We start from the raw sequence: 118,788 nt of genomic DNA, 5'->3' as shown, positions 1-118,788 counted from the left end.
ACGACCCATGGTGCCATGATGCCTAAGGGATTTTGGCCCCATAAATAGCGCCCGCACCCCTCCTCTGTCTCCTATCCCATCTGGCGCCCAGTTTTTTGCTCAAGCAGCCGCAGCCACATCTCGCTCGAGCGCCGCTGCCGACCACCGCAGTCCACCGAGCGCCAAGCCACCTTCGCTGCCTTTCTCTCGCGTATTCCGGTTCGGGTGAGATCCCCTTTCCCTTCTCTCTCGCCTGGAGCTTTTGTTTCATCAAATCATGCGCTATGGAGCAAGAACCGTGAGCTTCGTTTGGCTGGCCATGGCGCCGCCGTTGGAAGCCTACCGCCGGCACTGTTCCAACGCATGTTTTTTTTCCTCTTTCGCCAGATCAGATCCAGGCCGTTCGGATCTAATCCAATGGCCCAAAACCGGAGATACCCTTTTGCTGCCGATTTTGCAAATACACCCTTATAAATACTTTGGTGTTAACCCGTAGTCTGAAGCGTTTTTGCAGATTATGTTTCTTTCTTTTGAAAGTGTATTTTCGTTCGGTTGGACTGAAATACGTTTTCAGTTATTTACAGTTTTGCCATTCAACTTGTTTTAGCCATAAAATCTTCGTTTTAACTTCAATTTGATCCATTCAAGTTGCATTAGGTTCATAAATAAGTGATCTACATGTTTATGCTACTGTAAAAAAAGGTTTCCAACTTTTATAATTTGAGCTTAGATTTAATCTATTATTTGCCTATAGAAAATCTTGTTTAATTCATAACTTCTCCGTTTTAGATCTAATTTTTGTGATCTTCGCGTCTGTGTGTTCATAGCGAGACGTAGATTTGTTTTCCAAACTTTTCATCTTGATTCTTTGCTGTTGGTGTACTATTCTAATCTATAGCCTTGTTTGCTTTGCATGATTGCTCCTAGATGCTTGTATGTTGCTGTGGTTATCGAGTATAGACGGTGAGCAGTTCGTGGGAGATCAAGGGTACGACTTTGACGAGCAGGACCAGCAGGAGTACTTTGCTTAAGGCAAGTATAGCATGGAATCATCCTTATTTCCTATTCACTTTAATTCATTAAATTCATGTTGCATGTGTCATCTTGATAGGGATTTTCTAGAATTGAACTATTACCTTGTCACATATGGGTTATGCATTTGGGTAGCTTTGCTAGTGCTCAATTAAACCATGATCTTGTAACTTGACTAATGGTATATGCAATAAATATTAAAACATGACTTTTTAGCAATATGGAAACAGGGGACTGGAGTGTTTAGCTACTTTCTAAATGCTTCAGATTCCTCTCCCTAAGGACTTATCTGTAAGTGATCATCCGGGACTTACAGTACAGCTGTGAGGGCTACATGGCTCTGACTTTAGATCAGTATGAGGATCTTTTCTAGCTCGTTAGTGGTTACCTTCATTAGCGTAAGAATGGCTTGCCAAATCAGATATAGGGCGGCCTCTATCCTTATGAGTATAGGCTACGTGTCAATGTGCCATCGGGAAGGGGGGCTCTATATCTGTTTGCTGAGTGAATCTAATAGCCCTAACTTGTTAGATAAACCTTTGAAAGGCTTCATAGTGATCCCTGCTTGCTCACCTTGGAAGTGTTTTGGGAGTAATTAATCCGGGCATATGGGTATCATGACTCACAGTGAAAGTATACAACCTCTGTAGAGTGTAAAACTGGTATATCAGTCATGCTCATGGTCACGAGCGGCCTTGGAACATTTATGGAATAGATGATCACTAAGTAATATCTATTTATGCTATTCATTATTCATGTTTACATTTGATCATGTGTTTTGCATTGGGAATTGAAAACAACTTGTTGCTACTCATAAGCTAAAAGTGTGACAACTAAAAGATGAATGCTGTTAAACCTGTGTCAAGCCTTTTGAGCCTCATGAACCCCGTGTTACACTTGTTGAGTACGATATGTACTTACGCTTGTTTATTTTTATTATTTGGATAAAAATCCCGGATGGGTAACAGATGACTTTGGGTATGATGATTTTCTTGAGGACTACTAGACTTGTGGTCAACCAGTCGACGTCCCTGTGAAATGGAGCTTCCGCAAGAGATCTTTTTATTACCTTCGCTATACTTATGTAATAACTCTATCTTATTTATGATGTAATAAACATTGGTGATGATACTATTCATAATTTGTCGGCTTATGTGTGTGACTGATCTCTGGGCACACATAAGATTTTGCACCCCATTTTATCCTTAAAATTAGGTGTGACAGATTTTGCACCCCATTTTATCCTTAAAATTGGGTGTGACAGATTGGTATCAGAGCCTAGTTAGCAATGGTCGTTTTTAGCTTCTTTTGCTTCACTCATTTCATGCTTTCTATCTCACCCTTGTTATTTGCTAAAAGTTTTATGCTTCTTTTGTCTTATTCTATTATGAAAATTATTGCTTCTAACCTAATCTAACCAAGTCTAATTCTATAGATGCCTCGTGCCCACAAGACTGGCCGCATCAGCACTAGAGGGTACTACCCGCCTCAAGGTTTGTCCATGGAGCCTGAGGAGGAAGAACCCCAGGAACAGGAATTCAATCCGCCAACACCAGTATCTATGCCTGAGCCCACTTAGGAGGAACCTTAAGAAGTTGAGGTTGTCGACTTGTCCGAAAATGAAGAGGAAACATTGTTGAAGAGGATGAGCCGATCTCGCTATCGGGGTGGACAATAAAGGTGTGGTATAAGCCGGGGTGTGAATCCTCTGTTTCACATCACCGACTCATGAGCCTGCTTTAGACCTACTACAGTGACTGGGATGTAGCTGTAGAATACGCCTGCGAAGAGCATACACACCCTCTTGAAGACACCTACTGGAAGACTAGGGTGTGCATCACCATCAAGGACGAACAGAAAAGCGCATATCAGCTGGATTCAAACTACGCTCACCATGGTCACCATGCTACCATGGAGGACGACATAGAAGATGCAGCTGCTGAAGCTTGCATAGGCCTCCGTGGTCACCGATTCGAGGACATGAAGGATGATCAATACCGATTCCTCCCTCATCAACACCCAAAATTGGGATGGGCGATGATGGACCCGCAGAGCATAGATCCAACCATCGAAGCGATGGTACACTTTAGTTATGAGTCTGTGTCAAAGATTCGTCGATTGGAGAATCAATTGAAGGCGTAGCAGAAAGCTATCAAGAGGCACCAGCAGGTGATAGATGAACAAAGGGTGTGCCTCAATTTGCCAAAGATGTATGAAGAGCTTCCCCATAAGTATCACCCATAGATGTTGGAGTCCCTCTTTACGTAATGACACGATTGTAGAATGAGTTAAGTTGAGTCTAGTCGAGTCCATTAGTGCGGTGTGAACATTGGTGTGTTTAGTTGATTTGTTATTATGTTTATGTGTGAGTTAGATCTTTGTAATGTGTGATGGAACTTTGTGGGCATGTCCGCAAGTTCCATGGTTAAGAATATTAACGATTGGGCCAATAAATGAATAGTTGGGTATGTTACATCTTGTTCTCTCGGAATCTATTTTTCGGAGCAGTCTGCCTTTGTCTTAATGACAATTAAAATCTACATGACCAAAAATTATGAAATTTTTAAGGAAACAACTATACTTAAGTATATTTCTAATGCCTCTGCAATCACCCCCGTATCTGATCTGGTTCGTGAGATATCTCTGTTTCAAGTTAAAGTTTTTGCGCAGTCTGGAATCTGGAAACAGTTTCGGTTGTATCCTGTTTTTGAGTAACCTAAATACAGAATCTGGGAATGTGGTCTGAATAAAAGTTGTAGATAATTTCTTAAGCTTTGCAACCATATAAAGTATGCCTTATTTGGAATTCAGGAACTCAAGATATGACTGTTTTACAGAGCTGCTGATGTTGAGATTCGTCCAGAAAATTTTCAGAATGTATTCTAACTTGGAAATGTATAAATTTTGAATATTTGATAGCAGATGTCTGGAAGAGGAAGAGGCCAAGGTCGTGGAGGTGTTCCCCCACATCCACCACCACCACCACCAACTATTAAACAACTCTTGGCAGTACAGACGCAGCTCATGCAAACGTTGGTGCAGAATCAGCAGAACCAACAGGGTGGTGGAGCACCACGTGATAAGCATGGTGAATTCTTGAAGGGCCATCCCTCGGTGTTCTCTCGTGCCACTGATCCACTAGAAGTAGATGATTGGCTTCAAGCAGTGGAGAGGCAGATCAACATAGCACAATGTGATAATCAACAGAAGGTGTTGTACGCTTTAGGACAACTTCAGGGAGAAGCTCAGGACTGGTGGGAGTCATTCGAGTATGGATGTCTCGCCAACGCTCCTCCTATCACCTGGCAGGAGTTCAAAGAGAATTTTAGATCCTATCACATATCGGAGGGGCTGATAGAGCTCAAGCAGGAGGAGTTCAGAGCTCTAAAGTAGGGATCCATGTCCGTCGCTGAGTACCGCGATAAGTTTACTCAGTTGTCACGTTATGCTCCGAATGAAGTGGCTAATGATGCTGACAAGCAATGCCACTTTCTCAAAGGTCTGTATGATGGTCTGCAGCTCTAGCTTATGTCCAATACCTACCCCAATTTTTAGACACTAGTGAATCGCGCTATTGTTATTGACAACAAGCGCAAGGAGATGGAGGCCAAGAAGAGAAGGCTTCAGGGACCGGCCTCTGGGAGCAATACTCGTCCATGTACCAACCCTCAGCAAGGCTTTCAGTAGAGATTTTAGGGACCACCCAGTCAGTGGAATCATGGTCAGTATCCTCAGCGCAACCCAAACCAACAGCAGATTGGTAATCAACGTCCTCAGCAACAGAGTTGTCAGCAGACACCACGACAGGGAGCGCCCAACAACACTCCTATGAAGACTAGTGCCCCTAGCACCCCCAGCAAGTGCTTCCGTTGTGGCAAAGAAGGTCACCTATCTTATAATTGCCCTATGAAGCCCAATCAGCAAACCCCTCAAAGGCAGAATAGTTATCAGAAGCCAACACCCAACAGGGAAAGGTGAACCATGTGTCTACAGAGATGGCGCTTGAAGAACCAGAAGTTATGCTCGGTACGTTCAATGTCAACTCAACCCCCGCTACTATTCTTTTTGATTCTAGAGCTTCGCATTCATTCATATCACAAGCATTTGTTAGAAATCATAGCGTACCATTATGTGCCATGCAAAATCCCATATTAGTAAACTCACCGGGTGGAAGTATGGAAGCTTCATATGGTTGTCTTCTGACTAGTCTATCCTTAAGGGGGTAGAGTTTAAAGTGAGCCCCATTATGTTGAGAGCATCTGGTATAGATGTGATTCTAGGTATGGACTGGATGATGCAACAACAAGCAGTGATTCAATGTAAGGAAAAGGTAGTTGTGGTGACCGCATCAAATGGAGAAAGAATCAGGGTTGATGTTGTAATACAAACATAGCCGACAACTACTATGAACCAGCTCAATGATAGCGACAACAAGGAGGATCCAGTGGTGGATGAATTTCTAGATGCGTTTCCTGATGACTTGCCAGGTATGCCACCTGACCGTGACATTGAGTTTATTATTGAATTATTACCTGAAACTGCACCTATAGCTAAGCGTCCATATAGAATAGGGGTTAAGGAATTAGAAGAACTTAAGAAACAAATTAAGGAGTACCAGGAGAAAGGTTTTATTCGTCCTAGCTCGTCTCCTTGGGGAGCACCGGTTATATTTATTGATAAGAAGGATGGTACTCAGAGGATGTGTGTTGATTATCGATCACTCAATGAGGTTACTATCAAGAACAAGTATCCGTTGCCAAGAATTGATGACTTGTTTGATCAGTTGAGAGGTGCTTGTGTTTTCTCTAAGGTTGATCTTCGTTCTGGCTACCATCAATTGAGGATTCGTGCAACAGACATACCCAAAATAGCTTTTACTATGAGGTATGGTTTGTATGAGTACACCGTTATGTCATTTGGTTTGACCAATGCACCTGCCTACTTTATGTACATGATGAACAAGGTGTTCATGGAGTTTTTGGATAAGTTTGTGGTGGTGTTCATCGATGATATATTGATATTCTCCAAAATAGAAGAAGAGTATGTTGAACATCTGAGGTTGGTCTTATAGAAGCTCAGAGAACACAAGTTGTATGCTAAGCGAAGCAAGTGTGAATTTTGATTGAAGGAAGTTTCTTTCCTTAGCCATGTTGTCTCTAATGGTGGAATTGCAGTAGATCCAGGTAAGGTGAAAGATGTATTGAATTGAAAGCCATCAACAGATGTGTGGTAGATTCATAGTTTCTTGGGATTAGTTGGATACTATAGAAGGTTCATTGAAGGTTTCTCTAAGCTTGCCAAGCCAATGACAGCTTTGTTGGAGAAAAATGCTAAGTTTGTGTGGTTCGAGAAGTGCCAGGCTAACTTTGAAGAGTTGAAGAAGAGGTTGACTACAGCCCCAGTATTGGTTTTGCTAGATCTAAATAAGAGCTTTTCGATCTATTGTGATGCATCTCGTCAAGGACTTGGATGTATTCTTATGCAAGAAGGCAGAGTAGTGGCTTATGCATCCCGACAGTTGAGAAAGCATGAGTTAAATTATTCTACTCATGACTTGGAGTTAGCAGTAGTGGTTCATGCTTTGAAGATATGGAGGCACTATCTTATTGGGTATAAGAGTGACATCTATACTGATCACAAGAGTCTGAAGTACATTTTCACTCAGACAGATTTGAATATGAGACAACGTCGATGGTTAGAGTTGATCAAAGATTATGATTTGGAGGTACATTATCATCCTGGAAAGGCGAACGTTGTTGCCGATGCTCTTAGTAGGAAGAGTTATGCCAATGAGGTGCAAGTGACATCGATGTCAAGTGAGTTGTGTGCTGAGTTTGAGTGACTGAATTTACACTTTGTCACTAATGCAGTGGAGTTGGTGTTGGAGCCTAAATTGGAGCAAAAAATACATAAAGGATAGTTACAGGATGCGAAGTTGAAAGAGATATCGGAAAACATAGTGATTGGTAAGGCACCAGGATTCCATATGGATGACAATGGAACTCTATGGTTTGGCAAAAGACTATGTGTGCCAGAGGATAAGGCTATACGAGAGGCAATTCTTCATGAGGCACATGAGTCTGCTTATTCTATTCATCCTGGAAGTACCAAGATGTATTTGGATCTAAAAGAGAAGTATTGGTGGTACGGGCTGAAGAGAGATGTTGCTAAATATGTTGCTTTATGTGATACCTGTCAGAGAGTCAAGGCTGAACATCAAAGACCTACAGGATTGCTACAACCAATGAAGATACCTGAGTGAAAGTGGGAAGAAGTTGGTATGGATTTTATAGTTGGGTTACCACATACTCAGAGAGGTTATGATTCAATCTGGGTAATAGTAGATCGGTTAACTAAAGTTGCTCACTTTATACCGGTCAAGACTACTTATAATGGACCAAGGTTAGCTCAGTTATATATGGAGAGAATAGTATGTCTACATGGAGTTCCCAAGAAAATTATGTCTGATCGAGGTACCCAATTTACATCTCATTTTTGGCAGCAAGTACATAGTTCATTGGGAACCAAGTTGAATTTTAGTACAGCATATCATCCTCAAACAGATGGCCAAACTGAGAGAATTAATCAGATATTAGAGGATATGTTGAGAGCTTGTGCATTGCAGTATGGTACAAGTTAGGACAAGAGTTTGCCTTATGTAGAGTTCTCGTACAACAACAGTTATCAGAAAAGTCTCAATATGGCATCTTTCGAAGCTTTGTATGGACGAAAGTGTAGAACCCCGTTGTTTTGGAACCAAATGGGAGAAACTCAAGTGTTCGGACTAGATGTACTAAGAGATGCAGAAGAGCAAGTAAGGATGATCAGAGATAACTTGAGAGTGGCTCAGTCTCGATAAAAGAGCTATGCCGACACTAGAAGAAGGGAATTGGTTTTCGAAGTACGTGATTATGTGTACTTGAAGGTGTCACCTATGAGAAGTGTGAGAAGGTTTAACATAAAAGGAAAGTTAGCCCCAAGGTATATTGGACCTTTCAAGATTTTAGAGAGACGTGGAGAGGTAGCTTATCAGTTAGAATTGCCTAAGAGTTTGTCAGGTGTACATGATGGGTTCCATGTGTCTCAGCTTAAAAAGTGTTTGCGTATACCTGAGGAGCAGATACCATTAGAAGAGCTTACAGTTAAGGTGGATCTCACATATGAGGAGTTTTCGGTAAGGATTTTGGAGATGGCAGAAAGAGTTACAAGGAGCCGAGTAATAAAGATGTGTAAGGTTCAATGGAATCGGTATACAGAGAATGAGGCTACTTGGGAAAGAGAAGAGGATCTAAGGAAAACATACCCATAGTTATTTGAGTAAGCATCGTCCAAATCTCAAGGATGAGATTCATTTTAAGGGGTAGAATTGTAACACCCTAAATTTTACAACAATTGAAACTAGGGAAAAATTGATTTACTAAGCATTTTTGTGAGCATTTAAATTTAGGAAGAATAATAAAGTTTATCAAATTAAAATTTAATATAGGTTAACAACAATGAATATGCATTCATGCCGCTGCATATTAATTTTTGGAATGGTTTGATTTGAACTCAAATTTGAACTTGATTTGAATTTTGTCTTTAAAATTGCTTTGGAAAGAAATTAGAATTTTGTCTTTAAAATTGATTTGAATTTTGTCTTTCTGGTCCTTGGCCTGCTGCCGCCCTTGGCCTGCTTATCCCCTTCTCGGGCTGCGTTGCCTCCACTCAGGCCAAAGCCCAGCGTTTTTTTCTCAGCGCCAGCCAGGCCAGCTCGGTCTCCCTTTGTAGGCCGTTGGCCCAGCTAGACCCTAGCCGCCGGCCCAGTTTTGCTGGCCAGCCGCAAGCCACGCCCACGCAAGCCCCCTCTGCCCGCTGATAGCCCTGGCCCGCAGGTCAGGGGCTTCCCCTTCCTTTCACCGTGGCCGGGACGGACTCTACCTCTGCGTCGATGCCGCCGAGTCTAGAGCGGCCACGACCCGCGGTGTCGTGACGCCCAAGGGACTCTGGCCCCATAAATAGCGCCCGCACCCCTCCTCTGTCTCCTATCCCATCTGGCACCTGATTTTTCGCTCAAGTAGCTGTAGCCACATCTCGCTCAAGCGCCGCCGCCGACCACCGTAGTCCACCGAGCACCAAGCCGCCTTTGCTGCCTTCCTCTCGCGTATTCCGGTTCGGGTGAGATCCCCTTTCCCTTCTCTCTTGCCTAGAGCTTTTGTTTCGTCAAATCGTGCGCTATGGAGCGAGAACCGCGAGCTCCGTTTGGCCGGCCATGGCGCCATCGTCGGAAGCCTGCCGCCGGCACTGTTCCGACGCGTGTTTTTTTTTCTCTTTCGCCATATCAGATCCAGGCCGTTCGGATCTAATCCAACGGCCCAAAACCGGAGATACCCTTTCGCTGCCGATTTTGCAAATACATCCTTATAAATACTTCAGTGTTAACCCGCAGTCCAAAGCGTTTTTGCAGATTATGTTTCTTTCTTTCGAAAGCGTATTTTCGTTCGGTTGGACTGAAATACGTTTTCAGTTATTTACAGTTTTGCCATTCAACTTGTTTTAGCCATAAAATCTTCGTTTTAACTCCGATTTGATTCGTTCAAGTTGTATTAGGTTTATAAATAAGTGATCTACATGTTCATGCTATTGTAAAAAAGGTTTCCAACTTTTATAATTCGAGCTTAGATTTAATCTATTATTTGCCTATAGGAAATCTTGTTTAATTCATAACTTCTCCGTTTTAGATCCGATTTTTGTGATCTTCGCGTCTGTGTGTTCATAGCGAGATGTAGATTCGTTTTCCAAACTTTTCATCTTGATTCTTTGCTGTTGGTGTACTATTATAATCTATAGCCTTGTTTGCTTTGCATGATTGCTCCTGGATGCTTGTATGTTGCTGTGGTTATCGAGTATAGACGGTGAGCAGTTCATGGGAGATCAAGAGTATGACTTTGACGAGTAGGACCAGTAGGAGTACTTTGCTCAAGGCAAGTATAGCATGGGATCATCCTTGTTTCCTATTCACTTTAATTCATTAAATTCATGTTACATGTGTCATCTTGATAGGGATTTCCTAGAATTGAACTATTACCTTGTCACCTATGGGTTATGCATTTGGATAGCTTTGCTAGTGCTCAATTAAACCATGATCTTGTAACTTGACTAATGGTATATGCAATAAACATTAAAACATGGCTTTTTAGCAACATGGAAACAGGGGGCTGGAGTGTTTAGCTACTTTCTAAATGCTTTAGATTCCTCTCCCTAAGGACTTATCTGTAAGTGATCATCTGGGACTTACAGTATAGCTGTGAGGCCTATATGGCTCTAGCTTTAGCTCAGTATGAGGACCTTTTCTAGCTCATTAGTGGTTACCTTTATTGGCGTAAGAATGGCTTGCCGAATCGGGTATAGGGCGGCCTCTATCCTTATGAGTATAGGCTGCGTGTCAATGTGCCATCGGGAAGGGGGGCTCTATATCTGTTTGCCGAGTAAATCTAATGGCCCTAACTTGTTAGATGAACCTTTGAAAGGCTTCATAGTGATCCCTGCCTGCTCACCTTGGAAGTGTTTTGGGAGTAATTAACCCGGGCATATGGGTATCATGACTCATAGTAAAAGTGTACAACCTCTACAGAGTGTAAAATAGGTATATCAGCCATGCTCACGGTCACGAGCGGCCTTGGAACATTTATGAAATAGATGATCACTAAGTAATATCTGTTTATGCTATTCATTATTTATGTTTACATTTGATCATGTGTTTTGCATTGGGAATTGGAAACGACTTGTTGCTACTCATAAGCTAAAAGTGTGACAACTAAAAGATGAACGTTGTTAAACCTGTGTCAAGCCTTTTGAGCCTCATGAATCCTGTGTTACACTTGTTGAGTACGACATGTACTTACACTTGTTTATTTTCATTATTTGGATAAAAATCTCGGATGGGTAACAGATGACTTTGGGTATGATGATTTTCCTGAGGACTACTAGACTTGTGGTCAACCAGTCGACGTTCCTATAAAATGGAGCTTCCGCAAGAGATCTTTTTATTACCTTCGCTATACTTATGTAATAACTCTGTCTTATTCGTGATGTAATAAACATTGGTGATAATACTATTCATAATTTGTCGGCTTATGTGTGTGACTGATCTTTGGGCGCACATAAGATTTTGCACACCATTTTATCCTTAAAATTGGATGTGACATTGGCTAGAAGGGAGCATCGCCAAAGGCTATGAAACAGAGGAGGTCATTGAGTTTTGTGTTGACTTTATTCCCAACCTTGACCCGATTGGTATTCCTGAATCGCGACACGACAGGAGACTAAGTGGAAAGGGGACACTAGGGAAGAAAATATATATTGGTATGCAGGACAATTATTTTAATAAAGCACACTACACAGTTCTGCAAAACTCCTTCTTGGTGGATCCGTATATCGAGACACATAAAGAGTTGCTCCGATCTGAGTTTCCAGGGAAGTCTGAACCTTGGATTACGCGTTAGCATATGAAAACTTTTAGCCACTGGTTGTGAAAAGAATGTCAGGGTGATGAGAGTATTGATGAGCAACTGTATTTGTTGGCTAGGCAGCCATCGTGGCATATCCTCACATACAAAGGGTACGAGATAAATGGAAATACATTTTACATAGTAGCCTAAGAAAAAAAGAGCACCAATCAAAACAGTGGTGTCCACATAGATGTCACCGACCCTAATGGAAATAAGCAAACATATTATGGCCGTATAGAGGAGATATGGGAACTAAACTATGCACCTACTTTTAAGGTACCTTTGTTCAAGTGCCAATGGGTAAAGGCGACTAGAGGCAGGGTAGCAGTCGACAACCAGTATGGAATGACAACCGTGGACCTCAACAATATTGGGTACAAAGATGAACCGTTCGTCCTTGCTAAGGATGTGAATCAGGTGTTCTATGTCAAGGACATGTCTACAAAACCAAAGAGAGGGAAAAACAACAACGACCCAATCAATGAGCCAAAGCGCCACATAGTTCTTTTAGGGAAAAGAAACATCGTCAGAATTGAAGACAAATTAGACATATAAGAAGATTATAAAAAGGATGACCAAATTCCACCCTTCATAGTGAACAAAGACCTAAGCATTCAGCTAAATGATGAGGACACTCCATGGTTATGGCGCGATCATAACCAAGGGATATACGTTAAGAAGAAGTTCACTACTGTGCCCACTTGATATATATATATTGTATTCATATTTCTGTCATGAATTCATATTTTCTACGATTTAAATAAATTTTTTGCTTGACGGTGGATTTCCTGTGGAGAATGTGTGATGAAAAAATAAATGATCAACGTTAATAAGATGTAAAAACTAATTTCCTGTCGAAAAACAATAGTTTTAATGATTTTAATTAAGTAGTACATTTTTGCATGGTGAAAATTATGATTATTATTTACACTATGTTAAATATTTATACGGTAAAATAAAAGAGTTTAGGTTACAGATTTTTCTTATGTACAATAATGCAAAACCAGGTCCCAAAATTCTTTTTGTAATTTTTTTGCTAATATTTTATTTACTAGGCAATTAACAACTCTCTGCATATTTATATAAAAGAAATATATAAAAAAGGAAAAACTTCTACAAACTGGCAGGAAGCCAAACTGTAGCCCACCTTTACTCTTGGGTGGACCAACTACCCAGGACTAAAGGTCAGACCTTTAGTCCCGGTTCTACCCATCACTCGGGACTAAAGAACCATTAGTCCCGGTTCTAACCATCACCCAGGACTACTAAAGATGGGCTGCGTTTTCGCGGCCCGCCAAAATCCCCTTTACTCTCGGGCCGTGGCTACATCCGGGACTAAAGGTCAGACCTTTAGTCCTGGTTCTAACTATCACCCGGGACTAAAGAAGCTTTAGTCCCGGTTCTAACCATCACCCGGGACTATAGGTCCCCCTTTATAAACCACGCCCTTCTCCCTTAGTTCTCTTCCTCTCTATCTCCGCCGCCTTCTTCTCCAACCGGATCTAGTAGCCACCAAGCCTTCTTCTCTGTCGCCTCATCTTCTCCACTAGATCGATCCAATCCAGTAGCGTCGCCGCCCCCCAGGCGACCACCCTAGCCTCACCTCATCATGCACGCACGCTATCACCGGCCCCACAAGCACGTGCGCTTCTTCTCTGGTCGACCAGTGCACGCCTCGCGTTGTCCTCGTCCCCAGCCCACCTCGCCCTCATTCTTGTGTTAGATCCGCGAGACACAGTCTTCTCCAAGATTCGCAGGCCACAACATCTCTATTACGACATGTCTTCTCTAGGTTTAGGACGGAATATTTCTTGGGAGCATGGTTTCCTTGACGACAGAGATACCTACAGAAGCCGGCAGAGAAGGAAGGATGAGGATGTAGTGTGGATTAGCAGGTTGGAGGAATTGGTTCGTGAGTCACGGGAGGCGTTGCTTCAAGCACAGGAGCGCGAAAAAGCCATGCAAGCTAGAATGCAGGACGAAATCATAAAGCAAGTGCAAATAGAAATGAGTGCCCAAAGACAGGCATCAGATCTAGGAATCAACATTAATATTAGCCCCCCTATTCAGTTGAAAAGTAGCTGCGCTTCCACGGAGTTGCCAAATCAAGATAACGCAATGCTACGTTTCCCCGTGGATGACATCACTTCACCGTTTATATCATGTGAGCTACATATTCCAAAAGAGAATGCCACAATCATGGTGGCTCTCGGTGTTTTTTCTCCTCCAGATCCTATCAAGACACCAAGAATCCATGGGGCAATAATACCACCTGGATATGTTAGCATATCAGTGGATAGAGTTAACAAAGGTTTTAGTGATCTGGCTCTTGACATTTTAGGAGGTGATGGGGAGAAGACTCTAGGAGAAGCAGAGAAGACATCCATACTATGGCGCAAGCGCTACATCATTATTCCTAGGGTCTCTAGTCCACCGCCGCTTCCTCAACTGCCAAACAATAGGTGCGGACAAAAGTGAACGAAATAATTTTTTTCACAAATTTTCTATTGACATGCATGATTAATAATAACAATTTCTTATATCTAATTATTCTTTTTTATAATCACACAGCAGGGCCTCCGCCAACCTAAGTCTAATTATTCAATTTCCAGATCATCATAGTGCTCCAGGCAATGATTATGCAACGCCGCCATCGCCGCCACCTCCAAGGAGGTCTCCAACGCCTCTAAGGCGGTCTCCACCTCTACCACCTCCAAGGAGGTCTCCAATGCCTCTAATGAGGTCTCCAACGGCTGCCCCGCCTCCCTTGATGATCAAGAAGCAGCCAGCTCCTAAGAGGTCCACCCCACAAACGAAGCCGTTGGCCCACTAGCCGGTAAAGAAGAAAGCCTCCTCTAATCCAGTTATTCCCCAAAAACTGTCTTACAAGAAAAGTGAAAAGGAATTAAAGGATGCAGTACAAAAAGATGTGAAAAGTTTCTTCGAAAAAGTAAGAAAGCAACGAGAAGCGAGGGAGAACCCAGAGAAACTGTACTTCTACCTAGCTCCAGATCTTCTAAGAAATGAGGTGGACCAGAAAAAGCGGGAATCTCAAAAGACCCTGTCAAAATCGGACTACGACCGCTCTCTCACCAAGTCATTTGAGGCGAAGCAAAAAAAGACTAGAGCAGGGAAAGGTGTTGCACAACTTGGACAACAATCACAACAATCAGTCCCTCCTCTTGTCATTCGTAATGAATATGGTTCAAACTTAGACATATTAGATGTTGATTTTGAGGACCTAGCTCGGTTTTACGAGGATACCGGTTTGGACCTTGCCCAAGTGCTTGTTGAAGGACCATCTGCTCCGAAAGTGGATCCTTAGAAGAAATTTGAACATGAAAAGAGTCTATACAACCCTGAGGCCTTAGGTGAACTGGGTACACAAATATACCTGCTAAACAAGTGGTACATGGCGGCGTGTGAATGGGGAGAGACCTTTGTTTCTGTCAGAGTTAGAAACCAACATTACTTCCATGGCGATGACATTATATTTGTCGAGTTTTTAGAATTACACCAACTATGCCACCTGGACCCTCTCGATAAAAGTCTCATGAGCTGCTATTGTCTATAAGTGTAATTATTTTCTACTATTAAAATGTATATATATATAAAGCTACATATATATATAAATTATATATCCTCATACTATATTTTTATATATGTAGATATGAGATGACAGAACTCAGAAAGAAAAAGGATAATGATGTTGGTTTCGTTGATCCAAATGTCGTATTCAAACACCCTAACCCCCCGCCTCAATGGAAAGCCGAACTCGAGAAAAATCTCATGAGGTTCTTAGTGAACCAACAAAACAAGGACATACTCTTCCCCTACAACTTCAAGTGAGTGTTAAATAATTAATGTCGATCATATGGACATTTGTTCAGTTATTTGCTTACTAGCTAAGCTATCTCCCATATATATATATATATATATATATATATATATATATATATATATATATATATATATATGTTGACTCTAGTTAATGTCGATCATATTTGTGTATAAAAACATATGTAGCAATCACTGGATATTGATGGTCATCGATATGGTCAATAGTCGGTTGAGCATCTTAGACTCATTAAGAAAAGAGCAAACAGAGTACCAAGATATGATAGATATTATCCAAGTGTAATTTGGTCTCTCTAGCAACTATATATACCCCGATCTCTTAACTGCAACAATTATTAAAGGCCAAATTAATTTTTTATTTTATTAGGCGCAGTGTTTGGAAAAGTTTCATTGAGGAACAAAACATGAAACATTGCAAAGCGCCACTGGATGTAATCGCACACAAAGTAAGTACTAGCTACATTTATATATATAATTCAATTAACACCATGCATGCTTTTAATTCACTGGATTTTTTCTCGTAAAAGTGGGTTCTGAGGCAAGAACAGGGGAACAACTACTGCGGATACTATGTTTGCAAGTTCATCATGGCGTACTCAAAAAAAAACTCCTGAAGAGAACCTCAAAGTACGTTATATAAATATATTCATATATTCACAATTTCTTTTATTGCTCATATATATAAGTAATCACGTGACCAACAGATATATATATATTAATACTTTTCCTTTAACTTTTATTGAAGACTCTGTGGTTGAAGGAAAAAGTCATACGACGTGACCAACTAAAAGCAATTCAAGAGACCATAGCAGGATTTCTTAATGACCAGGTCCTAAACCCCGTCGGCGAGTTCTACAATGACATGAACGAAATATGGAAGCCAAACCAGATGGAGTGAATTTGTTATGCCAAGAATATGATAGAATATACAATGCAAGCTTTATTTGTAATATATATATACATATTATATGTACATAAAATAACGTACAATATATATATATATATATGCATGTAATATATATGTTAGTTTCATACTTTAGTTTGTACAAAATGTTCAAACATTATAAACGTGTAGAATACGTATATTATTAGCAAACATCGGAAAGGCAACTCCGATTTTCGGATGAAGACTCAAATTCCACAGGGACAACTAACTGGTTGATCACAAGCCAAATTCCTACAAACTCTAGCAATCTGGTACCCATCTGGAATTTTTATTCAAACAATTGAAAAATAAAGCAATCGTAAGTTCATGTCGTACTCAATAAATACAACATGGGGTTCATGAGGCTCAAAAGGCTGACACTGGTTTAACTACGATTAGCTTTTAATTGTCATAATTTTAGCATAGGAGTAGCAACAAGTTTATCATCAGTATCATCAGTGTTTATCATCTATTTCGTAAGGGTTCCAAGGCCGCTCATGGCCGTGAGCATGGCTGATATACCAGTTTTACACTATGCAGAGGTTGTACACTTTCACTGTGAGTCGTGATTTACCCTTTCGTCCGAGGTGATCAGCCTCTTGACCCACTACCAAGGAAGGTCAGTAGGGTTCATTATGAAGTCTTTCAAAGGTTTGTCCAATAAGTTAGGACCGCTAGGTTTCCCCATCAATAAGCATGAACTCCTCTCCAAGGAGTGACTAACAAAAGACCAAGAAACCAAAATGCACTCAACCTAGCAGACAAAGGTCATACATGTCAGAGCCCCTCTTACGCCATAAAGGTAACCACTAACAAGATAGAAAAGGTCATCATACTTGACTAAAGCCATGCCATGTGACCCTCACTATTGTACTGTAAGTCCCAGATGATCACTTACAGATAAGTCCTTAGGGAGAGGAATCTAGAGCACCATAAAAATAGCCCAATGCTCTAGCCCCTTATTCTATGTTGCTAAAAAGCATCTTTTAATGTTTATTGCATATACCATTAGTCAAGTTACAAGATCATGGCTTTAGTTGAGCACTAGCATCATACTACTCAATACAATACCCCATAGGTATCAAGGTACAGGGTAACAAAGTATTAGTAAATACTTAGTGGTAGTCAAGGTAGACACATGCAATATGAATTAAATGATTAAAGGTATATAGGACAACAAGGAAGATCACATGCTATACTTGCCTTAAACTCAGAACCTTCTTCTATTGAATTGTAACCTCCAAAGGACTTCTTTTGGATCACCAACTTCTTTTATATCACCAACGCAAAGCTCATCGACTCGACATGATTATAAAGCACCACACAAACATCTATGCAATCATACACAAAACAAACAATAGATCTAAATTAGAATAGTATACCTAACATAAAATTCAAGATGAAAAGTTTGTAAAACGAATCTACGTCTTGCTACGAACACACAGACGCAAAAAGCACTCTAATCGGAGCTATAACGAAAAAAGTTATGAATTAAACAAGATTTCCTTTGATAAAACAATAGATTAAATCTAACCTCAAATTTTAAAAGTAAAAAACATGTTTAATAATAGGATGAACATGTAGATTACCCAATTACGAATCTAACGCAACTTGAACGGGTCAAATCGGAGTTAAAACAGAGAAACTGCGCATAAAATAAGATCAATGGCAATTCTATAAATATTTTGAAATCAATTCCGTATTAAAAATAATTAAAAACCGAATTAAAACAGTCGTATGGACCGGGCGTCATTTTTAGAAAAGTTTAGGAGTCAAAATAGATAAACTAGGGCCATATTTTTAATTACTTTTGAACTACTCAGGATGGCGGGTTAATTTCTAGAAAAGTTGGGGTCTCTTTAGCAAAATATTCACGCAGTTAGCGTGGTCACTGGCGTGGCGCACACATGGTGATAGGTGGCGGTCTCTGAGTGCCTAGACTACGGTGAACTACTGACGTGGCCTGCTAACGCGGATGGTGCGCTTGGTCCATACTATGCTGTGCACGAGACGAACTGGTACGCAGCGATCTAATCCGAGCCGTCGGTGGAGAGATGGATGGCTGTGGGCATACGGGGAGGGATGGTCGTAGGGGCGGCGCTCTGGCACGGCAGTGCATCATGGTCGACGGTGAGGGAGTCACCGGCGACACTCGGGTTTCCAAACTAGACATCCAAAAACCACGGGGAAAACACGGGACGACGGTGGAGGCTACTGCGAACTCATCTGTGAGGTCGACGAAGGAGTTAAGGCACTGGAGATGGTAGTGATGACGACGGGTCGGTCGGAAACTACAGTGGTACTCCGGCGAGCTCTAAAACGTGAAAGAGAGAGAGAGGAAGGGTACGGACTGCACGGGCGTCTTGCTTACGTCGCGCGTAGCTTCAGGAAGAGCTCTGGTCAATGATTGAATAGTGGTGAAGCCGGTCAGCGGCGGCGGACGACGGCTAGGGTTATGCGAGGGGCGGTGGGTGCTCGGGATGGAAGCGGCGCGTGCAGCTTGATATTTATGGGGGCAGGGAACTTGGAGTACACGACAAGACGCGGAGGCGGGGGCAGCGCGGACTCCTCGGCGGCGACGGTTTCCTAACCTGGGATGGAGTCCTGCTAGGCTACGGCGGAGGTAGGGGACGACACCGATAAGGTCCCACTAGTCAGCGAGGCAAGAAGGCGGGCCCAGGGTGTCAGCAAGGGAGAGCGAGGGAGGAGCTCCAGCGGGCGGGCCTAGAGGGGAGCTGGGCCTCAGGGTTGGGCCGCCTGCGAGAAAGAGAGGGAGCAGGCCGCGCGAGGAAAAGGAGGAGCTGGGCCGAGCGGCTTGCTGGGCTGGCGGTGAGAGAGCAGGCCGGCTAGGCCAGAAGCGAGAAAGGAGAGGGGAAGAAAAAGAAATTCCTTTTTAATTTCTTAAACACATTTTCAAACCAAATTCAATTCAAATTTAAATCCTTTTGAAATTTTGATCAAACCCAAGCATCACAAAAATAAATATGCATCAACATGAATGCACCAACATGTTGCTACCTTATAATAAATCTTAATTTAATGAAAATTATTATTTCCTATGTTTTTATGAGCACAAAAATACCAAATTAAATCTTTTTAACCCTATTTAAAAAGAGAAATTTTTAGGGTGTTATGGTTGGGGAACAGGTTCACAGATTACTGGATTCTAGGTTGAAAATGCAGAGCAAAACCACTATAAACTTTCACCCACTTGAGTGTATAATACTCCTTATCAAACTTGACACAGAAGCAAGTTTTGCCTAGTGTACCGCAACAGATCATCTTGTGATCTCAACAGTGGTTATCAAATAACTTCTCCTTTATTGGACCCTGCAACAAATCCTACTCGTGTTGCATTTTCGTCTCCCTGCATAAAAGGTGAATGTTTGCAAGCATAGACTAGGCAACAAGGAGATATTTCCTATTTTAGTCTTTTTTCAGATTTTCCCTATAATATACACATGAAACATAATTTGTTTTCTGCTGCCCGTTGCGCAAAATACTCCTCTCCATTGAACAGTTACTCTGTAAAATGCTTTCATAATTGGTCATTTAGAGTTGATGGAGCTGCCGACATATTGAGTGCATATTGACACAATTAATTGAATGATATGACACTGACAGTGTGGTAGTACTATACTAATTGCAGTCACAAGTAATGTAATGATATGACATCTAATCAAATAATTAAGGTTTAGTAGTACTCCTTCCGTCCACAAAAGAATACAATTCTCGTTTCTCGAGAAATCAAACAATCTGAACTTTGACCAAAATTATATAAACAAATACGAACATTCATAATACAAAATTAGTATCATTAGATTAGTTACAAAATATATCTTTTAATAAAATTATTTGGAGATATAAATATAAATACTATTGACTATAAACTTAATCAAACTTGAGCTACGATGACCAACACGAATCCCATAATTGCATTCTTTTCTATACCGAGGGAGTACTCCACTACACAACCACATTCTCAGGTCCCAGTGTCCATTCCATGTACGGAGTAAGATGCATTTTGATGGGATATCTTTGTACCACCTCTCAAGGTGAATCAACCCGTGTCAATGACATGTGGGACCACAGCCCCACAACATGCCATTTACTAGCTTGGTGGTAAAAAATACCCTTCAAAACGTGGTATGGATGGAAATCTCTCATTTTTAGTAAACTGTTGTGTATTAGTGCACACGAAATGTATCACTAGGTTTGTGCTTAGAGAGATTTTTTTATAAAGCTTAGAGAGATTCTTAATCTAATATAATGCTAACTTTGCAGTGAACGGCAATGTGTAAACGGTAAAACGAATTAGAGAAAGTTTAGTTTGGGTATCATTTCCATACCTAAATATGCTTTAAAATAGAGGGAGGGAGTAGGCACGGTAGGAGCGAGAATTTACGTACATATTTATATGCCGTTGTTCTACAAAAAATTGAATTCCAGCATTTATTTTTCACACAAAAAAATGAAGTGGGTCATGGAGCAACAAGATTTGAATGAAACATGTAGACGCCCCTGTTTAATTAATTTTAGTGATGCCAATATGCTGAATACGTGTTGTTGCAGTTCACATGAGACATGGTGCGTATTTGATGACGGGATGCTTGCAACTCTCCTAAGACGATGGAGTAGCTTTGGTTGTTGACGGATAATTTTACTACCTTCGTCCGAAGAAAATTTACAATTAAGTTTTATGCTAAGTTAAACTATTTTATATTTTACTTCTCCTATGTTTCAGGTGCCTGAGTTTTAAGATGATTTTAGACAACTCTCTTATACTACCGATTAGTACAGGTAAATTGTCACTTTTGTGATTGTTATTTATCTTTGTGTTATAATATATCAAATTTTTGTCCTTGTCTGACTATAGAAATAATTATAAATTATTAAATTATCTTTGTGCCAACACATATAAAATTTACCTAGGTTTATGGTTTTGTCTAACGGGTTTTTTTATTCTGGGAATAAAAAAATTACAGATTATGTCTATAGAAATTGCAACGAACTAAAACTGCAATTTTAGTATAAAATACATGCAATCACCGTCGTCTGAAAGAAAACTAAAATTCAGGCACCTGAAATTTAGCAAATCTCTTTATCTTTATATTTGAATAGGTTTATATTGAAAAAATATTTACAATAATATTATCAAATAAGTATCATTAAGTTCATCGTAGAACATTTTTTTAGATAAAGATTTTTTTATAATATATTAGTTTGGTGTTATAATATTGATAATTTTCATACAAATTTAGTTAAACGTAAGATAGTTGATTTATTCAAACAGAGGTAGTATTAACTAGGAGGAAGATGTGTATGTAGCCCAAATTTATCACCGCCGTCAACTTTCTTTGAAGACTGCTCTAGTACGTTTAGTCCTAAATACAATCTTGCAATTCCGTGATGTCGTCTAATTTTTTTAATAAAATATATTGATGATACACCTATAACAAAGAAAAAAAAATATACTGCTCCTCATCTTCCAAATTATAAGTTATTTTAGTTTTTCTAGAGATATAATTTTTTACTATATATCCGGATATAATGTATATCTATATGTGCGTATAACAAAAGTTATATATTACTATAAAAATTATAATTTATAACGGAGGGAGTACATAAAAAAAAAGATATATAGTATAATGGAGGCGTGTATGGGCAGGGAGGTTGACGGAGTATGGGAACTCTCCGAGAGTAATCGATATTTTCGTTTTTGAACGCATCGAGATTTCTTGAGAGAGTGAAAGCTTCTTTTGTAACCAAATAATGCCTTCTCAGAGACAACCAATATACGTCTTGTTCGTTTGGCTTATAAGCCATACTTTTTCAGCCAACGAATAATATTTTTCTTTCACAATAAATCAGTCAATAGTACTTTCAGCCATGGTTATCAACCAAGCGAACAGGGCAAAAAAAACGGCCATGTCACAAGATTTAATTCCGAGTTGGACGTCCTTTTTTTTAAATGTCATTTTCACTTCCGAGAAGTTAAACATACTCAACTTTAACCAAGAAAATATTAATATTTATAATACATAGTTAATATCATTAGATAAATCGTTAAATCTATCTTTATAATAAGCTTATTTAGAGATATAAATATTGCTAATTTTTTTAACAAACCTAAGTTTCATTAGCACAATGCTGTAGCAACATTTAAAAGGGGGCATATCACATCATGCGTCTAGGAAGTGTCATTTTCTTGGTCACATCGATTGAACGGCTCCGTTCGGCTGGTAGAATTTTGGCTGAAACTGGCTGAAAAACACTATTCTGACTAAATTATTATGAGAGAAAAAATTATTCCGGCTGAAAGAAGAAGCCGAACAAACCAAATATGGGATAAGCCGAACAGGGCCGATATATGATCTGACCATAGACAAGAGAGATTATTATTATTATTATTATTATTATTATTATTATTATTATTATTATTATTATTATTATTATTATTATTATTATTATTAGGTGTAGCTAGCTAGTTGAAGACACTCAACAATTTGATAATGCCCATGCTACACAATATACACCATGTTCGCTTAATCGTTTCTGTGGCTTATAAATTGGCTGATGTTGTTTTGTTGTGAGAGAAAAATATTATATCATGGCTGGTAAACATATATGAACGATCAAGCGAACCGGGTGATATCCGATAAATTGGTGATTCCTTTGCCAAGGAAAAATGCCAATAGAAGAGCGAAGATGCCGGCGCTGTATCATGCATGGTCCTCCAATACTGTGCTCACACCAGAACCGTCCGATGGTTGACAATTTCACCCCCAGCGGCGTCCACGACTCCAGTCTTCTCGAACCAGCCAAACCCTGTTGCCACCTCCGCCGCCGCGTCGCCCCTCAGCCTGTTCGGGAGGCCGTATCGTATCGTGGATTATTTACTGCTGGTTGATTTAATGTGAGAGGAAAACACTATTCCTGACTGGAAATTTACGATCGTTTACGAGCAAACGAACAGGCTGTCTGTTGCCCTGCCGTCGAGCGTCGTGTCGCGCGCTGGCCCGCGGCCGCCGCCTCGCGCGCCGCCACCTGTCGCATCGCGCACGCCTCCGCAGCGGCAGCGACCATGTGGCCTAGCCCCTTCTCTCTTTTCATCCCTCTGATTCACATCTTATTTATTTACTTGGTATAACTAGGTCGTGCTCATCTATCACAGGCAGAATCATCTACTTGATTTGTGCTGTACCATCACTTTGAATTTTCTAAAGCAGTGAGTTTCTGTACCCCGCTGCATGCTCAAGACAGAATTATGTAATTGGTCGCATCTCAGTTACATGTGCATTAATTATCACAATGAAAGTTTGCTTCGCTCACTACGGGCGCGTTTAGCTCGGCAAAGTTTGCATCATAGTGCACGATTCTCAACTGTAACATTTCGTTTGTATTTGTGAATTATTGTCCAAACATTGACTAATTAGGCTCAAAAGATTCGTCTCGCAAAGTTAAAGCAAACTGTGCAATTAGTTTTTGATTTTGTCTACATTTAGTACTCCATACATGTACCGCAAATTTGATGTGACGGGGAATCTTCTTTTTGCATAGTGCACTTTTGAAGAACTAAACAAGGCCACGTTTAGTTCGACGAATTCGACGCCGCCGGAGTAAGCGCGCAGCACTGTAGCGCACTGTAGCATTTCGTTTTTATTTGGTAACAATTGTCCAATCGTTGACTAATTAGGTTCAAAACGTTCGTTTCGCAAAGTACAACCTAACTGTGTAATTAGTTTTTGATTTCGTCTACATTTAATACTCCATACATGTACCACAAATTTGATGTGACAGGAAATCTTCTTTTTACATAGTGCGAAAGTTGAGAGTTGAGAGCAACTAAACAGCCCAAGGGCTACATGTTTCCTCCCAAAACATAAACTTTTTCAAATCATGAGGCACCAGACATTTCATTCTTAACTCACTTCGTCTGTTCAACACAGGTAGTTGTGCATTGATGGTGTCGTGGATTTTTCTGTGTATATATACTGTCGCATTTTGTGTACTCATCGCCAAACCAAATGGTTTGGGTTTGTCATGTAGGCACCCAGCGGCGCTGAACTTCGAGCAACTGATAACTCAGCCTTACTGCCTTCTCATCTACGAAGCTCTATCTCCGAATCTCGCTTCCCGTCGCAACGACCTGTTACGTGCCGGCTTATATTGCCTCCAGGTGATTCTTACATTACTTTTCCCCTCTCCTATGCAACCACTTGGTGCAATGGTGCGGTGAATTTCTTTCCTGTCTATATACAGCGTGAACGTTTACATACTCATCTGCAAGCCTACATTTTCAAGTCATTACCAATGCTTTAGATTTCCAAGGTGTCACCGTTTACATTTCTGTCATCTCTTTACAACAAATTCGTCAACATTAAGAACTGCTGTTCAAAGATGGAGCAAACAAAAGCCTGCTCTAGCTTTTCGGATATATACTCATGCAAACGTACATAGGAGATAGTTGCAACTATTGTTGGTATTTTTGCCAGCTTATATGTGTATCCTACAATTGTGCAACTGAAAATTAATTAGTTTGTTTTCATACCCAAATAGAAATACCTCTCACAGATTGTCGGCTGTCCCTATTAGTGCTTTTCCTAAATCTGGCATCTTTGACAACTTAAATAATATTATTATGCTTCACAAAGTCTCCTACTGTCCACTTGTTGCTTATCTCTTATGTTTTATGCACACACGCACATACATTTATCTGCCCGGTCTGTTACTCGATCAGTGATTATTCTTCATTGTGCTTTGTGTTGTTTGTCAAATCTACAGCCGTTTTCAACGTCATCGGTGCCTTCTTTTTATGCTCCATTTTTGTGCTTTCTATCCTGCTGTGTGGTGATCACCTACATCTCTGTGCAAGGTAACAGCACCCCTCCTTCGCAGTTTGTCATCTGTGCCGCCATTGTAACCGTTCCCCCATCATCAATACCATCCGACGAATTTTTAATTGGTCTCCGTCTTCTGACTTCCACAACAGCAGCATCTATTTCCAAATTCCAGCACATGTGCATGCCATGGACACAGGCCGCAAGCGACGACTGCCCTGTTCGCTTTGCTGAAAAGCCAGGCTGAAAAGTACTATTCGCTGATTTGTTGTGAGAGGAAAACATTGTTCCGTTACTTAAAAAAAAAATACGGCTGATAAGCCAAGCGAGCAGGGCCGACGTGTTCATCTCAACAATCCATACCAGGGTAATGTTGCCTCTACCTATGTTGTTCCTGCATGATCAGGTCCACCAATGTACCTGCGCCTTCTTTAAACTCTTTGGGGTCCCTACCTGCAGCTGCCCACACTACACCGACCACCACAACACTTATAAACGCAGGAGGTGTACATTAGCTGCTGCTTTGGAAAACGACGAAGGTGTCCCCTCTCGATTTGCACAAAGTTCAGTGCCCTACCTCCGCACTCGACGTTGCCTTGATCCATTGCTTGCTGCTTCAGTAGTGGAACAAGATAGCTTCTCTGGCTTTCCAGAGAGTTCAAATGCATCGCTCCGCACTCGACGTACACTTAACCACGGTCGACACCTCCGTAGGTCCGTACAACCCTGCTATCCATAAAAGTCTTCCCACATCTTATTTACAAAAGCCAAGGTTATAGATCAAACTTCATATTGTTAACAGGACACTAAATTTTGCTGTTATGATGTCCACATAAGCCTTCCCACATCTTATTCACAAAGCATGTTCCGAACCCGTCATTGTTGAGCCTTTACCCATGATTTTTTTTTTTTTTTGAGAAATGGTGTACCTATGCATCAACCTGACCTCTTTTAGTTCGTTTGCTCTTAATGTCACCGCATGTAGGCACCATTTTCACTCCTCTCTATTTCGGGGGACCAACTTGCACGTGCCGACACTGCGGTGCTCACTTCTGGCTTCAGGAACGTGTACGTGTTGCAGAGGATACCTGTGTACAGAGCGCCTCCACAGCCTTTGCTGAGTCTTTTAGAGAGAGAATCCCCGTCGCTGTCGAGGCACTTCTTCGACAACATAAGGCGGTACAACTCCATGTTCGCCATGACTTCCATGTAACCGAAAGTCATAAACGATATTAACGATGGTCGTGGCCCTTATGTCTTCAAAATTAGCGGCCAAATCTGCCATCGAATAGGTTCACTAATCCCAGCCCATGGAAAAAGACCAGAATATTGTCAGCTATACATCTTCGACACCACAAATGAGATTAGCAATCGTATGGCTGTTGCAGAGGGGCAGGATAGAGACTTCCAGCCAAATGAGAGTATCATTACTGCCTTGGCAGCCATGTTTGATGCACACAATCCCATTGTGCAAGTATTTCGGACCGCCCGTGACAGACTGTCCGCGGACCAGTTCGAGGACCGCTACTCTGTCAAGCTATTTTCGGCTGCCAGACAGCATGGCAACATCTACAGTGACCCAGTTGCATCAGAGGTCGTCGGTTTGGTGGCTGATGGTTTAGGTAGCAGCGAGGAGGCCCGGGACTTAATAGTGCAAGACCACTCATCTCAGCTCCAAAGAGTAAGCGAGGCACATTGCAAATTCATGGCAATGCAGTATCCGCTGTTATTTCCATACATAGAAGATGGATTCCATGAGAACCTTTACTATAGATCTAAGGAGGTGTTTGGTTACTACAGGAAAATTTTAGTCCATGTCCCATCGGATATTTGGACACATGCATGAAGTATTAAATATAGACGAAAAAAATAACTAATTGCACAGATTGTGGCTAATTTGCGAGACGAATTTTTTAAGCCTAATTAGTCCATGATTTGACAATGTGGTGCTACAGTAAATATGTGCTGATGGCGGATTAATTAGGCTTAATAAATTCGTCTCGTAAATTAGTCTCCATCTATGTAATTAGTTTTATAATTAACTCATATTTAGTTCTCCTAAATAGCATCCGAACGTCCGATGTGACATGGACTAAAATTTAGTCCATAGAACCAAACACCCCCTAAGTCCTCGCTCTAACAACATCAAACGGAAAAAGGTCACCATGGCAGAGTATTATTCATACCGGCCGCATGATAGAGCCAATGATTGTGTAACGACCCGAACACCATTACAATGTAGGCAGTCATTTCAGACCATCCTAGTGTGCATGTCATAATCACAATTAGAATCTGACTTGGCGGATCGTCCGTCAAGACATCTCACAGACTTAGGATAACCTTGGCCAACCCGTGCACTGACAGAGTGTCCGCCGTCACGGCGGAGTGTCTGTCGAAACCCTTGCACAGCCAATCAATTTGTCAGACACGGTCGGGCACTGGCGGATCGTCTGACGCCTCTGGCGGACTGTCCGTCCAATTCGACCGACACATGTAACATACAAATGTTGCTGCGTCACACACACACCACTCGGCCCCACGTGTCAGCACTCCATCTCACAAAACCCATCAGCCCTCTCTCTCTCGTCCTCTTTGCCATTCACGGGGGAACCAGAGAACAAGAGAGGAAGAGGAGGAGAAAAGGAAGGAAGAAGAGGAGAGGAGGAGGACGCCCCCTGCTGCAGCCACGATGGAGGTCGTCGTCGGCAAGCTTCCCCACGCCACCACCTCGCTGGAGTTGAAGGAGGCAGCCCCAAGCTTCGTCATCTTCTTCCTCAAGCCATGGAGCAAGCCCGACGTCGATCTCCCACCACAATGCGTTCCGGTCCGAACTGCTGTAGATGGAGCTTCCCCAAGATATGGTGAGCACATCCCCAAAGCCTAACTTCATCTTCCCTAACCTTCCATGGCCAATCCATGAGCTTCACCTCTCATCCATGGCCACCACCACCATGGATGGGGTCGAGCTCACCACAGCCCATGCATGGCACATCCATCACTTGTAAAAGCTTCCCTACATCACTAGAAAGTCATAGGAACAAATCGCACTCGATTTGGAGCCCAGATGTCTCAGGAATCATCTCCAACGTTTTTACGCCCGATCTGTTCGTCGGCACGTGTTCGTCCCTGGCGGACTGTCCGCCCGAATTCGTGGGCTGTCCGCTGTACCACAGCATCACAACCCCAACTTGTAAATGTCATAGAAGATGCGTTTGAGCTCCAAAAATGGTGAAACGAGTTTCGTTGTGCTCCATAGAATATCCTCTATCAGCTAGACATAACTTTGGCATCATAGGGAATATCTCATTTTTGACCACCGGATGAGGCTAAGCCCTTATTATTTACCGGAGGCTCCGCCACACGCACCGGAGTGTCCGATAAGTTATAAATCACAGACAGAGGAGTTTCCTGACAGCACAGACTTCATACCGGAGAGTCCGATCTTAATTTGGAGGGTCTGATATTCCCAGTATGTTCTTTTCCCACTAAGTCCCAAAACCACCGGACTGTCCAACATTCACGTCGGACTACCCGATGACACAAACCGACAACCCTTCAATGATTACCTAAACACTCCCTCTTGCATGTTTAATATAATGTCATGCATACATAAGTATCTCATACATGGACATATATATAGGTACGTGTTATCGGATAGACGTCCAGCGATGTTCCAAGCTATGGGATCCTTGCTCATCCAACAGGCAGGCACCCCACTATTATGAACCCTACTTTGGATACTTACCAAGTTGCATTATGAGTTATGCATTATATATAGTCTTGGATAATGATCACCTCTACACTACACCTAGAGTAGTCTAATAATCTGTAGAAGTCTCTCATCTAAACAATGGGAATGGGAACGCTTAATGCTTATTGCTTAGTTGCTTGGACAACGGTAGAAGTCGAGCAAGAGAAGGGAACTCATACTCGCGCGTGTAGGATGCTACACCTGGATAATTAACTACTAAAACCAATGAGAGTACAACTTGACTTACCTAACTAATCTGGCTAAGGACTAATATCCCTAATATGATAATCTTAATGATAACTTGGATATCTTGCTCATGCGAGGGGTAGGTCATCATGAGTGTGGGATCTTAGGCGACGTAGGCACGTAGCTCGTGGAGCAGTAAGGACCGTGTATTGAGATACGTAAGTTCGAGTAACCACACGTACAGAACACATGTCGCGGATGGGGTCGACAAGCCAAGTAACTAGTTACGACCTGTTTATCCGTGAAACTGGCAAGGGGGTGGCGCCGGGAAGATGGTGTACGTTACGAACCGAGGACCTGTTACAGTATAGAAGCCTGACCCGAGACTGGGAAGAGGGGTGGAAACCTGACCCGGGCACCCGCTCGAACCTTTCATGTGACACTCAGGCCGGATTCAGGAAATGTTGGAAGGCGTGAGGCAACCCTTACTCTCGTGTACGAGGTATGGTGGTTAGTTCCGTCCTTCCGTGTGGGTACAGTTGTACACCTCTGCAGAGTCTTGAAAACCTGGAGTCCCTCGGGACAGAACTATTCGGTTGTTCTTTCTTTCTGTACCCATGGTAGCATGAATGATGGACTATGAGCACTTCTGTTATAATGATAAATATGTTTACTTCTATGTTAAGCATAGCATGTCATATTCTTAATGAACATCATTGCTTTCTGCACTTATACAAATGCCTGATAATCACGCTATGTATCCACCAAATACTATATGATGGAATTAAGCCCTGCGAATATGCAATGTACTCACGGTGTTGCTGTTAAGTTGTTTTGTAGGTAAAGGACATCGGCGGCCATCTCACCCATCGGCGGTGGCAAAGTGGGTGAATGGCAGGAGCCGTCCAGATTATGGTGGCAACACCCATGGGCAAGGTGACCACTAGTTATTAGCTATACGAGTGATCTGTAGCATAGCGGTGTTGGTAAGAGAGTCGTTTGGTTCACACTACATTTAGTCTTACATTGTATAATTAATTTATTATATTCAACAAGACTTGTAATATATGTTTCTGCTGAATTATTATGTGCTCCGATGATGGGATGTAATCTTGAGTTGTGGAGGCTATTGTGGTATGATACTCAACCTGGTTCTTAAGAGGAGTTGTCAAGTGCGCTCCTAGGGAGCCACCGATGTTAGTTTGTTTAAATTGGATCAGTCAAGTGGATGACACTCGATTTAGATGAATTAACACGGCGAGTCCCCACAGACTGCAACACCCCTCTGCGTTGCAGCAGGCTAACACAAGCATATATCGTTGATGCTTACTGCTGCGTTGAGGATGAGCGACTCCGGCATTTTAGAAAGGAATCTTTCCAGAAGAAATACAGGTCAAGTTCCTACAAAACATTAGTTGATGCTGCTAATAGTGGCATCACACGTGCCTCCGACGTTGGCCAAGTAACCTTCTTACTAGGTTCATTCATAGGAAGCCCAAGATACTACTACCAGAACTATCAAGATTGTGTTGCAATATGTCTTAGGTTCGGATGTCTGGATCTATTTACCACCTTCACATGCAATGCTTTGTGGCCAGAAATTGAAGACGCCTTATCATCCATACCAGGCCAGCAGGCTTCTGACATACCTGATATTTGGCTGGTTCGATTGGCTGGTTCGTATTGTTGCTGGTTCGTTTACGTGAGAGAGTGGTCCTGCTGGCTGGTTCGCTGCTACAATGCTCATGGGAGGGGGCTGGCCAGCCAGCCCAGCCAGCCCCAGCCCAGCGAACGAGCTGATTGTTGATTTGAGTTTTTCAGATGAAGCTTAAACTGCTCATGAATGATATAGAGAAGAATGAATTTTTTGGACCCACACTTGCAGGTATTTTTCTAATTGCGAACACAAGGTTGACAAGTACCCTTGTATGTTCGTTTTGTGATGAGTGATTGTCAATGTGATCCACGAAGTAGGTTGAGTGGTGACTAACCCTACCATGGCGAAAGCTATGTGTGCGACATGTCTTTTGGCTTGTGTTGTGCAGGTGTGGATCTCGGTTATGCTTCTCATTCACATGCGTACCGTGTGCTTAATCTTGAGACTAACCGTGTCATGGAGACTTGTGAAGTCACCTTTGACGAAACCATGCCCTCTTCTATTTCGGTCTTTGAACATGCAGGTGATGAAGAGATGGGTGACGGCATTTTCGTTGAGGATGACGATGACGTCGATTGGGATGATCCCAAGCCATCTCAACCAGCTGCCCCAATCGAGCCAGCTTCGACCACTTCGGCTCACGGCCCCGAGCCCTCCACCTCTACTTCATGGGGTCCGTGCGAGCCGCTTCCTCAATCGATTGAGGAGGCCCCAGCTGTGGATGAGGGGGAGGCGACTTCGTCTTTGGGTGCACCTCGACATATCCAGCGACGCCATCCTCCTCAGACCATGATCGGTGACATCGACAAAAGGGTAACGCGTTCCAAGTCTTATCATATTTCCCATTTCGCTCATTCTGCTTTCGTAGCTTCTTTTGAGCCTCAAGATATTGGACACGCACTATCTAATGCCGATTGGGTTAATGCTATGCACGAGGAGTTAGAGAACTTTGAGCGGAACCAAGTGTGGGTTTTAGTTCCACCTCCACCAGAGTGCCACCCCATAGGTACAAAGTGGGTTTACAAGAACAAGCAGAGTGAGGATGGGGTGGTGGTGAGAAACAAGGCGAGATTAGTGGCTTAGGGTTTTTGCTAAAAAGAGGGAATAGACTATGAAGAAACATTTGCTCCTGTTGCCCGTCTAGAAGCCATTAGGATTCTTTTAGCATTTGCAGCTTCGAAAGGGTTCAAGCTGTATCAGATGGATGTAAAGAGTGCCTTCTTGAATGGGTACATAGAGGAAGAGGTTTATGTGAGGCAACCCCATGGCTTTGAAAATCCAAAGTACCCCAACCATGTTTTTAAACTCCACAAAGCCTTGTATGGTTTGAAACAAGCCCCGAGAGCCTGGTATGAGCGTTTAAAAGCTTTCTTGCTTGATAAAGGTTTTAGGATGGGTTCCGTAGATAAGACTTTGTTCCTCCTCAAGCAAGGCACAGACATCCTTTTGGTTCAGATATACGTGGATGATATAATCTTTGGTGGCTCTTCTCATGCTCTTGTTGCCAAGTTTTCAGATACTATGAGCAGGGAATTTGAGATGAGCATGATGGGCGAATTGACTTTCTTCCTTGGGCTGCAAATCAAGCAAACTCGTGAGGGGATGTTCGTGCACCAAGGCAAGTACACCAAGGACGTGCTCAAGAAATTTGATATGGGTGAGGCCAAGCCTCTTTCGACGCCCATGTCAACCACGACGGCCCTAGATGAGGACAAGGAAGGAGAAGCCGTGGACCAGAAGGAATACCGAAGCATGATCGGGTCCCTGCTGTACCTAACGGCGACGAGATCAGACATCCAGTTTGCAGTCTGCTTGTGCGCGCGCTTTCAGTCTTTGCCGTGCACGTCTCATCGTCAAGCCATCAAGCGGATCCTCAGGTACCTTCGTTTCACACCCGAGTTTGGTCTTTGGTTTTCAGCTTCCTCCTCTCTTTCTCTTTGTGGGTATTCTGATGCGGATTATGCTAGTTGTCGTGTTGAGAGGAAGTCCACTTCGGGGACTTGTTAGTTTCTTGGATCTTCTCTTGTGTCTTGGTCTTCTCGCAAGCAGTCTAGCGTCGCCCAATCCACCACAGAAGCTGAGTATGTTGCTGCTGCTGCTTGTTGTTCCCAATTGCTTTGGATGATAGCTACTCTGAGAGACTTTGGGTTAGAGTTTAGGCGAGTGCCTTTGTTTTGTGACAGCACCAGTGCCATAAGTGTAGCCAAAAACCCAGTCCTTCACTCAAAGACAAAGCACATTGAAGTTCGTTTTCACTTCTTGCGTGACCACTATGAGAAAGGTGATATCGATCTACACCACATTGATACCCAAAACCAGCTCGCAGATATCTTCACCAAACCACTTGACCAAGCCCAGTTTGCTCGCTTGCGAGGGGAGCTTGGAGTTTGTTTCCTTTTTAGAGGAGGGAAACTTTGGTTGTTGTATTCTAGTTTTGCTTTTCTTTGTAGTTTAGCCTTTGTTTTTGTTTTTATATCATACTTGCATATCATATCATCATGTATCATATTGCATCCTGAGCTTCATCCTTATAGTAGCTAGATTGACACTATGCTCTTGTTGGGGATGTTATGGATATACATGATGTGCTTTTGGCTTAGGCTCCTCTTGATCAATTGATGCATGTTATGAGCTAAGCTTGTTTTCTAAACTGTGAACTTGATTAAAACTTATTGAAACATGAAATGTGTTCACCACTACTTGTGGCACTAGCATGTGTAGAATGTGTCAAGATCTTTTACTTGCTTCATATATATGCTTAGTTGCTACGGCTCATACCTTGAGTTACACACTTGCTTGAGAAACTTGAATTTGTGCGAAAACTTGAAAATCAAACTAAGTGATTTGAAAAGATCGGGATGGGTCTGTACTATCCTATGTCAGAGTATCGAGACAACTCCAAATTGCACTCATTGGTGAACTTGAGCTCTGTAATGGATACCGAGATCATTGTCTTAAGCTTCTGATTGTCTTTGGCATAGGCTTGACATGGTCGCTAAGTCAGGTTTTGATGGCACAGATAACCTCCCGCACACACTTGTCTGACAAACTTTGGTAATAAGCTGCATAACTCCGATAAATTTTAATTGGTGTCTAAAATTTGATCAAACCACAAGTTTGTCTCATGACATGACGTGTGAACTTTGTTTGGGGTAGTTCACTTTGCATACATGTGTAGCACAAGGTCGATCTCCTGTCTACTTTTGCTATGTGCTCCCTTGGTGGTGAACCCTCTTTTAAAATTGCTCAAACTTGATCAAAATTGCTTAAATGCCATATTTCGTCTCATTTGGTCAATTTGAGCATTTGCTAGCACTTGTATGTGTTGCTATATATAAATGACAGCATCAACTAGAGCCTCTTTTCAATCTACTTACTATAATCTTGAAGCTTCTGCATTCGTGCATTTCTGCATTCATAGCATGATTTGAGGGGGAGATGCAATCTTTGGGCTCTAGCTTGATAAGTGCATGTGTCAACAAGGGGGAGAAGTTTTCCACACTCACAATGACACAAGGGGAAGAAACTTCCAATTTCACTTAAAGTTGAGAGATATGCATTCATCTGAGAGAGATTGCACTTGTTCAGGGGGAGTTGCATTTGAGGTGTTTTGCTAGATGTGTTGAGCCTTTGCCTCTTCTAGAGGGTCTAGCAGTTTTTTGGTTTTTCGAGCTTTGCTAGTGGTGTTGAGCCCATTGCCTCTTCTTGAGGGCTAGCTTTGTTTCACTTGGTTGCGTCGAGCCGTTGCCCATGTCTTTGGGGACCAAGTTTTGCTCATTTTCAAATGACCCGGTTCTTGGCTTTTCTTTGGCTTTTGGTCATTTGGGTGAGTTCTTTCTTTTCTCTTCTTCTTTTTCTTTTGCTCAAGCTGTTCGTGTATTGGTGTTGACAATGCACTCATCAAGGGGGAGATTGCGAACACAAGGTTGACAAGTACCCTTGTGTGTTTGTTTTGTGATGAGTGATTGTCAATGTGATCCACGAAGTAGGTTGAGTGGTGACTAACCCTACCATGGCGAAAGCTATGTGTGCGACATGTCTTTTGGCTTGTGTTGTGCAGGTGTGGAGCTCGGATGCGGTGGTCGACGACGAGGTGAAGGTCAAGGAGGACGTGCCGTGCCAACAGACCGGGAGCGGTGAAGGACGGACGTGAGGCTTAGACCGAGGGACCCAGAGGTCGGGTGACTAGCCGCGGTGGCTGACACTTGGGACATCGACAAGTGCAAGAAGACATGGAGTGACGGTGTTGACCTGGTCAAGACGGCGGACGCGTGAGTCGAGCGAGGCTCAGGAGGACTTGGCGGGCCAGTCGGTCGAGGACGGCGGTGACACGCGTCGGATGGCGGGGGACGCGTATGGAGTACGCTACTCGTGGACGGTTTGATGGTTTGGACCTCAAAACCATCAGATGGACGGTTTACGGGTTTGGGCCTCAAAACCCGGGCGGAGGTTCCGAGGAGGGACGGACGGCACGTGGCGGCATCGGGGAGTTCGCGTCGAGGCGAAGCTACTGATGAGAAGGCGCGGTGGCCGTCGGATCAAGATTACACCGGGTTGGACAACAACGTCATTGGGCTTAGCGGTTCAACTCGTTTGTATCCAGGGGCAAAACTGGGAATGTGTAATAGCCCTGTTAAATAGGATGAGGGAGCCCCCATCTCCCTCACCTCTCTCCCATTCTCTCATTCCCTCCTTCCACCTAGGGTTTCTTCTTCTAAGCACTCTTGAGAGAGGTCCCATGAACTAAAAATTCGTGATATATTTTGGTGTGATTTGGTACTGGGAATGGAGGCCCTAACCTCTTTTTGTCCTCTGGATGTGGAAACCTGATGTGTGTTTGTGTTCGTGTTTTTCTTTTTCGCGAGTTACTGTTCACCAGTTTCCCCTTCTTGATTTGTGTTTTTCTGTGTGATTTGTTTGGTCCAGTTGATGCTTTGACGAGTGATGAACAATTCTACCAAGTGATTTGAATCAATTCCACTTGTGCATCAAGATCCAAGCCGATTTTCTTTTTTGGGGGAAAACTCGTTCTTGCTCAAATCTCTTTGATTTTCAGAGTTACAGTTGAAATTGAGCGATGATTTCTCGGGAATAGCTCACTGATCCTTTCTGTTCGTAACGCTCGGCCTGCTCGTTTTGTTCTTCCTACTCTGCCTTCAGGTCGACACTTCAATCTGGTGAGGGGAGCAGCGCAGACCCTGCTTGTCCCTGTAGCTGCTTCCAGCACATCTCTGGTTTCATTGAATCACCGGTCGAGCATGCTGCGAGGACACTGGTGCAGTCTGTTGCTGTGAGCGCCTGGGTGTTCGGTCTCTCTTTCTGTGTTCGTTCTGGGAATCAGTTTCTCGTCAGGGCTACTTGCCTCTACTGCTCGGTCTTGCAGGTGTGTCATCGAGCAGTTGCTTGCCATGAATTTCAGGTGCAAATACCCCGCAGAGCAACAGCTGCTTGCATTTCTTCTCTGTGCAGATCAACTGAAATTTGTAGGTTCTGTCTAGCAGCAAGTGCTTGCCTTGATCGTGACTTTTGTTTCTCCATCTATTATTGTGTTGTCAGCCTCAGCTACAAGAAGTAATTACTGTATGGTCATTTATTTATTTCAAGTCAAGTACAAGTGATTGATCATATTTCCTACAGTGAGCTCAAGTGCTTGCCTTGATCGTGACTCTTGCTTCTCCATCTATTATTGTGTTGTCAGCCTCAGCTACAAGGAGTAATCACTGTATGGTCATTTATTTATTTCAAGTCAAGTACAAGTGATTGATCATATTTCCTACAGTGAGCTCATGGTTGTTTTTGTTAGCAACCCAAATGTTGGTCTATTTTTAGAGCTTGCTTCTTCTTCTGTAGCTTAGTTGTTTGAGCTCCATTTTGTGTTTCGTCTGCTGCGTTGGCTTTCTACTGTTCTGAGGAATTTTAGTGGGTACTTTTGTCACTAGTTGGCTTGGATATTTGAGCTCCGGAACTCGTTTGTGCTTGGTGGTGTTTTGGGACAGCGATCGAAAAAGTCTCACGAGAAATTTTACGGCTCCCATTCACTCCCCCTCTGGTCGCCTTTTCGGTCCTTCACTAATACCTTATCATTCCATCCTAAACATAACATTGTTACTCCACTCCACTGATGAAATGCACTTCCCTTTAAACTCCGATGCCCCTAATTTTTGCTACCCGTTCATTTCTACGGTCGTATACACATGTACACCTCATACTCTGGCTTAGAAAGGATAGTCCTCTCGAAGCTGCTCAGATAGATGCATTCATATCAGCGTAGCTTCCAGATCCAACTACTGATGCCACGGGTTTCGAGGCAGTGTCAAAGTTCATGATTCATGGCCCCTGCGGATCTGTACAACCCTCCTCTCCTTGCGTGAACAATGGAAAATGCGACAAATTCTACCAAAAAAATTTTGTGAACAGACGACAGTGCTACCCAACAGTTACGTTAATTATGCTCGCCCAAATAATGGTATCACTGCCCACAAAAACGGAGTTCAGGTGGACAACACATTTGTAGTGCCACATAATGTAGACCTATTGGTCAAATACCAAGCACATATAAATGTCGAGAGTGTCGATCGCAATGGAATGGAGAGATATCTATTCAAGTACACAAACAAAGGCCCCGATTCTGCTAAAGCTACGCTCCAGAGAAAGAGAGGTACCTCTGACAATGCCGCTGCGATGTTTAATGAGATTAACGAATACCTGGACTGCAGATGTGTAACTCCTAATGATGCTACATGGCGACTACTTCAGTTTGACATACACTACACTGATCCAGCTGTGGAGCGACTTCCTGTCCACCTTCCTCTACAAAATGAAATGGTGTGTTGTACACAGAGGACGACTATCTTGATCAAGTAATTAACTATCCATCTAAGCTCATCACTAAACTAACAGCATGGTTAGATGCCAACCAACAACACCCACAAGCTCGATAGCACACTTGCGTAGAATTCCCTGAACACTGGACATGGCATCAAGATGGCAAATTCTGGGATAGACGTCGCAATAACCATGCCAAGGTTGGCCGTCTTGCTAACGTTGCTCCCAAATTCCCAATCAAGGGGAGAGATTTTACTTACGAATGCTGCTCCACATAGTCAAAGGACCACGATGCTTTTCTGAAATACGGAACGTTGCTGGGCATCAGCACCCAACATTTCGTGCTGCATGTGACGCGCTGGGCCTGCTTGGCAATGGCCAGGAGTGGTTCCACGCCATGTCCGAAGTCCGATGCAGCGCGTTGGGCATTTCCATGCCAATTAAGACAGCTTTTTGTCACATTGTTGCTTTTCTGTGAAGTCAAAGAGCCCCTCAAGAGTATTTAATGAATATGTGAAGGTGATAGGGGAAGACATGTTATATCGTGCAAAACATCTGGCTCCGGACGCACCGGAAGCAATCATACAACAGCATAGCAAATCCTGTGTCTTACATGAACTAGAAAAGCTACTTAGACACGCTGGATACAGCCTAGATCACTTCAATTTGCCCCAGCCAGATACAAACTCTTCTGAGATCCTTGCAAACAGATTGATAATGGAAGAGCTTTCCTATGGTACAGGTGATGCAGGCACTCAAATAGAACAGTGCATCAGTCAGCTCAATACAGAACAGAGGCATATTTATGACCTCATACAGCATTCAATCTCAAATGATTTAGGACAAACCTTTTTCGTCTATGGATATGGTGGAACCGACAAAATTTTTCTATGGAACACTTTGCTCACCAGTGTCAGAAGCAAAGGGAAAGATAGCATTAGCAGTTGCATCTTCGGGAATAGCAGCATTGTTACTCCCAGGAGGCCGAACGCCACACTCACGCTTCAACCTCCCCCTAGACATCCAAGCTCACTCTGTGTGTGCAATAAAAAGGAACACACAGATGGCTGAATTGATACAACATACAACGCTGATTATATGGGACGAGGCACCTGTCAACCACAGGCTCACTGCTTCGAAGCACTTGACCGCGCACTCAGAGATATCATGTCATCCAACAACAATGAAGCAGCAGCAAAACAGTTTGGTGGTATAACAGTTGTCCTTGGCAGCGATTTCCGACAAACCCTGCCAATTATTCCAAAAGCCAAAAAAACACAGATCTTGGCCGCATTAATCACCCGATCTCACTTATGGCGGAATTGCAAAGTGCTTCAGCTGACTGAAAACATGAGACTTAGATGCCCCAACCTTTCGGAATCTAAAAGAATTGAGCTGGATAATTTTGCCAGGTGGCTCCTCTCAGTTGGAGATGGCACAGCTCAGGGCAGCGGGCCTACAGACCTACCCAACACATCATGGGTTCTGATTCCAGACAACCTCTTACTGCCACCTGAACAAAGAACGCTTGACAATTTGATTTCTTTTGTGTACGGATCGCCTCCAGAGGACTCCCAGTTACCCACTTATCTATGTAAACGAGAAATATTAGCACCAACAAATGAGGTGGCTGCTGCTATAAATGCAAAAATGATTAGCTATATAGCCACTCAAGAGATGTCATACTACAGCTCAGACTCTATTGATGATCCAACGTCCAACTATTGCACTCTAGAAACCCTTTATCCTCAGGAGTTCCTCGACACTATTACAATGAGCAGCCTTCCAGACCACCATCTGCAGCTTAAAATTGATGTTCCCATAATGTTACTTAGAAATTTCAAACCCTCAAAAGGTTTATGCAATGGAACTAGACTCGTAGTGACACAACTCACACATTTGTATCATCGAAGCTCAGATAATTACCGGAAAGGCTAAAGGAACTAAGACTTATATTCCAAGAGTAGTCACTACTTCGTCTGATCCCAAGTGGCCCTTCAAGATAAAGCGGCGACAATTCCTAGTCCGTGTCTCATATGCCATGACAATAAATAGAAGCCAAGGACAAACACTCGATATAGTTGGCGTCTACCTGCCAACTCCAGTGTTGCCAACTTTATGTTGCATTACATCACCTGGAGGCTTACGGATACTAATTGAAAATAGCTCTGACGGATATGAAAATCAAACACATAATGTTGTCTACTCTGAAATTTTAAACGACATATCAGCGGATAGCTACTGTATCCAGCAGGTACTACAGCCTACATGCAATTCCCCATTACTGTTCTATTTTTTAAGTTCCTAATTGTGTGATGAATCCGTTACACTGCTCCATAGGTACCTGCCCCTGTTAACAATCCAAAATTTGTCATGTCAAACATGGAATTTTCCCCCCCCCTCTAACTGAAATTATTATTTTGTAGGTCCCAACTTTTTGACATTCCCAATTGTTTCAGTCAATGATCTCCCTACTATATTCAATGGTGAGCCTTAGGCTGTAAACTTCCCTATAATCTCTTTTCCTGATGACGAATAGAACACTAGCCTTCGCATGTGTAAGCTCATACATACACTGGTGAAAAAACTGCAACAGATATTCCTGGATAAATAACACCTAACACTATTATACCTTAAATAAACTTTCCCTCTCTCTTTATCCTTTTAACTGCTACTAAGTATGTAAATATATGTTCCAATAAATTAATCTCCTACTACTACAGCCTACTACACTCCTGGATTGCTGAAAATTTTATGTTTAACTAGGTATGTTCGTCGTTCCTTGCCTTTGAAAGTTTTGTATGCTCCAAACCATATGCCCCCTTGCCTTTGAAAGTTTCGTATGCTCCAAACCATATCTCTTCAGGGAAACCATGTAACATGCGTTTTGGGTCACATCCAGGTCCACGGCAACTAAATCAATACCTTCTCATTCTGCTTATTCAGGGACTATCCAAGAATTGTACCTCAGCCAACAGATGATCAAAATTTTGTAGTGCTATCCTCATAAAACCAATTTCCTTTGAGAGCACAGTCTTCGTGATTCCAGCTGCAGCTTTGTTAATTCTAGATTGGTGGCAGAACACTACACAACGTCCTAGGTCTTATAATAGTTGTGTTACCAGCCAGCATATCATCCTTCTCCTGTTCTTTAAGTGACCACATTTTGGGTTATACTCTCATTTATATATATTTTTTTATATGCCCTCTGTACCTCTCCATTACAATGTTTTCAGACTCAGGAATATCCCATTCCTCAGCCAGTACTCCCAAATTCTAATTACTTGATTATCACACCCACCAATACTATTTCCATGGGATTTGTACCAACAACATTCACTTCGTCACTTTTCGCTAAATAACGATTAGGCAATAGAATAGCTGCCAACCTAGCACTAACATATTCGCCTACTGCAACTGCTCCTTCATACAAATGTTCACTGAAACTAAACTGAATTGTGCCCCCCAGAAACTCCATTATTTTACTAAACTGCAAACTGAAGTCACGTACTCTTCTAGGGACTCCGCAATTGGCAGCATTGACGCCACTCCCAGCAGCAGTAATGCAGATTGTTATGCAGTTCACCTGTGGAACTGATACACTGTGAGAGTATCCACAGGCGGTGGTTGCAGCCCCTACCTGCACCATGTTGTTATTACTGATCCGGTGATCGCATCTGGTGTTTCACGAAATACCAAGCCTGGAGCCCCCCGTTACTTGGAAAGACATGCTTATTTTCCTTTCCATTTGTTGGTTACACGCCTTAGTCATGCTATTTCCATACAGTTTCTGCTTGCGACATTCACATCGATGCTAGAAATGACTACACAGTAAAATAGCTCCCAGCCTACATGTACATGTTCACTTTCGTTTTGCTGTTTCATGCTTTGGCAGTGTGCTTTCAACAGCAAATAGAATTTTACATATTTGGTACCACAACCTTTTGTTAATGCAACAAGTTAATTTAGTTACACGTTCCAACTCTTCCTACCCCGCGCAACACACACACACACACACGTCAAAACATCCAAGCAAGAAACGTACATGATGGCCATAATATGGTATATGGACATGCATGTATATATGTCGATATGTATGTTATATAAACTTTAAGAAAGCGAACTGAACGTACCTTAGCTGCTAGTTGAATTATTTCTTGCGGTACGTAGTTTTTGACTCGACGTGGATGCTTGTATTTTTTTTTAGATTTATTCTAAGATTTAATTGTGTTGTTTTTTTATTGGTAGGTGTGGCAACGTGTCCGGCAATAACGACAAGTCTACAGTGACACATCAATTTCGAGATCTATCGACTCAGTCTTAGTCTTTAAAATGTGTTCATATGAGTAGATTTGTGGTAGGCATGGCGGCATATTCGTTGATAGCGAGACGTCTGTAATAACTTTGTTAATCTTAAGATCTGTCAGCCTAGTCCTAGTTTTGCAGAGGTGCTCCTATGGCTTGAGCAAGTGTGTATGTATGTATGTATAATTGTCTGCATCGGTAATATGATTCAGAAAAATCCTTTAAGATGATGCTCGTATGGGTAAAGTGAGTTTGGGTGCATGTACACTTGTCTGCGTCTATAAAAAAATCCTTAAAGATGATAGAAGTAATCTCATGCCCTCTACTGTTAGATATTATGGGCTTGGCCCATTTATTTAATATCTCTATTAAACTCTATGGTGCGTACATATACATTAATGGTTTTATACCATATGGGAATTTAATCGAGAGGCGACTCTACTTAAATACTTGATCATTGATCGATCTATTTGAGAAGTAAAAGAAAATCACCTGGATGCCACACGCGCGCGCGCGCCGCCGCCGCCGCCGCCCGGCCCATGGGCGTGGGCGTGGCGAGGCGGGCAGGCGGGCGGCGGCGAGCGAGCGGACGGGCGGGCGAGGCCTTTATTTTTGAAACTCCATTTCCGTTTCCTGTGACGAATTGATTGGAGGTTAACTCCCGTGACTTCTGGCTCTCTGTCTTCGTCTCTTCCACCGCAGAAGGGAGGTGTGACCCCTCGGTGCCGTCGACTTCTCGTCTTCTGGCCTCTGCCTATAAATCAAATCCTTCCTTCTCGGTTAAGTTCTCTTGGCGAAATACACCACCTTTCAGCAGCGCAAGTTCTTCCCGTTCCACCTCCGGCGAGCACCAGAGATGGAAGAGTAGGCCTCCAGAACGTGTCTCCGTCGTGGGCTTCACCTGCTCGGGTGAAGACGGGCGATTACGTTTTTGGGGAGTGTCGGTGGTGGCACGACTACTCGCTGGTGAACCTGTAGCGGTGCCTCTTCACGGCGTCCTTTTCTACACTGCATCGAGCGGGACGACTACAACAGCAAAGCACCACCATGGCTTTTCCTGGTGCGAGCGGCTCCGCCGCAGGGTATAATCTCCTTCACCCTCTTCTGAGTTTCATTATCAATATCATGATGTTCCTAGGCAATACTGCTTTCATATTCAACATGCTCTGTTTGGTTGATTTGGATGATTATGCTAGTACTGGTTTTCTGGTTCCTTTTAATTTTGTGATCATCATGATCTTAATATTTGAGAACACATCTTTTATATTTGTGATCATATCTGTGATGCTTCAACTATGTAAAACGATTATGTCTATGATGCTTCCGCTATGTAAAACAATGTTTCACATATGTTTCGGCTCTATAATTTGTCTTATCATCCTGTTAACATTTGTCATGAATTGTTTCTGTCTTTTTATTCATGACTTCACTCTCTTTTTTATTGCGTTATTTTTATGGATTAAAATAAATATGAAAATGCCTTATTTATCAACAATCCAAAAACGTAATTTCAGGCCATTTTCATCTGTTGGCTTTGCGGGCATGCTAAAGCCTACGCCGTTTGAGGGCACTCACTACAAGAGGTGGCGTGAGAAAGCCCTTCTGTGGTTGTCGGCCATGCGCTGTGGTCATGTGCTCAATGAGCAGCCTGCTACTGTGAGATCCGATGAGGATGAGCAGGCTTGGGGACATGCTGAGACCATGTGCAAGGCTGCACTGTTGAGCATCATCAATGATTCTCTGGTTGATGCCTACATACCACTCCCGACTGGCAGAGCTGTGTGGGAAGCCCTTGAGGCCCGGTACGGTCTTTCCGACGCCGGTTCTGAGCTGTACATCATGGAGCAGTTCCATGACTACAAGATGGTTGATAACCGTCTTGTAGTCGAACAGGCTCATGAGATACAGGGACTGGTGAAGGAATTGGAGCTGTACGGCTGTCCTCTCCCTGACAGGTTCGTGGCAGGTTGCATTATTGCTAAGCTGCCACCTTCCTGGACTGATTTTGCTACTACCTTGAAACACAAGAGGCAGCAGTTTAGCATTGTTGAACTTGTTGGCACTCTTGATGTTGATGACAAGGCAAGAGCAAAGGATGTTAAGGGAAAGAGCAAGGGCGGGAATGGTGAGGCGACTACTAGTGCACATGTGGTGCAAAAGTTTCGTCCTAAGCCACAAAAGAAGAAGCCCCAGCAGGAGCTTAAGCAGAAATCCACTACCTTCTTCAAGAAAGGTAATAATAAGAAGATGGGATTAGACAAGGCAAAAATGAACTGCTTCACTTGTGGGAACACTGGGCACTTTTCTAGAGAGTGTCCTGAGGCTAAGTGGAAGCCCCCACCAAAGACGAAGACAGTCAACACCATTGAGACTGATGCAGACGCTGCTGGGTATGGTAATTTATCTGCATTTACAGTTTGTTCCTCACCTGATTGGTGGGTTGATACAGGTGCAAATATACATGTGTGTGCTGATAAGTCCTTGTTTTCTTTTTACCAGGTCGGGAGGAGTGGAGCCTTGCTGATGGGGAATGGCGCGCGTGCTGGTGTTCATGGTGTTGGTACGGTGGATCTGAAGCTTACTTCGGGGAAGACCGTGCAACTCAAGAACGTGCATCATGTCCCCTCAATAAGGAAAAATCTTATTAGTGGCTCTCTGCTATGTCGAGACGGTTTTAAACTTATGTTTGAGTCAAATAAATGTGTTATGTCAAAGTATGGAACCTTTGTTGGAAAAGGCTATGAGAGCGGAGGCTTGTTCCGCTTGTCTTTGGTTGATACTTTACCTCTTGCAGTGAATAATGTCGTTAATAACGTTAATGTTGAGATGAATGTTTGGCATTCTCGATTATGTCATGTTAATCTTGGTTGCATGTCCCGCTTAGCTGGTTTGAATTTAATTCCTAAATTTGACGTTGCCAAAAGCTCCAAATGTCATACATGCGTTGAGGCAAAACAACCTCGCAAGCCTCACAAGGCAGCTGTGGCGAGAGAGTTGGCACCACTTGATCTCATCCATTCCGATATTTGTGAAATGAACGGAATTTTGACAAAAGGTGGTAAGAGATACTTCATAACGTTCATAGATGATTGCACTCGATATTGCTATGTGTACCTAATTAAAACAAAAGATGAGGCATTACATTATTTTAAAACCTTTAAAGCTGAGGCTGAGAATCAACTTGAAAAGCATATCAAACAGTTGCGGTCCGATCGCGGGGGAGAATATTTCTCTAATGAATTTTCTGAGTTTTGCGCGGTGCACGGTATAATTCATGAGAGGACACCTCCATACTCACCACAATCCAATGGGATTGCTGAAAGAAAGAACCGCACTCTAACTGACTTGGTGAATGCCATGTTGGAGACAGCTGGTTTATCTAAGGAATGGTGGGGTGAGGCAATTTTAACTGCGAATCATGTCCTAAATAGAGTGCCCACAAAGAACAAAGAAATCACTCCATTTGAGGATTGGGAGAAAAAGAGATTAAATATTTCTTATCTTCGCGTTTGGGGTTGTTTGGCCAAAGTGAACGTGCCAATAAACAAAAAGCGAAAGCTTAGACCAAAAACTATAGATTGTGTTTTCTTAGGCTATGCCATTCATAGTGTGGGCTATCGTTTTTTAATAATAAATTCTAGTGCTCCTGATATGGCTGTTGGAACGGTCATGGAGTCTAGAGATGCCACGTTCTTTGAGAATGAATTTCCAATAAAAATAGGTGCATCTAGCATGTCTAGTCATGATCCTATTCCTGAACTTCATGAATCAAATATACACGCTGATGATAACACCCATGAGCTTGAGCAAAATCCTAAGGAGGATGATAATACTGTCACTCGAAGGAGTAAGAGGCAAAGAGTTGCAAAATCCTTTGGAGAAGACTTTATTATATATCTCGTGGATGACACTCCCACAACCATTTCTGAGGCATACTCTTCTCCTGATTCTGACATATGGAAGGAGGCAGTGCAAAGTGAGATGGACTCCATTATGTCCAATGGGACGTGGGAAGTGGTTGATCGTCCATTTGGTTGCAAACCTGTGGGCTGTAAATGGGTGTTTAAAAAGAAGCTGAGGCCTGATGGTACAATTGAGAAGTACAAAGCTAGGCTTGTTGCTAAGGGTTATACACAGAAGGAAGGTGAAGATTACTTTGATACTTACTCACCTGTTGCTCGATTGACGACCATTCGTGTGTTGCTATCCCTGGCTGCCTCACATGGTCTTTTCATTCATCAGATGGATGTCAAGACAGCCTTCCTAAATGGAGAGCTTGAGGAAGAGATCTACATGGATCAGCCTGATGGGTTTATTGCAAATGGTCAAGAGGGTAAAGTTTGTAAGTTATTGAAGTCCCTGTACGGCCTAAAGCAAGCCCCCAAGCAGTGGCATGAGAAGTTTGATAAAACTTTAACATCAGCCGGCTTTGTTGTGAATGAAGCTGATAAATGTGTATATTATCGGTTTGGTGGTGGTGATGGTGTGATACTATGCTTATATGTGGATGATATATTAATATTTGGCAACAATCTAAATGTGATTAAAGAAGTAAAAGATTTTTTGTCGAGTAACTTTGAGATGAAAGACTTGGGAGAGGCTGATGTTATTCTCAACATTAAGCTTTCAAGGGAGGAAGGAAATGGTGGGGTAACTCTTATGCAGTCTCACTATGTGGAAAAGGTCTTGAACCGATTTAGGTACAATGAGTGTACGCCTGCTCCTACTCCGTACGATCCAAGTATTCATTTGAGGAAGAATCATAGAATTGCAAGAGACCAATTGAGATATTCACAGATAATTGGTTCTCTTATGTACCTAGCTAGCGCAACCAGGCCTGATATCTCGTTCGCTGTAAGCAAACTGAGCCGGTTTGTGTCAAATCCGGGAGATACTCACTGGAATGCACTTGAGAGAGTGTTGCGCTATTTGAAAGGGACAATGAGTTACAGCATTCACTTTTCCGGGTATCCGAGGGTACTAGAGGGTTATTGTGATGCTAATTGGATTTCTGATGCGGATCAGCTGTATGCCACGAGTGGATACGTGTTTCTACTTGGAGGTGGTGCTGTTTCTTGGAAGTCTTGCAAGCAGACTATCTTAACGAAGTCTACAATGGAAGCAGAACTGACCGCATTGGATACCGCTAGTGCTGAGGCAGAGTGGCTCCGTGATCTCCTGATGGATTTGCCGATTGTTGAGAAACCAATCCCAGCAATTTCCATGAACTGTGATAATCAAACTGTGATCACTAAGGTAAACAGTTCTAAGGATAACATGAAGTCCACAAAGCATGTGAAGAGACGTTTGAAGACTGTCAGAAAACTGAGAAACTCCGGAGTAATTGCATTGGACTATGTCCATACATCAAATAATCTGGCAGATCAATTCACTAAGGGTCTGTCACGCAATGTGATAGAAGGTGCGTCGAGGGAACTGGGTTTGAGACCCACATAGAGCCATCAATAGTGGTAACCTATCCTATGTGATCGGAGATCCCGTGAATTAGGATGGCGAACAAGCTGTTGATTGACTGAGGGAGAGACCCCTTAGATTATAGCTCAGTTCGTTGGAGATGCACCGTCTCTCTAATACTGTTAGGCAGGATGATTAAGTTCTTAATGTGATCCGAGTGGCTTGGTATAGCGGGGATGTTGTCCTACAGAACATCCTATAAGGAACACACCTATATGAGCTCGATTGCTAGTCACAATCTATGAGATGTGGGTAATCTCTAGATGCTCATGAAAAGGCCTCGAAGTGTGACTTATATGCTTCAAAATAGAGGGAAGGCACTTGGCAGCCTAGTATCAGTTAAGAGGTTATGTGAAACTCATCTCGCACAAAACTGTCAATTCAAGGTTCTGTCCATTGTTCAGTTGTGGATGAGTGTAGCTAGCTTTCTAGATGGATGTTCAACTTAACAGTCTCCATCGAAACACTGGTATATAAAAGGAATGTGGTTCTGAGAATTTCAAACTGCGTACCCTAGAGTTTGGTGGGGATTGTTAGATATTATGGGCTTGGCCCATTTATTTAATATCTCTATTAAACTCTATGGTCCGTACATGTACATTAATGGTTTTATACCATATGGGAATTTAATCGAGAGGCGACTCTACTTAAATACTTGATCATTGATCGATCTATTTGAGAAGTAAAAGTAAATCACCTGGATGCCACACGCGCGCGTGCGCGCGCCGCCGCCGCCGCCCGGCCCGAGCCCGTGCCCGTGCGCGTGGGCGTGGGCGTGGGCGTGGCGTGGCGAGGCGAGGCGAGGCAGGCAGGCGGGCGGGCGGGCGGGCGGGCGGCGGCGAGCGAGCGGACGGGCGGGCGAGGCCTTTATTTTTGAAACTCCATTTCCGTTTCCTGTGACGAATTGATTGGAGGTTAACTCCCGTGACTTCTGGCTCTCCGTCTTCGTCTCTTCCACCGCAGAAGGGAGGTGTGACCCCTCGGTGCCGTCGACTTCTCGTCTTCTGGCCTCTGCCTATAAATCAAATCCTCCCTTCTCGGTTAAGTTCTCTTGGCGAAATACACCACCTTCCAGCAGCGCAAGTTCTTCCCGTTCCACCTCCGGCGAGCACCAGAGATGGAAGAGTAGGCCTCCGGAACGTGTCTCCGTCGTGGGCTTCACCTGCTCGGGTGAAGACGGGCGATTACGTTTTTGGGGAGTGTCGGTGGTGGCACGACTACTCGCTGGTGAACCTGTAGCGGTGCCTCTTCACGGCGTCCTTTTCTGCACTGCATCGAGCGGGACGACTACAACAGCAAAGCACCACCATGGCTTTTCCTGGTGCGAGCGGCTCCGCCGCAGGGTATAATCTCCTTCACCCTCTTCTGAGTTTCATTATCAATATCATGATGTTCCTAGGCAATACTGCTTTCATATTCAACATGCTCTGTTTGGTTGATTTGGATGATTATGCTAATACTGGTTTTCTGGTTCCTTTTAATTTTGTGATCATCATGATCTTAATATTTGAGAACACATCTTTTATATTTGTGATCATATCTGTGATGCTTCAACTATGTAAAACGATCATGTCTGTGATGCTTCAGCTATGTAAAACAATGTTTCACATATGTTTCGGCTCTATAATTTGTCTTATCATCCTGTTAACATTTGTCATGAATTATTTCTGTCTTTTTATTCATGACTTCACTCTCTTTTTTATTGCGTTATTTTTATGGATTAAAATAAATATGAAAATGCCTTATTTATCAACATCTACTCCAACCAGATATATAAAAAACAAGATCCAACCTATTAGAAGGAATTCGGCGGTTTTTTGTTAATTATTAAGAAGAGAAAAAAGACACCAAAATTCAAATCGGGAGCAGGACTTGAATCTGGAGTATAGTTGGCTGCATTACCCCCAACCAGTTGAGCTAGGGCGATTGTGCACTAGGCCGGATTATATGAACGCTGGTGTGTTAAACTTGGCATTCGTAACTCTATCGTCGCACTAGGTACTATTTGGTAAGGCTTCTTTGATAGGTTTCAACTCTTGCTTCTTTAACCTTTTAGGTGAAGTCATATTAAATGCTAGTTTCAGAAATGACTTTATGAAAGAAGCCCAAGAGGGGGAAAAGGTGTGTTTTTAACTATACCAGTGGAACTACCGAAAATTGGCTTCTCCGACTTCTCTGCCTTTTGGGTGAAATCGGTTTCAAAAAATTCCCGCCAAACATGTCCTAGAAATGCTTCCATATGTGACATGCCCACCATATATGATATATAATACACACACAAAATGCCAAAAGTGATTTTCCTTATTTTCAATGTGGCACCTTGGTTTGGATAATTAATAGAAGTATAAAGCTCAAATTACCGCCCTAATTAAGCATGACCTATGCCTGATTAACTCTCTAAACTAATATTTTAATTCAATCCAATGCTATATTTTAGTGGCGGAAAGCTTGAGTTTCCATAGGTGGATATGAACACCGCCTATGTCAAAGCACATGTGTAAATCAAGATTTACACACAACGGGTTAAACGCCCAACCTCTAGTCTAGAAATAAAATTCAACAAATAAAAAATGCCTAGTTGAGCGAGCCTGCAGACCCAATGGGCCTATGCGTGGATGTCACCGCTGAACCCGCTATGGACGGAGGCTCGTCGTTGCCTTCAATCATGCCCTCACCACCTTTGAACACGTGATCCTTTTGGGCTGGTTCTTCCTAATTATGAACAACTCCACCGCTTTCACTCTCACTGTTGTTGCATCCACCACTAGATGATTTGTTGTCGTACTCCATACTCCTCCCCTGCCACCACCACCATTTAGCTTGGGAGATTTGAGCTTCACCTTGAGGAGAGTTAGATAGAGCGAGGTGGGGGAGAGAGGATAGGAAGAGAGAGAGAGAGAGAGAGAGAGAGAGAGAGAGAGAGAGAGAGAGAGAGAGAGATGTTCTCTATCTCGTCATCCATGCCATATCTGAGCTCATACAACAATGCATTTGCCTCCAGCTGGCCTAGTTCACTAGTGGATCTGGCTCTGGCCTACCCATCTCGCCGTGGATCAGTGCCATGTGCGGATCGGAGAGGGAGGTGGCGATAGATTGGCTTTGGCTTGTCCAAACTAGGGACAACAACGGGGGCAGATCGGGCCAGGTCCCCGTGAGTTTCAGACCCTGCGGGAGCGGGTGTCTTTTTGCCCCAAGTGTTTGAGGGTCATGACCCAAATCAGGTTGAGTGCGGGGCGGGTTTTAAAATGCCCCGCGGGCTCCGAAAACAAGCTTTGCATTTCCAAATTCACTCATGTTTGCATACTCCTTAATTCAAGTTCTTCTACATCTACCCAGATTGTATCATACATATATCAACAAAATTTTGGATATATTGTAGATATTTTTTAATTAACTTACAATACCTATTTCATACAATTTTTATATACGTCATATGAGTTTTAATGAGTACTTCCAAAAAAACAAAACTAAATATTACCAAGATAAATATAGAGTAAAATCCATTTTATCATACTGAACTTGTCTCATAATTTGAACAACCCCACCCTCCTATATAAACTCAAAAGCTAGACATCATACACCACTAAATCCTAGAACTGCTGAAGGGGACATATTATCTACTACAACGATTCAAAGTAATCTAAAGGTAAGTTTTTGCTAAAAATCCGACATCATATGCTATATCGACTCTCCAAATCAAACAAACTACCCACTGTGACACTTCAAAATGTTTCCAAGGTAGTTTTGCTAATGTAACATGTAGACCCAACATGCAAGCATCCTTCCCACTCTATTCATGCATCTATGCATCCCCCTCTTTTTCTCTCACTACTAGATGGACACATCATTCATACTCCCTAGCCCCTCCCCCTCACTATTACCCACTACTATGAGCTTGCAATAACGCGGTAGAGCTAAAAATAAGAGCCATGATGAATGACCTCATATGCTATTCACTTCACTCAGCGACAACAAAGAAGCCATAGGATGGTCTTCCATTTCACAACTCCAACCTGCTACTCATCGATCTTTAGCCATGCTTCTCATGGTGGCACTTCAAGATAAGGGTAATAAGGATCCGTGAGAGAGATGGAAGGATGACGAAGATGATGGATGGGGTGACTAGGGTCGACTTACAGTGAGAGGCATGAAGGAAGGGGACACACGAATAGAAGGAAATGAAGCCTACTGGTAGGATGGGCTCGATATAGATGGCGTGATAAAAAAACCATATGACGTTGCTTAAAACAATTAGAAAAACAAGTATAGATGTTCTGACACGTGAAACTCGTCTTGAAAATCTTAAAAAACCACTTTAGTCGTCTTTGATTTTAACATTTATAAGGAGTATAAACAGCCTGTTCGTTTGACTGTGGCTTGTCGTAAACGATCGTAAATTTTCAACCGGAACAGTATTTTTCTCTCACACAAACCAGCCAGCAGTACTTCTTCACGAACCAGCAACGAAACGAACCGGCCAACAACATTTATAAGGAGTATAAACAGCCTGTTCGTTTGGCTGTGGCTTGTCGTAAACGATCGTAAATTTTCAACCGGAACAGTATTTTTCTCTCACACAAACCGGCCAGCAGTACTTCTTCACGAACCAGCAACGAAACGAACCAGCCAACCGAACAGGCTAAAAATCATCGCAAAAATCACTTTGAACCGCTTCAATTTTCAGATCGACAGTTATAGCCTCAAGGTTCCCATTTTCACCTTGAACCGCTTCAATTTATAAGGAGTATAAAATCATCGCAAAAATCAGTTTGGTGCCTTTTTGAGAGCTGTTTATTTTTTAATTTTTTTAAGCCACAGTCGTGAGGAGTCAAGGAGACCACGTTCTTCTGCTCCTCCCCTTCACAGACCACAGCCCCCGACTGCCACAAGTCTCTCTCCCTCTCTCCTCGCGACGACTGGGCGAGACCGCCGACGCCGCCCTTCGCCTGGTGCCCAGGTCTCCGCCGCGTCCTTCGCCGGAGATCACCAGGTTCGCCGCCTGCCCCCTTCCTTTCCCTTCGTGCTGGGCGGAACCGATCTCCCAAACCCTAGCTTACGCTTCCCATTTGTGTACTTGCATCCGGATCTGATCTAGTTATCCGGATCTGATCTAGTGTTACGGGTGTGGTACAGTTGCATTCGGATCTGGCGTAGAAGAGTTCGCTAGTCTTTTTTTACGAATTGGTCTGAGCTAACTGGATGCTTGAACTGGGGTGTCAGTGGAAGTTGTTGTTGGCGTGATTCCAGTGAAGAGCAGTTGGTCTTTCGTCCGGAAGTAAACTTCCTCCACGCATATTAGTTTACTGGAATATGATTGCAAATTTGAGATGCTGCAAGTCATGAATAAATTGTTTTCTTTGTGTGACCTTTTTTCTGTACTAAGAATTGGATTTAGTGCTTTCAGTTAGCATGTGAATTCGAATCCAGTGTTCCTTTCAATCAATCATATATTGAAAAAAAAAATATCACTGATGGATTCTCTTTATATGCCAAGCTGCAGCGGTTCTGTAGAAATGGCTGATGGTGAGGACATCCAGCCTCTTGTCTGCGACAATGGCACCGGAATGGTCAAGGTCAGTGCTCCCCCCCCCTCGCCCCCTCGCCCCCCCCCCCCCCTATTGTACAAACATTATCTCCCTTGTTTGTTTCCAAATATGCCACTAATAATGGCTCTCTTCATAGGCTGGTTTTGCTGGTGACGATGCACCAAGGGCTGTTTTCCCGAGCATCGTCGGTCGTCCTCGTCACACTGGTGTCATGGTAGGGATGGGACAGAAGGACGCGTATGTTGGTGACGAGGCACAGTCCAAGAGAGGTATTCTCACGCTCAAGTACCCGATTGAGCACGGTATTGTGAGCAACTGGGATGACATGGAGAAAATCTGGCATCACACTTTCTACAATGAGCTCCGTGTTGCCCCCGAGGAGCACCCTGTGTTGCTCACTGAAGCTCCTCTGAACCCAAAGGCCAACAGGGAGAAGATGACCCAGATTATGTTCGAGACTTTCAATGTTCCAGCCATGTACGTTGCGATTCAAGCCGTGCTCTCCCTCTATGCTAGTGGGCGTACTACTGGTATGACCTGCTTCTCCCTGTAGTCCGGTGTTGCTTCAGGTTCCTACTAATAATGCCTCTATGGTTCCATTAGTGTTTATCTGAGGTTATTGTCAAGGTCATATCATGTCGCCATGTATCTTCTATTCTTGCTCATGAGATTGCACAACTCAGATACACTGCATATGTGGTTACCACCTCAGTCTGTACGGTGATATGAATTCAGGAAAAAATAAGTATCTCAGCTAATATACCAAGAATAAATAATGGAAGCTAAAATTAATTGTTTACGCTGTGTGTCTGAAGTTTCCTCTTTTCTATTTTCTCAATCTACAGGTATTGTTCTCGACTCTGGTGATGGTGTGAGCCACACTGTGCCCATTTACGAAGGATATGCCCTTCCTCATGCCATTCTTCGTTTGGATCTTGCTGGTCGGGACCTCACGGACTCCCTCATGAAAATTCTCACTGAGAGGGGTTACTCCTTCACAACCTCTGCTGAGCGAGAAATTGTAAGGGACATCAAGGAGAAGCTTGCATACATAGCCCTTGACTATGAGCAAGAGTTGGAAACTGCCAAGAACAGCTCCTCAGTCGAAAAGAGCTATGAACTACCTGATGGTCAAGTAATTACCATCGGTGCAGAGAGATTCAGGTGCCCTGAGGTCCTCTTCCAGCCGTCCATGATTGGTATGGAGGCTGCTGGAATCCATGAGACAACATACAATTCAATCATGAAGTGCGACGTGGATATCAGGAAGGACCTCTACGGCAACATTGTGCTCAGTGGAGGTTCAACTATGTTCCCGGGTATCGCTGATCGTATGAGCAAGGAGAATCACTTCCCTTGCACCAAGCAGCATGAAGATCAAGGTCGTTGCACCACCTGAAAGGAAGTACAGTGTCTGGATAGGAGGGTCGATCCTAGCCTCGCTCAGCACTTTCCAACAGGTGTGTGTTGTTTATATTACTTTCAGCTGCTGCACTTTATTTCTTTTAACTTCATAATAATATGGCTGAAATGAAAACACTTCTGAATTCTGTTATGATGTGGCATTGATGTACCAGATGTGGATATCAAAGGAGGAGTATGATGAGTCTGGCCCGGCCATTGTTCACAGGAAGTGCTTCTAGGTATCGCAAGTTCCTCATCGTCATCGTCACCTAGTCTCAAGTTATGTGCCCTTCATTTCTCGAGATATGTGTGGCAGGTTTGCATGCTACGTTTATTTTCATCGGACCTGAGTCCTCTTGGGGATAGGCTCCCCTTTTGTATGTTGTGGCTCCATGTGCGAGCACGCTGTGTCGTATCACCTGGTTTGTGAGATGAGTTGTTGTCACTTGCTTGGCTTGATTGGTTGTACCTGTAAGAGCTGATAGTTTTATAAATTGCTTTGACTGTGCTGCTGCTATCAATAGCTTTGTATTTATTCTGAAAGCGTTGTAATCTGAGCATCCGTGCAAGTATGAATGGCCCTGTACATGGGCTGGGTTTTCCGGTTTCTATACAATACGGCGTTTGTCAACTGTCAAGTCTTAACATATAAACAAGGATGGTGTGGAGATGATTATACGACAATGGTAGCCTGGTTTCGATTTTCAATCACCACAAAACATGTGTTACAAGTGTAGCATTTGCTGCATTTTATGTCAAATAAAGTATTCGCTGACACTGAAAGATTGAGATTTCCAGGAGTCTCGAGGATACGTTTTGCAGCGTCAAATTTGACAAAGCCTCACAGTGGAACAGTGTTTTGCTTTACACTTGCAGCGTTGGTGGAATCAGATCATCATACAAATGAGCCCTTGAATTTGCTTTCTCATAAGATTTGGCTGGACTGACCCAATCTATGCTTTTGGTACAGATTATGCTTTTATATTTCGTTATGAACATGAATCCAAAACTCTAAACTTTACTTCTAGTAGTTTCTGTGTCCTGAAGACCAGCAGCTCCACGCATCAGTAGAAGTCATAAGAAAATCTCAAAATCATCAAAAACTCTTCGTTCGTCGTATGTCTCCACGCAACGTCTGAATTTTTCCTCTGCTTCAGCTTGGAGAATACAGAGGCCTTTAGGATTTTGATCTGGTTAAACAAATTAACAAAAAGAACCGAGCTAGTATTTTTTTAGCTATTTTTATGTTCAATCCGCAGTTTCAACAAATCAATTCAATCTATTTGGTATATATGCTGTGCATTTCGATTTTGCAAAGCATGCAAAACAGTTCCTGGGAGAGAGCTATTGAAATAGCCAGCTTCTTTTGACTATTTGAGCCATTATGCATAAGTGATAGGTCATAGGACCTAGGTTTATGTTGAGTTATTTAGAAAGTTTAGATCTGACGAATGCACAGCTTACACATATCGGCCTGTTCAGTTGGCTGGTTCGTATCGTCGCTGGTTCGTGAAGAAGTACTGCTGGCTGGTTTGTGTGAGAGAAAAATACTATTCTGACTGAAAATTTACGATCGTTTACGATAAGCCACAGCCAAACGAATAGGCTGAATCATGGAGGATAGCAGGTGATCTCTACCGAGGGTGTCTCATCTATGTGTTACGCAAGTTGTGGTAACAGGTTAAATGGCAGTCAAAAGCTTGACTTGTCCAAATTTGGCACGTGTTGTTTAGACCTTCTAATCAGAAGCTAGTTTTAGTAAAACATGGTTTATTTGGAATTTCGGGAGAATATTTTTTTTGAACGCAAAGGAGACAAAAAAAAAACGCTGTTGGCTAGTGTTTTACTCCGTGTTTGAATATTTCTTCTTTGTTTGGGAATAGAGGAGGGCAGGAGGCGACACTCCACCGACCACCGGAGCAGGGATAGCACTTTCTCTCACCTAAGAGCATCTCCCAGACTCTCCGTATCATTTCTAAATGCCAAGAATAGATATTTTGGTGAAAAATTACCGTCCAACAGCTTCTCTAAATGGTCATCCAAATATAGTCATCTTCCATTCTGGATTTTTCGCTAGGCAAAAATACAAGACGAGAATGACTTTCTAGAGTACGCATGAGATATAGAAAAGTTGTTGGAGAGTGAAATGATATAGCAAGCAATTTTTATGTAAAGGGATCTCTAAATGATGATTTAGAGAGTGAGATTTAGAAAGACTCTCTTAAATAGTTAATTAATTTATATGCACCATTGCCGGCTTGTACCCACCATGTAGAATGATTGCTAGATTTGTTGGATGTTGGCAATTGAGATATTGTACGTAAGCCAGTTCTCTAAGAAATCATAAAACAAATTTGTTTTTTTTTTGTTAAGCCTCACTTTTCTAGGCTGTGGAGAACTTTGTTTTAGATAATCCCAAGTTAGTTAGCGCATCCAAACATTGTATTGCTAGTTGTTGAGCTCAAACTTGTTCTATAAAATCTAGTTTTCATAAACGGTAATGTTGGGTCAGGGCATCCGAACGCACGAACGCGGCTTCTTGGAAATTTCCCCACTCTCTACCGCGCCGTCCGCTCGCTCCACCGTGTTGTAAGTCTTCCCTACTCCGCCTCCACTGTGCCACCCGCCTTCCCCACTCCGCGCTCCACCATGCCGCCCATCTCCACCACGCTGTCCACTCGCCGTGGCCGCTCCTCCGAGCCGCCGAGGCTCCACGACGGATGCTCCAGCAAGTAGGCGAGGGGAGGGACCTTCGTGTGACGCCGCCACGCCGGCGAGCTCCACGCGCCGCCGTTGACCTCCGCGCCGCCGGGTCTCCATTCGTCCAAGCAGCAAAGTGACATTGCACTGAAAGTGCATGTTGCAAGCCTATGTTTCAAGTGTTTTAGATGTTTCAGAGGTTTGTTGCAAGTGTTTTATATCGATGTTGCAAAAATATATCGAAATGTTGCACATGTTGCAATGACTATACACGCATGTTTCAAGTGTATGTTCCAAATGTTACATCAGTTTCAGACGTATGTTGTAAGTGTTTTATCTGGATGTTACAAAAGTAGATCTGTATGTTGCATACACATGCATGTTGCAAGCGTATGTTTCAAGTGTTTCATACGTATGTTGTAAATGTTTCATCTGGATGTTGCATATATTTTTGCTATGGCTACACACGTGTTTTCAAGTTTTTGTTTGGTGTTTTACAAGTGTTTCAGACATATGTTACAAGTATTTCAGTTTTCTCGGACGTCTGTTGTAAGTGTTTTATCTGGGCGTTGCAAAAGTAAATCTGATGTTGGACATGTTGCAACGGGACCCACCTGCTACAGCTGTAGCTGCGGGCGTGGTGGTCAGGCGAAACAGAGCGAGCGCGATGGTAGGACAGTACGTAGCGTGAGGTCCACGCGGTGGGGCGCGCGAAAACAGGCGGCACACGGCACATACTCCTTTTCGTATGCGGCGTGGCCTCCCGCACGAAGGACCGGAGGCATCTGATATTTCGAAGCGGCTCGGACGTCCGGACCCTAAACCCTAAACCCTAAACACTAGTAACGCTCTTTCATAAGACATGAGATCCAAATAACCCATTAGTGTCCCATGTGACATGTTGTTATTCTTTCCTCCAAGAAGAGAGACGCCCTGCGTGCTCCATTTCAGAGCTTCTTCGCAAAAATAATTGATCGTGAGGGGCTTTTCTGCAAACACTTGCCTCCAGCCGTTGGATCAAAAGTGTGCGGCCCGATCGATGTGTATTAGCATTACAGAAGAAGAAAGGTTAAGAGAGGGGATCGCTCTCCTTTCTTCCCTGTCGCCGTGCGCCGCCGCCGCGAGCCGCAAGCAAGGGAGGGCCGGAGGGGATGCTGACAGCAGCGGCCGCACGGAGGGGCGCGGCGGCGGCGGCGGCGGCGTGGGCGGCATCTGCCTTCCACTCCTCCGCCCCAGCGCTCTCCAAATCCACGGTAAGCCCCTACCTAATAACCTCATCCCCACCGTGCATATTCACTTACTCGATTTGGTTCCTCACCAGTAGATGCAAGTTGGATTGAGTCTGTCTAGGAAGCTAAACAACCGCGACGCAAAACCTTCCGTGTCAGCACACCATCCCTGGAATTTCAGTTTTCAGTATCAAACTGTCAGTAGACTAGACAATGGATTTAGCTTGCATTTCCTCCTCCTAAACAAAATGTGCGTGTGTCATGTTGCACGCTATCACTCTGCGAGCTGTTAGTTCAGATATATTTGGAATTCTTAACGAGCAGTTGAATAAAAGTTACGGCACGTTTAGTTTCTTGTCTTGTGTATGGAACTATAAGTTCTTGACTAACAAGACCCAGCCCAATGCGACCCAAAGCTGAAATCATCGCTCCTGAACCGCTTGCAATGCACCGTGGCATCAGCTTTTCATGAATCGTTTGGAACCTAACGGTTATTTTGGGCAGCCTCGTATCCGTTTCGCCGTCCGTGAAAAGCGTGGGGATGCAAAGAGCGCCCTCAAGAACCTTCTGCTCAATGGCAGCCCATGTCAGGTATTGTCTTGGTGACCATTTTCCTACTCGTGGATTTCTCTCTACGTGCAGACTTGTGAGCTTGTCTCTAAGCAATTCCGCTAATGGGCTTAGCTTCTGGAGCTGTATTCTCCACCCCGTTTCAATGCGTTGTCCCGGTATAACTGGACATGTGAATTCTTCTGACTCTAGGTGTACCAGTCCTGAACATGTGAATTCTTCTGACTCTATAGTTGTACCACAGTCCAGTAAATACATGTGATTGACTTGTTCTCTTTTATTTCTTCGGAAACATATCCCCCCTGTGAAAATGGATTGCTTCAAATGCGTATCGATGTTCTCTACAGGAAAGCAGTAGCAAACAGATGAGAAAGCAGAAAGGTAGTAGCAGATCAAAGGTCCAGCGCTCTACTCCAGGAAAAAATCCCTATGGAAAAAATAAGCGTAAGCTCTTTCAAATCGTTTACCTTGAATGACTTTTTGAATTTTAAATGCTTGTGCTCTTTTGTACAACTCAATTCTATGTTTTCAATCATCTAGAATACTAGACTGACGAATGGATACTAAAGTATACAAACATGAGTGCTCTGCCAACCTTTTACATATGCATTGGTTGCATTTGTTCTGCATTAACATTTCCATGTGAACATTGCCTTCTCATGATTTTTGCTCCACTATTTACTTAAAATGTGGATTCTATATGTCATAGTGACATTAATACATCTGGATGATCATCCCTAGCATATTTGCTGTGTACCTTTTGTTATTATGGATAAGTTTACATTTCATGATCTGCTGTTACCTCCAAATTATTTTCTGTATATTTGGATGACAAGAAGTGCGCATTGATGATTAACCTAGGTGGGCAGAACTGGAAAAGCTATGATGATGATGATGATGAATGCACAGACACACCATATGGTACCTATGGTGGTAAGAAATCTTTTACATGGTACTGGCCTGGGGAGAATGACGGCCTTGGTAGTAATCCTAGTGGTTTTCAATGGAGGGAGGAATCTCAGTCTGCCAAATCAAAGGAAAAGTTCTGGAACGAAAGTGATGTCGACGAGGAAGAGGAGTCAGGCCATGATGATCTGCGAAGCTATAGGATCTCTCTCGGGTTGCCAGTTTTAGGCCCCTTAAATCTGGATCATATTAAGGCTGCGTGAGTCATTTAAACATTTCCTACAACAGCACATTGCGCTTGCAGGGCTTCATTGTCACAAGGTTGCTAATTGATTCTTTCTCAACATGGTGTTTCTGTAGTTTTCGTGCATCTGCTCTCAAGTGGCACCCCGACAAACATCAAGGGCCTTCACAGGTTTGTGCCATAGTATGTGTGTTTTTGAGGGCAAACCATAGTATGTGTGTTATCCTTGCATTGTGTGATTCTGGTGATTGGTACTGAAGTTTAGTGGCTATTTCAATAGCTATCTTCAAGGAACTGTTTTGCATGCATTGCCTGTAAACAAGCGGGGATAATAGATTGATTCTGGAGGGTCTCAAGGTACACTTATATAGGCAAGGATGTCCTAAGGGTTTGGCTTGTAGAAACAGAACCAATTAATGGTGATCCTTGCCTATAATAGATCAATCATATCAATCCTAGCCATGGGGGCGCAGGGCCCAATAGGGCGCTAGCCGGACAGTCCAGATAGGCTCCCGCACCTTCCTATTCTAACATTGCCAAATCGAAATGCACAACATACCAAATAGATTGAATTGATTTGTTGAAACTGTGGATTTGAACATACAAATAGCCAAAAACAATAGCTTGGTTCTGTTTCGGTGATTTATTTAACCATATATCAAAGATGTTAAATCTGAACACATCTGCATTCTCCAGGCTGAAGCAGAAGAAAAATTCAGACGATGCGTGGAAGCTTACAACGCATTGACCTGTGCCTTCAAGTCAAGTGGCTAACTACCATGGGGACATGCGAATGCAAGGAAATTTTTGATGATTTTCTTATGACTTCTAATGATGCGTGGAGCTGCTGGTCTTCAGGACACAGAAACTACTAGAAGAAAGTAAACTTCAGAGTTTTAGCTTCATGTTGGTAATAACGAAATATAGAAGCATAATCTGTACCAAAAGCATAGATTAGGTCAGTCCTGCTAGAGTTGTGAGAATCCATTACTTAGGCTAACCCTGGAAGGGTAGCAATATATATTAGTCATACATGGGCCTCATGGGCCTAATATACTCATACTCTCATACTCCAACACCCCCCGCAGTCTGAACTACCGGCGCAGCGGAGTTACAGACTGGACATGAAAAGAAGCGCACACACGAGCCCCCCCACAGACGCAACTAGCCACCAATGATGTTGAGGCTGGAGCGAAACTCGGTGAAGGTCGATGACGGGAGGCCCTTGGTGAAGATGTCGGCAAACTGGGAGGTGGTCGGGACGTGGAGGACCCGAACATCGTCGATGGCAACCCGATCACGGACAAAGTGTAGGTCGATCTCCACATGCTTGGTCCGTTGGTGCTGCACGGGGTTGGTGGAGAGGTACACCGCACTGACGTTGTCGCAGTAGACCAGCGTGCTCCGGGAGAGAGGGTTGTGGAGCTCGGCAAGGAGCTGTCGGAGCCAGGAGGCCTCAGCCACGCCGTTAGCGACAGCTCGGTACTCCGCCTCGGCACTGGATCGGGAGACCACCGGCTGGCGCTTGGACGACCAGGACACCAGGTTGCCGCTCAGAAAGACAGCGTAGCCGGAGGTAGAGCGCCGAGTGTCCGGACACTCGGCCCAGTCGGCGTTAGTGTAGACGACGAGCTCGGTGGAGGAAGACCGCTGAAGGAGTAAGCCGTAGTCGACAGTGCCGCAGAGGTAGCGGAGGAGGCGCTTGAGCGCAGTGAGGTGAGGCTCTCGGGGATCATGCATGTGAAGGCATATCTGCTGCACTGCATAGGTGATGTCTGGCCTGGTGAAGGTGAGGTATTGAAGGACACCTGCAAGACTCCGGTAAGTAGTGGGGTCTGCCACGGTGGTTCCCACGGCCTCTGACAGCTTGCCCTGTGTGTCAACTGGAGTAGAGCAGGGCTTGCAGTTAGTCATCCCAGCACGCTCCAGGATATCAAGAGTGCACTGCCGCTGGTGAAGGAGAAGGCCGGTGGGGCGAGGCTCAACAGTGACCCCGAGGAAGTGGTGGAACACACCAAGATCCTTCAGAGCAAACTCCTGCTGAAGAGAGGCGATGACACGGCTGAGTAAGGACGGACTGGAGGCTGTGAGGACAATATCATCAACGTAGAGCAGCAGATAGGCAGTCTCAGCTCCATGATGATAGATAAACAGGGACGTATCTGACTTGGCCTCCACAAACCCCAGTGTCAGCAGGAAAGCAGCAAACCGAGAGTACCACGCCCGGGTGGCCTGCTTGAGGCCGTAGAGAGACTTGTTGAGCCGGCAGACCATGTCCGGACGAGAAGAGTCAACAAACCCCGCTGGCTGGCTGCAGTAGACTGTCTCGGTGAGAGTCCCGTGGAGAAAAGCATTCTTGACGTCCAGCTGATGCATGGGCCAAGAGTGACTGAGAGCCAGGGAGAGCACTGTGCGTACGGTGGCCGGCTTCACCACGGGACTGAAAGTCTCATCATAATCGACTCCAGGGCGCTGAGTGAAACCCCGGAGAACCCAGCGAGCCTTGTACCTCTCAAGGGTACCATCAGCCCGCCGCTTGTGTGTCCAGATCCACTTGCTAGTGACGACGTTGGATCCGGGTGGACAGGGCACCAGATCCCATGTCTGGTTGACGAGGAGAGCCGTGTACTCCTCTTCCATCGCGCGGCGCCAACGAGGGTCCGACAAGGCGTCACGAACGGAAGAGGGTACAGGAGAGATCTGCGGGTCATCGGGCATCGTCACGAGAACCCGGGGCCGCAGGGTACCAGCCGTGTGTCGCGTCACCATAGGGTGAACATGCCGCGGGTGTCGGTGAAGGAGTGGCGGGTGGTACACTGGCGACACGACATGGGCAGCTTGAGGCGGCGGCGGCGGTGTAGGGGTCGCCGGCGGAGAAGGGGCCACCGGTGGTGTAGGCGTCACCAGTGGAGAGGGGGCCCCAGTGGTGCCGGAGGCAGCGGTGCCGCCTGCACACGGCGCTGGTAGACGTGCACCGGCTGGGCGAAACGCGCAGGAGGTGCGACAGGCGGCGTCCCCGGACCCGCGGCGGACGTAGGGGCAGGGGCAGCTCCGGAGGGCGACGCCTCCAGACCCGTGCAGGGCGCAGGGCCAGGAGCGTCACTGGTGGGCGGCGAGCGGGGGCACGGGCCCGGCGAGGGGCACGGGGAAGCAGTACCTGCAGGAGACAGCGGTAAAAGTGGCTGGACCACCGTGTCAGTGGGAAACAGAGAGAAGGTGTCAGGATCGGGGGTGGGAGGTGGTGTGGTGGTGGTGGAGAAGGGGAAGACAGACTCATCAAACACCACATGGCGAGAGATGAGGACCCGACGGGAGGTGAGGTCAAAGCACCGGTACCCCTTGTGATCCGGGGAGTACCCAAGGAAGACACACAGAGCGAAACGGGGAGCCAGCTTGTGGGGAGCGGTGGTAGTGGTGTTAGGGTAACATGCACACCCGAAGACACGAAGGTGGTCAAACCGAGGAGGGGTACCGAAGAGAGCGTGGTGTGGTGTGGGAGCCGGGCAGGCAGCGGAAGGTAGGCGGTTAAGGAGATAGGTGGAGGTGTGCAGACTCTCTGCCCAGAAGCGAGCAGGAAGCGACGCCTGGAGCAGAAGGGTGCGCATGGTGTCGTTCGTGCTGCGAATCATGCGCTCGGCCTTGCCGTTCTGGGAGGAGGTATACGGGCAAGACATGCGCAGCTGGACACCTTGAGAGAGGAAGAAGGCACGGGAGGTGCCGTTATCGAACTCACGACCATTGTCACACTGGACGGCCTTGATGGTAAGGCTGAACTGAGTAGACACCCAGGCGAAAAAGTGGAGAAGAGTGGTGAAGGTATCCGACTTTGCACGCAAAGGGAAAGTCCACGAATAATGCGAGAAATCATCAACCACCACAAGATAGTATTTATACCCAGAAATGCTGATGACAGGAGATGTCCATAGGTCGCAGTGTACAAGATCAAACACATGCGTAGTATGTGAAGAAGAACAAAAAGGGAGACGAACATGACGGCCCAGCTGGCACGCATGACACAAGTGCTCATCGTGAGCCCGAGTACAACCAATGTCGGAACTGCGACTAAGCTGCGTCAGAGCATCACGTCCAGGATGGCCGAGGCGACGGTGCCAAGTGGTGGAGGAAGGAGTGGCGGCGAAGGCAGCTGACAAAGTAGACGGCGACGAAGAGAAAGCAGACGCCGGAAACCGAAGGGTGTAAAGGGGTCCCGTGCTGTCACATCGGAGAAGAGGATGCCGGGAAGCCAAATCCTTTACAGTAAGACCAGAAGAGTCAAATTCAACAGAATAGGAATTGTCAGCTGTAAAACGACGAATAGAAAGAAGGTTGTGAACCATAGAGGGTGCAACAAGAATGTCAGGAAGACGAAAGGAACCATGAGTGCCGGCGGCACCCACGGACGTAATTGGAAGACACGAACCATTCGCGACCATGATGGACGAAGGATGAGAGGAAGAAGGAGGGTAAATAGAGGAGAGTATACCAGGGTCTGGAGTAGTGTGGTAAGTGGCACCCGAGTCGGCGATCCAGTCGGGACCGGCAGGCGGTGTCAGGGCCATGGTGCTGAAGGATCTGGCCAAGGCCGCTGGGTTCCAACCGACAGGCCCAGGCGAGGTGTCGAGAGGTGTCACCCACGAAGATGCGCCGGGAGGTGGAGCCCACGCAGACGGGAAGTGAAACCCCGGAGGAGCTCCAGTGAGCAAGGCCGCTGGTGGGCGAGGCTCTCCGCCTGGAGCCGGGAAGGGCCACATGGAGATGCGCCCCGACCACGGGTTGTGGAAAGAGGGCCAGGGTGCACCCCGTGGAGTCGTGGGCGACTGGTGGCTCCCGGGAGGGACCGGTGTTTGGTGGTCCCCGCGGCCCCCACGTCCCCCTCCGCGGCGACGGCGGCCGCCACGGCCCCCCCACCCCCGCTCGGCCCGGGAGGAGGAGAACCAAGAAGCGACGACGGCGGTGGAGCGAACGAACGCGCCGGAGGAGTAGCGGCCAGGGCAGTCGAGGAAGACGAGGACCCTGGCGCGGAGGTGGACCCTGGCTGGACGCCCTGAGTGAGCTCCTCCATGACAAGGTCATCACGGACCTGCAGGAAGGAGGGAAAGGGCCTCTGCCGGGTGATCCACGTCCGGAGGTGGGCGTAGCGGTCAATGAGCCCGCGGAGGACGTTGAGGACCAGAATGCGGTCCTCCACGGGCCAGCCAAGGTTGCCGAGGGAGTTCGCCATGCTCTTCATGCGCCGGCAGAACTTGCCAACGGAGAGGTCACCCTGAACGAAGGTGCGGAAGCTCGCATCGAGACGCAGGGCCCGGGCTTCTGCATTGCCCAGAAACTGGCCCTCGAGCGCAAGCCAGGCCCGGCGAGCGTCAGCAGAGTTGTGGACGAGGTCGTGGAGGTCCAAGGAGATCGTCCCGAGGATCCAGGAGAGGACGACACTGTCAAGGCGCAGCCACGATGGGTTCTGGGCCACGATCGAGGCGTCGATTAGGACGTGGTCGTCGAGGGCGTAGCGGCGGAGGGTGAGGAGGACCAGGTCCCTCCAGCGGGCGTAAGAGGGCGACTCAGGCTCGAGGACGACCGGGACGAGGAGTCGGATGTTCTGGACACCCTCGGCCTGGTAGTGGAGCTGAGCCACGTGCGGGTCGGCTGGGTCGTGCCAGATGACCGCGGTGTGAGACGCGCGGTGACCCGTCGAGCCTGAGGAGGTGGCCGCGGTGTTGTAGGAGGTAGGGAGGACGAGGAGCTGCTCCGCCTCAGCGATCTGGCGGGCCAGGGCATCAGTCGCGTCGCGCTCGCGCTCCAAAGCGAGAGCGGCCGCCCGCACCCGGGCCTGGCTGTCCGTAGCAGTAGCCCGAGCAGCCACGAGGGCGGCGGCGAGAGCGGAGTTGGCCCCTGCCGTCTGGAGAGGGGCAGGGGGCGGCAGAGGAGGAGGAGCGAGGAAGACGAAATGCTCCAGCCAGGTTCTCCCCCGCGCCCGCAGCGGCAGCGGCAGCGGCGGGGCTGCCTGCGCTCCGCCCCGCCCCTGCAGCACGGCGCGGCAGCGGCGGCCAGGCTGCCCGCTGCCCCGCGCCCGGCGGCGGGGCCTCCTGCGCCCCCCCTAGCTTCTGCTTTTCCCCCCCGCCCTCCACCTCGCCGGTCAGCGGCCGCCACCCGCGCCTACGCCCCAGCATCAGCAGCTTCGGCCGTCCATCCGCGCTCGCATTCAGGATTCCTCGGCTTCGCGCGGCCGGCCGGCCGCTCCCGCGCGTTTGTCCCAGAGGAGGGTAGGGAAGGGAGGGGAAGGCCTGGAAGTAGTTTGGGAGGGAGGGGGAGGGCGCCATCCATGGCGGCGGCAAGAAGGCCGACTGGCGGCGCCTGGCGGCTGGTGGGGAGAAGAAACCTAGGTCCTGATACCATGCTAGAGTTGTGAGAATCCATTACTTAGGCTAACCCTAGAAGGGTAGCAATATATATTAGTCATACATGGGCCTCATGGGCCTAATATACTCATACTCTCATACTCCAACAAGTCCTGCCAAATCTTATGAGAAAGCAAATTACAGGTTCATTTGTATGATGATTTGATTCCACCATCGCTGTAAGTGTAAACACTGTTACAAGGTGAGATTTTTTTCAAATTTGACGCTGCAAAATGCATCCTCGAGACTCGTGGAAATCTTGCAGTGTCAGCAAGTACTTCATTTGATATAAAATGGGGTAGAGGCAACTTCTGTAAAAACTGTTTTGTGATGATTGAACTAGTTGAATCCAAACCAGGCTACCATTGCTGTATAATCTCCAGTTTGTTCATTTTTCTGCGCTACATCCTTTTTTATATTTGAAGTCTTGCCAACACGGCGTTTGTCAATGGGACTTGACAAGTTAACATGGCTTGCACCAAACTATTTACATGGGAACATGCGAATGTGAGAAATTTTTTGATGATTTTCTTACGAGAACTACATACATGGGAACACAAACTAGCTAGAAGAAACTTGAGTTTCGAGTTCTGGCTTCATGTTGATACCATCGCTGTAAGAGACTCCTGAAGACTATTCCAAGGTGATTTTTTTCCACAATTTTACGCCGCAAAACATCTCGAGACTCCTGAAGACCTCAAACTCCTGCAGTGTCAGCAAATACTACTTTGTTTGACATAGAATAGGGGCTACTATGTAAAATACAAGTTGTTTTGTAGTGGTTCAACTAGATGAATCCAAACCAGGCTTCCATGGTTGTATAATCTCCAGTTGGTATATTGTTCAAATATCTGCACTGCATCCTTGACAAGTTGACGTGGCTGCAACCAAACTACCAAAGCATATTGTATTCTCGTAGTTAATATCGCCATTACAAAAGCTACTTGAGGTTCATACTTGCACGGATGCTCAGATAGCAATGCTTTCAGAATTCAGATACATACAAGACTACTGATAGCACCAGCACAGTCTCAAGCAATTTATATGACTATCAGCTCTTACAGGTACAACCAATCAAGCAAAGCATGTTTGACAACTAATCTCACAAACCGCACATGAAGCCACAACACACAAAGAAGGGTCTATCCCAGAGAAGACTCAGGTCCGATGCAAATAAACGTAGCATGCAAATCTGCAACACATATCTTGAGAAATGAAGGGGACATAACTTGAGACTAGGTAACGATGAGGAACTTGCGAAACCTAGAAGCACTTCCTGTGAACAATTGCCGGGCCAGACTCATCATACTCCTCCTTCGATATCCACATCTGGTACATCCATGTCACATCATAACAGAATTCAGAAGTGTTTTCATTTCAGCCATATTATTATGAGTTAAAAGAAATAAAGTGCAGCAGCTGAAAGTAATATAAACAACACACACCTGTTGGAAAGTGCTGAGCGAGGCTAGGATCGACCCTCCTATCCAGACACTGTACTTCCTTTCAGGTGGTGCAACGACCTTGATCTTCATGCTGCTTGGTGCAAGGGAAGTGATCTCCTTGCTCATACGATCAGCGATACCCGGGAACATAGTTGAACCTCCACTGAGCACAATGTTGCCGTAGAGGTCCTTCCTGATATCCACGTCGCACTTCATGATTGAATTGTATGTTGTCTCATGGATTCCAGCAGCCTCCATACCAATCATGGACGGCTGGAAGAGGACCTCAGGGCACCTGAATCTCTCTGCACCGATGGTAATTACTTGACCATCAGGTAGTTCATAGCTCTTTTCGACTGAGGAGCTGTTCTTGGCAGTTTCCAACTCTTGCTCATAGTCAAGGGCTATATATGCAAGCTTCTCCTTGATGTCCCTTACAATTTCTCGCTCGGCAGAGGTTGTGAAGGAGTAACCCCTCTCAGTGAGAATTTTCATGAGGGAGTCCGTGAGGTCCCGACCAGCAAGATCCAAACGAAGAATGGCATGAGGAAGGGCATATCCTTCGTAAATGGGCACAGTGTGGCTCACACCATCACCAGAGTCGAGAACAATACCTGTAGATTGAGAAAATAGAAAAGAGGAAACTTCAGACACAGTGTAAACAATTAATTTTAGCTTCCATTATTTATTCTTGGTATATTAGCTGAGATACTTATTTTTTCCTGAATTCATATCACCGTACAGACTGAGGTGGTAACCACATATGCAGTGTACCTGAGTTATGCAATCTCATGAGCAAGAATAGAAGATAAGATACATGGCGACTTGATATGACCTTGACAATAATCTCAGGTAAACACTTGATAACAGAATAATGGAACCACAGAGATATTATTAGTAGGAAACTGAATCAACACTGAACTACAGGTTGAGGGAGAAGCAGGTCATACCAGTAGTACGCCCACTAGCATAGAGGGAGAGCACGGCTTGAATCGCAACGTACATGGCAGGAACATTGAAAGTCTCGAACATAATCTGGGTCATCTTCTCCCTGTTGGCCTTTGGGTTCAGAGGAGCTTCAGTGAGCAGCACAGGGTGCTCCTCGGGGGCAACACGGAGCTCGTTGTAGAAAGTGTGATGCCAGATTTTCTCCATGTCATCCCAGTTGCTGACAATACCGTGCTCAATCGGGTACTTGAGCGTGAGAATACCTCTCTTGGACTGTGCCTCGTCACCAACATACGCGTCCTTCTGTCCCATCCCTACCATGACACCAGTGTGACGAGGACGGCCCACGATGCTAGGGAAAACAGCCCTTGGTGCATCGTCACCAGCAAAACCAGCCTGGAAGATAGATAGACAGACATAATTAGTGGCGTATCTGGAAAGAAAGGAGATAAAGGTTGTACAAGGACTGACCTTGACCATTCCGGTGCCATTGTCGCAGACAAGAGGCTGGATGTCCTCACCATCAGCCATTTCTACAGAATTGCTGCAGCGTGGCATATAAAGAGAATCCATCAGTGATTTTTTTTTTCTCAATATATGATTGATTGAAAGGAACACTGGATTCGAACACACATGCTATCTGAAAGCAGTAAATCCAATTCTTGTACAGAAAAAAAGGTCAGAGAAAGACAACAATTTGTTCATGACTTATAGCATCTGAAATTTGCAACATCATATTCCAGTAAGGCAAAATGTGTGGTGATCTACTTCCGGACGAAAGACCAACTGCTCTTCACTGGAATCACACCAACGACAACTTCAACTGACACCCCAGTTCAAGCATCCAGTTAGCTCAGACCAATTCGTTACAAAAATCTTTTACACCAGATCCGAATGCAACTGTGCTACGCTCGTAACTAGATCAGATCCGAATGCAACAAGTACGCTACGCTTGCAACTAGATCAGATCCGGATGCAAGCATGCTACACTTGTAACCGGACCAGATCCGGATGCAGAAAGTACACACACAAATGGGAAGGCTCAGCTAGGGTTTGGGAGATCGGTTTCGCCCAGCGGGTAGGGAGAGGGAGAGGAAGGGGCAGGAGAACCTGGTGACCTCTCGTCGCTGGCGAAGGACACGGTGGAGACCTGGGCACCTGGCGTAGGGCGGCGGCGGCGGTCTCCCCCAGTCGTCGCGACGAGAGAGAGAGAGAGAGCTCGGGGTGTGTGGTGTGAATGAATGACAAGCGCAGCCACGGTCTCCTTGACTTGAAGGCCTGACGGCTTGGGCTCCTGTGGCTACTGTGATGCGCCACCCGGCCCGTAATTCCTCATTCACGATTTGCACCTCAAAACTGGAGGGGGTCTAAAGTGGTTTTCACGATTTGCACCTCAAAACTGGATGGGAGCAGCGTGCCGAGCGATCGTCTTGAGCCATACGCATATGGAATGTTGGGTCGATAGTTTTCTATCGGGCCGAATGCGCATATGTAAATATTATGCAAGACGCAGGTTGGTAGGTGTCCCTGTTTTCCTTTCTTATTTTTCCTTTTATTACTCACCTTTTTCTCCCTTGCGTCTATTTATTTTCCCTTTTTATTTACTTTTTTCTTTTCTATGGTTTTTATTTATATTTATATATTTATATTTTTATCTCTCTTTTCTTTTATTGTAATTAATTATTTTCTTTATTTCATTTTCATGTTTCATTCTTTTCATTTTCTTTCATTTATTTTATCTTTTTTTCTTTTATTTTAAACACGAAAAAACATAAGCTAATCATAGGCTAATAAGAGCTAATGGGGCTAAGTAGAGTAGTAGCTTATATGATTAACCTATGTTTAACCCATTATCATAAAATGGGCTACTTTTTAACACTGATCCAAAAGCCCCTAGATCTCGGACTGCAGAAGCCTTTAAAGTTAACGACATTTTCTATTTGGCGGTGGCTACGCTATGTTTCCTCTGGCTTCAAGCACACATACCATTATTGGCCTAGGCGACTCAAACTCCTTCAAGCTCGGGGACCTTTTAATATTTGATAATACTTCGATGAGGGCGTCCGTCTGGACATGTGCGTCCAGACACGTCATTCCTAGGCCTGCGAAGCGATCAGGCCCAACAGACAACAGCCTTGCTCCTCTACACCGACGCTTTCTCATCCACCCACAACAGAAATCCAAACCGAAATCCCTAACAAAGTCCCCACTCGCTTCATCACATCGGGTGGCCACCCCACTCATCTGCCTCATCATCGTGCGCTGCGCGCGGTGCCCCCCATCCGCTCAGCTTGGCACCGCATCTGCCGCCCACGCCCACTCCACCTCCGATGCGCCCCATCCCCCTGCTCCTCCCATCCTGCCTCCTCCGCGTCTGATCCCCTATGCCCACTCCGCCTCCGATGCACCCCATCCAGCTCAGCTCAACGTCGTGTTTGCCGCCCACGCACTACTACAGAAAATCTTTTACACAGCATTTCACTTTGGGCCTCAGAGGTGGGCGGGTCGGCTGCCCGCCTCGGTTATTTGTGGCAGGGCAGCCTGCCCAACAACCGCCTCGGTTAATACTTAACCGAGGCGGCAATGTAATATAACCACCTCGGTTAATACCTATTAACCGAGGTGGGCATTATAACACAACCGTCTCGATTAATACATTAACCGAGACGGACAATGTAATATAACCGCCTCGATTAATGCCTATTAACCGAGGCGGGCATTATAAAGCAACCGCCTCGGTTAATACATTAACCGAGGCGGTCGCTTCCAAACAACCACCTCGGCTAACAAATTATTAACTGCGTTCAGACCTCGAGGCATGGGCACACAGGAACGGGAGTGGGAGTGGGGCCCACGTGTCGGTCGCAGTGAGAAAGCACAAATGTGCTGCACGCTAGGGTGATCCGTGTGCTACTCCACGTCAACAATCCGAAAGCGGGGCTAGTGGCCAGTCGTGGCTCACCATGCGTGCAGCGATTTCACAAAACCGGAGACGATGCCGGTGGTTTTCCCATTCCGCCCACAGGATAACTCTGAGCTCGTGCGCAGCGGAAATAACTCCATGCACGTCCGTCCCTCTCTATCTCTCTCATTCGTCCCTCTCTCTCGTCTCTCTCTTCGGTCTCTCTCTCGTCTCTCTCTTTGGTCTTCTAGGAGCGAAGGTGGCTGGAGGGAGGAGGAGGGTACCGGGCTCGGTGGGCTTTTTTTATTTTGTGAAATTATTAACCGAGACAATTGTCTTATGCCGACCGCCTCGGTTAATGGATTAATCGAGGCAGTTGTCTTATGTCGACCGCCTCGGTTAATGGATTAACTAAGGTGGTTAGGACAACTGCCTCGGTTAAGACCACGATTAACCATGACCTTTCGTTCGAGGCGGTTGCAAAAACCACCTCGGTTAACCCTTTTTGCCTGCCACAGTTAAGATTCCTATAGTAGTGACGCCCACTCCACCTCCGTGCTGCTGACGCTGCCGTTCCCCACCAAAAGGTCCTCGCCGTTGTCGACTCATCTTGAGACATCACGAGATCCAAGTGGCCATACTCGGAGCAGGCTTCTCCGGCTGCACCTCACGCTCCCTTCCTCCCTCGGCAACGGTTTCCGATGATGCGTACGAGATAGGGCAGGGATGCCTTGCCCATCAGGGGCGACTCGACCAGCAGTGCCGACGAGGATGTAGTTGCTCCGCAGGTCCGTGGTCGTGGGCGTCAAGCAGTTAGGAAGGTTGCCAGCAGCAAGGCCCACGGGCATCTAGTAGCGATGGGATATGATGCAGTTGCAAGTGTACATTTCAAATGTTTCAGATGTGTTTAGAGGTATGTTTCAAGTATTTCATACGATCGGGATGTTGCATATGTTGCAATGGTTGTACACGTATGTTGCAAGCGTTTGTCCCCAATGTTTCATCTATTTTTCAGGCATATGTTACACGTGTGTTTCATCCGGATGTTGCATATGTTTCACACATTTGTTGCAAATGTTTTATCTGGATGTTGCGTATGTTTTGCAATGGCTACACACGTGTTTTCCTCGTGTTTCAGACGTATGTTGCAAGTGTTTCAATTGTTTCGAACATATGTTGCAAGTGTTTCATATAGATATTGCAAAAGTAGATCTTGGTGTTGCACATGTTGCAGTAGGACCCATTTGTACGTGGGTGTGGAGGGGGCGCCATGGTGCGGGCGCAGGACATGGAGCAGCGCGGGACACAAAGCGCATGCGGCGCTGCAGGCGTGGGACATGGAGCGGCGTGGGCCACAGTGCGGCACGGGACATGTTGCAGCCGTGGAACATGGAGCAGTGCGGGCCCCCACGTGAGGCAGGCGCAGCAGGCTTGGGCGTCAGGATGCTAGCCCCATCCGGACGTCCGGCGCTAGACGTTCCGTTTAATATTTGCTTGCATGAATGACTAGAATTCAGTGCCATTATTTGATTTGCTCCACACACACACACACACACACACACACACACACACACACACACACACACATATATATATATATATATATATATATATATATATATAGTAGTTATATATATATGGAGAGTATATTCAGTAGCCAGGTACAAAATAAGTTATTTTGTAGCCACCTCCATTTACTATAATTTTATATACTAATTTACGATAATGTCAATACATATTTACGATAGTTGGGTTACTATAACACACGGGAATATTTACCATAACGTTATAGTAAACCACTTAGTAAGGAGTTACTATAATCTCGTAAATTAACATAGTAATTATCATAACTCAAAGTGGCTACAGAATAAGTTATTTTGTAGCCAGCTATAGAATAATATATATATATATATAGCTCTTTGCCATATGCTAGCTCACACACACCGGGTAGCATATGGCAAAGAGCTATATTTGTATCCATAGTCAATTGATAGAATGCATGGATTATATTGGTCAGACTCTTGTTCAGCTAGTGGTAAGTGCTAACGTTGCCTCTTCTGTCCTTTTCTCATCCCCTTGCTTGTTCTTCTTCTTCTTCATATATCGATCTCTACATGGTCTTGTGGATCACTGATCCTATTCACCTCTCTGCATGGGTCAATGTTGGCCTCCTTGCTTTTACCCCACAATACACTATAGAGGCCGCCAACCAGCAAGATTCCACCAACAATGCTGCCGTAAAATGATAAATAACAAGACATTCATCATTGTTATATGCATTCGATCATATGTCCCCCAAAGTCCAAAGATCATGATGCATGTGAATGTGATGATGTGAAACTTGTTTATTTGCGTCCATTGTAGTCACTATTAGTCCAAGACACTTGAGATATATACCTGCCGAGGTGGACGATCTCTCCCAAGAAGAAAGAGGAGCAGAATATTGTGAAGATGAAGCATAGTGGAGTCCATGCGGCGAGAAAGACAGGGCCTTTCATCTCCACGCACCAAGCTTGCAGGTAGTAGGCGACTCCCATCACCACAAACCCCTGATAGTGTTTGATATATACATATGTAGCAGTTCACCAGCAAAATTTTCAAATGGTTATTAAAAGTTAGATAGATGTCTTATTTTTTTAGTTTGTACATGTAACTAAAAGCCTACTTACCTAGACTTATTTTAGTGAAGAAATCCGGAGAAAACTTACAGAGTAGAAAATGGCGAGCAAGCCAACATCGAAGCGGAGCTTCCACTTGGAGAAGTCCCTCTCAGCCACAACTGCAACGACAAATGACTGCACCGTGCTGAAGACGCACTGCGCCGCTGTCACAAGGATCTTGTCCGGATACTCCTTGAGCACCGCAGTCTGCGTTGTCGGTTACCGACCATAATTTTATATAGTTCGTTATAATGTAATGTATAACTTATTGTGTGACCATCTGGACAACTTGTGTCTCAAAGATTTATTTAATGATTATGCCATTTGTGCTAATTTATCTTGTAATGGAACTCTTGTACTATGCATGGACATGTCCGTTGTTCTAGCTCATATATGTATATAAGCAGAGGCTTGGAGATTTATCTAATAATTGCATTGTAGGGAAAATGACACCTAGCTTGGGTCATATTTCATTTTGGTGATTACATGACAACATGATTAAATGGACTAATGTTATTTGCTAGTATACAAGGTATTTAGTCTGTTAGATAGAAGGATGGTCTTGGACTAAGACATCATGAAGATCAAGTGACAAACACCTCAAGAAAGACCATGGAGTACTGCTGAAGACCCAGGAAGTCATGCATGCAGTCCAAGAGCTTAGGGCCTACGTATTCAGTAGTGTACTGGTTAGCTTTAATTTACAGAGTCACCAAATTTCTTCGGTTGCGCTGACTGACCAGCACCAGAGCTTAGGCTCCAAGGCCAATAGTCGGCGGCAGTTTCTTCAGAAGATTTTGCCAAGTATTGGAATACTACAATGTGGGGATCATCGAATAAAAGGGTGGCACCCAGAGGCTGTGCAGAAGGTTTCAGAGGATGCTAGTGTGAGTTGGATTTGTTGGGAAGGTTTTTTTTTTTTCTAGCCATCCCATTTTTTGTATAGTATTTTTCCTATTTTCATCTCTTAATGAAAATGACACATAGCTCTCCATCGTTGTTCAAAAATCTTGTAGCTGATGTGCTTACTAGGATGATTATTAATGCTCAAAAGAATGATTTGTTGGTGGGACTAGCTAGTCATATGATTGATAGAGGTGTGTCTATTCTTTGATATGCCGATGGCATGATTCTGTGCATAAAATATGACTATGAGATGCCTAGGAACCTTAAGTTATTATACCTTTATGAAATGTTGTTGGGTTTAAAAATTAACTTTGTGAAAAGTGAAGTTCTTATGAGAAATGACAATAACAACAATTTGGTTAAGTATGCAAATCTTTTTGATTGCAAAATTGGTACTTTCCCTATCAAGTGCCTTGGTGTTCCGGTGAATCCTAGCAAACTCCACATTTGTGACTGGGGTCAAATTTATGATAATTTTGCCTAAAAGCTTGATATTGGCAATGCAGTTCACTGTCTATGGCTGATAGTTGTATTGTTATCAACTCTATTCTAAATAAACTCTCAAATTTATCAGATATATATCTACGTTCTTGCTCCCACAAACCACTATTGACATCTTGGATAAACAAAGACGTATCTTCTTTTGGCAAGGAGGTAGTGCAAAGAAAAGTTACCACCTTGTCAAGTGGACGAAGATTTGTAAAAGCAAAAGGGTTGTTTGGGCATTCAAACCCTTAGAAAGATGAATATTACTCTTGTGCAAATGGTGGTGAAAGTTGGAAAATGAATAGGGCATATTTGTCAGGATTTGATAAATAGAAATACATTTAAGGGAAATGTACTGGGCATACCAAACACAGGAGAGATGACTCTCCAATATGGACTGATTTGCTTTAAGCAAGATGGGTATATTTGAAAGGGAGGAAATTAATTGATCATCTATCGTGGCAAAAACACTCAGTTTTGGCTAGACACTTGGTGGGGCGAGACACATCTGTACCAATAATTTCCTATGTTGTATGATATGTGTGATGATAAATTTATTACAATCACTACTACAAAAACGATTTGTAGCAACGCCATCCTTTCTTTGTAGGGGCGGCTCTATATTGAGCCGCCCCTACAAATGGTTGCCAAATGAGCCGTCCTTACAAATGGATTTGTAGGGGCGGACGGTGTTATCAGCCATCCCTACAAATGACCCGATTTGTAGGGGCGGCTTTATATCCAGTCGCCCCTACAAATCGGATTTGTAGGGGCGGCTCAATATTGAAGTGCCCCTACTAGATGCCGAGTATTAAAAATTAAGCACTAAAATTTAAATTTTGTAAACGACCTCAGATGGAGAAATAACCAAAATGAAAGTTGTAGATCTCGAAAAGTTATGAAACTTTATAGTTGACAACTTTTTGATTTGAAATCATCTTATCAAAGAAAACTACGTTTGAATTTCCAAAAATTTAAAATTTGAATTATTTAAACGACCTCGGATGGACAAACAGTAAAAATGAAAGTTGTAGATCTTGAAAAGTCATGAAACTTTGTAGTTGATAACTTTCTCATTTGAAATCATCTTGTCATGAAAAACTACGTTCGAATTTCTCAAATTTAAAATTCAAATTTTATAAGTGACCTCGGATGGAGAAACTACCAAAATGAAAATTGTAGATCTCAAAAAGTTATAAAACTTTGTAGTTGACAACTTTTTCATTTGAATTAGTTTAGGGCCTCAAATAATCAATTTATGTTCAGTTTTGTATAATATGTGGGGAACCAAAATGGAATGTAGACACAAGTGATTGTGATGTGCAGTGGTAGAGGAGCTTACACGCAAATGAGAGGTTGCGGGTTCGAAACCCGACCGACGCAAAGTGTGCAAAAATCGTGAAAAAATACTGCCTTGATAGAGTGAGGGTGTGTGTGGCTGCCGGTGGGACCTCCTTGGATGAAAAAAAATTGCTATTTTTTGCCCCTTTTTTATGATTTCTGGAAATTGATTTGTAGGGGCGGCTCAATATTTGTAGGGGTGGTCTGAGAACTGCCCCTACAAATCAGCGATTTGTAGCCACCCCTTCGTAGGGGCGGCTGACAAAACCGTCCCTACAAAGGGTTACAAGCCGCCCCTAAAAAACGTTTCTGACGTAGTGAATACATGATTGTAAATAAAGAAAATTGTGGCCAGTTGAAGTTTAGGAGATGACTTTATATGGGGCTCAAAGACATAAATGAGTTGGGACCAGAGATTATGCGATGAATTACTCTGATGACGTACAAAAAGACTTTAGTAGATGGAGATGGACAAAATCGGGTATTTTCTCTATCAAGTCTACCTACCTACTATCATGCATCTAACCCAAAATGAAAGTGGTTTATTGAGAATGATGCCATGGTAACTAAAGACAATATGATAAAGAGAAAATGGAAAGGAAACCCATCTTGTTACTTTTATGATGGTGGTGAATTGTCCAACCATCTTTTCTTTGAGTGCAAAGTAGCTAAAGCAAATCGGGGTCTTATTTGCATGTCTAATCGATGCAATTAACACCTGCCCCTGTTTCCACTAATCAGTGCTGGAAGTGGTTGCGAATATGGCTACCAAAGGATACAGGGATGTGTGTCCTCTTGACTGCTGCTATATGTTCGTCCATGTGGAAGAATCGAAACAGAGCCTGTTTTGATAAAAAGATAAGCATCCCTTGGAGGCTATTACAAAATGCTTGTTCATTCATATCTTAAATGGTGTGCAGGTGTTTACAAAGCAGGACTAAAGGAGAAAGTGATGGGTGGAGCCACCATTAATTCTACTATGGGTAGCTATCCAGATGATGCTGGGAGCGCCCCAACACCCTCAGTTGCTCCTTACTGCTCCTGATGAGAAGGTGGATTTATGAAGATAAGGGAGGAATCTCGCTTGGAGGAGATATGATAAACAAGGTCTTCTTGTGGGGATGTGGAGCTCGCTATGTCTAATTGTCGAAGGTTCTATGTTACATCTTTTGTCTGCAGGATATGTCAACATGCTGGCCATGCTATATGGATTGTGTTCTCGTCTGCTCCTTCTTTGAACTCATAACTCTTGTTCTGGCCGTCGATCTAATTAACTTTGTTTCGGCTGTTGAATAAAAAATGGGTTATCCCAAGCATAAAAAACTCGTACAAATACAAGAAAGAGTGACAGGCCATGAAAACGCTCAATATTCAAATTTAACTAATTTGGAATTGGACTTTGCACCGTACTTGAACATGCTACTATAACTATTACAGTGTCGGTATTAGGACACACTGCTATATCTTTTGTGGCACATAAGAGATTGGCTCCATCATATCGGACCAAGAATCTAACCTAGCTTGCGCATTTTAATATTAGGTACATATACACGCCCACCCACCCTTCTCATTTAATAACCGAAGGGCCTAATTCATGTAGACTTTATCGTCCTCTAACACCACCAGCATTTCGTGGTCTAACCAGCCAATGCAAGCCCGAGAGCGTGCGTGTTGTGACCAGGCCAGCACGACTCGACTTGTATATGGGAGTGTGGCTCACATTTCATATTGTCAACCTCACAACAGATGCACACAATATCCGCTCATTTAAATTGATGATGAGTCACTCTTTCACATGTGGGATTAATCCTTTACTGCAGGAATCCGTACGTCCACAAGGTGGACTGCAGTGTGAAGAGGTAGGACGACGACGACGACGACATACTGACCTGGAGGACGATCCAGAGAGACCACGCCGTGTTGGCGCGAGAACCATGAGGAATGTCCATTTCACCCATGCGCTGCGCGTAACAACAACATCGGCTCCAGACGAAGCGTGAGAGGCGAAGGCAGCATGGTGATGGTTGACAGGGCTCATCGACCGGCCGGTGTACAAGGCGATGACCAAGACCCCGGCGAGGCAGAGCGCCATCCCGGCGAGCTTGGCTACGCCTGACAAGCTCTTCAGCTTCACATGCTCCATCCTGCAGAGCTCTTCTCTTATATGGCGATGATCGAGCTGGCAACAAGCAGCATATGTAGCTAGTACGTACCTCAGCAGCAGTGAGAGGAAGAAGGTGACCACCGGCAGTGAGTTGTCAGCCGCGGATGCCACAGTTGCAGAGGTGAACTTGAGGCTTACACTGTACAGGTTCAAGTGAAATGTAATCCTGAGGACAAGAACATGTTAGTACTGTTGAATCGCTAGGACCATAGATCTAGCCAGGGTGCTTGATGAAACAAGAACCTAGAACGCATTCTAGTGCAACGATAGAGAGACAGAGAGAGGTGGATGAGGTCTGACGAACCTGACACCACGGAGGGATTAGATCCAGAGGCCTCCATCGGGTTCGTTGGTGAAGTCTGCACACGGGCAGCGACGGTTGGGGAAGACGTGTCGGAGATGCGGTGCCGGCGGTGAAGATAGATGACGGCGCAGTGCTGTGGCGGAGGTACTTCCCGTCACTGGCTGCGCCCCTCACTTAGATCGGGTTTAGGGTTTGTCGGTGGGGAGGTCGGCTCAGGTCAACCTCGTGATAAGAGCCGCCGGTCCCCACCTCTTTTTATAGCGCAGGGTGACAGGGGCCCTCCAGCCATGGTGGGCTGAGCGCCCCCGATCAGGGCACGAGTCAAAGGCCCAACTGGGCCGTTGGGTCCAGTTAGGTTAGAAATCAATCTAACAATCTCCCCCTTGATCTCTTTCCATCTTTCACTTTCATATCATTTACTTTTGTTCATTCCATTACAGATTAGCGCATAGAGCATGCCTCATCCTCATTGTCTATTGCCGATAGATTTAACAACTACAACACACTACTCTGTTCTGAAATAGATACTTATCTTTGTGCCTTCTTTTGTCCAGGAATTATAGGCTTTCCCTTAAACCTATGCCGGCTACATATTCTCTGAACACGTTGGGTGGTAAGCCTTTTGTAAGCGGATCCGCGAGCATCTTTACTGTACTTATATGCTCAAGACTTATGACTTGATCCTGGACTTTATCTTTCACAACATAATACTTTATGTCAATGTGTTTGGCAGCACCACTTGACTTTTTGATGTGAGCATACTGTACTGCCGGATTATTATTGAGTATAACTTAAGTGGTCTATAGATGTCGTCAACCACCTTCAAACCGGGTATAAATTTCTTTAGCCAGTTCACCTGCCCCATTGCCTCATAACACGCTACAAACTCGACATACATTGTGGACGATGTAGTGACGGTTTGCTTTGAGCTTTTCCATGAAATAGCTCCCCTTGCGAGAGTGAATATAAATCCAGACGTGTATTTTCTATCATCTCCCGCATAATCAGAATATGAATATCCCACTATATGGAGTGAATCAGATCTTCTATACGTCATCATGAGGCCTTTCGTTCCTTGCAAATAACGCAAGACTTTCTTTATCAATTTCCAGTGTTCTATTCCAGGATTGCTCTGGAATCTGCCAAGTAACCCGGTAACAAATGCCAAATTAGGGCGCGTGCATACTTGAGCATATTGCAAGCTTCCGACAGCTGAAGCATATGGAACCACTTTCATTTGATCGATCTCATATTAGTTCCTGGGGCATTGAAAATCCCCATATCTATCGCCCTTGACTATAGGAGCAGGTGATGGACTATATTTGTGCATACTAAATTTTATTAAGATTTTCTCTATGTATGCCTTTTGTGACAGTCCTAATACCCCTTTACTTCTATGTCGGTGAATCTCGATCCCTAGAACGAACGAAGCTTCACCAAGATCTTTCATATCAAATTTTGAGGACAAAAACTTCTTTGTCTCCCGTAGTAGACTGACATCACTACTAGAAAGTAAGATATCATCCACATACAGGACAAGGAAGATGAACTTCCCATTCTTAAACTTTATATAGACACAATTGTCCTCTACATTCTCTTTAAACCCAAAATTCTTTATTGTCTGATCAAACTTCAAGTACCACTGTTTTGAAGCTTGTTTTAATCCATAAATGAATTTCTTTAGGCGTCATCCCATTCGTTCTTTTCCTTCCATGACAAAACCTTTCGGTTGTGCTATGTAAACATTTTCCTCCAAGTCTCCGTTGAGAAATGCCGTCTTTACATCCATCTGATGTAATTCTAGATCGTAATGTGCCACTAATGCCATTATGATTCTGAAGGAATCCTTACATGAGACTGGAGAAAAAGTCTCATTGTAATCAATCCCTTCTCTTTGCGTAAAGTCTTTTGCCACAAGTCGGGCTTTATATCTCTCTATAGTCCCTTGAGAGTCAAGCTTTATTTTGTAGACCCATTTACAACCTACTGTTTTGGCTTCTTTAGTAATTATCTCCAAATCCCAAACTTTATTGGCATTCATTGATTTCATTTCATCTTCCATGGCCTCAAGCCACTTTGATGAATGATCACTTCTCATGGCTTCTTCAAATGAGATGGGATCATCCTCCATTTGAAATTCCTCAGTGTTGTACACTTCATAATCAGCAGGAATAGCTGATTTTCTAACTCTTTAAGACCTTCTAGGGGCCTCCACATTTGGCACATCTTCTGTTTGAGGCTGTTGTTGCTCACCCTCATTTGTGACAATAGGTTCTATAGGATCCTGAAGAACAGGTTTCTCATCATTATTCATTGTTGTCACAGGCGGGATAACAACAGGTGCTGGCACTACAGTGTCTTGCACTGTCGGTGTAGCGACAGCAGGTAGTGAGAAAAATGGCTCATGAATCATCGGAGTGGGTGCATACACCCGCTTCTCTTCAAGGCCAATTTCTCGAGCTACCATGCCCCCCTCATCATTTCATCCTCTAGGAAGACAGCGTGTCTCGTTTCCACAAACTTTGTATGTCTATCTGGATAGTAGAAACGAAAACCTTTTGACTTTTCTGGGTAGCCAATGAAATGGCAACTCACTGTTTTGGGATCTAGCTTTCCAATGTTTGGGTTAAATACTTTAGCCTCAGCAGGGCTCCCCCACACACGCAAGTGGTTTAGTGAGGGTACTCTTCCTGTCCACAACTCATACGATGTTTTGGGCACCGACTTACTTGGTACTCTATTGAGAATATGAATGGCGGGTTTTAACGCCTCCATCCACAGGCTCAATGGTAAGGTGGAGTAACTTATCATACTACGCACCATATCCATCAGTGTACGATTGCGTCTTTCAGCTACTCCATTCTGCTGAGGTTAGTCCGGTGTAGAATACTGGGCTACTATGCCATTCTCCTATAAGATCCTTGCAAAAGGTCTAGGAACTTGGCCATATGGGGTATGCCGACCATAGTACTCCCCTCCACGGTCGGACCTGACTATCTTAATCTTTAAGTTGTATTGGTTTTCAACTTCTGCCTTAAATATCTTAAATTTATCCAATGTTTCTGTTTTTTCTTTGATTGGATAAATATAGCCATAATAGGAGTAATCATCTGTGAATGTTATAAATGAATCATAACCATCCACACTCTTTACAGGAAAAGGACCACAGATGTCTATGTGAATAATTTGTAGAATTCCCGTGCTTCGTTTGTCATCTTTCTTAATTTTCTTTACATACTTTCCTTTTATACAATCTCTGCATTGTTCTGAATCTGAGAGCTCTAATGGAGGAAGAATATCATTCTTAACTAGTATTTCTATTCTCCCCCTCGAAATATGGCCTAAACGACAGTGCTATAATTTCGACAACGCATCGTGAGCTCTCTTTCGTTTTCTGTTTACATCCGCAGACGAGGATACATTCACATTGTCGCACGCAACGTTCCCATCATCGCATACAATATTCACATCATCACATAGTGATAACAGATAAAACTCATTTTGTAAGATAGCAAGACCAACACATGCATCATTATAAATCATAACCATCATTGTCCAAACAGGAAACACTAATCAAATTCCTCTGTAGGGAGGGAACATAAAGAACATCCCTAAGTATAAGTTTGAAACCATCAGCAAGCTCTAGAGAAAGATCGCCAACAGCTTCAACTTCTGCTTGGACTCCATTTGCGACTTTAACGTGTCTTTCGCTTCTTTGCGTAGTCCTCGTCGAACGGAATCCCTGTAAAGAATTAGCAACATGAACAGTTGCACCTGAGTCAATCCACCAAGTAGATTTCGAATACTGTACATACAGGGATTCATTTATGAACGTAATAATGTTGTCACCTTTTTTTGCCATGATCATCTTTAGGTAATCGGGACAATCTTTCTTATAATGTCCTGTTTTCTTGCAGTAGAGACATTGATCTTTCTCTACTGTGAACTTGTTTTGCTGAGGCTGATGCAGCATGGGACCCTTTCCCTTTGACTTTGATGAGAAGTTAGCATTAGTATTCTTTTTCTTGTTATCTTTTAGATACTTGATAGTGCCACCATTGACAGCTTTTATTCTCTCCTCCTCTTGCACACACATAGCCATAAGCCTCTCCATGTCCCATTTTTTAGGCTATATGTTATAGTTGACAACAAAAGTGTCAAACTCTTTTGGCAAGAAAGCAAAAACTAGATGAATAAGGAACTCATCCTTGAGAGCCAGATCCATTGGTTTTAGTTTGAATGCCAAATGGCTCATCCTTAGTATGTGCTCTCTTATGCCACCATTGCCTGAGTATCTTTCTGTCATCAGCTGCTTTATCAGCTGGGTAGCATATGTCTTTGAAGAGTCAGTGAACTGACTCTTTATTCTTTCGAGATACTCAGTGACAATGTCACACTCTGGGATTGAGCTCACAATTGCAGGCTCAATCATGTTCTTTATCACAGCCAAACATTTCTTGTCGGCAGTGACCTATTTCCTATGCTCAAGGTCATAGGACATTCTTTGGGATGCAAAATCTCTCTCTCTGGTTGCCCAAGCGGCATCAGCCTCGTTTGTCTCCCTCACCAGTGCCACAGGCTCTGTGGGACACGGTATGGTGACTACCCAGTCCACCTCAGTGAGGATGAAAGCCAGGTCGATCTTTTTCTACCACTCAATGTAGTTATCACCTTTTAGAGTGGGGATTTCTTTGATACAACTCATCAAGTTGTATCCGCCTGAAAACACAATTCAAATATTATGAGAACATAAATAATAACAATAACAATTGCATGCCTTAGTTCCAACGATGGTCAAAAATAAAACATATAATTGTTCTCTACACTAATTCTACATCACCGTTAGGCAGAAATAGAATTAATGCAAGACAAAAGATCATAATATTGCCATTAATCAACGTTGGTCAGAATAATAACAATATTATAATCAATTAAAACATATCTATTTTTCAAAATTAAATTCTCCCGTTGGTTCGAATTTAATAATGAAAATAACATATTTACATACGCAGCGGAAAGCGTAAATATTCTCATTATTATTTTTCTAGAAACTTTATAGAACTTTACTTTTCTCTGAACAAAATTGTCGTTGGATCAAAATTGTGCAGAGTAGGGCATCAAAATTCAATTGAAATTCATCAAATATGTATCAAAAAAGTTTCTGGAAAAAATAAAACAAAAGGATATTCATTTTCACTATGTTTTGCCATTTCGGCACATAGCAGCAGAAACGGCCCATGGCCCACGGCCGCACGTGCCCTTTCCGTGCGCTCCCTCGCGCCCAGGTCACAACCTGGGCCTGGGCCGGGAATTTGGCCTCGCGCGCTCATCCGCCTGGGGGGCGTCGCTGGCCTGCTTGATCTCGGCCGTTCATCCAACATCGGACGGTCACGCGTCGACTTCGGGTGAATAAAAACCACCGACGCCGGCCTCCAACCGAAACCCTAGCTCACTTTCTCCTCTGCTCTCTCTCTCTTCGCCGCTCTCTCTACTCTCTTCAGAACCGCAGCACCGAGCGACGAGCAGGCGAAGTAGTGGAGCAACGTCGCCGTCGCCGGCCCCCCTCGCCGGCGGCGCGCTCCCCAGCGGGTGAGTGCGCCGCCGTCGAGTGGCCTGGCCGCGGTGGCTCTTTGGCCGGAGCCCGACGAGCAGTGCCCCCGGCTCGGCCCTTTCTTTTCCCCGAGCGCCGGCGTGACAGCAACGCTGCGTAGCGGCGAGGTAGGTCTCCGTTTCCCCTTCTCCCCCAATCGGATTTGGATCTATTTGCTCTTCTCGGTTTTGACCGATTGGGATGGGTTAGTGTTTTACTGTTTCTCTTCTCCTTTGAAGACTTTTATGGGTTTAGGGTTCGACTCTTACATTCTTAAGGCCGAAACCCTCTTCTTTTAATCCCCAGTTAGGGTTAGGGTTCAACCGAAATCTTCCTTTCTTTAACCCAGTTAGGGTTAGGGTTCGTCTTTCTTCCGAGACCCCTACTGTTCTTAGATCCGAAAGGATCTAAACTGATTAGCTAGATCTATACTTAAACGTGGCTCTGATACCATTGTTAGTACTGTTGAATCGCTAGGACCATAGATCTAGCCGGGGTGCTTGATGAAACAAGAACCTAGAACACATTCTAGTGCAACGATAGAGAGACAGAGAGAGGTGGATGAGGTCTGACGAATCTGACACCGCGGAGGGATTAGATCCAGAGGCCTCCATCAGGTTCGTTGGTGAAGTCTGCACATGGGCAGCGATGGTCGGGGAAGACGTGTTGGAGATGCGGTGCCGGCGGTGAAGGTAGATGACGGCGCAGTGCTGTGGCGGAGGTACTTCCCGTCACTGGCTGCGCCCCTCACTTAGATCGGGTTTAGGGTTTGTCGGTGGGGAGGTCGGCTCAGGTCAACCTCGTGATAAGAGCCGCCGGTCCCCACCTCTTTTTATAGCGCAGGGTGACAGGGGCCCTCCAGCCATGGTGGGCTGGGCGCCCCCGATCAGGACGTGAGTCAAAGGCCTAACTGGGCCGTTAGGTCCAGTTAGGTTAGAGATCAATCTAACATAACAATACATACATGCATGTTTCAGTTCATCTAAAGTCTGGTCTCTCCGATATTTCCTAGTCTTATACTCCCTCCGTTCCAAATTATTGATCGCTTTGACTTTTTTGGTTTATCTATTTTACTATGTATCGAAACATATTCTTATATCTAGATGTATAGTAAAATAGATGTACCAAAAAAGTCAAAACGACTTATAGTTTGGAACGGAGAGTGAGATTACTTTATATATATATATATATGCACCTACTTACATCACGTACGTACGTACCCGGTTAAGGCACATATGAAGAGCTTGAAAATCAGCATCGGAGATGGCATGGACCTTGCATAGTCGTTCCTACAAATTAACTCCATAAAACACTCGGCATGCATAGCATGCATCATGCAAGATCACACCATATTATTTGTGTGATGAGCTATATATGCGTGCACCTACCTGTGGCGGAGAAGGGCCATAGGCAAAAGGAGGAGAGAGCCAGCAGCCTGGCGGTAGAAGGTGAAGACGAAGGTGTTGATGCCATGGTCGAAGGCTGCCTTCGAGACGACGAACATGCCGGTGTAGATCACCTGTATGGCGATGGCAACCGCATACGCCTTGTTGCCTGCAGCAGCAGCGTCGTCCATGCCAGCAGCAGGCATCGATCGACGTGCTTTGGGTTTATTTGGGGCCTCTGGCTGCTAGCTGCTCCGTTTTATTTACAATTAGATGATCTTTATTTGCTCGATCAAACCTCTGAAGTGTTTGTGTTATGCTGACAGTTAGTGATCAAGAGCTACTGCTTATATAGATGCGGATGTGGTGCACGGGCAGGCAGGCAAGAAGGGTGCGTACGTGGCAGCAGCTCGATCGGAAGACTCGGAGTCGGACCGGCCGGCGCTGGATGACGTGATTTTTTTTTTAATTTTAACGCTTTTTGAAACTAATTTTAAATCTAACACGGTTGGTTTTTTTTTAAAAAACTATTATTTTTTGCCACGTCTATTGTCCTGGCGCGGCCAAATGCCTGTGCCGCGCCATGCATAGTGGCGTGGCACAGGGCTGACGTGGCGTTAACCGGGTCCGCTGACCGTTGACGGGGCAGGTCCTGCCGCGCCACTGATCTTGGCGCGGCAGTGTCACGTCACGGAGCATGGCGCGGCTGCGCCAAATAAAACCCGCTGCCAGTCATGCCTGCCGGAGCAGCAAGCAAGCCTGGCCGTCGCGCCCGTCGTCATCCCGGAACGCGTCGCGCCGATACAGGGAGTTATTATAAGTATTGCTTAACGTAAAGTCAATAATGAATTTGTTTCTATATTTTGTTAATTTTTTTCACGTCCGAATAGAGAATTTGATAAGCCAATGATATTTTTAGCCCCATATTGTAGGATCGGCGGCGACGCGACCATGGACCCCGGCTTCCTCGACCCCTCGCGCAAGACGCCGGCCACCGGCATCGAGATACCCTGGGACTGCCGGTTTCCAAACTAGTTGCTACTTAATCTCGCAAGCAGCGATGACGCGACGCATTGAAACGGATATGAAGCAAATAACATAAGTTGACAAGCTGCCACGTAACATTTTAATTGGTTTGACATAAGTTCTACATAACATAACCAACTAAGCCTGCAAGTTTCGGACGCCAATAATAGTTCGACCTAACAAACTAAGACCCAGGAGTGTAAGGATCCCTCGGACGCCTTTGTCTTTTCGGATTTGTTGGCAACACATTGGGAGTGTAGCCAACATCGGTGTGGTCGCGTTGCCGGTGCGTACGGCTCGTACCCTGCAAGTATGTGATATGCACGATTACTTTGAATTCTTTATGATCGTTAGTTCATGTAGCCTACGTATTTAAAGAAACTACCTTTGTTAGTACATGTGAGGCTCCTTGGGTACTAAGCGAGGCACCACCTAGCTGAGACATGCCGATCTCGTCCTGCGGCCAATCTTTCCACTGGTCGTCGTCGTCATCGTCGTCCTCCTCGTCTTCGGTTGCAGGGTCCTTGCCAGTGCTATGATGTGGTGGTGTACGCACCGCGGAAGTGACACCTGTCATCTGCTGAGAAGAGCCGGCTGGTGTCCTCAAAGAGGCTGAAGACGTGGCACCCGACCGCGCTGGGAGTGGCGGTTCCTCATAAGGAGTGTCCATGCAGCTCAGCTTCTGAGCTAGCTTCCTGCAGCTCTTCTTCACCTTCTGCATAAATAGACGTTAAAGTTAGTGCATTTCTCAAACACATATACACTGAACAAATATTTTCGGAACGGACAAGTTTATGTTTACCTCCACAAAAGCCGCGAGAACGCCTGGCCCAGCCCTCTAGACTCGTGAAGCCGGTACGCTGCTTCGTTGGACAGCCTCGACAATTGTGTCGCCTGGGTACATAAACACGGTTGAACAATTTTAGTATATATACTTAATACCAAATGGATAACAAATTGTACCATTCAAGTATCTTACCACGTATCTTTATAGCGGGGCTCTCTGTAGCTGTGTGTCCTCTCTAGTGGCAACGTCGTATACATCTTCAATCACATCTTCCTTCAAGTCCTCGTCAATCGCTTCCTCAATGTACGGGGGCTTGATATGTGTCCTCGTAGACCTGTGAAGCCAGCGCAAGTACTCATCGAAGGTGTGCTAGTCGTGTGGAGGACCCGCATGGACCGGCTGCTGTTCCCTGGTCTCCCACAAGTGGATGTGCGTGTTGTGTGTCACGCGCCAATCCTTGGTCTTGTACCTCTTCATGCGGTCATACCTGCAACAAAACGATGTTAGTTGTACCACACACCTCTGAATTGTAGCTCTATTATTAATCGATAACTCACTCATGCAATCCTTGGTTGGTGGAGTAAAGCGGTGATGGGTAGCTTGTCATTCTTCCAAACTATCTGCAGACCCTGATGGGCAAGTGAATCTCAACCACGTGGAAGAAAATAAGAGGGACGTTGCAGCGATACTCGTCTGACTCGTTCCTAGTGACAGGACTGAGAGTACTGGAGCTCCGGAGCATCCCAAGGACACCAATGCACCTAAAATTTCGTAATTGTGTTAGGTTGTGATATAATGTAGATTGAACAAAACACATATATGATAGTAAAGAGAGCGTAACCTGGTGCTATGTCAGGACGTCGAGACCGTCCATGTACTCCCTATACTTGTGCATCGCATTCCCTCTAACTAACTCTGATTCCGTCCAGATAAACAGAGCTGTAGGGAGTGTATCCTGCCCGTTCCATTGCTGCATTGAACACGATAATGAATTAGCCATTAATAAACTCATCATATGTAACCATATCGAAGAATATAATGAACCGAAGTACTTACCGGTAAACCAGTACTAAGTGGCCTCCCAACGGGCCATCGTTCCCAACACCAAACCTGGAGTAGGTACGAGCAACCCCCCACTGAGGTGCGACGGCAGGCAACGCATTGCTGTCGATACGTCCATGCCAGGACTGCGCTGCCCCAGCTGTACGCCGCTATGTTCTCCCACGGCTGGCGTAGTATGTCAAGGAAGATCCAGCTGATAGTGTTGCCCGAGACGTCTGGGAAGAGAAAAGCACCAAGAAAGTGCCAGAGCCAAACTCAAGAGAACCTGTCGATCTAAGCCTCCTCAGCCTGTGGGTCCAAGTAATCAAAGCGCTCCGTGATCCAAGACGATAAAACACCAGAAGTTTTCCTGAAATTTACCAAACAAAATGAGACTCGATGGCTGCAGGAAAGCAATGCAAGTATTAAAAAGTATTAAATAAGCTTCGATTTCTCACTTATTTTTCTTGGAAGTCTCGTCATCCGGTGGAAGAAAGCCAGTTAACTGAGCCACCAACTCCCTCAAGTGATCGTTGTTAACTATCCCTGTCACTGGAAGTCCCCCCAACCGAAGGTCAAAAATAGCCTTCATGTCCTGCATGGTCAAGGTCATCTCGCCACAAGGTAGATGAAACGTGTGGATCTCAGGCCTCCACCTGATATAAGAATAGAACGACTGTTACTTGCCTCAAATTTGTTACAAGAAAGTTTACGTACAAAGAATGCACTCGCACCTGTCTACAACTGTAGTAAGTAGTGCTGGGTCAAGGAGCGGAAGATTATGGTTGACAACACGGACAAGCTCGAGGAAGCCAGCACGCCGTATGTACGGCGCGTAACGCTCGTCCCACTGGTGCTCTCTGGTGTGCGTGCGGGGCCTCAAAGGAGACAAGGCCACCTCTGCGTCATTGTCGCTCAAGATATATGCTCGGTGTTGGTCGTCGTACTCCACCTCAAGAATGGGGTACAACGGGTGCTGCGTGGGTGGGGCCATCCTATTACAAATTGATAAAAAACGTTAGAGTATTCAAATTAACAAAATTCAAATTAACATTATGTAGCATTGCAAAATTTGAACTACTTGTCATGCAATACGAACACAATATGAAAGCACATGTATATATTCAAAGTAACATTAACAGACATATCACACACTTGTAACATAAACAACTTCACTAGGAATATAAGCATTTGACGAAACTTCATGAAGTCATCAAAATCAACGTATCACGCACTAGTAAGTACCGACGTTTGTAAACTAGTAGGTATATCCAAAATCCCTAACTAAATAACTAACTATAAACTAATTAATAAATACCTCGAACCTAAGAACTACCTACGTAAATCACAAACAAATTCACTAACCTAACTATCCTAAATCAGTAAGTATCTTAAATTTGACAAACTATCATAAATCAATAACAATCATAAAACTCTAACTGTCCTAAATTACTAACTATCATAAATCACTAATTATCCTCAATCACTAATTATCCTAAAATAATAATAATCAAAATAACATGAAATCGAGAGGGAGGTGCCTTAGGAGCTGACGGCCTTGACGCGCCGGCGTTCGTGGCGCGTCCGGCGCGGGCGTTGCGCGGCGGGACTGGCCGGGCGCAGCGTGGGCGGGCGGGCGCGGCCGGCGGGGGTGCTGCGCGGCAGGAGTGGCCGGGCGTGGCGTGGGCAGGCGGGCGCGGCGTAGGCGGCCGCGGGAGCTGTGCGGCGGCGGGGCAGAGGCGGCTGGCGGCGGGCGGGCGGGCAGGGCAGCGGGAGGGCGGGCGGCCTCGCTGCGGGGTTTTATTTGGCGTAGCCGCGCCATGCTCCATGGCGCGGCACTGCCGCGCCAAGATCGGTGGCGCGACAGGACCTGCCCCGTCAGCGGACCCGGTTACCACCACGTCAGCCCTGTGCCGCGCCACCATGTATGGTGCGGCACAGGCATTTGGCCGCGCCAGGGCAATAGACGTGGCCAAAAGTGTTAGTTAAAAAAAACCCGGTCATATTAGATTTAAAATTAGTTTTCAAATAGTGTTAAAATTAAAAAAAATTCATTTTGGGCCCCCGGCGACACCACCTCCAGCCATCGGAAAAAAACGCAGGGGGCCGGCCGTCACCCAGCCATCAAGGCATGCAGGGGGGCCGTTGCGACATGCAGCCGGCCGCACGCACGCCTTTCTGGGTTTCCATCTGATCGTGCCTATCTGCCCCACTTAAGTTGGTCTTTTAATAATTTCCAGCAATGCATGTACGGAAATTGCCGGCCTATCTTCTTTAATAAACATTTTTCAGTGGATCTGCTTGCTACCTAAAAGTGGACAAAGATGAACGTGTGAGACGCATCCAAATCATATGCAATTGGAAAGGGAAAGGTGTGTCCTCAAACCTTGTCATCGATAGTCGATCAGATGAGAAATCCTTGTGGGCATGGAAATATGCATGTATCTGTTTCCAATATGTGGAACATGATCCTTGTCACCGGATCCAAATGTCAGACAGACTCTCACTGCTGCTCAATAAGTTACTAAACTTACCAGAACTTTCCATGCTATAGGTCAATGGAGACAACCATACAAGATTTATTTGCAAAGATTAATCAGGAGGATGGAATAGTTGCAAAGCAACAGGAACATTATTTTTTTTAAAAAAAATCTGCCCTTGCCTATTGCTATCAGGAGGATGGAATAGCTGCAAAGCAGCAAGAGTCTTTTTTTTTTTTTTAAAAAATCTGTCATTGCCCATTGCTATCGGGAGGGTGGAATATCTGCAAAGCAGCAAGAATATCTATATCTCTTAGAAAGCAAAATCCCACTATTGCTATTTCTCTGCTTCTACGTTGTGCCACATCATCTGATCAGTTAGTGTTATTCGTTAGATTCATCCACTAAACTAATCCTACCGTCCATGTTCTCGGGTTTCATCTCAGCTGGCAAAACAACCGTGTCCATCTAGAAACTCCCATCCACAAAACCAATAGAAACTGCCATCCACCAAACCAATCGAAACTGCACCACCAACGTTCGCATCGCCTGCTGTCAGGCACGTTGCCGGTTTAATTTGCGACACGTTCAACCTCGTTGCATCGTTTCACTGAATGCTATACTTGTATAATCTCAGCTTCTATACATGTGCTTGTGCAACGTGACGTGATCCACGTGACTTTGTCAATAGACTATTAATTCCTACTTCCTCTGTCCTACATTATAAGACATTTTGGCAATTCTATACTCATACCTTTTATTATGTATCTAGACATAATACATCCAGGTGCATAGCAAAAGTTATGAATCTAAAAAAACTAAAATATCTTATAATTTGAAACGGAGTTCCTTTTATCGTTTACTCGGTCTCACTATTTGTTACTTCATCCATCCTAAAATAAGTACATACCCTATTAATCAAGGAGTCAAATATTTTTAAGTTCGATCAAATATATATACACAATAATACTAATATTTATTATGTGCAATAAGCATTATTACATTAGTTGTGCATTATATATTTATAATAAACTATTTTAAGATACAAATATTGATATTATTTTATAGTTAAATTTAAAAGAGTTTGACTCTCTGAGAAGCGTGATGTGTGTTTATTTTAAGACAGAATGAGAATATGTTAAATACCAAACTAAAACACCATGATCGATCCCCTGCACGTACAGATTGGCGCACAAAATTACATAATCATTTTTTACATGTAAATATTAAATTGCTTGATAATTTTAGATGTGTTTATTGGTAACATTTTATATGCATATTTTTCCCTTTATTTCAATTTTTAAGGGGCCTTCGTCTATGATTTCGCTCTAGGCCCTTAAACCCTATAAGGACCGGCCCTGCGTAGATTCAATAGCCAGCGGGCTGCCCAGGATCTCCGTTCTGCAAATCCCTTCCTCCATTCTCCACCATCACCTGTGCTATCACCGCGACACCGCCTCTCCCAGCAATCAGATGCTGCCCTGTTCGTGTTTAATCATGTGCTGCTGGAATCCCACTCCACTCTTGCCGTTCGTGTTGCCTCAGATATATGTTTTCTGACGATCCTCTTTTGTTCTGATATTATTCATCTACAATTTGTGAAATAAAACTGTTGATCTATTATTAGTATATTTTATATATTTCTTTGTGATGGCATAGCCCAGGTATCCTACAAGTATATACGCTGAATTCGACAAACCTACATGGTGATGGTGATGCATTTGTTGGCTTCCAGCTGTTCCAGATGGTACGCATATCGTCCCATGGCATCTTGAGACATATTTGTACATGTTTTTGACATATACAGACTACCATTAACTGAATTAACTATTCATCAAGGGTACTCTCTATAGCGAAGTATTTTGGGTATTGTCGTCCAACTCGGTACTTAGGCAAATGACTTTAAGCAGTAGTATATAGCGCATCTGCCAGTGTATCGAGGTAAAACGTACTCTTTCTGGGCTGGTCTAATTAAATTTATCCAAATATATTTCTAATACACCTTTACTAACATCTAACGTCAATCTACTGCATCAATTCTTTTTCTTCCATACCTGCCTGCTCCATCATGGCATGTGTGTGTTGCTTTCTTCAATACTTACTGGGGGGGGGGGGGGGGGGGGGGGGAGGGGTTGAATGGGAGTCTCAAATTTCTTTCGAAATCTTCGACCACTGTCCCAACATCAATCCCCAAAAAGCATACACGAAAGACTTGATGACCACGACCCTAGAGAAGGGTGGATGCTCCCTCAGAACACAGCGGGTCACCACAGAGCAAACGGAACACAGATCGAAGCCCAAACAAGCAAACTCTCAAAAGAAAACAGCACTGCTCCTGCAAATATCGGACACGTCCGGTATTATATCGGACACGTCCGGTATTTTCGGACACGTCCGGTATGATCTCGGACACGTCCGGTATTTTCAGCAGCAAGCTGACCAAAAGAGAAAAATCCAAAACCCCGTCAAATGGTGTCAAAAAATCATGAAATTTTAACCATAGCTCTTTAGACACCAAGGGAAGGTCTCCACCAAATTTCAGCTCAAAACTCCAAAGTGAGAAATATCGGACACGTCCTAGATCATATCGGACGCGTCCGGTATGAACGAGCAGTTTCTCGGGAAAAATCAAATCAAGCCATAACTTATCAAATCAACTCCAAATGACTTGAAACTTTGCACAAGGGTTCACAAGCGAGTAGAAAGGCAACCTCTAAAGGATCATGGCCCGAAACAAACTCTAACTCCGTGAATCGAAAGAATTGAAGAATCCCCCAATAGATAGGTCAAGAACTAAAATTGCCCGGATCTGCGATCTCATGAGGAATTAGTGGATTTCCTTCGGTGGAAAGCTTCTACTCATGTCATTGATCGATCCAAGGCAACAAGAATGAACCAAAACCATCCCAAAACGAAGAAACGAGAGGGGAAACAAGAAGGGACAAAAGGAGCTCGTGAAGAACACCAAAATCACATCAAGAACACAACTAAATCATGAATCCCAGAGGGCATACGGTGGTTACGGCCACCGATTCCTTCAAAACCAAGTCACAATTTGAGTTGTGGACCTCTCTCATACATGGGAGCAAACTAGAGGAAGAAACCCTAAAGGAGAAAATGAAAACTGGAGGAGGTAAGGGAGATGGGGGCTCCCTCATCCTATTTAATAGGGCTATTACACATTCCCAGTTTTGCCCCTGGATACAAATGAGTTGAACCGCTAAGCCCAAGGGCGTTGTTGTCCAACCCGGTGTAATCTTGATCCGACGGCCACCGCGCCTTCTCACCGGTAGCTTCGCCTCGACGCGAACTCCCCGATGCCGCCACGTGCCGTTCCGTCCCTCCTCGGAACCTCCGCCCGGGTTTTGAGGCCCAAACCCGTAAACCATCCGCGGGTAGCGTACTCCATACGCGTTCTCCGCCATCCGACGCGTGTCACCGCCGTCCTCAATCGACCGGACCCGCCAAGTCCTCCTGAGCCTCGCTCGACTCACGCGTCTGCCGTCTTGACCCGTCAACACCGTCACTCCATGTCTTCTTGAACTTGTCGATGTCCCAAGTGTCAGCCACCGCGGCTAGTCACCCGGCCTCTGGGTCCCTCGGTCCAAGCCTCACATCCGTCCTTCACCGCTCCCGGTCTGTCGGCACGACACGTTCCTCCTTGACCTTCACCTCGCCGTCGACCACCGCATCCGAGCTCCACACCTGCACAATACAAGCCAAAAGACATGTCGCACACATAGCTTTCGCCATGGTAAGGTTAGTCACCACTCAACCCACTTCGTGGATCACATTGACAATCACTCATCACAAAACGAACACACAAGGGTACTTGTCAACCTTGTGTTCGCAATCTCCCCCTTGATGAGTGCATTGTCAACACCAATACACGAACAACTTGAGCAAAAGAAAAAGAAAGAAGAGAAAAGAAAGAACTCACCCAAATGACCAAAAGCCAAAGAAAAGCCAAGAACTGGGTCATTTGAAAGTGAGCAAAACTTGGTCCCCAAAGACATGGGCAACGGCTCGACGCAACCAAGTAAAACAAAACTAGCCCTCAAGAAGAGGCAACGGGCTCAACACCACTAGCAAAGCTCGAAAAGCCGAAAAACTGCTAGACCCTCCAGAAGAGGCAAAGGCTCAACACATCTAGCAAAACACCTCAAATGCAAAACTACTAGACCCTCCAGAAGAGGCAAAGGCTCAACACATCTAGCAAAACACCTCAAATGTAACTCCCCCTGAACAGGTGCAATCTCTCTCAAATGAATGCATATCTCTCAACTTTAGGTGAATCTCTCTCAAATGAATGCATATCTCTTAACTTTAGGTGACATTGTGAGTGTGGAAACTTCTCCCCCTTGTTGACATATGCACTTATCAAGCTAGAGCCCAAGAATTGCAACTCCCCCTCAAAACAAGCTAGGAATGCAGAAATGCGCGAATGCAGAAGCTTCAAGATTATAGCAAGTAGATTGAAAGAATGCTCTAGTGGATGCTGTCATGTATATATAGCAACACATACAAGTGCTAGCAAATGCTCAAGGTGACCAAATGAGACGAAATATGGCATTTAAGCAAGTTTGATCAAGTTTGAGCAATTTTAAAAGAGGGTTCACCACCAAAGGAGCACATAGCAAAAATAGACAGGAGATCGACCTTGTGCTACACATGTATGCAAAGTGAACTACCCCAAACAAAGTTCACACATCATGTCATGAGACAAACTTGTGGTTTGATCAAATTTAGACACCAATTGAAATTTATCGGAGTTATGCAGCTTATTACCAAAGTTTGTCAGACAAGTGTGTGCGGGAGGTTATCTGTGCCATCAAAACCTGACTTAGCGACCATGTCAAGCCTATGCCAAAGGCAATCAGAAGCTTAAGACAATGATCTCGGTATCCATTACAGAGCTCAAGTTCACCAATGAGTGCAATTTGGAGCTGTCTCGATACTCTGACATAGGATAGTACAGACCCATCCCGATCTTTTCAAATCACTTAGTTTGATTTTCAAGTTTTCGCACAAATTCAAGTTTCTCAAGCAAGTGTGTAACTCAAGGTATGAGCCGTAGCAACTAAGCATATATATGAAGCAAGAAAAAGATCTCGACACATTCTACACATGCTAGTGCCACAAGTAGTGGTGAACACATTTCATGTTTCAATAAGTTTTAATCAAGTTCACAGTTTGGAAAACAAGCTTAGCTCATAACATGCATCAATTGATCAAAAGGAGCCTAAGCCAAAAGCACATCATGTATATCCATAACATCCCCAACAAGAGCATAGTGTCAATCTAGCTACTATAAGGATGAAGCTCAGGATGCAATATGATACATGATGATATGATATGCAAGTATGATATAAAAACAAAAACAAAGGCTAAACTACAAAGAAAAGCAAAACTAGAATACAACAACCAAAGTTTCCCTCCTCTAAAAAGGGAAACAAACTCCAAGCTCCCCTCGCAAGCGAGCAAACTGGGCTTGGTCAAGTGGTTTGGTGAAGATATCTACGAGCTGGTTTTGGGTATCAATGTGGTGCAGATCGATATCACCTTTCTCATAGTGGTCACGCAAGAAGTGAAAGCGAACTTCTATGTGCTTTGTCTTTGAGTGAAGGACTGGGTTTTTGGCTACACTTATGGCACTGGTGCTGTCACAAAACAAAGGCACTCGCCTAAACTCTAACCCAAAGTCTCTCAGAGTAGCTATCATCCAAAGCAACTGGGAACAACAAGCAGCAGCAGCAACATACTCAGCTTCTGTGGTGGATTGGGCGACGCTAGACTGCTTGCGAGAAGACCAAGACACTAAGAGAAGATCCAAGAAACTGACAAGTCCCCGAAGTGTACTTCCTCTCAACACGACAACCAGCATAATCCTGCATCAGAATACCCGCAAAGAGAAAGAGAGGAGGAGGCTGAAAACCAAAGACCAAACTCGGGTGTGAAACGAAGGTACCTGAGGATCCACTTGATGGCTTGACGATGAGACGTGCGCGGCGAAGACTGAAAGCGCACGCACAAGCAGACTGCGAACTGGATGTCCGGTCTCGTCGCTGTTAGATACAACAGGGACCCGATCATGCTTCGGTATTCCTTCTGGTCCACGGCTTCTCCCTCCTTGTCCTCATCTAGGGCCGTCGTGGTTGACATAGGCGTCGAAAGAGGCTTGGCCTCACCCATATCAAATTTCTTGAGCACATCCTTGGTGTACTTGCCTTGGTGCACGAACTGTCCCCTCATGAGTTTGCTTGATTTGCAGCCCGAGGAAGAAAGTCAATTCGCCCATCATGCTCATCTCAAATTCCCTGCTCATAGTATCTGAAAACTTGGCAACAAGAGCATGAGAAGAGCCACCAAAGATTATATCATCCACGTATATCTGAACCAAAAGGATGTCTATGCCTTGCTTGAGGAGGAACAAAGTCTTATCTACGGAACCCATCCTAAAACCCTTATCAAGCAAGAAAGCTTTCAAACGCTCATACCAGGCTCTCGGGGCTTGTTTCAAACCATACAAGGCTTTGTGGAGTTTAAAAACATGGTTGGGGTACTTTGGATTTTCAAAGCCAGGGGGTTGCCTCACATAAACCTCTTCCTCTATGTACCCATTCAAGAAGGCACTCTTTACATCCATCTGATACAGCTTGAACCCTTTCGAAGCTGCAAATGCTAAAAGAATCCTAATGGCTTCTAGACGGGCAACAGGAGCAAAGGTTTCTTCATAGTCTATTCCCTCTTTTTGGCAAAAACCCTGAGCCACTAATCTCGCCTTGTTTCTCACCACCACCCCATCCTCACTCTGCTTGTTCTTGTAAACCCACTTTGTACCTATGGGGTGGCACTCTGGTGGAGGTGGAACTAAAACCCACACTTGGTTCCGCTCAAAGTTCTCTAACTCCTCGTGCATAGCATTAACCCAATCGGCATTAGATAGTGCGTGTCCAATATCTCGAGGCTCAAAAGAAGCTACGAAAGCAGAATGAGCGAAATGGGAAATATGATAAGACTTGGAACGCGTTACCCTTTCGTCGATGTCGCCGATCATGGTCTGAGGAGGATGGCGTCGCTGGATATGTCGAGGTGCACCCAAAGATGAAGTCGCCTCCCCCTCATCCACAGCTGGGGCCTCCTCAGTCGATTGAGGAAGCGGCTCGCACGGACCCCATGAAGTAGAGGTGGAGGGCTCGGGGCCGTGAGCCGAAGTGGTCGAAGCTGGCTCGATCAGGGTAGCCGGTTGAGATGGCTTGGGATCATCCCAATCGACGTCATCGTCATCCTCAACGAAAATGCTGTCACCCATCTCTTCATCACCTGCACGTTCAAAGACAGAAATAGAAGAGGGCATGGTTTCGTCGAAGGTGACTTCACAAGTCTCCACGACACGGTTAGTCTCAAGATTAAGCACACGGTACGCATGTGAATGAGAAGCGTAACCGAGAAATATACCGTCCGAAGATCTAGATTCAAACTTGTCAAGATTACCTTGCTTAAGAATGAAGCACCTGCAACCAAAGACTCGAAAATGACTCACCTTGGGTGGACGCCCAAACCGCAACTCGTAGGATGTCTTCTTTAAGAAAGCACGAAGAAAAATGCGGTTTGAAACATGGCAGGCGGTGTTGATGGCTTCGGCCCAGTAACGCCTAGGAGTCCTATGCTCATCGAGCATCGTCCTGGCCATTTCAACCAAAGTCTGATTTTTGCGCTCAACAACACCATTCTGCTGAGGGACATAGGGCAAAGAAAACTGATGTTCAAGACCCAAGGAAGCACAGAAGGTGTCAAACTGAGAGTTTTTGAACTCAGTGCCATTGTCACTGCGGATAGCTCGTATGGCATTCTTTGGTAACTCAGTTTGCAACCTCAAGATCAAGTCACGAGCATGAGAAAACTGCTTCAGTCCTTGCCCTCCATGAAAAACACCCAAGAATAGCGAGAAAAATCATCCACGATCACAAGAACGTACCACTTCCCTCCCTCTGACCGAACCCGAGCCGGACCAACAGTGTCCATATGGAGTAGCTCACCGGGTCTCGTGGTCATGACCTGAGTCACTGGAGGATGGGAAGCAGCCACCATCTTTCCATGGCGACAGGGATGGCATACCAGATCCTTCTCAAACTTAAGTTTGGGCAATCCTCGGATCATGTCAAGAGAACTCAACCTCACTAGGAGATCGAAGCTCAAGTGACCAAGTCTCCTATGCCACTTCCACAAATTCAGAAGAAGATCCGGCAACCAAACAGCGAGAAGAACCGAAAGACTGAGAGAAATCAGCTCTGAAAACTCGACCGAAAGGAACGATCTGACAAACTAGATGTCCCTGAGAATCGAGCACACGAGAAAGTCCAGTCTTAAAGCGCACCTCAAACCCATCTTGAAGGAGTTGCGAAACAGAGAGCAAATTGAAATGCAGGCTTGAAACCAAAGCAACGTCCTTCAAGATAAAAGACTCATTGACCCGAATGGTCCCACGAGACAGCACCTTACCTTTGCTATTGTCCCCAAATGTGATGTACTCCTTGTATTGCATGGGGTCGAGGCTGGAGAACCATTTGGAACTTCCGGTCATGTGGCGTGAACAGCCGGAATCAACAAGCCATGTGTTCTCCAGGCCTCCGCTCTGCATCAATAGAAAGACAGGGGGTGAGCAAATGGCACAACACTGGGGTTAGTGAAATGAGGAGAATACCAGTGTTGAGTCATTTGCCCTAGAAAAGTGTTAGGAAAAACACCATACATGCCATGTCCCATTGGAGAGAAGCGATCACCACGTGGGGGAAAATGTGGTCCGCTAGGAGTGTGGGACTGAAAGCCACCGTCGTGAGGTCCAGAGTCATATAGATCATGACTTGGGCCACGCCGGGCACGACCACCACGTGGTCTCGCCACCTGAGGCCTAGCACCTTGAGGCATTGCACCTCTAGGCCTAACACTGTGCCTCTGAACAGGTGGTACATGTACGCCATGGGGAGGACGGTACATGTTCCGGTTGTTCAACTCATACTCGCGCCGCTCATCTCTCTTCCTCCTAAAGCAAAACTCAGCCAAATGACCATCTCTATGGCAATAGTCACAGTGGTACCTCACCTCTCTCTTGGATGGTGGTTGACTCACTCTCTTGTGGATGTGGTTCACTCTCTGAGGCTTTTTGGCTTTAGGAAGGGGTGCACTAGAGATGTTGGGTAGAGTATCGAGTGAGTTCCGAAAGTGGTTCGGTTTGGGAACCCAAACTTGCTTGGATGGTGGAGCTTTTGGTGGTTCTTCAAACACACCATCTTTGATCATAGGCTTGGTAGACTCTGGTGGAGGGATCTTGATCAATTTGGGAGTGTTGGTGGGTTTCTCACTTGGGTTCAAACCACTATGTTCACCAACCTTGCCATAGACATGCTCACCCTTCCCACCTATAGCAAAGCCTACTCCCGATGAGTTAGTTCCCCGCCTGAACTGGCTCACCATCATGCCCAACTGAGGCTCACTGCACGACACCCAACTCAAGATGGACCGAAGTTGTGTGTTTTCTTCCTCGGTTCCCATCTTGTCGTGCCTGCAAGGACTCAAGCTCCAACACCAAAGCTTCACATCGAACACATGTAGTGGTGGTGCTATCTGAGTTGGCCTTCTCAAACTCAGCAAGTTTGGCAACCTTCTCTGCCAACTCAGATTGCAAGCCTGAGCAGGACTTGCATGCACCGAGCAACCCAGAACGAGACTTCAGCTCATCACATTCATCAAGCAAAATAGCATACTTGGATTGCAAGTCAGAGAGGTTAGACATGTGTATAGCGCACTCATCGCACTCCTCCTCCTCTGACACCACTACACCACTCTTGGCAAGCTCCAACTCCTTCAAAGCAACCTCTAGCTGGTCCTTAAACTCTTTTCTCTCGCGGGCATCACACTTAAGCAACTTATCTTGACTCATCAATGTATCATTCATAGTATCAAGCTCAAGCATAAGTGAGTCAAGTGTGGGCGGTACCTCATTTTGTCGTCGTCGACGTCGACAGTCCTTTTTGAGCTTTGCTCCACCGTCAACCGCCATAGTGCAAAACCCACCACGGTTTGCACCGGCAACAAAGCAGAGACCGTTGAGCTTGTCCTTCGCGCTTCTTCTCGGACTCATCGTCGGTCGAGGGAGAAGAAGAGTGATCATCGTCGGAGTCATCGTCGAGGTCGCTGAGGGAGGCGAGGAAGGCACGTTCTTGAGCTTTGGCCTTCCTGCGGTACGCCTTCTTGATCGCCTCCTTGTCGAAGCCGCCCTTGGCCTTGTGCTTGCCGGAGGTGTAGTCGCGCTTATCCTTGCGCTTGCTGGAGTCGTACTTGTTGGTGAAGGGCTTCTTCTTGGGGCAGTGCGCGACAAAGTGGTCCGGATCTCCACATCCATAGCATCCCTCCTTCGGGCCACCACTGCGTCGGCGGTTCAAACGGTTGTTGTGAAACCGAGAGAACCGACCTGATGACGAGTGCCAACTCATCATCCCCAAGAGACTCCAGCTGCTCCTCTATGACTGACATCAAGCACGACAAAGAGAAAGAAGCTTGTGAAGGGTTAGTCAATGAACTTGAACCACTACCTGAGACCAAAGCCATGGTTGGTGCAGAAGGATTCTTGAGCTTGGCTTGGGTTTGGTAGTCGATCTCTGTGGACTTGAGCTTGCTGAAAAGCTCGTCGACGGTGAGGGTGTCGTAGTTGGCCGACTCGATGATCGCCGACACCTTCACATCCCATACCTTTCGATCAAGGGCATAGAGAAGCTTGAGCGCCCTCTCATGATCACTATAAGGTAGGTTGGCCTTGTTCGCTTTCATTTTGTTGACAATAGTCTGAAAGCGGGAAAACATGGCATCGATGGACTCGCCATCAAACTGAGAGAAGTTCTCGTACTCGTGCTTGTACGTCTCGTAGAGTCTGGTCTTGACCTGTGCGGTCCCCTCGTGATAGCTCTGAAGCCTCACCCAGATCTCTCGAGCTGTAGTACAATCGGAGACACGCTCGAACTCAGAAAGCGAAAGACTCGAGAAAAGCACACTGCGAGCTTTGCTATTTGCGTTGTGCCGATCCTTATGATCCTGGGTGGTACGGGCCGCAACAGGGAGCACAACGTAAGTAGCATCCTCACAAATTTCCCAGACAAGCCAATCAATCCCCTGGAGATGCGCAGACATGCGGATCTTCCAATAAGGATAGTTGGACCCATCAAAGTGCGGTGGTTTGCCGGAACCACGCTCCATGTCGCCTTCGTGGATCATGGACCGATTAAGGTGGAATGATCCTTAACCGTCTCTGATACCAATTGAAGGACCGGAAACGGAGACCAGAGGGGGGGGGTGAATGGGAGCCTCAAATTTCTTTTGAAATCTTCGACCACTGTCCCAACATCAATCCCCAAAAAGCATACACGAAAGACTTGATGACCATGACCCTAGAGAAGGGTGGATGCTCCCTCAGAACACAGCGGGTCACCACAGAGCAAACGGAACACAGATCGAAGCCCAAACGAGCAAACTCCCAAAAGAAAACAGCACTGCTCCTGCAAATATCGGACACGTCCGGTATTATATCGGACACGTCCAGTATTTTCGGACACGTCCGGTATGATCTCGGACACGTCCGGTATTTTCAGCAGCAAGCTGACCAAAAGAGAAAAATCCAAAACCCCATCAAATGGTGTCCAAAAATCATGAAATTTTAACCATAGCTCTTTAGACACCAAGGGAAGGTCTCCACCAAATTTCAGCTCAAAACTCCAAAGTGAGAAATATCGGACACGTCCTAGATCATATCGGACGCGTCCGGTATGAACGAGCAGTTTCTCGGGAAAAATCAAATCAAGCCATAACTTGATCAAATCAACTCCAAATGACTTGAAACTTTGCACAAGGGTTCACAAGCGAGTAGAAAGGCAACCTCTAAAGGATCATGGCCCGAGAACAAACTCTAACTCCATGAATCGAAGGAATTGAAGAATCCCCCAAAAATAGGTCAAGAACTAAAATTGCTCGGATCTGCGATCTCGTGAGGAATTAGTGGATTTCCTTCGGTGGAAAGCTTCTACTCATGTCATTGATCGATCCAAGGCAACAAGAATGAACCAAAACCGATCCCAAAACGAAAGAAACGAGAGGGGAAACAAGAAGGGACAAAAGGAGCTCGTGAAGAACACCAAAATCACATCAAGAACACAACTAAATCATGAATCCCGGAGGGCATACGGTGGTTACGGCCACCGATTCCTTCAAAACCAAAGTCACAATTTGAGTTGTGGACCTCTCTCATACATGGGAGCAAACTAGAGGAAGAAACCCTAAAGGAGAAAATGAAAACTGGAGGAGGTAAGGGAGATGGGGGCTCCCTCATCCTATTTAACAGGGCTATTACACATTCCAGTTTTGTCCCCTGGATATAAATGAGTTGAACCGCTAAGCCCAAGGGCATTGTTGTCCAACCCGGTGTAATCTTGATCCGACGGCCACCGCGCCTTCTCACCGGTAGCTTCGCCTCGACGCGAACTCCCCGATGCCGCCACGTGCCGTCCGTCCCTCCTCGGAACCTCCGCCCGGGTTTTGAGGCCCAAACCCGTAAACCGTCCGCGGGTAGCGTACTCCATACGCGTTCCCCGCCATCCGACGCGTGTCACCGCCGTCCTCGACCGGCCGGCCCGCCAAGTCCTCCTGAGCCTCGCTCGACTCACGCGTCCGCCGTCTTGACCCGGTCAACACCGTCACTTCCATGTCTTCTTGCACTTGTCGATGTCCCAAGTGTCAGCCACCGTGGCTAGTCACCCGGCCTCTGGGTACCCTCGGTCCAAGCCTCACGTCCGTCCTTCACCGCTCCCGGTCTGTCGGCACGGCACGTCCTCCTTGACCTTCACCTCGCCGTCGACCACCGCATCCGAGCTCCACACCTGCACAACACAAGCCAAAAGACATGTCGCACACATAGCTTTCGTCCATGGTAAGGTTAGTCACCACTCAACCCACTTCGTGGATCACATTGACAATCACTCATCACAAAACGAACATACAAGGGTACTTGTCAACCTTGTGTTCGAATGTATATTCCTTCGTTTTTTTGGGTTCATCAATACTCACGATAGGTCATGTGTTCCTCCAAACAAATCACGTGCAGTCGAGTATATATCCATAATGAAAGGACAGTAGAGTACCTATCCTTTATTCTCCTTGCAGAAGATAAAAAGTTCTAACTATCATATTACTACTATTATCTAAAAGAAATTAAACTAAATACTAGACCTTTTGTCGAAACAAAAAAGTTGTTCAAAATTATTTTCCTTTCATGATCTTTTGCTGGTAGTCCATTTTTGCCTTTCTTGAAAAGATGTATACCATTTCTACACATTGTTTAAAGATTCTTCTTTGCCTTATACAATCATAGTGCTTGAAATAACACACATATATATGGAGAAGCTATTAGTTCATATAGCACCTTGGTATCTAAGTTTACTAATTGCTTAGGATTTCCTAAGCAGCGCTGCATAATTGGCAATAAGATACTACACTAAAATGCATATGGAACACATCCTGTCCACATTTGGGAACAGTAAGCTCTTATTTTGCTGCCAGCTTTTTATATCTTAATTTACATTCTTTCAGGAATTCTTCTATACTATCCTACAATAGTTGTACTATAAATATTTCTCAAAATCCCAAAGCAATTTGCGACGAATTACTTTATAAAATCCTGCAGCAACGCGCGGGGAATTCTTCTATATAGATGGAACCCACTAAAATTCATTAACTCCAGTTTCTCTGCAATCCGTTAAGGCACATCATCTCTTCTATTTCAACTGTCTGATCTTAAGTAGTCATCTAGATCCTGACCATCCATTATGTTGTTTCTCTTCTAATCCATAATGCCACACTATTACTCTCCCCACTGCCACTTAGCCCACGTCCCTCTCCAATAATAATATCCCATGCAGCACTAACATGTAATAATCACCACCACAAATGAATATCCACTAAAAGAAAATGAAAAGATAAGACCAATCAACTCAGGATACCTCTCATGGCCGTCCACCACCATGGCACTGGATGCGCGCGCTCGCGCACACACACAGATAGCGCATCTACCAGTGTGAGGCACGGCCTCCTGGTTGACTACATACTGTGTTGTTGTCCCCCTCTTTGCATCTCAATTGCCACGAGGTTCAATCAAACTATTGTTCTTGGAGATGGCCTGACATATCCTGTTTCTCGATAGAGGTAATCAAATCTGTAACCTTCATTCTCACGATATTTTAGAGTAGCAGCTTAATTAACTGATCAACCCTTTGGTTTGGTTTCTGGATGCGTTTGATTTGGGGTTTTCTAACTTTTGCCTACAGATTTGTATAGATATGTGCTGGTGGCATTGGATTAATCACCCATCCAGTGTGTTTACAGAATCCCACAAGGGCATGTTCGGTTCCTAGGGAACCGTGACCAGGATGTAATCCGGCTAGGATTGGGTGTTTAATTTGTGTAAGCTTTGTCCAGCCGAAACGCTTCCTGACTCTTTTCCTGGCCTAACGAACGGGCCCTAAGTTTCCTTCCAACTAATGCTGTATGGTCGATCAGTACACCAAATTTGTGTGCAGGATTGTGTCGATTTCCTACATTTATGCCATCACATCCCTATTTTTTTTTCATCTCTCCACCAGGAAAGGGAGACAGTGGGAGCTACTCAGGCTACAATTCACCTGTTCTCACTGCCGTTAATGAGAAGACACGCGAGCAATCTGAACATAATTTTTAAGGCACGTCAAATCTATATATCTATATACTCTTATAAAGCAAAACTCCACTAGATGATTTTTCTCTTCATACAAGGTGTCCACATTATTTCCCACTAAATCCATATCATCCCTTATTAATTACAAAAAATATCCACATCATCTCTATCTCTTATTAATTACTAAATCAAATATTCTATTGTTTTTTCTTCTATTAGCTTATCAATTTTTTACCAAATCTGATATAATAAAATAATATGCAAGTCAAATTCATATATATACACAGTATATGGAATACCATATAGTAATGCTACGCATGTAACAGATTTATTTTTAAGAAAATCCCGCAGCAACGCGCGGGGTAGTCTTCTAGTATCAATAAAATCAAAGAAGAGGGGTTTCACTATTTTTGTTTTATTGTAAGCTTATTAAGTTTTATTGTAACCTTATTAAGAGATATTTACTTATATGTCCCTCAAAATAATGTGGCTTTCTTTCATGGCCCGTTCTTTTTCGAACTTACCTGTAAGGTCTGAAAACGAAATTCTCTTACCTGTATGGCCTTCAGTCTGTTTCTAGCACTTAACGGTGTTAAGTCAAGGGTAAAATAAAATGCAGAGTTCACACTTATCAAGATGATTGAATTTTCCTATCAAGGAATTATATTTGCAGTTATGGTTATACTATCAATATAGACATGTCAAACATTTTAGTTAAAATACATAAGTATATCTAAAGTACAATCTATATAAATTATACGTTATGGTTACCAATATGGTTTTAAGAATATTTTTTATGAAACATAACATATGTATTTTATTTTCCATGCATGTTGGCATGACGTGTATATTTACTTTAATCAAATCTTACTATATTAATATTGATTGAGGTGGGATAATTTACAAACATATATATGTTCTATTCGTTATCTAAATATTTTTTTGTAATAGGAGATGTTGATTTGAGGGGATATTTTATTTTTCTAATAATGAGATGAAAATTGAGTTGCATAAATTATCAATCATATATAATAAGCGGACGTCTGTAATTAAATGCAAATTTAGGTCTACTTTACATATGTGGGTAATATAAATTAGAGCCATGTGTTAGTTTATATTGTTTTACACAATAGCAGAAGTGGATAGTTATTTAGAAAATAGAATGGATCGAATAACTATTATCATTATCAATGGGGATTTTGTTATACCTAATTGATGGTAAGATATTTTTTATGTTTATGAGAATTTTTGGGTTTATCTTTTATTTTCCTATCAAGTCTTGTGAGGGTTAACATGCAGGCTCAGTGAGGACCTTTAGTTAGAATTTCTAGTATTTATCTTATTTTTCTAGTATGATATGTATTTAGTTGAAATCTAGTCTTAAGATATATAAACTCTTGATCCAACCTTTTTGTGAGTTCATAAATCTATAGTTTATCTTTTAACTTTTAATCAAGTTGTTGCTATCTTTTCACATGTTAATTGGAAATTTTAGTATTCTTTATCTTTTATTCAAAAATTGTTTTTATTAAAAAGATTCTAGGTCCTAGTAATATTATTTTCCACATAAGTTGAAATTCGGTCACCAAGGTCTCAACCCTGTGAGGTACCTCCTCCCAAGTAATTTTACAATAACTAGGAAATTTACATCCGATAGCAACTAGAGCATGTGCTACCCTATATATTACATTCACGACGACACAGACTTATATTACATATATTGAAGTCTTTTCGTATCAGCAGCTTCAGCTCAACCCCGTGAGGTACCTCCTCCTCCCAAGTAATTTTACAATCACTAGGAAATTTACACTCGATAGCAGCAAGAGCATGTGCTACCCTATTACATTCACGGCGACACAGACTTATATTACATATATTGAAATCTTCTCGTATCAGTAGCTTCAGCTCGGTTATGACACCTGTGGGTAAGTTGTATAAATATAGGGAGTTATTTTAAAATATCTTTTATAATGGAAGAGGGAGTAATTTTGATGTAAAATTAGGAGGTTACTTTACATGTTTTTTGATCGGATACAATTTAGACACACATAACCCACACACTCCCCACTCACACCACACATATGTTTGCGCGTCCGTACACACGTAAAGAAGAGATTGGGAGGCTCGCGAGCCTCCAGTGCGCAGAAAACGTGCAGTACCACAAAACACGCACGCGTGCGTGTACCCTGCTTTTTCTGGAAAAAAAACAGAAAAAAGGTGCAACATAAAGGTTTGAATCCTGGTGGGTAGCATCCAACTAGACTGCCCTACCACTGGACCACATGCCCTTTCACACTGCCATTATGAAAAATACTTCATTGATGATGATTAGAGTCTACCAAATCAAAGGCGAGATGTTTCTAATTATTGTGAGGATTTTTAAGATTTATTTTTTTCTAGCGCGTCTAGTGAGAATTAACGTGGTGCCTCTATTGGGGCCTCTAATTGGTAATTGGTTGATGGTTGATGTGGTTAATTTATATAGAAATGTAGGGGGTTATTTTGAATTTTCTTTTGCAATGACAAAGATGCAAAATTAGGGGGTCACTTTATGTATTTTTCATAATGGCAATGGTGGGTAATTTTTTTAATAAACTACGATAGATCCAATGGCTATTATCCTTGATGATGATTAGAGTCTACGAAATCAAAGACGAGAGGTTTCTGATTATCGTGAGAATTTCTAAGATTTATCTTTTTCCAACACGTCTAGTGAGAATTAAATGGTGCCTCCATTAGGGCCTTTAATTAGTAATTGGTTGATGTGCATAATTTATATAAAAATATAGAGGGTAATTTTGAATTATCTTTTGCAATGACATAGGTGGATTTTGATGCAAAATTAGGGGTCACTTTATGTATTTTTCACAATAGCAATGGTGGGTAAATTTTAATAAACTATAATAGATCCAATGGCTATTATCGTTGATGATGATTAGAGTCTATCAAATCAAGGCCAAATATTTCTGATTATTGTGAGAATTTTTAGGATTTCACTTTTTTTCTAGCGTGTCTGTGAGAATTAATGGTGTGCCTCCGTTGGGGCCTCTAATCAGTAATTGGTTGATGTGGGTAATTTATATAGAAATCGGGTTATTTTGAATTATCTTTTGTAAGGGCAGATGTGGACAATGTTAATGCAAAATTAGGAGGTTACTTTATGTATTTTTCATAATGGCAATGGTGGATAATTTTTTAATAAACTACAATAGATCCAATGGCTATTATCATTGATGATGATTAGAGTCTACCAAATCAAAGGCCAAACGTTTCTGATTATTATGAGAATTTCTAGGATTTATCCTTTTTTCAAGTGCGTCTTGTGAGAATTAGTGGTGCCTCCATTAGGGACTATAAATAGTAATAGTAAGATACCAAAGTTCATCCATTAAACAGGCGAGCAAAATAGAGACCAATCATGGCAATCCATGCAACAGAGCGGAGCAAAATCCATCCACTGTTAGGAACATTGTGACAAATGAAATAAAATGACAAAGACCTCACCAGATAATTCCTCGACAATGTCATGTGCTGCACCTAGAGAGGGGAACTATGGCGTGGCTGGCTCACGTTTGGGGAGAGGGTCTGTGATGGCTGGTCATTGAAGCTAGTGGGAGGAATCACTCGACGCCGCACCTCTCTGTTCATCTATTCTAGATCCACGTGGCCTTGGCAACCAACGGAGTCCTAGCTTCATTGAGCCATGGAACCGCCGGTGAACTGGGCCATCGAAGAAGATGATCGGGAGGCCAGGTTTTGCCGTACCCCCCCCCCCCCGCACAGGTGCCGGACCACGGGGGTCTCAGCGGCAGGGACATCTCGCGTCGAGGGTGATTGGGGAACAGGCGCAAAAGGCCGTGAGTGGGAGGAGAGGAAGCTGAAGCAGACAGCATGTGCGGGATCGCATTTGCGCAGGAAGAAGGGGGCATCGTGCGCGAAGGAGTTGCCTGGTGTGGAAAAAGGCCGGTGGAGAGCGGCACAAGCTATCCACGTATGGAGACCAGAATCTCAGGGCTGACAAGCTACCAAATTTGAAGTGCCATATACAGAGTCTGTTGGAGACTGTTTTTCCTAATAATAGCCATATTTACATTCACAAAATGATATGACTAATCTCTTAGAGATGCTCTAAGCAACATTTACGAGCCGTTTCAAGTTGTTTTTTCAACAAAAGGGGCATTTCTAAAATAACTTCGCATGTGCAGCTCCTGAAAACCTACTCTCATAGGGGATTTGTGTGGAGCAAGATGAAAATAGGAGCTTTGTTGAGGTCATCGTAGGAGAGATGGTCCAAGAGAAGTGCTTTGTTGAGGTGGTTTGTGTGGTGTGGTGGCGGATGGTCCTGCATTGCTATTGGCCCTTCCAGCGTGAGGCGGCCTCCTAATGGCGGCCAGAGGCCCAACATGATATTCCTGCTATCCTCATTGAGGCGGTGGCATTGCTTATTACTACGGTGTAGCAGTTGGATATCGGAGGATGTGCATGACATGGTGATGGTCGAAGGCTCACATATCCGCTGCGCGGTGTTGTCGGTCACTAATGACCATTTCTAACCGCCAATTATTGTCCAAAATAGGAGAAATAGACATGCTTTTGACATATATGCATTTACTATTGACATGGTTCCAATTGTATTGCAAGATTTCTATTTTACAGCACTTATACTTAGATACAATGGAATTATAGTCGAAATGCTCAAAGCGTAAAGCAGATCCTATGCCAAGGAATGAGAAGATGGCCCATCCAACCAACGAATTTGGGTAGAACTCCACCATGGCTACGCTCAAGGCCCACAAAGAGACCCACTAGGCGAAGGCGGTGGCCAGATGGGCCAGGCAGGGGGTGCGGTCGCTCTGCCCCTAGCACCGCTCGACCCCACTCTTCTCTGGTCGTTCATTAATGCCATGCAAAGGCGGTTCAACATGGTTTCCTAATTTATCCCTCGCTAAACCGACCTCAAGCATGTATAAGTAGAGGTGTAGAGGCCCCCATTTACACACACCACACTTGAAGAGTCTCTCTCCCTCCACTTGTATCTTTTTACCTTTTACTAGTTTTAGTAGTTGGAGCAAGGCAAGCTTCATTGGAGAGCTCGAACCTCTAAGGGCAAGACTTGATATGAATACTATGAAGAGCTCCCTTATGTTCTTGTTCTTATCATATCAATATAGTTATGTTATGAAACTAGAGCTAAGTTCTTATTGAAAGCATCTAGGCCCCTAGTTGGGTTTCGATGATTAATGACAATACATGATTACTATGACTAACGTGTGTTTTGCAGAGACAATTAAGTTAGGTCATGGTAATGGAGATCGATTGGGCTATCATGGTGGTCATGCCCCTACGATGGAAATTATTTCGGTTTTCAAAGGATGGACGACAAGGTTAAGGATGGACTAGTTCTAAGTGTCGTTTGGTATTGAAGAGACACTTAGAGTAGTTTATGACTTTGTTTTTCCTTTGGCCGTACCATTAAGGGGGGTATGGATGGGTAGCTTGACCTAGGTGAGTCTAGTGGGTTAGGTGTGGTGCATACTTGCTAAACCTAGCACTAGGTAGCTCTTAAAAAGCCATTAGATCCATTGGAGCAAACTTCATTCACGTACGTTCGAAAGTTGGAAGTGAATGGAGGATCAAATACTGACCGGACGCTGGCTTCGGTGTGACCGGATGCTAGCGCAGAGTCCGGTCAGTTCATTTGATCAAGGTGAAGTCTTCTAGAAGTGACCAGACGCTAAAAGGTAAAGTGACCGGACACTGACGGCCAGCGTCCGGTCGACTCCAGTAAGGTTCCAGAGAGGGAAAATCACGACCGGACGCGTCCGGTCACTATTTGATCACTGGAATTTGGGGTGAACTGACCGGCGCGTCCGGTCAACATGACCGGAGCATCCGGTCACCCCGCAGAGGCACATAATGGTTCGTTTTTCAGCCCATGTTATAAATACTTCCTCCATTCGTGTATGGGGGTACTTTTGCTCATTTCAACAGCTGAGAAACACCTTTGAGAGTGCCAAGAAGAGCAAGGTCCTAGTGAGGTGATTGAGATTTAAGAATCCCAAAGAGAGCCCTCATTAGTGAGATCAAGAGTAGCAAAGTGTGCATCCATCCTTCTCATTAGGCTTGTTGTGGTCAAGTGAGAGTTCGTGCTTGTTACTCTTGGTGATCGCCATCACCTAGACGGCTTGGTGGTGATTGGGAGCTTGGTGATCATCCGGCGGAGCTTGTGGATGACCCAACTCAAGTTGTGAGCGGTTGTGGGTGATTCACCGTGACAGAGTGTCGAAGAATCAACCCGTAGAGAGTACTTGATCCTTGCACGGATCAAGGGGGAGCTACACCCTTGGACGGGTGCTCCAACAAGGACTAGTGGGGAGTGGCGGCTCTCCGATACCTCAGCAAAACATCGCCGCGTTCCTCCTCTCTTTACTTTGAGCATTTACTTTGAGCAATTCAATATTTGTCTTTATATTCATAGAATTGCCATGCTAGAGTAGAATTGAAACTTAGGTTGCAAGACTTTTTGTGCGATAGAACATTAGAAACACTTTCTAGGCACAAGGGGTTAATTGGGCTAACAATATGATTTAATTATTGCAAAGAAATTTAGAATTAGCCCAATTCACCCCCCTCTTGGGCATCTTGATCCTTTCATTTGGTATCGGAGCCTCATGCTCACGTATTTAGGCTTAACTGCCTAGAGAAAGATATCTCACGGTGATGGACCTCCTATCTTTTAGGGGGATGATTTTCCATATTGGAAAATTCGCATGGAGGCATACTTAGAAGCTCTAGATGTTGGAATACTTAGAGCCGCCTCACAAGGCTTCCCAAAACCTTAGGATGCTATAAACCTACAAGGCGATGAGGTGAATTACGAGAAATGGAATGCAAAGGCTCGAAACACCATCTTTAGAGGCCTTTGCAAAGATATGTTTAACCGGGTGAGGAACCACAAAGATGCCCATGCACTATTGTCGGATGTTTGTGCGCTCCATAAGGGAACAAAGAGTGAGCGTGAGGAACGCTATCATCTTGTTATGAAAAAGCTTAACTCCTTTGAGATGCTTCCTAAAGAATGTGCTAATGAAATATATTCATGCTTGAATGTTCTTGTAGAGGAAGTCAATGGGCTTGGACTCACTCAAATACAACCATTCGATGTTGTAAGAAAGATCTTGAGTGTCCTCCCCATTGACAAATATGGGCATATTGTGACCGTGCTTCATTAAGGTGATCTTTCCACCGCTACACCAACACAAATCTTGGGAAAGATCAATGCTCATGAGATGTAATGCACATCACACCACAAGATGGCTCATCCTCTACCAAGAAGAAAGACAAGGACTTAGCATTCAAAGCTAGTAAAGAGAAGGGCAAAGCAAGACTTGAGTATGAGAGCTCAAGTGATGATGAAGTTGATGATGCATGTCTTGTTCTCATGGTGAGAAAAACCACAAAGATGCTAAAGAAGCTCAACAAGAGTGGCATCAAGTTCGATGGCAAGAAGAAGTTCTTCACTAGCTCTAGAAGGAAGCCAATCTCCGAGATGGATTGCTATAATTGTGGAGAACTTGGTTACCTAGCACACCAATGCACCAAGCCTAAGAAAGTCAAGTTCAAGAATAAGTACAAGGGCAAGAAAGATGACTCAAGTAATGAAGAAGAAGATGAGAAGAAGAAAAACAAGCCATACAAGAAGAGAGATGGCAAGAAGAAAGACTTCCATAAGAAGAAGAACAGTGGAAAGGCATACATCATCGGTGATTGGCTCACGGACATTGATTCATCTAGTGGCTCAGCCGATGATGATAGTGACAACGAGAAGGTGGCTGCAATTGTTATTGACTCTTCATCACCTTCACCGCCACCACCGCCATCATCCTCTACACACCTATGCCTTGTGGCCAAGGGTGAACGCAAGGTATCAAATGATGATGATAGTAGTGGTGATGAACATGCTAGTAATGATGATAGTGATAGTGATAATGATGAATATAAATCACCTTCTTATGATGATCTTGCTAGATTGCTAAAACAATACACTAAGATCATTATAAAGACTAGAGCTAAGAATGAAAAGCTAGAAGCTAAGAATGATTCACTTTTAGCAAAATGTGATATGGCGGAAAATGCTAGTATTGAGCTTAGAGAAGCAAATGATGCTATATCATCCAAACTCAAGGAGCTCAAATCTTCTAAGAAAGAGCTTAGAGATAAACATGATAAACTTGAGAGGATACACAATGAGCTCATCACTAGCCATAACAAGCTAAAAGAAGAATATACAACTCTAAAGATCAATCATGATAACCTTGTTATTGCTCAAGAATTCTTATCCATCGAGCCACATGTTACTACTAACGATGTTGTTAAGATTGATATAGCTATATCATGTGATGATTTGATCATTGAGAGCATTGAGCAAAGTTCTAGTAGCAAGGGCAAGCAAGTGGTTGAGGCCGATGATTATGATGAGTTTGTCAAGCTCAAGAATGACAATGAAAAGCTCAAGAAAAATCTTGAAGAGATCAAAAGCCACAACACTATTGTGCAAGAAACTCTTGATCATGAAGGTGACTTGATCCTTGAGAATGAGAAGCTCAAAGAAGAGAACAAGAAGCTGAAGGAAGAGAAAAACAATGATGCTCTCAAGGAAGAAAACAAGAAGCTCAAATTGGAGAAAGAACATCTCAAGATTAGTTTGAGCAAGTTCACAAGAGGCAAGTATCTCCAAAGTGAGCTACTTATGAACACTATCATAAAGATGGATAGAAGTGGCATTGGGTATTTAGCAAACCAAGAGTAGAAGGCTCAAGCTCAACAACAACACAAGTCAAATCCAAAGCCAAAGAGATATTTTGAGTGTGGACAAGAAGGTCACTTTGCCCATGAGTGCCAAACTCCACCACCACAACCCTTGCCCAAGCATGCTAGACCTTTTGCCTTCAATGCTCACTACATGCTTAGAAAGGATTCTAGTGGGAAAATGAAAGTCATATTCTTAGGACCTCCCAACAATAATAGGCCTAAGAAAATTTGGGTTGCAAAGTCACTTGTTGAGAAGGTGAAGGGCCCTCAACAAGTTTGGGTTCCTAAAGCTTGATCTCTTATGTGTAGGTGAACTACAAGACCGGTGAAAGTCATTGGGTTATTGATAGTGGTTGCACACAACATATGACCGGTGATCCTCGTATGTTCACGTCACTAGATGAAGAAGTAGATGGAAAAGAAAGAATCACATTTGGAGATAATTCAAAGGGCAAGGTTAAAGGATTGGGCAAAGTGTCAATATCAAATGATCATTCTATCTCAAATGTGCTATATGTTGCTTCATTGAGCTTCAACTTGCTATCCGTTGGACAATTGTGTGATCTTGACTTCCAATGCTTGTTCACTGAGAAGGAAGTTGTATCTAAGAAGGATGATGATCAAGTGGTATTCAAAGGATTTGGATACAACAACCTATATCTAGTGGATTTCACCTCCGAAGATGCAAATTTGAAGACTTGTCTATTCACCAAAACAACACTTGGGTGGCTATGGCATAGAAGACTTGGTCATATTGGGATGAGCTCACTCAAGAAGCTAATGAAGAATGATTTGGTGAGAGGGTTGAAGGATGTGAAGTTTGAGAAGGACAAGCTTTGTAGTGCATGTCAAGCCGGCAAGCAAGTTGCAAATACTCATCCAACCAAAGCTTTTATGTCAACCACAAGAGTGCTAGAACTCCTTCACATGGATTTATTTGGACCAACAACATACAAGAGTTTGGGAGGAAAACTTTATTGTCTTGTGATTGTTGATGATTATTCAAGATATACATGGGTATTCTTCCTTCATGACAAATCTAAAGTTGCATCTTGCTTCAAGAAGTTTGCCAAGAGAACACAAAATGAATTTGAAGTGAAGCTCAAGAAGATTAGAAGTGACAATGGGAAGGAATTTGACAATACAAACATAGAAGTCTATTGTGATGAAGTTGGTATCAAGCATGAGGTCTCCGCAACATATACTCCTCAACAAAATGGTGTAGTTGAGAGAAAGAACCGGACATTAATCACTCTTGCAAGAACAATGCTAGATGAGTACAACACCCCCGAAGCTCTATGGGCGGAAACTATCAACACCGCATGCTATGCATCCAACCACCTATTCCTTCAAAAGTTCCTTGGCAAAACATCTTATGAGTTGCTCAATGGGAAGAAGCCGGATGTCTCTTTCTTTAGGGTGTTTGGTTGCAAATGCTACCTCTACAAGAAGCAGCAACACCTAGGGAAGTTTTAAAGATGTTGTGATATTGGTTTTCTTGTTGGTTACTCATCAAAGTCCAAAGCATATAGAGTATTTAATCATGCCATCGGCTTGGTTGAAGAAACATATGATGTGGAATTTGATGAATCTAACGGCTCCCAAGGAGCACATGAGAATCTTGATGATGTAGGTGATGAACCATTGAGGGAGGCTATGAAGAACATTCTGGTAGGAGGCATCAAGCCTAAAGATGATAAAGATGATGTACAAGTGATTGATCCACCTTGTTCATCAAGTGTGCCATAAGATTGTGATAAAGATGGGAGAGTAGAAAATAAAGATACTCATGTCTCCCATGATCAAATGGTGGTACAAGCACAAGATGTTGATGCTCCACAACCTCCTCCTCAAGTGGTCAATAGAAGAAATACACCTCTACTACAAGATCATCCACAAGATCTCATCATAGGGAGTCCATCAAAGGGTGTAATGACTCGCTCACAAAAACTTGCTTCATTTATTGCTCATCACTCTTTTGTCTCTTGCTATGAGCCTACCAAGGTAGAAGAAGCTCTTCAAGATCTAGATTGGATAAATGCCATGCATGAAGAGTTGAACAACTTCACCCGCAATGAAGTTTGGACTCTCGAAGAGCGGCCAAAAGGTGCAAGAGTCATTGGAACAAAGTGGGTGTTCCGCAACAAGCAAGATGATCAAGGCGTAGTTGTGAGGAACAAGGCAAGACTAGTTGCAAAGGGGTTCTCTCAAGTTGAAGGATTGGATTTTAGAGAGACCTTTGCACCGGTTGCAAGACTAGAAGCCATTCATATCCTCCTTGCATATGCATCACATCATGAAATGAAACTATATCAAATGGATGTGAAAAGTGCATTTTTAAATGGCTTTATTAATGAACTAGTCTATGTTGATCAACCTCCCAGGTTTGAAGACCCTAGATATCCTAATCATGTTTATAGGTGTCCAAGGCATTATATGGGCTTAAGCAAGCCCCAAGAGCACGGTATGAGCGCCTTTGGGACTTCCTCATTGAGAAGGGCTTCACCATCGAGAAGGTTGACACCATACTATTCACCACGAAGATTGATGGGCACATCTTCATTTGTCAAGTGTATGTTGATGATATCATCTTTGGATCATCAAATGAAGATTCTTGCAAAGAGTTCGGTGAATTGATGTCAAAGGAGTTTGAGATGTCAATGATTGGAGAGCTTACATTCTTTCTTGGGTTTTAAGTCAAGCAAATGAGAGAAGGGATTTTTCATCTCTCAAGAGAAATATACAAATGATCTTCTCAAGAGATTCAAGATGGATGAATGTAAGCCAATCAAGACACCAATACCAACTAATAGACATCTCGACATAGATGAGGGAGGTAACACGGTTGATCAAACTATCTACTGCTCTATGATTGGTAGCTTATTATATTTAATCACATCTAGGCCCGACATCATGTTTAGTGTGTGCATGTGTGCAAGATTTCAAGCTAATCCTAAGGAAACTCATTTAATTGCCGTAAAAAGAATCCTTAGGTATCTTAAGCACACACCAAGCATTGGCCTTTGGTATCCCAAAGGAGCTATATTTGAATTAGTTGGCTATTCCGATCTGGATTATGCCGGTTGCAAAGTTGATAGAAAAAGCACATCCGGACGGTGCCATTTGCTTGGTAGATCACTTGTGTCTTGGTCCTCCAAGAAACAAAACAGTGTGGCCTTATCCACTGCCGAAGCGGAATACATTGCTGCGGGTGCTTGTTGTGCACAAATACTTTACATGAAGCAAACTTTACTAGACTATGGTGTAGTTCTAGAAAAAGCACCTATTTTGTGCGATAACGAAAGTGTGGTAAAACTTGCAAATAATCCAGTTCAACACTCTCGCATCAAGCACATAGATATCCACCATCACTTTCTTAGAGATCATGTTGCTAAAAATGATATATCATTAGAAGGTGTAAGGACCGAGGATTAATTGACGGATAT

General features: G+C 44.3%; 2 protein-coding genes and 3 pseudogenes across 3 annotated transcripts; 3 read left to right on the top strand and 2 right to left on the bottom strand.

Annotated features, from left to right (window-relative positions):
- Window positions 1-26,322: 26,322 nt before the first annotated feature.
- Window positions 26,323-36,989, top strand: LOC136511424 (uncharacterized; annotated as a pseudogene).
- Window positions 36,990-52,154: 15,165 nt separating this feature from the next.
- Window positions 52,155-54,794, top strand: LOC136510068 (actin-97-like; annotated as a pseudogene).
- A 3,223-nt stretch (window positions 54,795-58,017) lies between these two features.
- Window positions 58,018-60,903, top strand: LOC136513331 (uncharacterized). Its single transcript, XM_066507318.1, has 6 exons — window positions 58,018-58,226; window positions 58,707-58,793; window positions 59,120-59,216; window positions 59,634-59,937; window positions 60,039-60,093; window positions 60,619-60,903. Exons 1-6 carry the CDS (start codon window positions 58,125-58,127, stop codon window positions 60,694-60,696), a joined length of 723 nt encoding a protein of 240 aa, XP_066363415.1. The 5' UTR covers window positions 58,018-58,124; the 3' UTR covers window positions 60,697-60,903.
- Window positions 60,904-67,258: 6,355 nt separating this feature from the next.
- On the bottom strand, window positions 67,259-69,950 carry LOC136509945 (actin-97-like). Of its 2 annotated transcripts, none has more exons than XM_066504528.1 (5): window positions 69,826-69,950; window positions 69,179-69,251; window positions 68,710-69,103; window positions 67,760-68,373; window positions 67,259-67,643 (listed from the first exon to the last, which is right to left on the bottom strand). In XM_066504528.1, the coding sequence occupies exons 2-5, from the start codon at window positions 69,236-69,238 to the stop codon at window positions 67,578-67,580; spliced, it is 1,134 nt and encodes a 377-aa protein (XP_066360625.1). In that variant the 5' UTR covers window positions 69,239-69,251; window positions 69,826-69,950; the 3' UTR covers window positions 67,259-67,577. The 2 variants fall into 2 exon arrangements, with proteins under 2 accessions (XP_066360625.1, XP_066360623.1); XM_066504526.1 differs by having other exon boundaries at window positions 69,818-69,947.
- Window positions 69,951-73,705: 3,755 nt separating this feature from the next.
- Window positions 73,706-86,651, bottom strand: LOC136510231 (WAT1-related protein At5g64700-like; annotated as a pseudogene).
- Between the last annotated feature and the right edge of the window lie 32,137 nt (window positions 86,652-118,788).

The sequence above is a fragment of the Miscanthus floridulus genome, chromosome 16, assembly GCF_019320115.1.
Source record: "Miscanthus floridulus cultivar M001 chromosome 16, ASM1932011v1, whole genome shotgun sequence".
Taxonomy (NCBI): domain Eukaryota; kingdom Viridiplantae; phylum Streptophyta; class Magnoliopsida; order Poales; family Poaceae; genus Miscanthus; species Miscanthus floridulus.
Note: the sequence above shows the minus strand (reverse complement) of the source record. Positions and strands in the feature narration are given on the sequence as shown.

Bases quoted from the DNA above. Each gene is read 5' to 3' on its own strand.
- LOC136513331 (XM_066507318.1), top strand. From the start codon at position 58,125: ATGCTGACAGCAGCGGCCGCACGGAGGGGCGCGGCGGCGGCGGCGGCG. The intron at 58,227-58,706 runs GTAAGCCCCTAC...TATTTTGGGCAG, and splicing joins CAGCGCTCTCCAAATCCACG to CCTCGTATCCGTTTCGCCGT. The intron at 60,094-60,618 runs GTTTGTGCCATA...TGCATTCTCCAG, and splicing joins AACATCAAGGGCCTTCACAG to GCTGAAGCAGAAGAAAAATT.
- LOC136509945 (XM_066504528.1), bottom strand. From the start codon at position 69,238: ATGGCTGATGGTGAGGACATCCAGCCTCTTGTCTGCGACAATGGCACC. The intron at 68,374-68,709 runs GTATGACCTGCT...CTCAATCTACAG, and splicing joins TGCTAGTGGGCGTACTACTG to GTATTGTTCTCGACTCTGGT. The intron at 67,644-67,759 runs GTGTGTGTTGTT...TGGATGTACCAG, and splicing joins CGCTCAGCACTTTCCAACAG to ATGTGGATATCGAAGGAGGA.